The sequence below is a fragment of the Oncorhynchus tshawytscha genome, linkage group LG29 (genome assembly GCF_018296145.1).
Source record: "Oncorhynchus tshawytscha isolate Ot180627B linkage group LG29, Otsh_v2.0, whole genome shotgun sequence".
Classification (NCBI taxonomy): domain Eukaryota; kingdom Metazoa; phylum Chordata; class Actinopteri; order Salmoniformes; family Salmonidae; genus Oncorhynchus; species Oncorhynchus tshawytscha.
In genome coordinates, this window is record NC_056457.1 from 34,760,235 (window position 1) to 34,890,234 (window position 130,000).

At 43.5% G+C, this 130,000-nt stretch overlaps 1 protein-coding gene across 1 annotated transcript; it reads right to left on the reverse strand.

Annotated features, from left to right (window-relative positions):
- Nucleotides 1-18,742: 18,742 nt before the first annotated feature.
- On the reverse strand, nucleotides 18,743-109,020 carry LOC112236355 (transient receptor potential cation channel subfamily A member 1). Its single transcript, XM_042308836.1, has 28 exons — nucleotides 108,963-109,020; nucleotides 95,926-96,096; nucleotides 93,483-93,645; nucleotides 92,952-93,127; nucleotides 82,470-82,577; nucleotides 79,379-79,487; nucleotides 71,612-71,757; nucleotides 69,436-69,572; nucleotides 60,367-60,415; nucleotides 58,173-58,272; nucleotides 57,884-57,984; nucleotides 53,467-53,636; nucleotides 51,527-51,691; nucleotides 51,089-51,203; nucleotides 49,512-49,678; nucleotides 49,037-49,127; nucleotides 47,145-47,204; nucleotides 39,440-39,538; nucleotides 36,971-37,041; nucleotides 36,447-36,606; nucleotides 33,359-33,448; nucleotides 28,671-28,840; nucleotides 26,537-26,666; nucleotides 25,747-25,929; nucleotides 21,826-21,894; nucleotides 21,450-21,551; nucleotides 20,060-20,160; nucleotides 18,743-19,258 (listed from the first exon to the last, which is right to left on the reverse strand). Exons 2-28 carry the CDS (start codon nucleotides 96,049-96,051, stop codon nucleotides 19,051-19,053), a joined length of 3,366 nt encoding a protein of 1,121 aa, XP_042164770.1. The 5' UTR covers nucleotides 96,052-96,096; nucleotides 108,963-109,020; the 3' UTR covers nucleotides 18,743-19,050.
- Between the last annotated feature and the right edge of the window lie 20,980 nt (nucleotides 109,021-130,000).

Here is a 130,000-nt window from a genome sequence, read left to right on the forward strand (position 1 = left end):
CTGAGAAATCGCCCGGAAATTGCAGTCACGAAAACTGCGAAAAATATTCCAAATTAGCTCCATAATATCGACAGAAACATGGCAAACGTTGTTTATAATCAATCCTCAAGGTGTTTTTCAAATATCTATTCATTAATGTATCCATCGGGACAATTCGTTTTTCAGTAGGACCGATTGGAGTAATGGCTACCTCTGTATTTTACGCGAGAATCTCTCTGGCAGCATCAGGTGACCACTTGAGCAATGTTGCCGCTTACGGGTATTCTTCAACATAAATGCGTAAAACTACGTTACAATGCTGTAGACACCTTCGGGAATATGGAGAAAGAGTCATCTGGTTGATAGCCCATTCACTGCTCAATAGGGACGCATTGGAACGCAGAGCTTTCAAAACATCAGGCACTTCTGGATTGGATTTTTCTCAGGCTTTCGCCTGCAACATCAGTTCTGTTGTACTCACAGACAATATTTTTACAGTTTTGGAAACTTTAGTGTTTTCTATCCTAAGCTGTCAATTATATGCATATTCTAGCATCTTGTCCTGACAAAATATCCCGTTTATTACGGGAACGTTTTTTTTCCAAAAATGAAAATACTGCCCCCTAGTCACAACAGGTTTTAATGATGGTGTTCGAGGCGTGTTTGGCAACACAGTCGTGGGTGAACAGGGAGTATAGGAGGGGACTAAGTACATACCCCCAAGGGCTCCAGTGTTGAGGATCAGCGTGGCAGTCGTGTTGTTACCTACCCTTACTACCTGGGGACGGCTCATCAGGAAGTCCAGGATCCAGTTGCAGAGGGATGTGTTTAGTCCCAGGGTCCTTAGCTTAGTGATGAGCTTTATGGGCACTATGATGTTGAATGCTGAGCTGTAGTCAATGAACAGCACTCTCACATAGGTGTTCCTTTTGTCCAGATAGGAAAGGGCAGTGTGGAGTGCGATAGAGATTTCATCTTTTGAGGATCTGTTGGGGACGGTATGAGAATTTGAGTGGGTCTAGGATATCCAGGAGGATGTTGTTGATGTGAGCCATGACCAGCCTTTCAAAGCACTTCATGGCTATGGACGTGAGTGCCACGGAGTGGTAATCACTACGCTTCCTTGGACCCAGGGCTATGGTGGTCTGCTTGAAACATGTAGGTTTTTTACAGACTCGGTCAGGGATGAAAATGTCAGTGAAGTCACTTGCCAGTTGGTCAGCACATCTTGGTAATCCGTCTGGCCCCTCGGCTTTGTAAATGTTGACCTGTTTAAAGGTCTTCCTCACATCGGCTGCCGAGAGAATTTTCACGCAGTCGTCCAGAACAGCTGGTGCTCTCGTGCATTCTTCAGTGTTGCTGGCCTTAAACTGAGCATATAAGGCATTTAGCTCATCTGGTAGGCTCGCGTCACTGGTTAGCTCGCGTCTGGGTTTCCCTTTGTAATCCATAATAGTTTTCAAGCCCTGCCACTTCTGACGAGAGTCAGAGCTGGTGTAGTAGGATTCAATCTTAATCCTGTATTTACACGTTGCTTGTTTGATGGTTCGGCATAACAGGATTTCTTAAAAGCCTCCAGATTAGTGTCCCACTCCTTGAAAGTTTCAGCTTTAGCCTTTAGCTCGATGCAGATGTTGCCTGTAATCCATGGCTTCTGGTTGGGATCTGTATGTACGGCCCCTGTGGGGACGATGTCTTCGATGCACTTATTGATGAAGCCGATGAGGTGGTGTACTCCTCAATGCCATTGGATGAATCCTGGAACATATTCCAATCTGTGCTAGCAAAACAGTCCTGTAGCGTAGCATCCACATCGTCTGACCACTTCCGTATTGAGCGAGTCACTGGTACTTCCTGCTTTAGATTTAATTTTAAGCAGGAATCAGGAGGATAGAATAAATGGTCAGTTTTGCCAAATGTAGGGTGAGGGAGAGTTTTGAATGCATCTCTGTGGCTGGATTAAAGTTGGTCAAGAGTTTTTTTTCCCTCTGGTTGCACATGTGACGTGCTGGTAAAAATGTTATAAAATGGAATTAAGTTTGCCTGCATTCAAGTTCCCGGCCACTAGGAGCGCTGCTTCTGGATGATCATTTTCTTGTTTGCTTATGGCCTTATAGAGTTAGTTGAGTGCTGTCTTAGTGCCAGCATCGGTCTGTGGTGGTAAATAGACGGCTATTAATAATGTAGATGAGAACTCCCCTGGTAGATAGTGTGGTCTACAGCTTATCATGAGGTACTCTACCTCAGGCGAGTAATACCTCGTGACTTCTTTAATATTAGACATCGCACACCAGCTGTTATTGACAAATAGACACAGACCCCCAACCCTCATCTTACCAGACTTAGCATCTCTGTTCTGCCGGTGCATGGAAAATCATGCCAACTCTATATTATCCTTGAAACATAAGATATTACAGTTTTTAATGTCCCTTTGGTAGGATAATCGTAATCGTTGGTTATCAATTTTATTTTTCAATGATTGCATGTCTAGCAAGTAGAACAGATGGCAGTGGGTACCTATCTTTCCCTCTGTCTTTTCTTTGCGCAAATGAAGGGAATTTGGGCCTTTTCCCGGGAAAGCATTATATCCTTCTTGTCGGACTCCTTAAAGGAAAAAGCTTATTCCAGTTTGAGGTGAGTAATTGCTGTTCTGATGTCCAGAAGTTATATTCAGTCATAAGAGACGCTAGCAGCAATAATAAGTTAAAAAATAAGTTACAAACAACGCAAAAAAACATACAAAATTCCTAGGAGCATGTAAAACGGCAGCCATTCTCTTCGGCACCATCTTAACAGTAAGGGGTGCGTAACCGGTGGCAGGGAAGTCAGACGCAGGACAGCAGAACTTGGTAATAGCCGCAGTGGTTTAATAGCAAAACCAATGGCATAAAAATAACAAGATATGGGTACAAATCCCGTCGCGCACCAATCAACACGTGAAAAGGAATTACAATAAACAATCCCTTACAAAGACATGGGGGGGAACAGAGGATTAAATACACAACAAGTGATTGAGGAAATTGAAACCAGCTGTGAGGAAAAACAAGACAAAACACATGGAAAATGAAAAGTGGATCGATGATGGCTAGAAGACCGGCGAGGCCCACTGCTGAGCGCCGCCGGAACAAGGAGAGGACCCGACTTTGGCGGAAACCGTGACATCGTCTCAGAATTTGATATAGTTACGCCATTAAGATCATAATGAATAAGATTTTATTTGATCCTGGTCCTGATGGCGGAGTTGAATGAAGAGTTTGTGGGTTTGATTCCCTTCTGGCATTAGCTCCATACTAAACCCTGAACAAAAATGCTGTCATTCTAGATCCTGCTTCTAAACATCTAGCTAAACAGAGTGAAATGTGGATAGTTGTTGTTCACTAAGTGACTGCTAAACCTACTCCATGTCTGTGTATCATGTTGTATTTCTGTATCAGAATATATATATATATATATATATATATATATATATATATATATGAATCTACATCATGTTGTAATTCTGTATCAGAATATATATATATATATATATATATATATATATATATATATATATATATATATATATGAATATATATGAATCTACATCATGTTGTAATTCTGTATCTACATCCAGTATTCAAAAACTGGGGAACGCGCAATGCCGTCGGGGGTTCGCTAACTAAAAATGTTATTCACATAAAAATAATATATATATCTCAGCAAAAAAAAGAAACATCCTCTCACTGTCACCTGCGTTTATTTTCAGCGAACTTAACATGAGTAAATATTTGTATGAACATACAAGATTTAACAACTGACACATAAACTGAACAAGTTTAACTAACAGATGGAATAATGTGTCCCTGAACAAAAGGTGGGGGGTCAAAATCAAAAGTAACAGTCAGTATCTGGTGTGGCCACCAGCTGCATTAAGTACTGCGGTGCATCTCCTCCAGGAAAACCTTCCCTCTTGCTCAGACATTTAGAAACAAAACATGACAAATTTGAAAAACAAGCCATGGGAGTTTTTTGAGCGAGAATATAGACGATTTTCGAGTAGTAGTAGTAGACATGAATAAAAGACCATTAATAAGAAAAGAAAAGAAAAGAAAAGAAAAGATACCATTAATAAGAGGTCTAGAAGCTGGCTAGGACAGGAAAGCCCCAAACAGTTGTGGAGGAATTCATTCTTCCTGCTGCTGCGGATATGTGGCTGGGACAATGCGGGGGGACAATGCCCCAAAAACTATAAACTGTCGACAATGGCTTCGTCAAACAACTTGGTTTCACGACACAGCAGTGACATGGCAGTAGATGTTTTGAAACAATTCCTGCTTCACATACAAGCCAGTGAATTATATGCATTACAGCTGGATGAGTCAACGTTTGTGGCAAGCCTGGTACAGCTCCTGCTATATGTCCATTATGTTTATAGGGGGTCAATTAAGGAAGCCACTGGAAACCAGGAAAACATGAGAGGACATTGTTAAAGTACTGGACATCATTGTGACATCAAATGGACTTTGGTGGTAAAGATGTGTTGGTATCTGTACTGATGATGCAAAAGCCATGACAGGGAGACATAATAGAGTGTAACGCAGGTGCAAGCAGTTGCTCCTGACGCCACTTGGGTACACTGCAGCATCCACCGAGAGGCTCTTGGGTACACTGCAGCATCCACCGTGAGGCTCTTGGGTACACTGCAGCATCCACCGAGAGGCTCTTGGGTACACTGCAGCATCCACCGAGAGGCTCTTGGGTACACTGCAGCATCCACCTAGAGGCTCTTGACTGCAGCATCCACCGAGAGGCTCTTGGGTACACTGCAGCATCCACTGCAGCATGAGGCTCTTGGGTACACTGCAGCATCCACCGAGAGGCTCTTGGGTACACTGCAGCATCCACCGAGAGGCTCTTGGGTACACTGCAGCATCCACCGAGAGGCTCTTGGGTACACTACAGCATCCACCGAGAGGCTCTTGATGCCTGACAGTTTGCAAGACATTTTAGACACTACTGGGAAAATTGTTTACTTTGTTAAAGCAAGGCCCCAGAACTCTCGTGGATTTTCTGCATTACGCAATGACATGGGCAGTGACCATGTAACGCTTTTACAACATACAGAAGTGTGCTGGTTATCAAGGGGCAAAGAATTGACACATTTTTTTTATTGAGTGACGAGCTTAAAGTTTTCTTTACTGACCATTTTTTTCACTTGTCTGACCGCTTGCATGATGATGAGTTTCTCATACTACTGTTCTATCTAGGTGATGTTTTTTCTCACCTGAATGATCTGAATCTAGGATTACAGGGACTCTCCGCAACTACAGTGCCTTGCGAAAGTATTCGGCCCCCTTGAACTTTGCGACCTTTTGCCACATTTCAGGCTTCAAACATAAAGATATAAAACTGTATTTTGTTGTGAAGAATCAACAACAAGTGGGACACAATCATGAAGTGGAACGACATTTATTGGATATTTCAAACTTTTTTAACAAATCAAAAACTGAAAAATTGGGCGTGCAAAATTATTCAGCCCCCTTAAGTTAATACTTTGTAGCGTCACCTTTTGCTTTGCTGGTATGTCTCTATCAGTTTTGCACACAGCTGAATTTTTTTCCCATTCCTCCTTGCAAAACAGCTCGAGCTCAGTGAGGTTGGATGGAGAGCATTTGTCAGCAGTTTTCAGTTCTTTCAGTTTTCAGGTCTGGACTTTGACTTGGCCATTCTAACACCTGGATATGTTTATTTTTGAACCATTCCATTGTAGATTTTGCTTTATGTTTTGGATCATTGTCTTGTTGGAAGACAAATCTCCTTCCCAGTCTCAGGTCTTTTGCAAAACAGCTCGAGCTCAGTGAGGTGATGGAGCAAGAATGAGCAAGCAAATTTCCCAGGACAGACTTATCTCAAATCAAATCAAATCAAATCAAATTGTATTTGTCACATACACATGGTTAGCAGATGTTAGTGCGAGTGTAGTGAAATGCTTGTGCTTCTAGTTCCGACAATGCAGTAATAACCAACAAGTAATCTAGCTACCAATTCCAAAACTACTACCTTATAGACACAAGTGTAAGGGGATAAAGAATATGTACATAAAGATATATGAATGAGTGATGGTACAGAGCGGCATAGGCAAGATACAGTAGATGGTATTGAGTGCAGTATATACATATGAGATGAGTATGTAAACAAAGTGGCATAGTTTAAAGTGGCTAGTGATACATGTATTACATAAGGACGCAGTAGATGATATAGAGTACAGTATATACATATACATATGATATGAATAATGTAGGGAACATTATATTAGGTAGCATTGTTTAAAGTGGCTAGTGATATATTTTACATCATTTCCCATCAATTCCCATTATTAAAGTGGCTGGATTTGAGTCAGTGTGTTGCAGCAGCCACTCAATGTTAGTGATGGCTGTTTAACAGTCTGATGGCATTGAGATAGAAGCTGTTTTTCAGTCTCTCAGTCCCAGCTTTGATGCACCTGTACTGACCTCGCCTTCTGGATGATAGCGGGGTGAACAGGCAGTGGCTCGGGTGGTTGCAGTCCTTGATGATCTTTATGGCCTTCCTGTGACATCGGGTGGTGTAGGTGTCCTGGAGGGCAGGTAGTTTGCTCCCGGTGATGCGTTGTGCAGACCTCACTACCCTCTGGAGAGCCTTACGGTTGTGGGCGGAGCAGTTGCCGTACCAGGCGGTGATACAGCCCGACAGGATGCTCTCGATTGTGCATCTGTAGAAGTTTGTGAGTGCTTTTGGTGATAAGCCAAATTTCTTCAGCCTCCTGAGGTTGAAGAGGTGCTGCTGCGCCTTCTTCACGATGCTGTCTGTGTGGGTGGACCAATTCAGTTTGTCTGTGATGTGTACGCCGAGGAACTTAAAACTTACTACCCTCTCCACTACTGTTCCATCGATGTGGATAGGGGGGTGTTCCCTCTGCTGTTTCCTGAAGTCCACAATCATCTCCTTAGTTTTGTTGCCGTTGAGTATGAGGTTATTTTCCTGACACCACACTCCGAGGGCCCTCACCTCCTCCCTGTAGGCCGTCTCGTCGTTGTTGGTAATCAAGCCTACCACTGTTGTGTTGTCCGCAAACTTGATGATTGAGTTGGAGGCGTGCGTGGCCACGCAGTCGTGGGTGAACAGGGAGTACAGGAGAGGGCTCAGAACGCACCCTTGTGGGGCCCCAGTGTTGAGGATCAGCAGGGTGGAGATGTTGTTGCCTACCCTCACCACCTGGGGGCGGCCCGTCAGGAAGTCCAGTACCCAGTTGCACAGGGCGGGGTCGAGACCCAGGGTCTCGAGCTTGATGACGAGCTTGGAGGGCACTATGGTGTTAAATGCCAAGCTGTAGTCGATGAACAGCATTCTCACATAGGTATTCCTCTTGTCCAGATGGGTTAGGGCAGTGTGCAGTGTGGTTGAGATTGCATCGTCTGTGGACCTATTTGGGTGGTAAGCAAATTGGAGTGGGTCTAGGGTGTCAGGTAGGGTGGAGGTGATATGGTCCTTGACTAGTCTCTCAAAGCACTTCATGATGACGGAAGTGAGTGCTACGGGCGGTAGTCATTTAGCTCAGTTACCTTAGCTTTCTTGGGAACAGGAACAATGGTGGCCCTCTTGAAGCATGTGGGAACAACAGACTGGGATAGGGATTGATTGAATATGTCCGTAAACACACCAGCCAGCTGGTCTGCGCATGCTCTGAGGGCGCGGCTGGGGATGCCGTCTGGGCCTGCAGCCTTGCGAGGGTTGACACGTTTAAATGTTTTCCTCATGTCGGCTGCAGTGAAGGAGAGTCCGCATGTTAAAGTTGCGGGCAGTGTCAGTGGCACTGTATTGTCCTCAAGCGGGCAAAAAAGTTATTTAGTCTGCCTGGGAGCAAGACATCCTGGTCCGTGACGGTGCTGGTTCTCTTTTTGTAATCCGTGATTGACTGTAGACCCTGCCACATACCTCTTGTGTCTGAGCCGTTGAATTGAGATTCTACTTTGTCTCTATACTGACGCTTAGCTTGTTTGATTGCCTTGCGGAGGGAACAGTTACACTATTTGTATTCGGTCATGTTTCCAGTCACCTTGCCCTGATTGAAAGCAGTGGTTTGCGCTTTCAGTTTCACGCGAATGCTGCCATCAATCCACGGTTTCTGGTTTGGGAATGTTTTAATCGTTGCTATGGGAACGACATCTTCAACGCACATTCTAATGAACTCGCACACCGAATCAGCGTATTCGTCAATGTTGTCGTCTGACGCAATACGGAACATATCCCAGTCCACGTGATGGAAGCAGTCTTGGAGTGTGGAATCAGATTGGTCGGACCAGCGTTGAACAGACCTCAGCGCGGGAGCTTCTTGTTTTAGTTTCTGTCTGTAGGCAGGGATCAACAAAATGGAGTTGTGGTCAGCTTTTCCGAAAGCAGAAAGCTTACATTCTTGTTAATCTAACTGCACTGTCCAATTTACAGTAGATATTACAGTGAAATAACACCATGCTATTGTTTGAGGAGAGTGCACCATTATGAACATGAAAAGCTAGTCATAAACAAATAAGGCACATTTGGGCAGTCGTGATAAAACATTTTGAACAGAAATACAATGGTTCATTGGCTCCGTTTAAAACTTTGCACATACACAATGTCAAATGTGATATAGGGAAGTACCTGAGTGAGCTGGGTGAGCATTTACACGGGTACATTCCCGAAAACAGACGACACAAACAACTGGATTCGTTATCCCTTTCACGCACTGCCTCCATTCCACTTACCGATATCTGAACAAGAAAGCCTCATCAAATCGGCAACAAGCGGTTCTGTGAAAATGGAATTTAATCAGAAGCCAATGCCAGATTTCTGGTTAGGGCTGCGCTCAGAGTATCCTGCCTTGGCAAATCGCCCTGTTAAGACACTGATGCCCTTTGCAACCATTTACCTATATGAGAGTGGATTCTCGGCCATCACTAGCATGAAAACGAAATTAGGCACAGACTGTGTGTGGAAAATGATTTAAGACTGAGATACACTCCAATACCATCCAACATTGCAGAGTTATGTGCATCATTTCAAGCACACCCTTCTCATTAAACTGTGGTGAGTTATTCACCATTTTTGATGAACAAATAAGGTTTTATATGTAAGATGGCTAAATAATGACAAAAATGATTGATTATTATTATATTATATTATTATTTGTGCCCTGGTCCTATAAGAGCTCTTTGTCGCTTCCCACGAGCCGGGTTGTTGACAAAAACTCAGACTTACAAAGATGGCAAAAAAACAACATTTGAGATTGCACTGACCCTGGTGCTAGAAGGGGTCTGCAGCTGGAGGTTGAATGTTTGAAGAGGTACAGAACTATAAAACGTTTGGGAACCACTGCTCTGCATCATGCTACCGTGTATGAATAGTAGAACATGAATAGCTGAAAGTCTCTTGGGATAACAACACCTGACCCTATGTCTGATTCTATGTCATGGTGATATATTGACTTTCTGTGTCCCTCCTGTGCCATCCCATCTACCACCAGGACATTCATCCATCAGGCCAGGGACACTATGGACTGACTCTACCAGCGAAGTGCACGTAAAGGTGATTTCATTTCTTAAATAGGATTTATGTATCTGATTCACTGTAATACTTTTCTAAATAACAAGAAAATGTTTTGGCTGCAAGGAAAATATTTTATCCCGGCAAGACATTGTTCTGTGTCACAACCGGCACCCTATCTCCCACCCTATCTCCCACCCTATCCCCAGCCCTATCCCCCACCCTATCTCCCACCCTATCCCCCACCCTATCCCCCACCCTATCTCCCACCCTATCCCCCACCCTATCTCCCACCCTATCCCCCACCATATACCCCACCCTATCCCCCACCCTATCTCCCATTCACTTATTTTTGACCAGGGAATATAGGGCTCTGGGTTGTTTTCAAAAAGTAGTGCTCTATATAGGGAATGCACATATTAATTCCAGCCAAAGAGCGAAGACAAAAGAATATGGGAAACAAGGAAAATGTGTTTATAATTTGTTCCTCTACTTAGTCAAGTAAAAGTAAATCCCTCAAATATGGTCCCAAACCATTAGAGTATTATATAGGAAGGTAGGGTCTCAAACCATTAGAGTATTAAATAACATAAGTAGGGTCTCAAACCATTAGAGTACTATACAACAAAAGTAGGGTCCCAAATCATTAGAGTACTATATAAGAAGGTAGGGTCACAAACCATTAGAGTATTATATAGGAAGGTAGGGTCTCAAACTATTAGAATATCATATAGGAAGGTAGGGTCTCAAACCATTAGAGTACTATATAACATAAGTAGGGTCCCAAACCATTAGAGTACTATATAACATAAGTAGGGTCCCAAACCATTAGAGTACTATATAACATAAGTTGCGTCCCAAACCATTAGAGTACTATATAACATAAGTAGGGTCCCAAACCATTAGAGTACTATATAACATAAGTAGCGTCCCAAACCATTAGAGTACTATATAACATAAGTAGGGTCCCAAACCATTAGAGTACTATATAACATAAGCAGGGTCCCAAACCATTAGAGTACTATATAATGTAAGTAGGGTCCCAAACCATTAGAGTACTATATAACATAAGTAGGGTCCCAAACCATTAGAGTACTATGTAGTGTAAGTATGGTTCCAAACCATTAGAGGTCCATGTACTATTTTTAAGGACCGAAACATTAGAGTACTATATAAGTAGGTTAACAATCCTACTTATAAAAACAGTACCGATCTATTTACTGTATACTATATAGTACTATATTAAACAGTACTATATTCTTTAGGATTGGTCCCAAACCATTAGAGTACTATATAAATAGGATAACAAACCATTTGAGTACTATATACTGTAGGCAGGGTCCCAAACCATTAGTGTACTATATACTGTAGGGGGGTCCCAAACCATTAGAGTACTATATACTGTAGGCAGGGTCCCAAACCAGTAGAGTGCTATGTAAGTAGGATAACAAACCATTAGAGTACAATATACTGTAGGCAGGGTCCCAAACCATTAGTGTACTATTTACTGTAGATAGGGTCCCAAACCATTAGAGTACTATATACTGTAGGGGGGGTCCCAAACCATTAGAGTACTATATACTGTAGGCAGGGTCCCAAACCATTAGTGTACTATTTACTGTAGGTAGGGTCCCAAACCATTAGAGTACTATATACTGTAGGGAGGGTCCCAAACCATTAGAGTACTACATACTGTAGGAAGGGTCCCAAACCATTAGTGTACTATATACTGTAGGCAGGGTCCCAAACCATTAGAGTACTATATACTGTAGGTAGGGTCCCAAACCATTAGTGTACTATTTACTGTAGGGAGGGTCCCAAACCATTAGAGTACTATATACTGTAGGGAGGGTCCCAAACCATTAGAGTACTATATAACATAAGTAGGGTTCCAAACCGTTAGAGTACTATATAGTGTAAGTAGGGTTCCAAACCATTAGAGGTCCATGTACTATTTTTAAGGACCGAAACATTAGAGTACTATATACTGTAGGGAGGGTCCCAAACCATTAGTGTACTATATAACATAAGTAGGGTTCCAAACCATTAGAGTACTATATAACATAAGTAGGGTTCCAAACCATTAGAGTACTATATACATAAGTAGGGTTCCAAACCATTAGAGGTCCATGTACTATTTTTAAGGACCGAAACATTAGAGTACTATATAAGTAGGTTAACAATCCTACTTATAAAAACAGTACCAAACTATTTACTGTATACTATATAGTACTATATTAAACAGTACTATATTCTTTAGGAATGGTCCCAAACCATTAGAGTACTTTATAAGTAGTATAACAAACCATTAGAGTACAATATACTGTAGGCAGGGTCCCAAACCATTAGTGTACTATATACTGTAGGGTGAGTCCCAAGCCATTAGAGTACTATATACTGTAGGCAGGGTCCCAAACCATTAGTGCGCCATATACTGTATGTAGGGTTAGAAACCTAGGGTACTATTTAATGAGGGTCCCAAACTATTGGAGTAATGAATGGCTATACTGTACATGCTTATTGTTTTGGCCATGGGAATAATTACCCTAAGGCTTAGCAGTTATACATATGGTTTTAAAGGGGACATTTTAATATTTTGTCCATCAACATTTGCCCAACAACATGGTTACTCAGTTTTTTTTTTTACCTCCAAAATGGAACCCGATCTCCTGCAGTATATAGTGCACTACTTTTCACCAGAGCCCTATGAGTAGTAGGGTAGTTGTAAACGGTATAGATTGCCATTTGTGACACAACCCCAGTCCACTCAGTGGTGTGCCTGATAGACGGAGGGGACAGGTGCAACACTCAAGCTATGACATCAGCGGTGGCCATTTTGTGTTTTCTTCCTCAACCGACTCTCGGTTCCCATGGTCACCACTGTGGTTCCACAGCTGCAGAGCGGAACGAATGGTGTGTGACAAGAGATGAACATGTGGCCATTAAGAGAGTATGTACGCATCTCAAATGGTACCCTATTCCCCTTTATAGGTCATTACTTTGGACTAGAGCTCTGTTGACCCCTCTAAAAATAGGGTACCCTATAGGGAATAGGGTACCATTCAGGACAAAGCCAATGGAATCACTGAGGAGGATATCTGTGACTCCTTTTAACAGAGTCAACCTGTATTTGAGACCAGATTGAAATGGTTTAATAGTGAACTTTAAGATTTAGGTAGTACGCTTTGACCAAGCTATTTTCTGATGCAGAATTAAATGGTTTAACAGTTATTAACTTACATTGTGCAATGACTAATCTATGTTTGATGTTGGGACTTTTAAACAATTCTAGAAGTTACTTAAGATGTTACACTTAATCTATAATTAGTGTTAGGGCTCTGTGAAATGGTAAACAACAGCTGCTAGTAGCAGACCATTATATTTGATATGTAAAAATCTCCTGTTCTACTTTGTCCTGGTGTTGGCACATTTCGCTAATCCATTTGTGCTAGAACATGTTGCTGACACCGTCGCTAACTATCCTATCTGTTATGCTACCACTTAGTACAGATTCATCAGATTGCACACTAGGAGAGAGGCAATGGTTTTGTGGAATTTACAGTGACCTTCTGGAAATGTACTGCACCTTTACCAGAATGTCCAGGTTTCACACAAATTCCTGTTTGAGTGTTCCTCGAATCAGGAGGAGTTGAGAACGGAGGGAATCCTTCAACTAGGATTCTGGAAAACCAGGGAATTTTGGGTAATGTTACAGGAATAGGACACCATTTGGGATGCATGCGTTAAAAGTTATGATGTCAAATTATGTTATGTTCCCACAACATTATGGTGTCAGAATGTTCTAGAAACACACTGTTGGTCCCACAACGTTATGATGTCAGAATGTTCTAGAAACACACTGTTGTTCCCACAACGTTATGATGTCAGAATGTTCTAGAAACACACTGTTGTTCCCACAACGTTATGATGTCAGAATGTTCTAGAAACACACTGTTGTTCCCACAACATTATGATGTCAGAATGTTCTAGAAACACACTGTTGGGTCCCACAACATTATGATGTCAGAATGTTCTAGAAACACACTGTTGTTCCCACAACATTTTGGTGTCAGAATGTTCTAGAAACACACTGTTGGTCCCATAACGTTATGATGTCAGAATGTTCTAGAAACACACTGTTGTTCCCACAACGTTATGATGTCAGAATGTTCTAGAAACACACTGTTGTTCCCACAACATTATGGTGTCAGAATGTTCTAGAAACACACTGTTGGTCCCACAACGTTATGATGTCAGAATGTTCTAGAAACACACTGTTGTTCCCACAACGTTATGATGTCAGAATGTTCTAGAAACACACTGTTGTTCCCACAACGTTATGATGTCAGAATGTTCTAGAAACACACTGTTGTTCCCACAGTGTGTTTTACAGCACAGGGCATAAAGTACTACCGCTCAGCTGAGAGAACCACTTTCAACACTTTCTTTGGAAGCTAGGGTTGGGGACAAGAAAACAGAGACAATATATACACTCTTTCAGACAAGAGCCCACATCTGTCTGGGATCTTTATGGAGCATCAATCAGCTAATCACCACACCTCTTTTACCCAGCCCTGGCTAGCCTTTCACTACACCAGCCCACACCCCCTGGCTCTTACCCAGCCCTGGCTAGCCTTTCACTACACCAGCCCACACCCCCTGGCTCTTACCCCCCTGGCTCTTTTACCCAGCCCTGGGCTAGCCTTTCACTACACCAGCCCACACTACACCAGCCCCCCCTGGCTAGCCTTCACTACACCAGCCCACACCCCTGGCTCTTACCCAGCCCTGGCTAGCCTTTCACTACACCAGCCCACACCCCTGGCTCTTACCCAGCCCTGGCTAGCCTTTCACTATATCAGCCCACACCCCTGGCTCTTACCCAGCCCTGGCTAGCCTTTCACTACACCAGCCCACACCCCTGGCTCTTACCCAGCCCTGGCTAGCCTTTCACTACATCAGCCCACACCCCCTGGCTCTTACCCAGCCCTGGCTAGCCTTTCACTACACCAGCCCACACCCCTGGCTCTTACCCAGCCCTGTCCTAAACCCGATGAGCTAACAGGCTAGTCTTTCACTACACCAGCCCACACACCCTGGCTCTTAACCAGCCCTGTTCTAAACCGGACGCGCTAACAGGCTTTCACTACACCAGCCCACACCCCCTGGCTCTTACCCAGCCCTGTTCTAAACCCGATGAGCTAACAGGCTAGTCTTTCACTACACCAGCCCACACACCCAGGCTCTTACCCAGCCCTGGCTAGCCTTTCACTACACCAGCCCACACCCCCTGGCTCTTAACCAGCCCTGTTCTAAACCGGACGCACTAACAGGCTTTCACTACACCAGCCCACACCACCTGGCTCTTACCCAGCCCTGTTCTAAACCCAACGAGATAACAGGCTAGTCTTTAACTACACCAGCCCACATCCCTGGCTCTTACCCAGCCCTGTTCTTAACCCAACGAGCTAACAGGCTAGTCTTTCACTACACCAGCCCACACCCCCCTGGCTCTTACCCAGCCCTGGCTAGCCTTTCACTACACTGGCCCACACCCCCTGGCTCTTACCCAGCCCTGTTATAAACCCAACGAGCTAACAGGCTAGTATTTTGTAAGGCTCATCAACTGTGTCAAGGCTCTGGAATTACACCAGGGTTCTCACATGCACACACAACCAAAAGTGGTTTCCACGCAAAATGGCAAATTTGTGAAGATCCTTCTTACTATATTTTATTGGGGTTTCTTCTTGAAAACAGAGAAGAAGGGGAACAGGGTTTTTGCTAACATTCATCTACAGTGTCTATGGGCTCATCTACTGTCTGTCCGTATGGTCTATAGTAAGGGTCTCCCTTGAACCAACCTGACCCTCAAACTCAGTGTCTGTCAACCAGGACCTTAACCAACTACACGTATCATAGTCATGCATAATACTAGTCAAATGTTAGTCAGAGGAGTTTGCAAAAATGTTCTCCTCTTCTCAGCTCCTGACTGCTGCTGCAGGGAAGGGGGTGTTTTGCTAGGCAACCAAAGACTAGTTGTTATAAAGAGTCCATGTTACTGAGGAAAAGGTCAGCCACTTCAGTCAGCTGTTTGTTCCACACAAAAAAATATGAAATTTTTTTAATCGTTTAGGCATAACATTTATTTAATGCTTTTACGGATTTCAGTTTTGGTGGATTTTTTTATATTTTTAAATGCGACCCCTTCAAAAAGTACTAAACAACCTTATAGTATAATGGTTTTGGAATGACAGTCACAGGGACCACAGCTTGAGTCCTGCTCAGGGTGTCCCCCTCATGAACTACGTTGGTGTTAGGAATTGTATGGCATCATTTTAAACCTGTCCTGGTTGAGTGTTAGGCACAGTTCATTATTCATAGGCAATACTCATTTATGTGCTAGCTGAAATATAAATAAGCCTACTAAAGTAATCAGACCTATTCTTACTATAATTCACATAATATAATATAATATAATATATATATAATATAATATAGTGTTGGTCCCATGTTTCATAATCTAAAAAAAAAGATTTTCGTTTTTTATTTCTAGCAAATTTTGTGCAACATCCCTGTTAGTGAGCATTTATCTTTTGCCAAGATAATCCATCCATCTGACATCTGTGGCACATCAAGAAGCTGATTAAACAGCATTTACCTTAAATAGGTGGAACTTGTGCTGTGGCCAATACATAGCCACTTTAAATTGTGCAGTTTTGTCAAACAACATAATGTCACAGATGTCTCAAGTTTTGAGGGAGTGTCGAATTGGGCATCCTGACTGCAGGAATGTCAACCAGAGCTGTTGCCAGAGCATTGAATGTTAATTTCTCTACCATAAGCCACCTCCAACATCATTTTAGAGAGTACGTCCAACCGGGCTCACAACCGCAGACCACGTGTAACCACACCAGCTCAGGACCTTCACATCCGGCTTCTTCACCTGCGGGATCTTCTGAGACCAGCCACCTGGACATCTGATGAAACTGAGGAGTATTTCTGTCTGTACTAAAGCCCTTTTGTGTGGAAAAACTCATTCTGATTGGCTGGGCCTGGCTCCAAAGTGGGTGGGCCTATGCCCTCCCAAGCCCACCCATGGCTGCGCCCCAGCCCAGTCAAGTGAAATCCATAGATTATGGCCTAATGAATTCATTTAAATTAACTGATTTCCTTATATTAACTGTAACTCAGTAAAATCGTTGAAATTGTGGCATGCTGCGTTTACATTTTTGTTCAGTATAATTTTGTCATATTTATAGGTCTTTATCAGATCTAATACATTTTCCCAGAAATTTTAGTTTTGTTATTTTCCAAATTCAGTTCTCTGTTTTATTTTCTCAGGTTACGGATTTGTCCAAATCTTTTCAGGTTTTTCGCTCTTAAGTGCATTTTTTTTTAAATAGATGAACAACAACATTTGATGTTCTAATATGTTCTAATGTTTTAAACACATCAGGAGACCTTTTTTTGACATCTGGAAAAACCATTTGAAAAAAACGTGTTGTTCCCTTCAGGCCTTATTCATTCGGATGACCTTGTGACTGTTTTATTTTCCTGATGGTCTTCATTCATAATCATCCGGTTACACGATATGACAGTAATTGTGGCGGCCAATACACACATAGCGACTCAATACACACATAACCTGTCCCTTTTGAGAAAGTATTTGGGGTCTATACGGACTAGTTTATGGTTTACAGGTCAGTATTACTCAGATAGTCCCAAGTAGATGGTATGTAGATGTTTAGTGGATGTTCAATAACTGTCAACAGTATTTCAACTAACCATCCACAACCTTTACCCTAAACGAAACCTTAGCAAGCAGTTTTTAATTTATCCATTTTTTTTACTAGTTAAGTTGATTGAAAACACATTCTCATTTACAGCAATGACCTGGGGAATAGTTACAGGGGAGAGAAGGGGGATGAATGAGCCAATTGTAAACTGGGGATTGTAAGGTGACCATGATGGTTTGAGGATCAGACTGGGAATTTAGCCAGGACACCAGGGTTAACACCCCTACTCTTACGATAAGTGAGTGAGGACACCCGTTTAACGTCCCACCCTACACAGGGCAGTGTCCCCAATCACTACCCTGGGGAATTGTGTTATTTTTTTAGACCAGAGGAAAGAGTGCCTCCTACTGGCACTCCAACACCACTTCCAGCAGCATCTGGTCTCCCATCCAGGGACTGATCAGGACCAACCCTGCTTAGCTTCAGAAGCAGGCCAGCAGTGTATGCAGAGTGGTATGCTGCAGGCAGTTGCATATCAACCGATAGTTAGTTGATAGTTTGACCATCTGTAGGTCATCAGATGGGACTATCTAGACCATCTGTATATCATCAGATGGGACTATCCAGACCATCTTTATAATATCAGATGGGACTATCCAGACCATCTGTATATCATCAGATGGGACTATCCAGACCATCTATATATCATCAGATGGGACTATACAGACCATCTGTATATCATCAGATGGGACTATCCAGACCATCTGTATATCATCAGATGGGACTATCCATACCATCTGTAGGTCATCAGATGGAACTATCCAGACCATCTGTAAGTCATCAGATGGGATATCCATACCATCTGTAGGTCATCAGATGGGACTATCCAGACCATCTGTAAGTCATCAGATGGGACTATCCAGATAAAGTGGGACTAAGAGTTCCATTTTAATTTCCCGCCACATATACAGTATGAGTATTTGATTTGATACTTTTTATTAGTTCCATGCAAAATTGCAGCATTCAGTTACAGCAGGTTTCAACAGAGTTCAAAATACACACACTAATTCCAATCATGTGTTACTCAAATGCAACCACACACTATTTCAAGGGATTTCAATCTTATGCAATCATTATTACATGCAGACAGTAGGTATGAAGTCAGAGAGACAAATAGCATTTGCCATGAGGGAGAGAGTGAGTGAGTGAGATTGAGAGTGAGTGAGTGAGATTGAGAGTGAGTGAGTGAGATTGAGAGTGAGTGAGTGAGATTGAGAGTGAGTGAGTGAGTGAATGAGTGAGTGAGATTGAGAGTGAGTGAGTGAGTGAATGAGTGAGTGAGATTGAGAGTGAGTGAGTGAGATTGAGTGAGTGAGTGAGATTGAGAGTTAGTGAGTGAGTGAATGAGTGAGTGAGATTGAGTGAGTGAGATTGAGAGATTGAGAGTGAGTGAGATTGAGAGTGAGTGAGATTGAGAGTGAGTGAGATTGAGAGTGATTGAGTGAGTGAATGAGTGAGTGAGAGAGAGAGTGAGAGAGAGAGTGAGAGAGAGAGACAACAGAATGGCTTAATAACATTCTGAATAATAAGAGATAATTCAACAAGCAAAGTGCATCAGAACTAGTATCCCTACGGATAGCTCATTCATGCTAAATCATACTATCCTACAAGACGTTTCAAAATCAGTTCAATTATTGTATTTTTAACAGATGACAATCTGCTGTATTTTAAATGTGCTATAGTATAATAGTATGTCTTAATAGCGGTAATATCGTAGTTGTTGTATAGTTGATGGTCACCGGTTAAGGTTCTTGTTCTTGATTGCCTTCATCAGCGGGATCCACTTCGAGCATTTGGCTCGACCCCAGTTTGACATCTGCCTGTGACCTTTGACCTCTGTGGGCCCGTCATGTTCGTCTGCCTCCGAGGTGATCTCCATCTTCTGGATCATCAGCTTCATCAGGTCGTGCTGCTTCTCCAGCACACTGGATATCTCCTTCAATCTGTATGGGATTATATAGATATATACACTGGATATCTCCTTCAGTCTGTATGGGATTATATAGATATATACACTGGATATCTCCTTCAGTCTGTATGGGATTATATAGGGATATACACACTGGATATCTCCTTCAGTCTGTATGGGATTATATAGAGATATACACACTAGATATCTCCTTCAGTCTGTATGGGATTATATAGGGATATACACACTAGATATCTCCTTCAGTCTGTATGGGATTATATTATATAGAGATATATACACTGGATATCTCCTTCAGTCTGTATGGGATTATATAGATATATACACTGGATATCTCCTTCAGTCTGTATGGGATTATATAGATATATACACTGGATATCTCCTTCAGTCTGTATGGGATTATATAGAGATATACACTGGATATCTCCTTCAGTCTGTATGGGATTATATAGATATATACACTGGATATCTCCTTCAGTCTGTATGGGATTATATAGAGATATACACACTAGATATCTCCTTCAGTCTGTATGGGATTATATTATATAGAGATATATACACTGGATATCTCCCTCAGTCTGTATAGGAACATAGAAATATAAATACTGGATACCTCCTTTAGTCTATAACATAGAAACACACAGGATATCTCCTTCAGTCTAAAACATAACAATATAAATACTGGATATCGCCTTCAGTCTATAACATAGAAACATACAGACTGAAGAAGACCACTAGAGGCTGCTCACACACCATACAACCCCTAGCCCACCTTTACACACACCACACAACAACTGTTTCTGATCATACGCGTCACCTTTGCTTCTGTTTGTGTAGTTTGGCTTCGACAGAGGTTGAAGTTGATGAGTTGGTCAATAGATGAGTACGCACTTCGTTGGCTTCTCCTTGACTCCAGAACTGCAGTATATAGAGACCAAACGGTTACCAGTGAATACTGCACAGCCCTTGAATTATTTAGTATAATGATGGAGAAACTAAGAAGATCATATATGTTGAATATACAGTACCAGTCAAAGGTTTGGACACACCTACTCATTGAATGATTTATTTTTTTATTTTTACTATTTTCAACATTGTAGAATAATAGTGAAGACGTCAAAACTATGACATTACACAAATGGAATTATGAAGTAACCAAAAACAGTGTTAAACAAATCAAAATATATATTTGAGATTCTTCAAGTAGACATCCTTTGCCTTGATGACAGCTTTGCACACTCTTTGTATTCTCACAACCAGCTTTATGAGAAATGCTTTTCCAACAGTCTTGAAGGAGTTCCCACATGCTGTTGGCTGATGTGTTGGTATTCAGGCCAAAGAGTTCAATTTTGGTTTCATCAGACCAGAGAATCTTGTTTCTTTAGGTGCCCTTTTACAAATTCCAAGCGGAATGTTTTGCGGGTACTCCTTTTACTGAGGAGTAGCTTCCGTCTGGCCACTCTACCATAAAGGTCTGATTGGTGGAGTGCTGCAGAGATGGTTGTCCTTCTGAAAGGTTCTCCCATCTCCACAGAGGAACTCTAGAGCTCTGTCAGAGTGACCATCTGGTTTTTGGTCACCTGCCTGACCAATGTCCTTCTCCCCCGATTGCTCAGTTTGGCCGGGTGGCCAGCTCTAGGAAGTGTCTTGGTGGTTCTAAACGTCTTCCATTTTAGAATGATGGAGGCCACCCAGGTGTTCTTGTGGAAAAAGTTCAAGGTTCTGAATTCTTTCCCAAAGACACTGTACATGCTGTATACAGTGTCCTGTCTAAGACAGATGTCAATAGACACCTACATAAAGCTAGCCTGTAACTCTACTCTAAGTGATACAGCCTGTAACTCTAAGTGATTCTGCTATTCATGTTTTTTTTTTAAGTCATTCTTTTTTTTGTTGCCTACGTTTTGTACTTTTGCAGTTTTATACACTCAGTGTTATAATCTACAGTGATCATCCTCCGTTCTCGTTGTCATTTGTTATTGAAGATCTCAATAGAGAAGACATCAATCTACACCAGTCACCAATAACTCTACTTTTCAATTTAGGTGTTGTTTTCCCTCCAGTGAATGCGACTCTGAGCACTTTGGTTACGTTCAAACAGCGTCTCTGAATAGGAGAACTGATCTACTAGAGCATTAGTTTCGTCTTGTAGATTTGAATCCTACTATGAGATGCTTTACGTATCCAGGGCCAGGCACCATACCTACCTTGGAGCACTTGCGGTTGGGATAGATGGTGATGGATGACTGGTCCACTCTCTTCAACAACCAGTATGGCATCTTCTCCTCCAGATTGGTGTGGAGTTCAATCTGACATAGAGAGACATCATTGCCTTCAGTCATCAAAATCCACAAGGAATTTTATCATATTGAGTATTTGGAGAAAGGTTAAGCTATATTTTGGTATACTAGTACAATATGATGAAGAAATGATGTTGACCCAATCAGAAGAAACTTTACAATGACACTAAAACAAGTACCCATTAGCTATTCAAAATGTCTAAAATTCCTCAAAACACCCTAAAATAAGCATAAAATTACAAAAATCTTATCATGTGGACTTGATTGTTATCCAGCTACAAACCTGCATGGCTATTCTCTTCAGAGTGGCACTTCTCTGTACCTCAGCGATGTCACCGACAGCCAATCCAATCTGTAGTACACACAAAGGGACACCAATAGGAACCATCAATATTTTGATAGGTTGTCAGCTATCCATTGACAATTAGCATTGACCTTGCATAGTCTCTTTTCCCTGCGAAAAGTGGGTGTGTCTTTCAATAGTCTAAAGCGGTTTCCTCTCCATGTCTCCTCCCATTCATCAATAAAGAGACAAGGAAAGATCTAAGGAAAAGAGACCAGAGAGGGAGCCACTTTCGAACTGTTGAGATTAATCCCTTAGATCAATGGTGTCTAACTCATTAATCTGCCAAAATGAAGACAAAATTCAATGCAGACCTATCATTATTCAGCCTGGTCTCATTGACTATACATAACATATTACATGTAGGGGGATACCTAGTCAGTTGTATAACTGAATGCAATCAACTGAAATGTGTCTTCCGCATTTAACCAGACCCCTCTAACCACACACTATGCTGGCCTTTTATGCAGAGTTGCAAAGAAAAAGCCATACCTCAGACTGGCAAACAAAAATGTAATATTAAGATGGGCAAAACACAGACGCTGGACAGAGGAACTCTACCTAGAAGGCCAGCATCCTGAAGTTGCCTGTTGACGTTGAGGCTGGTGTTTTGCGGGTACTATTTAATGAAGCTGCCAGTTAAGTAAAGACTTGTGAAGCGTCTGTTTCTCAAACTAGACACCCTAATGTACTTGTCCTCTTGCTCAGTTGTGCACCGGGACCTCCCACTCCTCTTTCTATTCCGGTTAGAGCCAGTTTGCGCAGTTCTGTGAAGGGAGTAGTACACAGCGTTGTACGAGATCTTCAGTTTCTTGACAATTTCCTCGCATGGAATAGCCTTCATTTCGCAGAACAAGAATAGACTGACGAGTTTCAGAAGAAAGTTCTTTGTTTCTGGACATTTTGAGCCTGTAATCGAACCCACAAATGCTGATGCTCCAGATACTCAACTAACTTCTTTAATCAGAACAACAGTTTTCAGCTGTGCGAACATAATTGCAAAATGACCTCTGCTGTTTTCAATCAAGATCTCGTCGATCACTTCCTCATTGCCTGCATCCGTAATGGGTCTGCGACCAAACGACCACCCCTCATCACTGTCAAACGCTCCCTAAAACACTTCTGCGAGAAGGCCTTTCTAAGCAACCTGGCAGGGGTATCCTGAAATGACATTGACCTCATCCCGTCAGTAGATGATGCCTGGCTAATCTTTGCCTGGCTAAAGTGCCTTCCTCACCATCTTAAATAAGCATGCCCCATTCAAAAAATGTAGAACTAGGAACAGATATAGTCCTTGGTTCACTCCAGACCTGTCTGCCCTTGACCAGCACAAAAACATCCTGTGGCGTTCTGCATTAGCATCGAATAGCCCCCTTAAAATGCTTTTTCAGGGAAGTTAGGAACAAATATACACAGGCAGTCAGGAAAGCTAAGGCTAGCTTTTTCAAACAGAAATTTGCATCCTGTGGTACCAACTCAAAAAAGTTCTGGAACACTGTAAAGTCCATGGAGAATAAGAGCACGTCCTCCCAGCTGCCCATGGCTCTGAGGCTAGGAAACCACTGATAAATCCACTACAATTGAGAATTTCAATAAGCATTTCTCTACGGCTGACCATGCTTTCCACCTGGCTACCCCTACCCCGGTCAACTGCCCGTTGTCCGGAGGGCCTGTTGTCCGGACCTCTGGCAGTCTCTATGGGGATGCCACAGGGTTCCATTCTCTGGCCGACCCTCTTCTCTGTATACATCAGATGTTGCTCTTGCTGGTGGTGATTCTCTGATCCACCTCTACGCAGACGACACCATTCTGTATACTTCTGGCCCCTCTTTGGACACTGTTAACAACCCTCCAGACGAGCTTCAATGCTATACAACTCTCCTTCCGTGGCCTCCAACTGCTCTTAAATGCAAATAAAACTAAATGCATGCTTTTCAATCGATCACTGCCCGCACCTGCTCGCCCATCCAGCATCACTACTCTGGACGTCTCTGACTTAGAATATGTGGACGACTACAAATACCTAGGTGTCTGGTTAGACTGTAAACTCTCCTTCCAGATGCACATTAATCATCATCTCCAAACCAAAATTAAATCTAGAACTGGCTTCCTATATCGCAACAAAGCATCCTTCACTCATGCTGCCAAACATACCCTCGTAAAACTGACCATCCTACCAATTCTCGACTTCAGTGATGTCATCTATAAAATTGCCTCCAACACTCTACTCAACAACCTGGATGCAGTCTATCGCAGTGCCATCCATTTTGTCACCAATGCCCCATATACTACCCACCACTGTGACCTGTACGCTCTCGTTGGTTGGCCCTCGCTTCATACTTGTCGCCAAACCCACTGGCTACAGGTTATCTTCAAGTCTCTGCTAGGTAAATCCCCACCTTATCTCAGCTCTCAGGTCACCATAGCAGCACCCACCCGTAGCACGTGCTCCAGCAGGTGTATTTCACTGGTCACTCCCAAAGCCAATACCTCCTTTGGTCGTCTTTTCTTCCAGTTCTCTGCTGCCAATGACTGGAACAAACTGCAAAAATCTCTGAAGCTGGAGACTCATATCTCCCTCACAAACTTTAAGCATCAGCTGTCAGAGCAGCTCACAGATCATTGCACCTGTATACAGCCCATCTGTATACAGCCCATCTGTATACAGGCCATCTGTATACAGCCCATCTGTAAACAGCCCATCCGTAAACAGCCCATCCAACTACCTCATCCCCATACTGTGTTTATTTATCTTGCTCCTTTGCTCCCCAGTATCTTTACTTGCACATTCATCTTCTGCACATCTACCACTCCAGTGTTTAATTGCTATATTGTAATTACTTCGCCACCATGGCTATGTATTGCTTTACCTCCTATACAGACTATGTTTTGTTAATCCCATGTGTAACTCTGTGTTGTTGTTTGTGTCTCACTGCTATGCTTTATCTTGACCAGGTCGCAGTTGTAAATGAGAACTCGTTCTCAACTTGCCTACCTGGTTAAATAAAGGTCAAATTAAATTTAAAATAGATGCAACTACCCAAGCAGAAGATACACCTCCTTCAAATGTTGATATTTGGTTGTGTTGACAACCAAACAATTCAATATCACTAAATATCATTATATTTGAAATCAACCAGAGCTTGAAACCCTTATTTACACTTAATTTGTTGATTGAATTCTGGGTTGAATTGGAACAATAACTGTTTATGGTTTTGACTAATATAACATCATTGATGATATACGAGTGATAAAGTATGGTCACATTTCATTTGCTCTTTTAAACCTACCCTTTGGAATGACTCTGATAGCAACAGTGAGTCTATTTAGGGTCTCATCTTAACCGTTGAGAGGTAGAATAGTAGAATACACAAGGTGAAATTTCGAAATGTTGTGCATCAGCAGTTTCTCCCTTGTTATGTCAGTCACTGACAGTTACTCAATTAGACAACATTTTCTTATATTGGTACATTTGTAGATTGGTAAAATCGGCCAGATATTTAAACCTGAATTACCGACTAAGGGTCCCCCACTGAGTCACTGTCAGATATCATACTAAAAGCAGAAAGCATTTCTCTTCCTTAATGTGTAGATTTGCAGGAAATTAACTCTAAAAAGGTCAATTGGATGAGGTTTTTGGTGCAGGCCGGGACATCAATCATTTTTCATTTAACTAGGCAAGTCGGTTAAGAACAAATTCGACGGCCTACAACGCTGGGCCAATTGTGCGCCGCCCTATGGACTCCCAATCACGGCCGGTTGTCATACAGCCTGGATTTGAACCAGGGTGTCTTTAGTGGCGCCTTAGACCACTACACCACTCGGGAGCCCCAGATACTGGGTCATCATGGAGAGGCTTACCATCATGTTCATCAGCAGGATCGGCATGAAGATGATAAATATAACCAACATGTAGAAAGTGATGAAGGGAAATGGAAATTTGTTGTGTAGGTACATGTCCAGAAAATTGCTTTGGTAATTCAATTCCCCGACCATCATCACAAAGATCTGGATCACTGACAAGTCCAGTCGCTCAAACTCTTCCTAAAGACAAACGTGAGAAGGAAAAAAACAGTTAGGCAGAACAGAGGGAAAGCTGGGACTGAAAAACATCTATCTCAAGGCCATCAGACTGCTAAACAGCCATCACTAACTCAGAGAGGCTGCTGCCTACATTGAGACCCAATCACTGGCCACTTTAACAAATGGACCACTAATCACTTTATACAATGCCACTTTAAATAATGTTTACATTACTCATATCATATGTATATACTGTATTTTATAACATATATATATATATATATATATATATACACTTATTTTTTTTTACAAATTCTCATTCATCCCTTTACATTTGTGTGTATTAGGTAGTTTTTGGGGAATTGTTAGATTACTCGTTAGATATTACCGCACTGTTCGAACTAGAAGCACAAGCATTTCACTACATTTACATCTGCTAACCATGTGTACGTGTCCAATAACATTTGTTTTGATTTGATTAGATTTGACTTTAAACAGATTTTTAGATCCATCTCCTTTCCATCTCATATATCTTCATTGATTTGAGGAAATTACAAATGACCTAATGTAGGACTTATACAAAACAATTGTTTAAAGTGGAAGCATTGTTACTAATGTGTCTTGTCACCTGGTTGAGCATGAGGGCATAGAAGACCAAGGCAAAAGCCAGCATCAGAAAGAAGAATAGCAGTAGGATTTTAAACAACGTCCTTGCAATCTCCCGAAACATCACCACGTAGATCCCAAAGTGCTCAAACCTGGAAAGAGAAAACACAGTGCCCATGAGTACCGACGTGGACCCATGAGTACCGACGTGGACCCATGGGTACCAACGTGGACCCATGGGTACCGACGTGGACCCATGAGTACCGACGTGGACCCATGGGTACCGACGTGGACCCATGAGTACCGACGTGGACCCATGAGTACCGACGTGGACCCATGAGTACCGACGTGGACCCATGAGTACCGACGTGGACCCATGAGTACGTGGACCCAACGTGGACCCATGGGTACCAACGTGGACCCATGAGTACCGACGTGGACCCATGGGTACCAACGTGGACCCATGAGTACCGACGTGGACCCATGAGGACCAACGTGGACCCATGAGGACCAACGTGGACCCATGGGGACCAACGTGGACCCATGGGGACCAACGTGGACCCATGGGGACCAACGTGGACCCATGGGGACCAACGTGGACCCATGAGTACCAACGTGGACCCATGGGGACCAACGTGGACCCATGAGGACCAACGTGGACCCATGGGGACCAACGTGGACCCATGGGGACCAACGTGTGATGTTCATTTGACCCTATCAAATTGGGTGTCCAATGAAAGCTAAGAGTCTATAATTTCGGGGAAATGAAAGCATAGATACATTTTTCAACTGTTTTCCATGTGAAAAATGAGGCATAAGTAATGGTTTTGATTTCTGGTACAACAAATGGAAAAAGGACCTTAGAAAACGTTCACTAGAAAAGGTCTTAACCGTTTGTGGTGTTCAGGTCTGTGGGACCAATTTTCAATGTTTACTAAAAGAAAAAGAATACAATTAATACTTTTTTTCAACTTAAGACTCATTGACCTTGGCTCATTTTCAGTGAAGAACATGTAAAATAAACACATTTTCATTGAGCGCACAAGGTACACACCCCTACACATTTGTATTACATATGTGGTGTTCGGGTTCCACTGGACCCGAGGGTAATAAATGTGTGGAAAAGTGTGTGTGTAGGTGAAAACAAGTAAAAATGTAACAAAGGTTTGCTGTGTGCCTTCACTCTGTCTTCCTCCTCCCTGGGCCAGCTGTTTAAAAGTACCACCAATAACCTGTCTGTCTCCCTGCCTGTCTGCCTGTCTCCCTGCCTGTCTCCCTGTCTGTCTCCCTGTCTGTCTCCCTGTCTGTCTCCCTGTCTGTCTCCCTGTCTGTCTCCCGCTTTTCTCACACTCTTTACCCTTTGTAGTGTGTGAAACAACACAATGTCTTGTGTGAACCTGCACAATGTTATTACAATACGTTATATCGATACATTTTTTAAAATTCAGTATTTTCCCGCACTCTACTCCAGCCAGGTGCAAATTGCGGGAGGGACACAATAAATAAATACACACAAACAATCAGTATGGAAAAAAATAATCTCTGCTCAGAGGGCCTTAGAAATATTTTTTTTTGCAGAGTCTTTCACCTTGGAAGATGAAGACATTTCCCAATATGAGCTCCAACCAAATTTGCTGTTATTTGGTATATCTACTGTTCTGTACCTATCCAGGATAAATGACTGTGAAGAGAATGACATTCATAATGATGTATTTCTATATAGTACAGATAAGGGAACCATGATGTAACTCTGTTGCTGTAATTTCTTAATCGGGGTAATTCCACTTCACTTACTTACTATTTTCTACATTGTAGAATAATAGTGAAGACATCCAAACTATGAAATAGCATATGGAATAGGGTAGTAACACAAAAAAATAACCAAAAGAGAGTCTTACAAAGTCAAGATGTAATCTCGTCGCTGTATGCTGTTGTTGTGCATAGAGTTGTATGGTCCATTAAACTTTGGAACCAATTCTTTTAGTTTTTGTTGAGTCTTAGCGTATTTGCGTTACCATGGAATGTCAATCAAGCAACACCGTTGATTTGTGCACTAACAATCATCAGAAAATTAACAATCTCTAAATGACAGTAAAAACGCCTTCTCATCTCTCTAGACAGAGACGGATGGGCTACATTGTTTGGACAGTAATTACCTTTGGAGATAGAGGAGGAAGTTAACCCATGACATGATTATGGCCAGTGCCCCAGCCTGCCAGTGCCAGGACCCCTCAGCATTGAAGAACAGGGCGATAACGAAGAGAAGAGAGAGGATGATTGAAAACCAGTCCTGAATGTTAGAGATGTCCTTCAGGTAACTCAAACGCTATTGAAGGAAAACAAGAGAATGTTATTTACATTAGGCCGGGAACTAGAACTCAAGAGCCTCAGCAACCAGAGAATGTTATTTACATTAGGCCGGGAACTAGAACTCAAGAGCCTCAGCAACCAGAGAATGTTATTTACATTAGAATGGGAACTAGAACTCAGAGCCTCAGCAACCAGAGAAGGTTATTTACATTAGAATGGGAACTAGAACTCAGCAACCAGAGAATGTTATTTACATTAGAATGGGAACTAGAACTCAGCAACCAGAGAATGTTATTTACATTAGAATGGGAACTAGAACTCAGCAACCAGAGAATGTTATTTACATTAGAATGGGAACTAGAACTCAGCAACCAGAGAATGTTATTTACATTAGAATGGGAACTAGAACTCAGCAACCAGAGAATGTTATTTACATTAGAATGGGAACTAGAACTCAGAGCCTCAGCAACCAGAGAATGTTATTTACATTAGAATGGGAACTAGAACTCAGAGCCTCAGCAACCAGAGAATGTTATTTACATTAGAATGGGAACTAGAACTCAGAGCCTCAGCAACCAGAGAATGATATTTACATTAGAATGGGAACTAGAACTCAGCAACCAGAGAATGATATTTACATTAGAATGGGAACTAGAACTCAGCAACCAGAGAATGATATTTACATTAGAATGGGAACTAGAACTCAGAGCCTCAGCAACCAGAGAATGTTATTTACATTAGAATGGGAACTAGAACTAGAAGAGTCTCAGCAACCAATTGACTTCAATTTGTGAGTTATAACACTTTCTTTGAGTGTTTCTCAAATTAGGATTTGGCCTTTAAATTATGTATTTTCAATGACAGCCTTGGAACAGTGGGTTAACTGCCTTGTTCAGGGGCAGAATGACAGATTTGTCGTTCGGGGATTCAAACTTGCAACCTTTCGGTTACTAGCACAACACTCTAACCACTATGCTACCCTGCTGCCGTTTTATGACCAAAATGTAAATGTGGCCTAGTAGAGCCAGGTGCAGAATGATATTCCAACCTTTCAAACAGATTTCTGTATAAATGCCGTATTGCAGAATGCTCTTGACACCAAGGTTGGTTGTGTCATCATTCATCATGATGAGTGATGGTCTGCATGTCCTCCACCCGCTCACACTGTGTGAAGGTTTCACCACACTACACATTCAGTACCAGTCAACAGTTCAGACACACCTACTCTTTCAAGGGTTTTTCGTTATTTTTACTATTTTCTACATTGTAGAATAATAGTGAAGACATCAAACCTATGAAATAACACATGGAATAGGGTAGTAACCAAAACAAATTGTTAAACAAATCAAAATATGTTATATTTAAGATTTTTCAAAGTAGCTACCCTTTGCCTTGATGACAGCATTCTCTCAACCAGCTTCACCTGGAATGCTTTTCCAACAGTCTTGAATGAGTTCCCAGATATGCTGACCACTTGTTGGCTGCTTTTCCTTCACTCTGCGTCCAACTCATCCCAAATGATCTCAATTGGGTTGAGGTCGGGTGATTGTGGAGGCCAGGTTATCTGATGCAGCACTCCATCTCTTCCCTTCTTGGTCAAACAGCCCTTACACAGCCTGGAGGTGTAACGGCTCTCGTTTGTAGAAGGAAGAGTGGACCAAGGTGCAGCGTGGTAGGCGTACATCGTCTTTTTATTGATGACACCAAAACAAAATGACAAAAACCGAAAGTGAATAGTTCTGTCAGGCACAGACACTAAACAGAAAACCTGATCCCACAAAACCCAAAACGAAAATGACAACTTATATATGATCCCCAATCAGAGACAACGATAGACAGCTGCCTCTGATTGGGAACCACACTCGGCCAAACACAAAGAAATAGAAAACATAGACTTTCCCACCCGAGTCACACCCTGACCTAACCAAACATAGAGAATAAAAAGGATCTCTAAGGTCAGGGCATGACAGGAGGTGTGGTGGGTCATTGTCCTGTTGAAAAACAAATTATAGTACTAATCACAAACCAGATGGGATGATGTATTACTGCAGAATGCTGTGGTAGCCATGCTGGTTAAGTGTGCCTTGAATTCTAAAGAAATTAAAGACTGTGTCACCAGCAAAGCACCCCCACACCATCACACCTCCTCCTCCATGCTTCACAGTAGGAACCACACATGAAGAGATCATCCGTTCACCTACTCTGCGTCTCTAAAGACACGGCTGTTGGAACCAAAAATCTCACATTTGGACTCATCAGACCAAAGGACAGATTTCCACCGGTCTAATGTTCATTGCTCGTGTTTCTTGGCCCAAGCAAGTCTCTTCTCATTATTGGTGTCCTTTAGTAGTGGTTTCTTTGCAGCAATTTGACCATGAAGGCCTGATTCACACAGTCTCTGAACAGTTGATGTTGAGATGTGACTGTTACTTGAACTCTGTGAAACATTTTTTGGGGTTGCTATTTCTGAGGCTGGGAACTCTAATAAACATGTCCTCTGCTGCAGAGGTAACTCTGGGTCCCCCTTTCCTGTCACAGTTCTCATGAGAGCCAGTTTCATCTTAGCGCTTGATGTATTTTTGCAACTGCGCTTGAAGAAACTTTCAAAATTTTCCAGATTGACTGACCTTCATGTCTTAATAAAGTAATGATGGGCTGTCGTTTCTCTTTGCTTATTTGAGCTGTTCTTGCTATAATATGGACTTGGTCTTTTTCCAAATAGGGCTATCTTCTGTATACCACCCCTACCAGGTCACAACACCAGAAGAGGACTGGCAACCCCAAGGAGACTGGTTCCTCTCTAGGTTTCTTCATCTTGTCAGATGTTTTAATAACAAGGGAGTATCCTAAAGCAACGATTCTCAGCTGGTGAGTCGCGACCCAAATTTGGGTTGAGGAAGGTTTTGAATGTGTCTGCTGTGTCTGAGTTAAAAATATATATATATATATATATATATTATTAAATGATTTCATGAAAAAATACTCTATATACTTAAAAACTAGGTAGAATGTGTGTAGAAATGCTAATTATCTTACATTTTTAATCATTTTCTCTTCAATCACAGCATTTTAAATGTAGAGCTTTTAGCAGTTTTATTTTGGTTGATTTTGTGTCTCAATCCAATGAGTTTAATAACATTCTTCATGGGGAATATGGGAAACATTTAAACAGGTGGGAATGCTGTTCCCCTGTCATATAAATGCAACATTTACTATCAAAATAGCATTAAGAATAGTTTTTTGCGATGCAAATATTGGGTTGCGAATGAGACAACCTGTTTTAATTTGGGTCCCAAGGAAAAAGCAGTTGTGAACCACTGTCTTAAAGCCAGGCGGTGTCCATGTGTCTTAAAGCCAGGCTGTGTCCATGTGTCTTAAAGCCAGGCTGTGTCCATGTGTCTTAAAGCCAGGCTGTGTCCATGTGTCTTAAAGCCAGGCTGTGTCCATGTGTCTTAACGCCAGGCTGTGTCCATGTGTCTTAACGCCAGGCTGTGTCCATGTGTCTTAACGCCAGGCTGTGTCCATGTGTCTTAAAGCCAGGCTGTGTCCCTGTGTCTTAAAGCCAGGCTGTGTCCATGTGTCTTAAAGCCAGGCTGTGTCCATGTGTCTTAAAAGCCAGGCTGTGTCCATGTGTCTTAACGCCAGGCTGTGTCCATGTGTCTTAACGCCAGGCTGTGTCCATGTGTCTTAACGCCAGGCTGTGTCCATGTGTCTTAACGCCAGGCTGTGTCCATGTGTCTTAAAGCCAGGCTGTGTCCATGTGTCTTAAAGCCAGGCTGTGTCCATGTGTCTTAACGCCAGGCTGTGTCCATGTGTCTTAACGCCAGGCTGTGTCCATGTGTCTTAACGCCAGGCTGTGTCCATGTGTCTTAACGCCAGGCTGTGTCCATGTGTCTTAACGCCAGGCTGTGTCCATGTGTCTTAAAGCCAGGCTGTGTCCATGTGTCTTAACGCCAGGCTGTGTCCATGTGTCTTAAAGCCAGGCTGTGTCCATGTGTCTTAAAGCCAGGCTGTGTCCATGTGTCTTAAAGCCAGGCTGTGTCCATGTGTCTTAAAGCCAGGCTGTGTCCATGTGTCTTAAAGCCAGGCTGTGTCCATGTGTCTTAAAGCCAGGCTGTGTCCATGTGTCTTAAAGCCAGGCTGTCTCCATACTGTATGTCCCATATCATGTATTACATGTATCCACAAAACACCTCTGCACTCTTTATAAATTGTCACCAGATAATTTCAGTACAGCTCGACTTTAGATCCCTCCCGAGGTATGAATACGTCCGACAAAGATTGATTTCAGTTTGAAATGTCCTCTTAAGTTTAAAACTTCTGTAAACTGATTCTAGATCAGTATCTGGAGAAACATAGTCCTAATCTGGTATTATAATGCACATGTAAGGTTAGGACTTTTTGGCAGGTAAACTGATCCTAGATCAGTGCTTAGAGCAACATTGTCCTACTCCGGTATATTAATTTGCATGTGACGTTAGGATTTTGGGAAAGTAAGCTGATTCTAGATCAGTTCCTGGAGCTGTTACTGTACCTGATGGTACATCTGCATCACTTCCTTCCCCATGGAGTAGATGTTCATGACTAGTACCATCACCAAGCAAATGGACAAGAAGGAGTTTTGCTGTGGGGCAAAGGTTAAAAAAAAAATGTTAGGGTTCAATTCAGATTGTGGATGTTGCTCCATCAAAAGGTAATGTATGTTCAACCAACAGATTGTGAATGGCATCGGATGGCGATACACTTAGCCAATACTTACTTGTATGCCTTTCTTTAACCTGAATCCTTAATGAAACTATAACTAGCCCCATTTTCTTAACCTAACCCTTATCCCTAAACCCAACCTAACCTTCACCGTAAGCTTAACCTAACCCTTATCCCTAAACCTAACCCTTATCCCTAAACCTAACCCTTATCCCTAAACCTAACCTAAACTTCACCATAAACTTAATCTAACCCTTACCCCTAAACCCAACCTAAACTTCACCATAAACTTAACCTAACCCTTATCCCTAACCCTAATTAATTGAAACCTTTATGCCCTAACCCCTATGGCCCTCTAAAAAAGAGAAAAAAATATTGGTTCCCCTGTTTAAAATATTCCAGCACCCTCCCTCTTTAAATTGTATCCCCTGTTTAGAATATTCCAGCACCCTCCCTCTTTAAATTGTATCCCCTGTTTAGAATATTCCAGCACCCTCCCTCTTTAAATTGTATCCCCTGTTTAGAATAGTCCAGCACCCTTCCCCTTTAAATTGTATCCCCTGTTTAGAATATTCCAGCACCCTTCCCCTTTAAATTGTATCCCCTGTTTAGAATATTCCAGCACCCTTCCCCTTTAAAAACAATTATGAGATTGGAGGACACGTTTGGAGAGATATTAGGCCAATCCTCTTACCAGGTCTTTGATATCCTTGGACTCTTTTAAAACCACCGTTTTCAATGGGGTTAAAGTCCGAAGACAGAGATAGCCATGGCAAAATATACATTTTTTGTGGTCATTTAACAATTCCTTTGTGGATATTGATGTGTGCTTGGGGTTATTGTCTTGCTGGAAGATCAACAGGAAGACTTGCGGCCAAGTTTCAGCCTCCTGGCAGAGGCAACCGGGTTTTTGGCTAAAATGTCCTTGTACCTGGTAAAGGTCACATTAACAAAGGGCCCCAGGACTACTGGAAGCAAAATAGCCATCAAAGATCAAAGATCCACCACCATATTTTACAGTAGGGTTGCGGTACGGCTATTTTGCTTCCACTGCTAGTGTCTGCAGGGCGTGCAGTACGAGAGTCGTGATTCATTATTTCCAGGTCAAAATGAAAGAGAGGTGTGATGAATCATTTCTAGTTCATAAAAAAAAAAAAAAATTGATTCATGATGAGTTTAAAAATGGCTTAAAAAATGTATACTTTGACATTTCCGACTGGATTTATTTGAATAAAAAATGTATCAACCCCTACAAAAAGTACTACTATAGCCCAGAGAAACACATTGAATAACACATTCATCAAGGCCAAAAAAGACAATCAAAAAATAATTCATAATGATCAATGTTTTGAAGTGTCTGTCCTATAGGACTTACAGTATAAGAAAGATCAGGAAATATATATTTTACTTCTTTTTTTTTTACACATTTTAAATGATTTTTTTTGATAGGCACAAAACTACAAAACTAATTTTTATTTTTTAAAGAGGGTACCGGTTACCTCCAGACGAGTCCTGCCACACTGGTTGAGGGGTCGTAGAGAAAAACAGAGAACACCATCGTGTTCATCAGTGTCCCCTTTCCATAGATTAGTAATAGTTTTGTAGATCAAACCGTTCGGACGCTAGAAGACCAATGGATGAAGTGCAACACTAGCGGATGTGGTGGATTGAGACACATCCAATGCAAAATAACTGATATATCTCTCTAGCTTAAACTGACAGATTTTTATTATGTAAATTAGATTGACGCACCGGTGCAGTAAATCAAGATTTAGCACATAATTGTACATGTTGTTGTTACACATCATGAAATATATTGATGGAAAAAATGACAGACAGTAGCCTAGAATTAGCAAAGTATAATTCAATTGAATGAACATAACCTTTATTTCAATTTGATTAAAATATATAGGACTACTTTGCCTATAATGTCGGGTTTTCATTTGAGGCATAGTTTTTATTCTTTGCAACAGTTGAAAAGACATTGACGACTTCGTTTTTTTAAGTCTACTTAGTTCTGAGGTCACAGAGAGACGGATAAACCTATTGATTCTGTGTTTAGTGACTTTAACAAAAGTTTTGTCTCATGGGCTGTGAATACTTTCTGAAGGCACGGTAAGTAGCTGTTCTACGAGTTGTCGTAGGAAGTCGCATATGGCATCCTATTCCCTATATAGTGCACTACTTTAGACCAGGGCCCTATGGCACCCTATTCCCTTTATAGTGCACTACTTTAGACCAGAGCCCTATGGCACCCTATTCCCTATATAGTGCACTACTTTAGACCAGAGCCCTATGGGACCCTATTCCCTATATAGTGCACTACTTGAGACCAGAGCCCTATGGGACCCTATTCCCTATATATAGTGCACTACTTTAGACCAGGGCCCTATTGCACCCTATTCCCTATATAGTACACTACTTTAGACCAGGCCCCTATGGCCCTATATGGGAAGCTGGTGCCACTTGGGAGGTAGCCCCTATGGTGTGTCCTGTGAGTCCTCTGGGTGTCTTGCCTCTTCTATATCTAGAGAAAGTTGTCATGTGTTTTATGAATTGACTCAATAACCTGCAACCATGACTATATAGGCACCTGTCGTTCTATAGCTGCGTTTCCCAAACTTAAGGTGTAAATGGGTTTTTTGTTTTTTTGCCCTGGCAGTATATTAAAATATTAAACGCTGATGAGGAGTTGATGATTTGAATCCTAAGGACAGAGAGGGAAATTATGTTCTATAGTAGTGTGTTAATTCATATGCTCCCGAATGAAAATCCCCTCCATTAAACTGTTTGCCCACTAGACCTGTACATCGTAACAATTTAATGTTATTTTTATTCCATCTTGTATTATTCACTAGCCCAACACCCCCTCCCAAACCTGCCGTTTGATAATCGGGTATTAGCGTACAGTACTGTACCTCTCTGAAGGAAATGGGCACCATGGTGACAGCTGTGGTGTTGTCAGGGCCGGTGTGGTCCAGGCTGGGTCTCAGGCTCACTATGAGGTGGGTGAGAGGAAGCAGACCCAGCAGGTACACAAACAGGTTCAGAAGGTGAGCAGTGCTCCCGTAGGCCACCCTGGAGTTAGGAAATAGAAGAATCGATGAACAGAAAACGGAAACCTCCATCACTCTGAAACAGGGCAAGAAAATATTCAGGTAAAAAACATATTTTGTGCAACTGTACCACTTCATAGAAGAATTGTAATACATTCCCATGGGGCCCTGGTTAAAAGTAGTGCACTATGTAGGGAATAGGGTACCATAGGGCTCTGGTCTAAAGTAGTGCACTATGTAGGGAATAGGGTGCCATAGGGCTCTGGTCTAAAGTAGTGCACTATGTAGGGAATAGGGTGTCATAGGTCCCTGGTTAAAAGTAGTGCACTATATAGGGAATAGGGTACCATTTAGGATGCCACCCCTAGAACGCTGTGAATACTGACCACTTCATCTCCAGGTATTTCTTGCAGACGGGGTGTGTAAGGAGCTCTATGCGGTTGTTGTTCACCATCGCCTCAGAGAGAGAGAGGGAGAGAACAACAGGTTCTAGTTCACCATCTCATCAGAGAGAGAGATAACAACAGGTTCTAGTTCACCATCTCATCAGAGAGAGAGATAACAACAGGTTCTAGTTCACCATCTCATCAGAGAGAGAGAGAGAGAACAACAGGTTCTAGTTCACCAACTCCTCAGGGAGAGAGAGAGAACAACAGGTTCTAGTTCACCAACTCCTCAGGGGAGAGAGAGAGAGAACAACAGGTTCTAGTTCACCAGTTCCCCATCTCCTCAGGAGAGAGAGAGAGAACAACAGGTTCTAGTTCACCATCTCATCAGAGAGAGAGATAACAACAGGTTCTAGTTCACCATCTCATCTACAACAGGTTCTAGTTCACCATCTCATCAGGAGAGACAGGGTATTAGCGTACAGTACTGTACCTCTCTGAAGGAAATGGGCACCATGGTGACAGCTGTGGTGTTGTCAGGGCCGTGTGGTCCAGGCTGGGTCTCACACTATGAGGTGGGGAGAGAGAGAGAGAGATAACAACAGGTTGTAGTTCACCATCTCCTCAGGGAGAGAGAGAGAGAACAACACCAGTTCACCAACTCCTCAGGAGAGAGAGAGAGAACAACAGGTTCTAGTTCACCATCTCCTCAGGGAGAGAGAGAGAGAGAACAACAGGTTCTAGTTTACCATCTCCTCAGAGAGAGAGAGAACAACAGGTTCTAGTTCACCATCTCATCAGAGAGAGAGATAACAACAGGTTCTAGTTCACCATCTCATCAGAGAGAGAGATAACAACAGGTTCTAGTTCACCATCTCATCAGAGAGAGAGAGAGAGAGAGAGAGAGAGATAACAACAGGTTGTAGTTCACCATCTCCTCAGGGAGAGAGAGAGAGAACAACAGGTTCTAGTTCACCAACTCCTCAGGGAGAGAGAGAGAGAACAACAGGTTCTAGTTCACCAACTCCTCAGGGAGAGAGAGAGAGAACAACAGGTTCTAGTTTACCATCTCCTCAGAGAGAGAGAGAGAGAGAACAACAGGTTCTAGTTCCCCATCTCCTCAGAGAGAGAGAGAGAGAACAACAGGTTCTAGTTCACCATCTCATCAGAGAGAGAGAGAACAACAGGTTCTAGTTAACAACAGGTTCTAGTTCACCATCTCCTCAGGGAGAGAGAGAGAGAACAACAGGTTCTAGTTCACCATCTCCTCAGAGAGAGAGAGAGAACAACAGGTTCTAGTTCACCAACTCCTCAGGGAGAGAGAGAGAGAACAACAGGTTCTAGTTTACCATCTCCTCAGAGAGAGAACAACAGGTTCTAGTTCCCCATCTCCTCAGAGAGAGAACAACAGGTTCTAGTTCCCCATCTCCTCAGAGAGAGAGAGAACAACAGGTTCTAGTTCCCCATCTCATCAGAGAGAGAGATAACAACAGGTTCTAGTTCACCATCTCATCAGAGAGAGATAACAACAGCTTGTTGTTCACCATCACCTCAGAGAGAGAGAGAGATAACAACAGGTTCTAGTTCACCATCTCATCAGAGAGAGAGAGAGAACAACAGGTTGTAGTTCACCAACTCCTCAGAGAGAGAGAGAACAACAGGTTGTAGTTCACCATCGCCTCAGAGAGAGTTCACCATCTCCTCAGAGAGAGAACAACAGGTTGTAGTTCACCATCGCCTCAGAGGTTCTAGAGAGAGAACAACAGGCTGTAGTTCACCATCTCCTCAGAGAGAGAGAGAACAACAGGTTGTAGTTCACCTAACCATCCTCAGAGAGAGAGAGAACAACAGGTTGTAGTTCACCATCGCCTCAGAGAGAGAGAGAACAACAGGTTTCACCACTCCTCAGAGAGAGAGAACAACAGGTTGTAGTTCACCATCGCCTCAGAGAGAGAGAGAACAACAGGTTGTAGTTCACCATCGCCTCAGAGAGAGAGAGAACAACAGGTTGTAGTTCACCATCGCCTCAGAGAGAGAGAGAGAGAGAGAGATAACAACAGGTTCTAGTTCACCATCTACTCAGAGAGAGAGAGAGAGAGAGAACAACAGGTTGTAGTTCACCATCTACTCAGAGAGAGATAGAGAGAGAGAACAACAGGTTGTAGTTCACTATCTCCTCCTCAGAGAGAGAGAACAGCAGGTTTAGTTCACCGTCCAGAACCCTGGTGACCTTGATGCCCAGAACCCTGGTGATCTTGATTCCCAAAACCCTGGTGATCTTGATTCCCAGAACCCTGGTGATCTTGATTCCCAGAACCATGGTGATCTTGATTCCCAGAACCATGGTGATCTTGATTCCCAGAACCCTGGTGATCTTGATGCCCAGAACCCCGGTGAGCCTTGCTCTTACAGTAGATCAACAATAGAAAGCTCAGGAGAGAGTATGGTACTTGTATTGGAACTACTTACATTCAGAGCGGCGAGGGGCTGGACCTTCAGGCTTTCGTCAGTGTTTGCGTGTTTCTTTAGTGCTATCGGTGCCTGAAGCCACTGGAAATTGTACTCAATCTACACAATAGAAAGAAAACGACATTTGTAATTGTATGAAAAAGAGAGAGCAAATAAGTCTATCCTTTGCTATAGTTATACAGTTTTAAGTGTGTAGCGTAGCGTAGCGTAGCGTTCCCTCCTCATAGAGGTAACAGGTAGTGTGTAGCGTAGCGTAGCTTTCCCTCCTCATAGAGGTAACAGGTAGCGTGTGTAGGGTAGCGTGGCGTTCCCTCCTCATAGAGGTAACAGGTAGCATGTGTAGGGTAGCGTAGCGTTCCCTCCTCATAGAGGTAACAGGTAGCATGTGTAGAGTAGCGTAGCGTTCCCTCCTCATAGAGGTAACAGGTAGCATGTGTAGGGTAGCGTAGCGTTCCCTCCTCATAGAGGTAACAGGTGCATAACAGGTAGCATGTGTAGCGTAGCGTAGCGTAGCGTTTCCTCCTCATAGAGGAGTGCATAACAGGTAGCGTGTAGAGTAGCGTAGCGTTCCCTCTTCATAGAGGAGTGCATAACAGGTAGCGTGTGTAGGGTAGCGTAGCGTTCCCTCTTCATAGAGGAGTGCATAACAGGTAGCGTGTGTAGGGTAGCGTAGCGTTCCCTCTTCATAGAGGAGTGCATAACAGGTAGCGTGTGTAGGGTAGCGTAGCGTTCCCTCTTCATAGAGGAGTACATAACAGGTAGCGTGTGTAGGGTAGCGTAGCGTTCCCTCCTCATAGAGGAGTGCATAACAGGTAGCGTGTGTAGAGTAGCGTAGCGTTCCCTCTTCATAGAGGTAACAGGTAGCATGTGTAGCGTAGCGTAGCGTTCCCTCCTCATAGAGGTAACAGGTAGCGTGTGTAGGGTAGCGTAGCGTTCCCTCCTCATAGAGGTAACAGGTAGCATGTGTAGAGTAGCGTAGCGTTCCCTCCTCATAGAGGTAACAGGTAGCATGTGTAGGGTAGCGTAGCGTTCCCCTCCTCATAGAGGTAACAGGTAGCATGTGTAGCGTAGCGTAGCGTAGCGTTCCCTCCTCATAGAGGAGTGCATAACAGGTAGCGTGTGTAGGGTAGCGTATGCGTTCCCTCTTCATAGAGGAGTACATAACAGGTAGCATGTGTAGGGTAGCGTAGCGTTCCCTCCTCATAGAGGAGTGCATAACAGGTAGCGTGTGTAGCGTAGCGTAGCGTTCCCTCTTCATAGAGGTAACAGGTAGCATGTGTAGCGTAGCGTAGCGTTCCCTCCTCATAGAGGTAACAGGTAGCGTGTGTAGGGTAGCGTAGCGTTCCCCTCCTCATAGAGGTAACAGGTAGCATGTGTAGAGTAGCGTAGCGTTCCCTCCTCATAGAGGTAACAGGTAGCATGTGTAGGGTAGCGTAGCGTTCCCTCCTCATAGAGGTAACAGGTAGCATGTGTAGCGTAGCGTAGCGTAGCGTTCCCTCCTCATAGAGGAGTGCATAACAGGTAGCGTGTAGAGTAGCGTAGCGTTCCCTCTTCATAGAGGAGTGCATAACAGGTAGCGTGTGTAGGGTAGCGTAGCGTTCCCTCTTCATAGAGGAGTGCATAACAGGTAGCGTGTGTAGGGTAGCGTAGCGTTCCCTCTTCATAGAGGAGTGCATAACAGGTAGCGTGTGTAGGGTAGCGTAGCGTTCCCTCCTCATAGAGGAGTGCATAACAGGTAGCGTGTGTAGGTTAGCGTAGCGTTCCCTCCTCATAGAGGCGTGCATAACAGGTAGTGTGTAGAGTAGCATAGCGTTCCCTCTTCATAGAGGAGTGCATAACAGGTAGCGTGTGTAGGGTAGCGTAGCGTTCCCTCTTCATAGAGGAGTACATAACAGGTAGCGTGTGTAGGGTAGCGTAGCGTTCCCTCTTCATAGAGGAGTACATAACAGGTAGCGTGTGTAGGGTAGCGTAGCGTTCCCTCCTCATAGAGGAGTGCATAACAGGTAGCGTGTGTAGGGTAGCGTAGCGTTCCCTCCTCATAGAGGCGTGCATAACAGGTAGTGTGTAGAGTAGCGTAGCGTTCCCTCTTCATAGAGGAGTGCATAACAGGTAGCGTGTGTAGGGTAGCGTAGCGTTCCCTCTTCATAGAGGAGTACATAACAGGTAGCGTGTGTAGGGTAGCGTAGCGTTCCCTCCTCATAGAGGAGTGCATAACAGGTAGCGTGTGTAGGGTAGCGTAGCGTTCCCTCCTCATAGAGGCGTGCATAACAGGTAGTGTGTAGAGTAGCGTAGCGTTCCCTCTTCATAGAGGAGTGCATAACAGGTAGCGTGTGTAGGGTAGCGTAGCGTTCCCTCCTCATAGAGGAGTGCATAACAGGTAGCGTGTGTAGAGTAGCGTAGCGTTCCCTCCTCATAGAGGAGTGCGTAACAGGTAGCGTGTGTAGAGTAGCTTAGCGTTCCCTCCTCATAGAGGAGTGCATAACAGGTAGCGTGTGTAGGGTAGCGTAGCGTTCCCTCCTCATAGAGGCGTGCATAACAAGTAGTGTGTAGAGTAGCGTAGCGTTCCCTCTTCATAGAGGAGTGCGTAACAGGTAGCGTGTGTAGGGTAGCGTAGCGTTCCCTCTTCATAGAGGTAACAGGTAGCATGTGTAGGGTAGCGTAGCGTTCCCTCTTCATAGAGGAGTGCATAACAGGTAGCGTGTGTAGAGTAGCGTAGCGTTCCCTCCTCATAGAGGAGTGCGTAACAGGTAGCGTGTGTAGAGTAGCGTAGCGTTCCCTCTTCATAGAGGTAACAGGTAGCATGTGTAGGGTAGCGTAGCGTTCCCTCTTCATAGAGGAGTGCATAACAGGTAGCATGTGTAGAGTAGCGTAGCGTTCCCTCCTCATAGAGGTAACAGGTAGCGTGTGTAGGGTAGCGTAGCGTTCCCTCCTCATAGAGGTAACAGGTAGCGTGTGTAGAGTAGCGTAGCGTTCCCTCCTCATAGAGGAGTGCATAACAGGTAGCGTGTGTAGAGTAGCGTAGCGTTCCCTCCTCATAGAGGAGTGCGTAACAGGTAGCGTGTGTAGAGTAGCGTAGCGTTCCCTCTTCATAGAGGTAACAGGTAGCATGTGTAGGGTAGCGTAGCGTTCCCTCTTCATAGAGGTGTGCATAACAGGTAGCGTGTGTAGGGTAGCGTAGCGTTCCCTCTTCATAGAGGAGTGCATAACAGGTAGCGTGTGTAGGGTAGCGTAGCGTTCCCTCTTCATAGAGGAGTGCATAACAGGTAGCGTGTGTAGGGTAGCGTAGCGTTCCCTCTTCATAGAGGAGTGCATAACAGGTAGCGTGTGTAGGGTAGTGTAGCGTTCCCTCTTCATAGAGGAGTGCATAACAGGTAGCGTGTGTAGGGTAGCGTAGCGTTCCCTCCTCATAGAGGTAACAGGTAGCATGTGTAGCGTAGCGTAGCGTTCCCTCCTCATAGAGGTAACAGGTAGCGTGTGTAGGGTAGCGTAGCGTTCTCTCCTCATAGAGGTAACAGGTAGCATGTGTAGAGTAGCGTAGCGTTCCCTCCTCATAGAGGTAACAGGTAGCATGTGTAGCGTAGCGTAGCGTTCCCTCCTCATAGAGGTAACAGGTAGCGTGTGTAGGGTAGCGTAGCGTTCCCTCCTCATAGAGGTAACAGGTAGCATGTGTAGAGTAGCGTAGCATTCCCTCCTCATAGAGGTAACAGGTAGCGTGTGTAGCGTAGCGTAGCGTTCCCTCCTCATAGAGGTAACAGGTAGCGTGTGTAGGGTAGCGTAGCGTTCCCTCCTCATAGAGGTAACAGGTAGCATGTGTAGGGTAGCGTAGCGTTCCCTCCTCATAGAGGTAACAGGTAGCATGTGTAGCGTAGCGTTCCCTCCTCATAGAGGAGTGCATAACAGGTAGCGTGTGTAGGGTAGCGTAGCGTTCCCTCCTCATAGAGGTAACAGGTAGCATGTGTAGCGTAGCGTAGCGTTCCCCTCCTCATAGAGGAGTGCATAACAGGTAGCATGTGTAGCGTAGCGTAGCGTAGCGTTCCCTCCTCATAGAGGAGTGCATAACAGGTAGCGTGTAGAGTAGCGTAGCGTTCCCTCTTCATAGAGGAGTGCATAACAGGTAGCGTGTGTAGGGTAGCGTAGCGTTCCCTCTTCATAGAGGAGTGCATAACAGGTAGCGTGTGTAGGGTAGCGTAGCGTTCCCTCTTCATAGAGGAGTGCATAACAGGTAGCGTGTGTAGGGTAGCGTAGCGTTCCCTCTTCATAGAGGAGTGCATAACAGGTAGCGTGTGTAGGGTAGCGTAGCGTTCCCTCTTCATAGAGGAGTGCATAACAGGTAGTGTGTGTAGGGTAGCGTAGCGTTCCCTCTTCATAGAGGAGTGCATAACAGGTAGGGTGTGTAGGGTAGCATAGCGTTCCCTCTTCATAGAGGAGTGCATAACAGGTAGCGTGTGTAGGGTAGCGTAGCGTTCCCTCTTCATAGAGGAGTGCATAACAGGTAGCGTGTGTAGGGTAGCGTAGCGTTCCCTCTTCATAGAGGAGTGCATAACAGGTAGCGTGTGTAGGGTAGCGTAGCGTTCCCTCCTCATAGAGGAGTGCATAACAGGTAGCGTGTGTAGGGTAGCGTAGCGTTCCCTCCTCATAGAGGAGTGCATAACAGGTAGCGTGTGTAGGGTAGCGTAGCGTTCCCTCCTCATAGAGGAGTGCATAACAGGTAGCGTGTGTAGGGTAGCGTAGCGTTCCCTCTTCATAGAGGAGTGCATAACAGGTAGCATGTGTAGGGTAGCGTAGCGTTCCCTCTTCATAGAGGAGTGCATAATAGGTAGCGTGTGTAGGGTAGCGTAGCGTTCCCTCTTCATAGAGGAGTGCATAACAGGTAGCGTGTGTAGGGTAGCGTAGCGTTCCCTCTTCATAGAGGAGTGCATAACAGGTAGCGTGTGTAGGGTAGCGTAGCGTTCCCTCTTCATAGAGGAGTGCATAACAGGTAGCGTGTGTAGGGTAGCGTAGCGTTCCCTCTTCATAGAGGAGTGCATAACAGGTAGCGTGTGTAGGGTAGCGTAGCGTTCCCTCTTCATAGAGGAGTGCATAACAGGTAGCGTGTGTAGGGTAGCGTAGCGTTCCCTCTTCATAGAGGAGTGCATAACAGGTAGCGTGTGTAGGGTAGCGTAGCGTTCCCTCCTCATAGAGGAGTGCATAACAGGTAGCGTGTGTAGGGTAGCGTAGCGTTCCCTCCTCATAGAGGAGTGCATAACAGGTAGCGTGTGTAGGGTAGCGTAGCGTTCCCTCCTCATAGAGGCGTGCATAACAGGTAGTGTGTAGAGTAGCGTAGCGTTCCCTCTTCATAGAGGAGTGCATAACAGGTAGCGTGTGTAGGGTAGCGTAGCGTTCCCTCTTCATAGAGGAGTGCATAACAGGTAGCGTGTGTAGGGTAGCGTAGCGTTCCCTCTTCATAGAGGAGTGCATAACAGGTAGCGTGTGTAGGGTAGCGTAGCGTAGCGTTCCCTCCTCATAGAGGAGTGCATAACAGGTAGCGTGTGTAGGTTAGCGTAGCGTTCCCTCCTCATAGAGGCGTGCATAACAGGTAGTGTGTAGAGTAGCGTAGCGTTCCCTCTTCATAGAGGAGTGCATAACAGGTAGCGTGTGTAGGGTAGCGTAGCGTTCCCTCTTCATAGAGGAGTACATAACAGGTAGCGTGTGTAGGGTAGCGTAGCGTTCCCTCCTCATAGAGGAGTGCATAACAGGTAGCGTGTGTAGGGTAGCGTAGCGTTCCCTCCTCATAGAGGCGTGCATAACAGGTAGCGTGTGTAGAGTAGCGTAGCGTTCCCTCCTCATAGAGGAGTGCGTAACAGGTAGCGTGTGTAGAGTAGCGTAGCGTTCCCTCTTCATAGAGGTAACAGGTAGCATGTGTAGGGTAGCGTAGCGTTCCCTCTTCATAGAGGAGTGCATAACAGGTAGCATGTGTAGAGTAGCGTAGCGTTCCCTCCTCATAGAGGTAACAGGTAGCGTGTGTAGGGTAGCGTAGCGTTCCCTCCTCATAGAGGTAACAGGTAGCGTGTGTAGAGTAGCGTAGCGTTCCCTCCTCATAGAGGAGTGCATAACAGGTAGCATGTGTAGGGTAGCGTAGCGTTCCCTCCTCATAGAGGTAACAGGTAGTGTGTAGCGTAGCGTAGCTTTCCCTCCTCATAGAGGTAACAGGTAGCGTGTGTAGGGTAGCGTGGCGTTCCCTCCTCATAGAGGTAACAGGTAGCATGTGTAGGGTAGCGTAGCGTTCCCTCCTCATAGAGGTAACAGGTAGCATGTGTAGCGTAGCGTAGCGTAGCGTTCCCTCCTCATAGAGGAGTGCATAACAGGTAGCGTGTAGAGTAGCGTAGCGTTCCCTCTTCATAGAGGAGTGCATAACAGGTAGCGTGTGTAGGGTAGCGTAGCGTTCGCTCTTCATAGAGGAGTGCATAACAGGTAACGTGTGTAGGGTAGCGTAGCGTTCCCTCTTCATAGAGGAGTGCATAACAGGTAGCGTGTGTAGGGTAGCGTAGCGTTCCCTCTTCATAGAGGAGTGCATAACAGGTAGCGTGTGTAGGGTAGCGTAGCGTTCCCTCTTCATAGAGGAGTGCATAACAGGTAGCGTGTGTAGGGTAGCGTAGCGTTCCCTCTTCATAGAGGAGTGCATAACAGGTAGCGTGTGTAGGGTAGCGTAGCGTTCCCTCTTCATAGAGGAGTGCATAACAGGTAGCGTGTGTAGGGTAGCGTAGCGTTCCCTCTTCATAGAGGAGTGCATAACAGGTAGCGTGTGTAGGGTAGCGTAGCGTTCCCTCTTCATAGAGGAGTGCATAACAGGTAGCGTGTGTAGGGTAGCGTAGCGTTCCCTCCTCATAGAGGTAACAGGTAGCGTGTGTAGGGTAGCGTAGCGTTCCCTCCTCATAGAGGAGTGCATAAAAGGTAGCGTGTGTAGGGTAGCTTAGCGTTCCCTCCTCATAGAGGTAACAGGTAGCGTGTGTAGGGTAGCGTAGCGTTCCCTCCTCATAGAGGAGTGCATAACAGGTAGCGTATGTAGGGTAGCGTAGCGTTCCCTCCTCATAGAGGCGTGCATAACAGGTAGCGTGTAGGGTAGCGTAGCGTTCCCTCTTCATAGAGGCGTGCGTAACAGGTAGCGTGTGTAGGGTAGCGTTGCGTTCCCTCTTCATAGAGGCGTGCGTAACAGGTAGCGTGTGTAGGGTAGCGTAGCGTTCCCTCTTCATAGAGGAGTGCATAACAGGTAGCGTGTGTAGGCTGGCGTTCTCTCTTCATAGAGGAGTGCATAACAGGTAGCGTGTGTAGGGCGGCATTGCGTTCCCTCTTCATAGAGGCGTACGGGACAGGTAGCGTGTGTAGGGTAGCGTAGCGTTCCCTCCTCATAGAGGCGTGCATAACAGGTAGTGTGTAGGGTAGCGTAGCGTTCCCTCTTCATAGAGGCGTGCGTAACAGTGTGTAGGGTAGCGTAGCGTTCCCTCCTCATAGAGGCGTGCGTAACAGGTAGCGTGTGTAGGGTATCGTTGCGTTCCCTCTTCATAGAGGCGTGCGTAACAGGTAGCGTGTGTAGGGTAGTGTTGCTTTCCCTCTTCATAGAGGCGTGCGTAACAGGTAGCGTAAGGCCGATGATAAAAAAACGGAAACCTGAAAAGGACACTAAGACTTAACTTTTCACAATTAAAGTCACACAGTAGAATTTACACACGTGATAGTCAGGACTGTTGTCGTCATCCTTTGACTCTCTGATGCAGCAGTCCAGTAGGTGCTGAGCAAGTTACAAGGAGATAACAGGGGACATTATCATCTGGTTAATCACCGTTGGTTAGCGTTGCAAAATTACATAAAATTTCCTGCTTATTCTCTCCAGGTTTTACACCCTCCTGGTTTTATTCGCTCCTGGTTTTATTCTCTAGTGGTTTTTATTCCCTCCTGGTTTTATTCTCTGGTGGTTTTATTCCATCCTGGTTTTATTCCCTCCTGATTTTATTCCCGCCTGGTTTTATTCTCTAGTGATTTTATTCCCTCCTGGTTTTATTCTCTAGTGATTTTATTCCCTCCTGGTTTTATTCCCTCCTGATTTTATTCTCTAGTGATTTTATTCCCTCCTGGTTTTATACCCTCCTGGTTTTATTCCCTCCTGGTTTTATTCTCTAGTGATTTTATACCCTCCTGGTTTTATTCCCTCCTGGTTTTATACCCTCCCTCCTCGTTTTATTCTCTAGTGATTTTATACCCTCCTGGTTTTATTCCCTCCTGGTTTTATTCCCTCCTGGTTTTATTCCCTCCTGATTTTATTCCCTCCTGGTTTTATTCCCTCCTGGTTTTATTCCCTCCTGACTTAATTCCCTCCTGACTAAATCCCTCCTGATTTAAATCCCTCCTGATTTTATTCCCTCCTGATTTAAATCCCTCCTGACTTAATTCCCTCCTGACTTAATTCCCTCCTGATTTAAATCCCTCCTGACTTAATTCCCTCCTGACTTAATTCCCTCCTGACTTAAATCCATTCTGATTTCATTCCCTCCTGGTTTTATTTTCTAGTGGTTTTATTCCCTCCTGGTTTTATTCCCTCCTGGTATTTATTCCCTCCTGGTTTTATTCCCTCCTTGTTTTATTCCCTCCTGATTTTATTCCCTCCTGGTTTTTTCCCCTCCTGGTTTTATTCCCTCCTGGTTTTATTCCTTCCTGGTTTTATTCCCTCCTGATTTTATTCCCTCCTGATTTTATTCCCTCCTGATTTTATTCCCTCCTGATTTTATTCCCTCCTGACTTAATTCCCTCCTGATTTAATTCCCTCCTGACTTAATTCCCTCCTGACTTTATTCCCTCCTGATTTTATTCCCTCCTGATTTTATTCCCTCCTGACTTAATTCCCTCCTGATTTAAATCCCTCCTGACTTAATTCCCTCCTGACTTAATTCCCTCCTGACTTAAATCCCTTCTGATTTTATTCCCTCCTGGTTTTATTCCCTCCTGGTTTTATTCCCTCCTGGTTTTATTCCCTCCTGGTTTTATTCCCTCCTGGTTTTATTCCTTCCTGGTTTTATTCCTTCCTGGTTTTATTCCCTCCTGGTTTTATTCCCTCCTGGTTTTATTCCTTCCTGGTTTTATTCCCTCCTGATTTTATTCCCTCCTGATTTTATTCCCTCCTGATTTTATTCCCTCCTGATTTAAATCCCTCCTGATTTAAATCCCTCCTGACTTAATCCCCTCCTGACTTAATTCCCTCCTGATTTTATTCCCTCCTGATTTTATTCCCTCCTGGTTTTATTCCCTCCTGGTTTTATTCCCTCCTGGTTTTATTCCCTCCTGATTTTGGGAAACTTCCAACTGGAATTTCATGAAAAACAGGGAATTTTAGGAAAGTTTCTGGAATTCTGCAACGCTGCAAACTTTTCCTACAGATGTTTATAAAGTCAAAGCCCAAGCCTTTCATCAAACAATGTTGTTTCAATCAGGTCAGTTGACTGAGAACCACACCAAAGACGACTACATACAGTAGGCATATATACCGTTTACAGCGTTTCATTGCTGCATGTTGCCATCATTTTGCAATAATATACTCTATTGGAAATGTTCAGGTGTGTGAGGGCAAACCTTGCAAGACTCTGGCAGCAAGTCAACCAGTTCCAACACTGGACAACGTTTGCCAGCATCATGTTTGAACGTCCTCAGGGTGTCACTACATCTGCAATAAACAAACAAACAAACAAACTATACATGGTCACAGCACTGTGCTAATCCGGAAGGATCCAAGAACATGTGCAAGTCTTTGAAAGTATCCAGATTACAGAGTTGTTCCTGTCCTGATGGCCTGACCTAGTCAGGACACAAACGGGTTAGGGACCGACTGAACTGGGGTTGCAAAATTACAGTAAATCTATAGGTGTTCCAGAAATGTTGGTTGGAGGACTATAGATTACCTGCTTACTCCCTCCTAATTCCAGGAAACTGCTAACCAGTTCCTGTTGATGATGACCTGAACCTTACCCTCTGGAATGTTCCGACCAGGAACCAAAACCTAAGGGATTTGGGCAATTTTGCAACCCTCAGCCCACATGACTGATCAAACCTGTCACTGTCGATGATGGCATTGACCACATCCTTCCTCCTGTGTTGCAGTGCTTCGTGAAAGAAGGAGGCGTGGCTCTTGTTGAGGCTGATCTCCGCCCCTCTCTGCAGCAGCAGTCTCACTGCAGCTACTTGTCCCTCCCTGGCTGCCACGTGCAGTGCTGTGCTCTGATCAGAACAACAACACAAGATTTGTGAATTCACATCGTCGCCTAATCAACACATCTCAAGGAACGTTTAATGATTCATTCATTCATTGAGAAGTCTCTGCAGAATAAAAGCATTTCAAAATAAATAACCTTGCTTCCAATGGGGTGATGATTGCTGTTAGAATGTCTAGCTAGGCTAAATATCATGCCTGTTTATTATTATTATTTACCTATAGCTGTTAGAATGTCTAGCTAGGCTAAATATCATGCCTGTTTATTATTATTATTTACCTATAGCTGTTAGAATGTCTAGCTAGGCTAAATATCATGCCTGTTTATTATTATTATTTACATATGGCAGCTAGAAATGTAATTGTGTATACGAAACTGATATGTCCTGAACTTAGCGAAAGACAGAATGAAACGTAAAGGTTGTCTGAAATGTAAAGGTTGTCTGTTTGAAACGTAAAGGTTGTCTGTTTGAAATGTAAAGGTTGTCTGTTTGAAACGTAAAGGTTGTCTGTTTGAAACGTAAAGGTTGTCTGTTTGAAACGTAAAGGTTGTCTGAATGAAACATAAAGGTTGTCTGAATGAAACGTAAAGGTTGTCTGAATGAAACGTAAAGATAGTCTGAATGAAACGTAAAGGTTGTGTCATGACGCTAGCCCTTTCAGTGATTCGGCTAGAAGAAATGTGAACAACCCGCCCCTCTCCTGTTATGAGGGAGCAGGACAGTTTTATGACTTTAAAACCACATCATAAATTCCTTGCAGAGACTCTTGTCTCCCTGACCATGCAGTATGGGAGGGAGAGAGTCACAGTAGAACAAAGGAACTCTCCCGCCAAATACTCCTACCTCCCCGAATTGGAGAATTAAACATTGTTCCTAATTTAGAGAATGTGGAAACGGTTGGTGGAGAAGCCAGCTACGACCCGGTATGTTTTGTTTCATGTTTGTGACCTCATGAAAGACAATACGGTCACATTACCCCAACTCTGTTCATTTAAGTTCCTCAGCATCTGAATGTTGGATAAAATGTTTGATAAAGTATAATAATTCTTTTGAAAAGATAACAATGTGATGTAGTCTTCTAAAATGAAAAGTGTTTGTTTTAATGTAACTTGTGCCCAGTCAGTAGCCCCGCCCAAGTGAACAGGCATTGGTTTGAAATGAACCAACCCCCTTTCCACTCTAGAATAAATTATATATAGATCTTCAGATCTTTAAGAGTGGATTCGGGAGATAGCCGCTCTATATAAACTGACTCTTCCGTGGTGCCCCAGATTATTAACGAGTTAATTGTTGCATGGTTTAATTCAATCACTTAATCAATCAAACGTTAGGTAACCGATTTGATAAAAATAGCTTGTCATCACAAAGATGTCAGAGACACGACAGTGGTCTGAATGAAACTAAGGTTGTCCGAACCCCATCCTCATCCAGCTTGTCCAGTAGTTTGATGTTGGTGCCCAGGACGATCTTCATGGTCTGGGTGTACCCCTCTGCCGCTGCATGGTGTAAACAAGTCCACCCTTTGTAATCACTAAGGAAGAGAGAGACGAGACAGAATACACCAGTGACAATAACACACCATTACATTCTCCATGTAGGGTGTCAAAATTCAGCTACATTTCCCAGAATTCCCAGTTGAAGAATCCCGGGTTACCTATATATTCCCACCTGATTCTAGTAATATTCCATCCGGGATTTCAAGGGCTTTTGGGACATTTACAGAAATGTTGGTGATCCTACTCCTACGTCAATATTTACAGATGGGCTCTGTTGCAAACCTGTAAAAACTAAATCTGTGCCACTGTCTTGCTCACTGTGAACAGCCTAGTCATGTACAGACGTATGTTAGTGCACCTGTGAAAGAGAGCTCCTTTACGAAGCAGCAGCTCCACCACTTTGGCGTGTCCACCTCCAGAGGCCAGGTGTAGGGGAGTCAAGCCTCTCTCATCCCCCTCGTTCAGCAGGCGGGAGTCTGTGATGGTCTCCAGCAGACGCTGGCAGGTGTTAATACGACCATACCTGATGAGATGAGAGTTAGAGGTGTACCAGGTGTTAATACGACCATACCTGATGAGAGGAGAGTTTGGGGTGGGTGTGTGTGTGTGTGTGTGTGTGTGTGTGTGTGTGTGTGTGTGTGTGTGTGTGTTTATCTTAACATTTTCTATTTTCTACATAATAATGTGTGTGTGTGTGTGTGTGTGTGTGTGTGTGTGTGTGTGTGTGAGAGAGAGAGAGTGGGATGAGGGGGAGGAAAGAATATACAGTATTGGTCAAAAGTTTGGACACATTTTTGCATCTGAGCTCCTAGAGTGTGCAACTCTCTTATTTTATATTCAAATGTAAAAGTTTGGTCACACCTTCTTATTTCAAGGTTTATCTTAACATTTTCTATTTTCTACATTGTATAATAATAGTGAAGAAATCAAAACTATGAAATTACACATATGGAATCATATAGTAATCAATTACATGTTGTGTATTTAACCCTCTGTTCCCCCTCATTGTTCTTGTCGGTGATTGTTTTTTTGTAAGCATTGTGCAAGTTATGTTCTGGTGTGCAGTTATGTTCTGGTGTGCAGTTATGTTCTGGTGTGCAGTTATGTTCTGGTGTGCAGTTATGTTCTGGTGTGCAGTTATGTTCTGGTGTGCAGTTATGTTCTGGTGTGAAGTTATGTTCTGGTGTGCTGGTGCAGTTATGTTCTGGTGTGCAGTTATGTTCTGGTGTGCAGTTATGTTCTGGTGTGCAGTTATGTTCTGGTGTGCAGTTATGTTCTGGTGTGCAGTTATGTTCTGGTGTGCAGTTATGTTCTGGTGTGCAGTTATGTTCTGGTGTGCAAGTTATGTTCTGGTGTGCAGTTAGTTATGTTCTGGTGTGCAGTTATGTTCTGGTGTGCAGTTATGTTCTGGTGTGCAGTTATGTTCTGGTGTGCAGTTATGTTCTGGTGTGCAGTTATGTTCTGGTGTGCAGTTATGTTCTGGTGTGCAGTTATGTTCTGGTGTGCAGTTATGTTCTGGTGTGCAAGTTATGTTCTGGTGTGCAGTTATGTTCTGGTGTGCAGTTATGTTCTGGTGTGCTACAGGTTTTGTACCCACTTGTATTATTTTGTATATTTTGGTTTTCTGAGTTTTTGAGCATTTATTAAACTGCTCCGTTTATACCAAGTTCGATCTCCTGCGCCAGGCTTCCCTGCCACCAGCACGCACCCTTACAACTATTTATATTTTTGACAACCTAAAGAAAATATTGAACTTTTTACTCCATATATTTTCCCTGACAACCTATAGTACTCATTGCATTTTCAATGTTTTGCAGGACGGGAAAATTGTCAAATTGTCAAATTCATGCACTTATCAAGAGAACACAACGTCATCTCTACTGCCTCTGGTCTGGCGGACTCATTAAACACAAATGCATATTTTGTAAATAATGTCTGAGAATTGGAGTGAAAATGAAAATGTGGCACTGACTTCCCCATGGATTGAGGTTTCAGCATTGTCTCAGCAATGCATCCACCACTTGGCCTAACACCACTCACTGGGCAGCGAAGTGTAGGGCTGACTTCTTGTACATAACACCACTAGACCTAACACCACTAGACTTAACACCACTAGACCTAACACCACTAAACCTAACCCCACTAGACCTAACACCACTAGACCTAACCCCACTAGACCTAACACCACTAGACCTAACACCACTAGACCTAACCCCAACTAGACCTAACCCCACTAGACCTAACCCCACTAGACCTAACACCACTAGACCTAACACCACTAGACCTAACACCACTCACTGGGCAGCGAAGTGCAGGGCTGACTTCTTGTCCTTGGACTTGCGGTCCAGAGAGACCTGTAGAACCAGGATGTTCTTGACCGATTCGTGGATACCCAGTCTGCAGGCGTAGTGGAGAGGAGTACAGCCCTCGTTGTCTTCAGTACTCAACAGATCCATCATACTGCTGTGCTGTAGGGGGCAGGACACACACACGTAAGTAAACAGATATGCACACACACACACACACACACTACAACCCTGACTTCCTGAGAGCAGATAGACAGACAGACTGTCCCACCCAAAAGGTCAACTAAAGTCCTTTAAGTCTGATTCATTCTGTCTCGGCCAGTACTGGAGCTAAAGTAGGCAACAGCAGAAGGCTGAGGCATTTGGCAAACCTCTAAATGCTTTTATTAAACTATCACAGAGAGTAATCCAACTTCATTTGATACTAGAAACAGACTCAGGACAAATGGTTGATGGCGATAGAGAGAACATTTCATTTTCTTTAACAATAGGCAGTGTATATTTAGCTGAAGACATCATGCTTCCCATTCTTCTCTACATATCCTCTCAGGCTCTATCAGGTCGGATGGGGAGCGTCGCTGCACAGCTACAGTTGCAAGAAAAAGTTTGTGTTGGTTTAGTCAGATTGTGTTAGTCTATTACTGTGACTTAGATGAGTCAGATTGTGTTAGTCTATTACTGTGACTTAGATGAGTCAGATTGTGTTAGTCTATTACTGTGACTTAGATGAGTCAGATTGTGTTAGTCTATTACTGTGACTTAGATGAGTCAGATTGTGTTAGTCTATTACTGTGACTTAGATGAGTCAGATTGTGTTAGTCTATTACTGTGACTTAGATGAGTCAGATTGTGTTAGTCTATTACTGTGACTTAGATGAGTCAGATTGTGTTAGTCTATTACTGTGACTTAGATGAGTCAGATTGTGTTAGTCTATTACTGTGACTTAGATGAGTCAGATTGTGTTAGTCTATTACTGTGACTTAGATGAGTCAGATTGTGTTAGTCTATTACTGTGACTTAGATGAGTCAGATTGTGTTAGACTGTGACTTTAGATAGTCTATTACTGTCAGATTGTGTTAGTCTATTACTGTGACTTAGATGAGTCAGATTGTGTTGTGTTCTATTACTGTGACTTAGATGAGTCAGATTGTGTTAGTCTATTACTGTGACTTAGATGAGTCAGATTGTGTTAGTCTATTACTGTGACTTAGATGAGTCAGATTGTGTTAGTCTATTACTGTGACTTAGATGAGTCAGATTGTGTTAGTCTATTACTGTGACTTAGATGAGTCAGATTGTGTTAGTCTATTACTGTGACTTAGATGAGTCAGATTGTGTTAGTCTATTACTGTGACTTAGATGAGTCAGATTGTGTTAGTCTATTACTGTGACTTAGATGAGTCAGATTGTGTTAGTCTATTACTGTGATTTAGATGAGTCAGATTGTGTTAGTCTATTACTGTGACTTAGATGAGTCAGATTGTGTTAGTCTATTACTGTGATTTAGATGAGTCAGATTGTGTTAGTCTATTACTGTGACTTAGATGAGTCAGATTGTGTTAGTCTATTACTGTGACTTAGATGAGTCAGATTGTGTTAGTCTATTACTGTGACTTAGATGAGTCAGATTGTGTTAGTTACTGTGACTTAGATGAGTCAGATTGTGTTAGTCTATTACTGTGATTTAGATGAGTCAGATTGTGTTAGTCTATTACTGTGACTTAGATGAGTCAGATTGTGTTAGTCTATTACTGTGACTTAGATGAAGATCAGACCACATTTTATGATCAATGCAGAAATCAAGGTTATTCCAAAGGGTTCACAAACTTTTCTTGCTCCTGTATTTTGAGGTCTCTCCAGAGATGTTCGATCAGGTTCAAGTCCGGGCTCTGGCTGGGCCACTCGAGGACATTCAGAGACATTTAGAGTTCTGAAGCCGCTCCTGCTTATGTCTTCGTTGTGTGATTAGGGTCATTGTCCAGTTGGAAGGCGAACCTTCAACCCAGTCTGAGGTTCTCAGCACTCTGGAGCAGGTTTTCATCAAGGGTCTCTTTGTACTTTGCTCCGTTCATCTTTCCCTCGATCTTGACTTGTCTCCCAGTCCCTGCTGCTGAAAAACATCCCACCACATAATGCTGCCGTCACGATGCTTCACCGTAGGCGTCCAGCTCTAGGAAGAGTCTTGGTGGTTCCAAACTTCTTCAATTTAAGAATGATGGAGGCTGCTGTGTTTTGAGGGACCTTCAATGCTGCATAAATGTTTTGGTACCCTTCCCCAGGTCTGTGCTTAGACACAATCCTGTCTCGGAGCTCTACGGACAATTTCTTCGACCTCATGGCTTGGTTTTTGCTCTGACCTGCACTGTCAACTGTGAGACCTTATATAGACAGGTATGTGCCTTTCCAAATCATGTCCAATCAATTGAATTCCCCACAGGTGGACTCCAATCAAGTTGTAGGAATACTTCAAGGATGATCTATGGAAACAGGATGCACCTGAGCTCAATTTTGAGTCTCATAGCAAAGGGTCTGAATTCTTATGCAAATAAGGTATTTGTGTGTTTTTTGTATTTTTTGTTAACATTTCTAAAAACCTTTTGTTGCTATGGCATTATGGGGTATTGTGATGTCATTATGGGGTATTGTGATGACATTATGGGGTATTGTGATGTCATTATGGGGTATTGTGATGTCATTATGGGGTATTGTGATGTCATTATGGGGTATTGTGTGTAGGTTGATGAAGACTTTTTAAAATCCATTTTAGAATAGGGCTGTAATGTAACAAAATGTGGAAAAAGTCAAGGGTCTGAATACTTTCCGAATACACTGTATATGTTATGGTGTCAAGGCATAAGAACTAACAGGTTATAGAGCAAGCAAAGCAATTATCACAACACATAGGTTGTAATATGGCTTTTTACCCCTGGCTTCGCTTCCTCTGTGGTTTTACCAATGCACCGCTACTGCACCGCACTAAAGCAATACACTTTTTGTCCAGTAAACAAAGTGTTATGTTTTTGGAAAATCTAGTACAAGCCATCACTGAGTACCACTCTCCACCTTTTCAAGCATAGTGGTGGCTGCATCACGTTATGGGTATGCTTGTAATCGTTAACAAGTTTTTCAGGGAAAAAAATAAACTAAAATCTTTGAGAAAAACCGAGAAAAGTCCTGCAAATGGTTGTCTAGCAATGATCAACAACCATGAAGCATTTTGAAAATAATTGCGGGCAAATGTTGTACAATCCAAGTGTGGAAAGCTCTAGGAGACTTACCCATAAACACTCACAGCAGTAATCTAAGCCAAAGATGCTTCCACACAGCATTGACTCAGGGGTGTGAATATGTAAGTGAGATATTTCTGTATCTCATTTTCAATAGATTTGCTAACATGAAATAAAGAAATAAAAACATATTTTCACTTTGTCATTCTGAGGAATTGTGTGTGGATGGGTGAGAAAAAAAACTAAATGCAATCAATGTGGAATAAAGGCTGTAACACAACACAATGTGGAATAAAGGCTGTAACACAACACAATGTGGAATAAAGGCTGTAACACAACACAATGTGGAATAAAGGCTAGAACACAACACAATGTGGAATAAAGGCTAGAACACAACACAATGTGGAATAAAGGCTGTAACACAACACAATGTGGAATAAAGGCTGTAACACAACACAATGTGGAATAAAGGCTAGAACACAACACAATGTGGAATAAAGGCTGTAACACAACACAATGTGGAATAAAGGTTGCAACACAATGTGGAGTAAAGGCTGTAACACAACACAATGTGGAATAAAGGCTGTAACACAATGTGGAATAAAGGCTGTAACACAACACAATGTGGAATAAAGGCTGTAACACAATGTGGAATAAAGGCTGTAACACAACACAATGTGGAATAAAGGCTGTAACACAACACAATGTGGAATAAAGGCTGTAACACAACACAATGTGGAATAAAGTTTGCAACACAATGTGGAGTAAAGGCTGTAACACAACACAATGTGGAATAAAGGTTGCAACACAATGTGGAGTAAAGGCTGTAACACAACACAATGTGGAATAAAGCCTGTAACACAATGTGGAATAAAGGCTGTAACACAACACAATGTGGAATAAAGGCTGTAACACAATGTGGAATAAAGGCTGTAACACAACACAATGTGGAATAAAGGTTGTAACACAACACAACGTGGAATAAAGGTTGTAACACAACACAATGTGGAATAAAGGCTAGAACACAACACAATGTGGAATAAAGGCTGTAACAAAATGTGGAATAAGTCAAGGGGTATGATCACTTTCTGAAGGCAATGTACCTTTCCAAGCACTGCTACCATTGGATACCATTTGTTAGGCTACCTGTTACATCTAATGCTATGTCATGTTGTGTTACCTGTAAGATGTCTCCTGTGAGGTTCTTTAGGCCTTTGGGCTGCAGGATGGCCAGGTGAAGGAAGTTACATCCTGACTTGTCCTTTATGTTGACGTTGGCACCTGAAAAAACACACACACACACAGACAGACACGTAGACACACACACACACAAAAAGACACAAGACACACACACACACACACACACACACACACAGAGACAGACACGTAGACACACACTCCACAACCTGAGTTCATTCCACAAATGTGTTGCATTTGAATTCCATTATTGATTTAGTGTAAAAGCTAACCTTTGGACAAGAGAAGAGCCACAGATCTCCAGGCTCCACAGTTAGTAGCCAGCAGCAGGGGAGAAAGACCCTTACAGTCTATGTAGTCAATGTCTGCACCCTGTCAACACAACATGCAATACAAGTTAAGTCCTATTCCTTATATGGTGCACTATTGTTTTGTAGGGAATCGGGTGCCATTTGGTCATACAGTCTATTAGGATTCAGAAGCACATTATGCGAGACGGTTTCTGGGCTATTTAAAAAATATATATATTTGAACAAGTTCTCATTTACAATTGCGACCTGGCCAAGATAAAGCAAAGCAGTGCAACACAAACAACAACACAGAGTTACACATGGAATAAACAAACGTACAGTCAATAATACAATAGAAATGTCTATATACAGTGTGTGCAAATGGAGTAAGATTAAGATTAAATCTATATACAGTGCAACCAAATGAGGTACGATTAGAGAGGTAAGGCAATAAATAAGCCGTAGTGGCGAAATAATTACAATTTAGCATTAACACTGGAGTGATAGATGTGCAGAAGATGATTGTGCAAGTAGAGATACTGCGGTGCAAAGAGGCAAAACAAATATATAACAATATGGGGATGAGGTAGTTGGGTGGGCTATTTACAGATGGGCTATGTACAGGTGTAATGATCTGTAAGCTGCTCTGCCAGCTGATGCTTAAAGTTGGTGAGGGAGATATGAGTCTCCAGCTTCAGTGATTTTTGTATTTCGTTTCAGTCATTGGCAGCAGAGAATTGGAAGGAAAGGCGGCCAAAGGAGGAGTTGGTTTTGTGGGTGACCAGTGAGATACACCTACTGGAGCGCGTACTACGGGTGTGTGCTGCTATGGTGACCAGTGAGCTGAGATAAGGCGGGGCTTTACCTAGCAAAGACTTATAGATGACCTGGAGCCATTGGGTTGCATTTAGTTTTACTAGCATTTAAGAGCAGTTGGAGGCCACAGAAGGAGATATGTATGGCATTGAAGCTCATCTGAAGGTTAGTTAAAACAGTGTCCAAAGAAGAGTCAGTAGGTATACAGAATGGTGTCTTCTGTGTAGAGGTAGATCAGAGAATCATCCGCAGCAAGAGCGACATCGTTGATATATACAGAGAAAGGAGTCAGCCCGAGAATTGAACCCTGTGGTACCCCCATAGAGACTGCCAGAGGTCCGGACAACAGGCCCTCCGATTTGACACATTGAACTCTGTCTGAGAAGTAGTTGGTGAACCAGGCGAAGCAATCATTTGAGAAACCAAGGCTGTTGAGTCTGCCGATAAGGATGAGGTGACTGACCAGAGTCGAAAGCCTTGGCTGGGTCGATGAAGACGGCTGCACAGTATTGTCTTTTATCGATGGTGGTTATGATATCGTTTAGGACCTTGAGCGTGGCTGAGGTGCACTCAAGTCCCGCTCGGAAACCAGATTGCATAGCAGAGAAGGTACGATTGGATTCGAAATGGTCGGTGATCTGTTTGTTAACTTGTTTGTTAACTTGGCTTTCAAAGACCTTAGAAAGGCAGGGTAGGATAGATATAGGTCTGTAACAGTTTGCGTCTGGAGTGTCTCCCCCTTTGAAGAGGGGGATGGCCGCGGCAGCTTTCCAATCTTTGGGAATCTCAGGCGATACAAAAGAGAGGTTGAACAGGCTATTAATAGGGGTTGCAACAATTGTGGCGGATAGTTTTAGAAAGAGAGTGTCCAGATTGTCTAGCTCAGGTGATTTGTAGGTGTCCAGATTTTGCAGCTCTTTCAGAAAATCAGCTATCTGGATTTGGGTGAAGGACAAACAGGGGAGGCTTGGGCAAGTAGCTGCGAGGGGTGCAGAGCTGTTGACCCGGATATTGGTAGCTAGGTGGAAAGCATAGCCAGCTGAAGAAAAATGCATGTTGAAATTCTGGATTATTGTAGCTTTATCGGTGGTGACAGTGTTTTCTAGCCTCAGTGCAGTGGGCAGCTGGGAGAAGGTGCTGTTATTTTACATGGGACTTTACTATATTACTGTAGTGTTAACCCTTTGAAATGAGGTACAACTCTGATGTGTGTGTGTGTGTGTGTGTGTGTGTGTGTGTGTGTGTGTGTGTGTGTGTGTGTGTGTGTGTGTGTGTGTGTGTGTGTGTGTGTGTGTGTGTGTGTGTGTTTCTGTGTGTGTGCGTGCGTAGGTTTGTGCATGTGTGTGTGTACTGTATGTACCTTTGAAATGAGGTACTCCGCCAACTCCGTGTGATCGAATATGGTTGACCTGGATAAAGAGAATCACACCAAAGTGGGTTCAGAAAGTATTCGCTACCCCCTTTACTTTTCCCACATTTTGTTGTGTTACCAACCTGTTGTTGTTTTGTTACTGGCCTATACACACAATACCCCGTAATGTAAAAAAAACAATTTTTTAAAATCACATTTATAACACAAAGATAGTTGAAATGTGTTGAGTCAATAAGTATTCCACCCCTTTTGTTATGGCCAAAAATAAAAACATGTTCTTCATAACAAACCACATAATAAGTTGCATGGACTCACTCTTTGTGTGTGATAATAGTATTTAACAGGATGTATGAATGATTACCTCATCTCTGTACCCCACACATACAAAATATATGTACGTTCCTGCAGCCGAGCAGTGGATTTCAAACACAGATTCAACCACAAAGACCAGGGAGGTTTTCCAATACCTCGCAAATAAAGACACATACAGTATTGGTAGATGGGTAAAAAAAAAACACACACGTTAAATCTCCCTTTGATTATGGTGAAGATATTAATTAGGCTTTGGATGGTGTATCAATACACCCAGTCACTACAAAGATACAGGCGTCCTTCCAGGTACTGAAGAGGAAGGAACCCGCTCAGGCCAATGGTCATTTTAAAATGCTTATAGAGTTTAATGGCTGAGAAAACTGAGGATGGATCAACAACATTGTAGTTACTCCACATTACTAACCTAAACGACAAAATGAAAGGAGGAAGCCTGTACAGAATACAAATGTTCCAAAAACATGCATGTATTTAAGCATAGTGGTGACTGTACTTCACTTTGCTATTTATATTTTTGACCACATTTATTTTTACTTCACTACATTCCTAATGAAAAGAATGTACTTTTTACTCCATACATTTTCCCTGGAAACCTAGAGTACTCGTTACATTTTGAATGTTTAACAGGACAGGAAAATGGTCCAATTCAAGAGAAGATCTTTGGTCATCTACTGCCACTGATCTGGTGGACTCACTAAACAGAGAACATCCCTGGTCATCCCTACTGCCTCTGATCTGGAGGACTCACTAAACAGAGAACATCCCTGGTCATCCCTACTGCCTCTGATCTGGTGGACTCACTAAACAGAGAACATCCCTGGTCATCCCTACTGCCTCTGATCTGGAGGACTCACTAAACAGAGAACATCCCTGGTCATCCCTACTGCCTCTGATCTGGAGGACTCACTAAACAGAGAACATCCCTTGTCATCCCTACTGCCTCTGATCTGGTGGACTCACTAAACAGAGAACATCCCTGGTCATCCCTACTGCCTCTGATCTGGAGGACTCACTAAACAGAGAACGTATCTGGTCATCCCTACTGCCTCTGATCTGGAGGACTCACTGAACAGAGAACATCCCTGGTCATCCCTACTGCCTCTGATCTGGAGGACACACTAAACAGAGAACATCCCTGGTCATCCCTACTGCCTCTGATCTGGAGGACTCACTAAACAGAGAACATCCCTGGTCATCCCTACTGCCTCTGATCTGGAGGACTCACTAAACAGAGAACATCCCTGGTCATCCCTACTGCCTCTGATCTGGTGGACGCACTAAACAGAGAACATCCCTGGTCATCCCTACTGACTCTGATCTGGTGGACTCACTAAACAGAGAACATCCCTGATCATCCCTACTGCCTCTGATCTGGAGGACTCACTAAACAGAGAACATCCCTGGTCATCCCTACTGACTCTGATCTGGTGGACTCACTAAACAGAGAACATCCCTGATCATCCCTACTGCCTCTGATCTGGAGGACTCACTAAACAGAGAACATCCCTGGTCATCCCTACTGCCTCTGATCTGGAGGACTCACTAAACAGAGAACATCCCTGGTCATCCCTACTGCCTCTGATCTATGGGACTCACTAAACAGAGAACATCCCTGATCATCTCTACTGCCTCTGATCTATGGGACTCACTAAACAGAGAACATCCCTGGTCATCCCTACTGCCTCTGATCTGGTGGACTCACTAAACAGAGAACATCCCTGATCATCTCTACTGCCTCTGATCTGGAGGACTCACTAAACAGAGAACATCCCTGATCATCTCTACTGCCTCTGATCTGGAGGACTCACTAAACACAAATGCTTCATTTGTAAATTATATCTAAGTGTTGGAGCGTGCCCCTGGCTATTTGTAAATAAAAATCAATAAATATATTGTGCCGTGTGGTTTGCCTAATGTGAGGAATTTGAAATGATTTATACTTTTACTTTGGTATTTTAGCAATCAAATATACTTTTGATATTTAAGTATATTTAAAAAATATATATATATTTTAGACTTTTACTTAAGTAGTATTTTACTGGGTGACTTTCACTTTTATTTGAGTCATTTTCTTTTAAGGTATCTTTACTTTTACACAAGTATTGCAGTTGGGTATTTTTTTTTCACCACTGACTGTTTGGGGTACTCGAGGACTAGAGTTGGGTAACACTGGCTTACTCTGCCATTTGCCCTATATAGACAGCACAGGAGGTTGGTGGCAACTTAATTGGGGAGGACGGACTCATGGTAATGGTTGAAGCGGAATGGTATCAAATACATCAAGATGGTTTTCACAGGTTTGATGCCACTACATTTTACGTACAATTCCTTCGACCTCATGGTTTTGGTTTTTGCTCTGACATGAACTGTCAACTGTGGGACCTTATGTAGACAGGTATGTGCCTTTCCAAATCATGTCCATTCAGTTGAATTTACCACAGGTGGACTCCAATCAAGCTGTAGAAAATTCTCAAGGAAGATGAATGGAAACAAGATGAACTTAGCAAAGGGTCTGAATACTGATGTAAATAAGGTTTTTCGGTTTTATTTTTTATACATTTGCAAAATGTTCTAAAAAGTTGTTTTTGCTTTGTCATTATGGGGTATTGTGATGTCATTATGGGGTATTGTGATGTCATTATGGGGTATTGTGATGTTATTATGGGTATTGTGATGTTATTATGGGGTATTGTGATGTTATTATGGGGTATTGTGATGTTATTATGGGGTATTGTGATGTCATTATGGGGTATTGTGATGTCCTTATGGGGTATTGTGATGTCATTATGGGGTATTGTGAAGTCATTATGGGGTATTGTGATGTCATTATGGGGTATTGTGATGTTATTATGGGGTATTGTGATGTTATTATGGGGTATTGTGATGTCATTATGGGGTATTGTGAAGTCATTATGGGGTATTGTGATGTCATTATGGGTATTGTGATGTCATTATGGGGTATTGTGATGTCATTATGGGGTATTGTGATGTCATTATGGGGTATTGTGATGTCATTATGGGGATTGTGATGTCATTATGGGGTATTGTGATGTCATTATGAGGTATTGTGGTGTTATTATGGGGTATTGTGATGTCATTATGGGGTATTGTGATGTTATTATGGGGTATTGTGATGTCATTATGGGTATTGTGGTGTTATTATGGGGTATTGTGATGTCATTATAGGTATTGTGATGTCATTATGGGTATTGTGATGTCCTTATGGGGTATTGTGATGTCATTATGGGTATTGTGATGTCATTATGGGGTATTGTGATGTCATTATGGGGTATTGTGATGTCATTATGGGGTATTGTGATGTTATTATGGGGTATTGTGATGTCATTATGGGGTATTGTGATGTCATTATGAGGTATTGTGGTGTTATTATGGGGTATTGTGATGTCATTATGGGGTATTGTGATGTTATTATGGGGTATTGTGATGTCATTATGGGTATTGTGGTGTTATTATGGGGTATTGTGATGTCATTATAGGTATTGTGATGTCATTATGGGTATTGTGATGTCCTTATGGGGTATTGTGATGTCATTATGGGGTATTGTGAAGTCATTATGGGTATTGTGATGTCATTATGGGGTATTGTGATGTTATTATGGGGTATTGTGATGTCATTATGGGTATTGTGATGTCATTATGGGGTATTGTGATGTTATTATGGGGTATTGTGATGTCATTATGGGGTATTGTGATGTCATTATGGGGTATTGTGATGTCATTATGGGGTATTGTGATGTCATTATGGGGTATTGTGATGTCATTATGGGTATTGTGATGTCATTATGGGGTATTGTGATGTTATTATGGGGTATTGTGATGTCATTATGGGTATTGTGATGTCATTATGGGGTATTGTGATGTTATTATGGGGTATTGTGATGTCATTATGGGGTATTGTGATGTCATTATGGGGTATTGTGATGTTATTATGGGGTATTGTGATGTCATTATGGGGTATTGTGATGTCATTATGGGGTATTGTGATGTCATTATGGGGTATTGTGAAGTCATTATGGGGTATTGTGATGTCATTATGGGGTATTGTGAAGTCATTATGGGTATTGTGATGTCATTATGGGGTATTGTGATGTTATTATGGGGTATTGTGATGTCATTATGGGTATTGTGATGTCATTATGGGGTATTGTGATGTTATTATGGGGTATTGTGATGTCATTATGGGGTATTGTGATGTCATTAGGGGGTATTGTGATGTCATTATGGGGTATTGTGATGTCATTATGGGGTATTGTGATGTCATTATGGGTATTGTGATGTCATTATGGGGTATTGTGATGTTATTATGGGGTACTGTGATGTCATTATGGGTATTGTGATGTCATTATGGGGTATTGTGATGTTATTATGGGGTATTGTGATGTCATTATGGGGTATTGTGATGTCATTATGGGGTATTGTGATGTTATTATGGGGTATTGTGATGTTATTATGGGGTATTGTGATGTCATTATGGGTATTGTGATGTTATTATGGGGTATTGTGATGTCATTATGGGGTATTGTGATGTCATTATGGGGTATTGTGATGTCATTATGGGGTATTGTGATGTCATTATGGGGTATTGTGATGTCATTATGGGGTATTGTGATGTCATTATGGGTATTGTGAAGTCATTATGGGTATTGTGATGTCATTATGGGGTATTGTGATGTCATTATGGGGTATTGTGATGTCATTATGGGGTATTGTGATGTCATTATGGGGTATTGTGATGTCATTATGGGGTATTGTGATGTCATTATGGGGTATTGTGATGTCATTATGGGGTATTGTGAAGTCATTATGGGTATTGTGATGTCATTATGGGGTATTGTGAAGTCATTATGGGTATTGTGATGTCATTATGGGGTATTGTGGTGTTATTATGGGGTATTGTGATGTCATTATAGGTATTGTGATGTCATTATGGGTATTGTGATGTTATGGGGTATTGTGATGTCATTATGGGGTATTGTGATGTCATTATGGGTATTGTGGTGTTATTATGGGGTATTGTGATGTTATTATGGGGTATTGTGATGTCATTATGTGTATTGTGGTGTTATTATGGGGTATTGTGATGTCATTATAGGTATTGTGATGTCATTATGGTATTGTGATGTCCTTATGGGGTATTGTGATGTCATTATGGGGTATGGTGATGTTATTATGGGGTATTGTGATGTCATTATGGGGTATTGTGATGTTATTATGTGATATTGTGATGTCATTATGGGGTATTGTGATGTCATTATGGGGTATTGTGATGTCATTATGGGTATTGTGATGTCATTATGGGGTATTGTGATGTCCTTATGGGGTATTGTGATGTCATTATGGGGTATTGTGATGTCATTATGGGGTATTGTGATGTCATTATGGGGTATTGTGATGTCATTATGGGTATTGTGATGTCATTATGGGGTATTGTGATGTTATTATGGGGTATTGTGATGTCATTATGGGGTATTGTGATGTCATTATGGGGTATTGTGATGTCATTATGGGGTATTGTGATGTTATTATGGGGTATTGTGATGTCATTATGGGTATTGTGATGTTATTATGGGGTATTGTGATGTCATTATGGGGTATTGTGATGTCATTATGGGGTATTGTGATGTCATATATGGGGTATTGTGATGTCATTATGGGGTATTGTGATGTCATTATGGGGTATTGTGAAGTCATTATGGGTATTGTGATGTCATTATGGGGTATTGTGATGTCATTATGGGGTATTGTGATGTCATTATGGGGTATTGTGATGTCATTATGGGTATTGTGATGTCATTATGGGGTATTGTGATGTTATTATGGGGTATTGTGATGTCATTATGGGGTATTGTGATGTTATTATGGGGTATTGTGATGTCATTATGGGGTATTGTGATGTCATTATGGGGTATTGTGATGTTATTATGGGGTATTGTGATGTTATTATGGGGTATTGTGATGTCATTATGGGTATTGTGATGTTATTATGGGGTATTGTGATGTCATTATGGGGTATTGTGATGTCATTATGGGGTATTGTGATGTCATTATGGGGTATTGTGATGTCATTATGGGGTATTGTGATGTCATTATGGGGTATTGTGATGTTATTATGGGGTATTGTGATGTCATTATGGGTATTGTGATGTTATTATGGGGTATTGTGATGTCATTATGGGGTATTGTGATGTCATTATGGGGTATTGTGATGTCATTATGGGGTATTGTGATGTCATTATGGGGTATTGTGATGTCATTATGGGGTATTGTGAAGTCATTATGGGTATTGTGATGTCATTATGGGGTATTGTGATGTCATTATGGGGTATTGTGATGTCATTATGGGGTATTGTGATGTCATTATGGGTATTGTGATGTCATTATGGGGTATTGTGATGTTATTATGGGGTATTGTGATGTCATTATGGGGTATTGTGATGTTATTATGGGGTATTGTGATGTCATTATGGGGTATTGTGATGTCATTATGGGGTATTGTGATGTTATTATGGGGTATTGTGATGTTATTATGGGGTATTGTGATGTCATTATGGGTATTGTGATGTTATTATGGGGTATTGTGATGTCATTATGGGGTATTGTGATGTCATTATGGGGTATTGTGATGTCATTATGGGGTATTGTGATGTCATTATGGGGTATTGTGATGTCATTATGGGGTATTGTGATGTCATTATGGGGTATTGTGATGTCATTATGGGGTATTGTGATGTTATTATGGGGTATTGTGATGTCATTATGGGTATTGTGATGTTATTATGGGGTATTGTGATGTCATTATGGGGTATTGTGATGTCATTATGGGGTATTGTGATGTCATTATGGGGTATTGTGATGTCATTATGGGGTATTGTGATGTCATTATGGGGTATTGTGAAGTCATTATGGGTATTGTGATGTCATTATGGGGTATTGTGATGTCATTATGGGGTATTGTGATGTCATTATGGGGTATTGTGATGTCATTATGGGTATTGTGATGTCATTATGGGGTATTGTGATGTTATTATGGGGTATTGTGATGTCATTATGGGGTATTGTGATGTTATTATGGGGTATTGTGATGTCATTATGGGGTATTGTGATGTCATTATGGGGTATTGTGATGTTATTATGGGGTATTGTGATGTTATTATGGGGTATTGTGATGTCATTATGGGTATTGTGATGTTATTATGGGGTATTGTGATGTCATTATGGGGTATTGTGATGTCATTATGGGGTATTGTGATGTCATTATGGGGTATTGTGATGTCATTATGGGGTATTGTGATGTCATTATGGGGTATTGTGATGTCATTATGGGGTATTGTGAAGTCATTATGGGTATTGTGATGTCATTATGGGGTATTGTGATGTCATTATGGGGTATTGTGATGTTATTATGGGGTATTGTGATGTCATTATGGGGTATTGTGATGTCATTATGGGGTATTGTGATGTTATTATGGGGTATTGTGATGTTATTATGGGGTATTGTGATGTTATTATGGGGTATTGTGATGTCATTATGGGGTATTGTGATGTCATTATGGGGTATTGTGATGTCATTATGGGGTATTGTGATGTCATTATGGGGTATTGTGAAGTCATTATGGGTATTGTGATGTCATTATGGGGTATTGTGAAGTCATTATGGGTATTGTGATGTCATTATGGGGTATTGTGATGTCATTGTGGGGTATTATGATGTCATTATGTCCATTCTATCGATTCTATTTCTTATTGTATGAACTACACTACAGAATTATTTGTCCGTTTAGATTTTTTTTTTCATTTGGATCTGAAGTGAAGTCAGGCTGAACGTCATGAAAATAATGAGGTTCAGATTTGTCCATCGACTTGTTATTACTAAGCGTTCATAAAACGTGCAGGTGAAGAATACAGTCTAAATAGCTAAAAGGTTTTAAAAAAAAATAATTAAAAAGCGTGTTCCTTTTAAGTTGTGTTAGGATCAGTTTATTTTCTTTTCCCATAGCTGTTAGGGTGGATGTGAGACTGAGGTATATCCTTACGATCACAAATATGATTAAAAACCAGTCATCCCAGGCTTTCTTAACCACTCAGTAGAGCTTTTTATACCTACAGTATCATTCCCTTTTTTTTATGAGGGTAGTTAAGTTATGATGTAGGTTTTCGCCAGGTGTAGCCAAGCCATGTTCCTCTTTACACAGCACACACTGCTGTTGGATAGTTACCGTGGTTACTGGTGATGGAGACAAAGGACTAGAAACATCGGGCTCTGGTCAAAGGCAGCACAATATATAGGGACTAGGCTCTAGTTTGGGACGCAGGCAAGATATAAGTTGTGAGGTCACGTCTCTTATCTATCTTTCTCTACAAATATTATTCAAGCTATTCCTGCCGGTCCTTACAATATGACTGATATGTTCCTTTTCAAACACAAGCTTTGTCACCGAGCAACCGTTACCCTGACTCCTGGAACATGTTTGGTTCTGTCACACCATAGAACAGAACGATGATTTGTTATTATGATGGATCGGTTCACGACTTTAACATTCAAAGGAATTAATGGATAAACAAACAGTTGGATGAATGGATGACTGAATGAATGAACAAATTAACAAACAAAGCAATTCATCAATTCATGAATTAACTAATGAACAAACATGCAAATAAATGTATGGGAAAATGTAAATAAATAAATGAAGGAACAAACTCTCCCACCTGTGTAAAGGTGTCTGGCAGGCTCCATCAGGCAGGTTAATGATGCTGTCCACTCTACTGTAAGAAGACAGCATCACTTTAACTGCCTCTGTAGCTCCCTGGGAACAGGCAAAATGTAGAGCTGTGGACCGGTCCACCTGGAGTACAGTACAATATAAACACAGTGAGAACACACACACGCATACGCAAGAATTTCACTGTAAGGTCTGGACCTGTTGTATTCGGCCCATGTGACTAATACAATTTAGACTATTAAGAAACGGTGTGTGTGCGTGACCCTGATTTAGACCACTGCAGTAAAATGTTACAGGGTCATAAGAATGAATGGCAGGAACAGAGCAGAGATATCCCCACTCCGCTCAGCTCCACACCACATGCCATTCGGGAACAGTAAGTGGAAGTCAGTGCAGTAAGTGAAGGTCAGTGCAGTAAGTGCAGGTCGTCAGCGCAGTAAGTGCTGGTCAGTACAGTAAGTGGAGGTCAGTACAGTAAGTGGAGGTCAGTACAGTAAGTGCAGGTCAGTACAGTAAGTGCAGGTCAGTGCAGTAAATAGTGATCAGTGCAGTAAGTAGAGGTCAGTGCAGTAAGTAGTGATAAGTACAGTAAGTGGAGGTCAATGCAGTAAGTAGTGATCAGTGCAGTAAATGCAGGCCAGTACAGTAAGTGGAGGTCAGTGCAGTAAGTGCAGGTCAGTGCAGTAAGTAGAGGTCAGTGCAGTAAGTGGAGGTCAGTGCAGTAAGTAGAGATCAGTGCAGTAAGTGGAGGTCAGCACAGTAAGTGGAGGTCAGTGCAGTAAGTAGAGGTCAGTGAAGTAAGTGGAGGTCAGTTCAGTAAGTAGAGGTCAGTACAGTAAGTGAGGATCAGTGCAGAAAGTACAGGTCAGTGCAGTAAGTGGAGGTCAGTGCAGTAAGTGGGGGTCAGTACAGTAAGTGAGGATCAGTGCAGTAAGTACAGGTCAGTGCAGTAAGTGAGGATCAGTGCAGTAAGTACAGGTCAGTGCAGTAAGTGAGGATCAGTGCAGTAAGTACAGGTCAGTGCAGTAAGTACAGGTCAGTGCAGTAAGTACAGGTCAGTACAGTAAGTGAGGATCAGTGCAGTAAGTGAGGATCAGTGCAGTAAGTACAGGTCAGTGCAGTAAGTGAGGATCAGTGCAGTAAGTGAGGATCAGTGCAGTAAGTGAGGATCAGTGCAGTAAGTGAGGATCAGTGCAGTAAGTGAGGATCAGTGCAGTAAGTACAGTTCAGTGCAGTAAGTGCAGGTCAGTGCAGTAAGTGGCGGTCATTTCAGTAATGGTTATTATTTGCCTGGAAGATCCTGAGGAGATCTTTAATTAACCTTGTGATCTTCTGGTGCAGTCCAATGAGCCCCTCATCTAAATGAATGAATAAATGAATTTCCTAGACTGGAAATTCAAAGATAGAAACAGGTGAAACTGATGTGATTGTCTGTGTGGTCGCTGTACATTGGAAAACTGTATAGTAATGTACTGTACTTAGACAATTACATTAGGCTACGCTATGCTTATTCAAATAATGGTGGCTGAATCTATGGAATCGCATACAGAAGATATAGCGATTTGTAGGATCTCTGTTTCTGAACCAATCATATGATCCCATCTGTTACCTGTGTCTGAACCAATCATATGATCCCTTATGTTACCTTTATCTGAAACAACCATATGATTCCATATCTTCATGTACCTGATTCTGAACCAATCATATGATCCCATCTGTTACCTGTGTCTGAACCAATCATATGATCCCATATGTTGATGTACCTGATTCTGAACCAATCGTATGAGTCCATATGTTGATGTACCTGTTTCTGAACCAATCATATGTTCCCATATGTTGATGTACCTGTTTCTGAACCAATCGTATGAGTCCATATGTTGATGTACCTGATTCTGAACCAATCATATGATCCCATATGTTGATATACCTGATTCTGAACCAATCGTATGATCCCATATGTTGATGTACCTGTTTCTGAACCAATCGTATGAGTCCATATGTTGATATACCTGATTCTGAACCAATCGTATGATCCCATATGTTGATGTACCTGTTTCTGAACCAATCGTATGATCCCATATGTTGATGTACCTGATTCTGAACCAATCGTATGATCCCATATGTTGATGTACCTGATTCTGAACCAATCGTATGATCCCTACCTGTTGCTGATCAATCTTAGCTCCTTTTTGGATGCAGAACTTAATGACGTCCATATTTCCTCCCCTGACCGCCATGTGCAGAGGACTACTGCAGGACTCATCCAGGACGTTAATGTGTTCTTCTATGGAATGACCCATCTCTTCTCCTGGACAGCACACAAACACAGGAGTGTTACATTTCATACCCAGCATCTGAAAGTCAGTGGATGTGTGTACACTGCGTTTGAAACTAAACTCACACACAAAGAGTGGATCTCAATAGTAGGGTTGTTGTGGTGACCGGCAGTCATGAGTCATGAGGCTTATGCACTCTGGACTTGCGTTGGTAGTACCCAACTCGCTAACGATCCTCAGGTCCTAATGGCCTGGTACTCAGGGCTCTATTGTCCCTCTAGCCACTCTGACATCAACGCAAATGCATTGAAAATCACATCAAAAACACATCACCAAAACAGATTCAGGCTTTTAAAACTCACCTCACTGTGATTGGTCAATTTGAAGAAAGAAGTTCAACAACAGAAGCTGAGTGTAAAACATGGTCTTTGTGGATGTTGTTTCGAAGTCTAACACAAGGAAATTGACTGTGCTTTCTAAGGGGATGACTAATTCAAAACACATATTAGAGCATATATATGATTTATATATACACTACTGTTCACTACTGTTCAAAAGTTTGAGGTCACTTAGAAATGTCCTTGTTTTTGAAAGAAAAGCAAATGGTTTGTCCATTAAAATAACATCAAATTGATCAGAAATACAGTGTAGACATTGTTAATGTTGTAAATGACTATTGTAGCTGGAAAATTTAATTTCATAAAATATGTTATGGAATATCTACATAGGCGTACAGAGGTCCATTATCAGCAACCATCACTCCTGTGTTAGCTAATCCAAGTTTATCATTTTAAAAGGCTAATTGATCATTAGAAATACCTTTTGCAATTATGCTAGCACAGCTGAAAACTGTTGTCCTGATTAAATAAGCAATAAAACTGGCCTTTAGACTAGTTGAGTATCTGGAGCGTCAGTATTTGTGGGTTCGACTACAGGTTCAAAATGGCCAGAAACAAAGAACTTTCTCCTGAAACTCGTCAGTCTACTCTTGTTTTGAGAAATGACGGGTATTCCATGTGAGAAATTGCCAAGAAACTGAAGATCTAGTACAACGCTGTGTACTACTCCCTTCACAGATCAGCGCAACCTGGCTCTAACCAGAATAGAAAGAGGAGTGGGAGGCCCCGGTGCACAACTGAGCAAGAGGAACAGTACATTAGAGTGTCTAGTTTGAGAAACAGATGCATCACAAGTCCTCAACTGGCAGCTTCGTTAAATAGTACCTGCAAAACACCAGTCTCAAAGTCAACAGTGATGAGGTGACTCTGGGATGCTGGCCTTCTAGGCAGAGTTCCTCTGTCCAGTGTCTGTGTTCTTTTGCCAATCTTAATCTTTTAGTTTTATTGTTTAGTTTTATTGTTTTCAAAACAAGTTTGCTTTGTAGGCAGCATGTGCTGCACCAGAATCACATGTCCTCATCTGTTTTATCGCGGTTTGAACGTTGTGCAGTATATCCAGGCCATAAACAGTATGAAAGTATATAACTAGGCACATCTATGGGCTTTTATAATGGAACAATCATTTGGGCTTTTTGGGCTTGGGCTTGGGCTCATTAAATGTGGTTAACATAGGGCTCATTAAATGTGGTTAACGTAGGGCTCATTAAATGTGGTTAACGTAGGGCTCATTAAATGTGGTTAACATAGGGCTCATTAAATGTGGTTAACGTAGGGCTCATTAAATGTGGTTAACGTAGGGCTCATTAAATGTGGTTAACATAGGGCTCATTAAATGTGGTTAACGTAGGGCTCATTAAATGTGGTTAATGTAGGGCTCGTTAAATGTGGTTAATGTAGGACTCATTAAATGTGGTTAATGTAGGGCTCATTAAATGTGGTTAATGTAGGACTCATTAAATGTGGTTAATGTAGGGCTCATTAAATGTGGTTAACATAGGGCTCATTAAATGTGGTTAACGTAGGGCTCATTAAATGTGGTTAACGTAGGGCTCATTAAATGTGGTTAACATAGGGCTCATTAAATGTGGTTAACGTAGGGCTCATTAAATGTGGTTAATGTAGGGCTCGTTAAATGTGGTTAATGTAGGACTCATTAAATGTGGTTAATGTAGGACTCATTAAATGTGGTTAATGTAGGGCTCATTAAATGTGGTTAATGTAGGACTCATTAAATGTGGTTAATGTAGGGCTCATTAAATGTGGTTAATGTAGGGCTCATTAAATGTGGTTAATGTAGGGCTCATTAAATGTGGTTAATGTAGGGCTCATTAAATGTGGTTAATGTAGGGCTCATTAAATGTGGTTAACATAGGGCTCATTAAATGATGTTAACGTCCTTCTCTTGGTCATTCTCTTGAGACCAGACACTACATGGAAATCTGTTCTGTTGAGGACAGACACTACATGGAAAGCTGTTCTGTTTACAGTAGATACACTAAGTTGAATTTCTAAGATATTAGGGTATATCCTGTTCAAGTTAATAACTCTAAACTGTGTTTTGTTTCCTTTCAGTTTAATGGAAACTAGGATGACAAGTGGAGGAACATCTGAGTCTTCTAACTCAACTCCCTTAGTCCTGCCATCTGTGGACATCTGGCTAGGCCTGGCCTTAAGAATGTGAATTCTCATTTGGTCCAAATCGGACAACGACAGAACCTTCACAAATATTTAGCTGTTGGAATAAACACATCCAGTGTCCTGTTATGATGATGAGTAAACAGGTTGGATAAACAGTGAGTCTGTGACGTGGTCTCTGGTTGACCATTCTGACACAAAATGACCACCGTGTGTATAAGTCAGTGCAGAGATGGATTGTTGGGGGTGTAGGGGGCCACAATTTAGTCTGACTTCATCAAGGGGGGCTGCAGTGGCTCACGGGTCTGCATACCTACATCCATACCCACACATGTAGACATAGATGGCCCTAGCTTTTTGGGGGTCCTAAACAATAACAAAAATGTCCCCCACCTTGAAAGCAAAACATTCTAGCGGTCCCCCTTCTTGACAGCGGAGAGAACATTTTTATTTTTTTTACCTCAAACTAAAGACAAAGTTATATTTTTTAAGTTAAGTTATTAAATAGGTTATATCCAGATATCTTCGGAACTACCCACAATGCACTGTTTCTCAACATCATATGGAGAACCTGTGCTTTGTAGCTGGTTCCAGCTGGCTAACGTTAGATACTAGCCATGTTAGTGTTACGGTTTTCTTCCGTCGAAGGAGAGGCGGACCAAAATGCAGCGTGGTAATTTAGATTCATGTTTAATAAACGATTAAAACACGAACAGATACAAAAACAAGAAAACGTAACACGAAAACCTAACAGCCTATACTGATGCAAAACAAACACAGAGACAGGAACAATCACCCACGAAACACTCAAAGAATATGGCTGCCTAAATATGGTTCCCAATCAGAGACAATGATAAACACCTGCCTCTGATTGAGAACCACTCCAGACCGCCATAGACTATGCTAGAAAACCCACTAAGCCACAATCCCAATACCTACGAAAAACCCCAAGACAAAACACACCACATAAAAAACCCATGTCACACCCTGGCCTGACCAAATTAATAGAGAAAACACAAAATACTAAGACCAGGGAGTGATAGAACCCCCCCCCCCCAAGGTGCGGACTCCCGGCCGCACATCTAAACCCATAGGGGATGGTCCGGGTGGGCGTCTGTCCACGGTGGCGGCTCGGGACGTGGACCCCACTCCAACAAAGTCTTAGTCCCCTTGTAACGCGTCCTTTGATTGGCGACCCTCGCCGCCGACCTTGGCCTAGTAACCCTCACCAAGGACCCCACTGGACTGAGGGGCAGCTCGGGACTGAGGGGCAGCTCGGGACTGAGGGGCAGCTCGGGACTGAGGTAGCTCAGGACTGAGGGGTAGCTCGGGACTGAGGGGTAACTCAGGACTGAGGGGTAACTCAGGACTGAGGGGTAGCTCAGCACTGAGAGGAAGCTCAGTACTGAGAGGAAGCTCAGTACCGAGAGGAAGCTCAGTACCGAGAGGAAGCTCAGGCAGGTAGTTGGCTCTGGCAGATCCTGGCTGGCTGGTGGTTCTGGCAGATCCTGGCTGACTGGCGGTTCCGGCAGATCCTGGCTGACTGGCGGATCCTGGCTGAATGGCGGATCCTGGCTGAATGGTGGATCCTGGCTGACTGGCGGATCTGGAAGATCCTGGCTGACTGGCGGATCCTGGCTGACTGGTGGATCTGGAAGATCATGGCTGACTGGCAGATCCTGGCTGACTGGTGGATCTGGAAGATCATGGCTGACTGGCAGATCCTGGCTGACTGGCGGCTCTGGCGGATCCTGACTGACTGGCAGCTCTAGCTGCTCAATGCAGACTGGCAGCTCTGGCTGCTCCATGCAGACTGACAGCTCTGGCTGCTCCATGCAGACTGGCAGCTCCGGCTGCTCCATGCAGACTGGCAGCTCCGGCTGCTCCATGCAGACTGGCAGCTCCGGCTGCTCCATGCAGACTGGCAGCTCCAGCTGCTCCATGCAGACTGGCAGCTCCGGCTGCTCCATGCAGACTGGCAGCTCCTTGCAGACTGGCAGTTCTGGCAGCTCCTGCAGAATTTCTCCCCTTTCCAGCAAAATCTATGACGAGACCTTCATGCTGCCCGTCTCTACATGACTGAAGAGCCCCGTCGGGTCTTTTTAAAAACCTACTGAGTGATAGTGAAAGGGGGAGATATGTTGTGTGGGGAATCAGCTTTTATTCAACCGATTTGTCCAACTCTAAAACCTCTAAAATGTCAATAAAACACTATAAAGTGTTTATATAATGTGTCATTACATACCTATTTGAAGGTTCGTGTCGAATTTGAATCAAGTTATTTCAGGCAGCGCTGAAGTTATCTTCAGAAGCCAACAGTGGCTGTAACGGCTTTTGAGATTCATGATGGCTTGCAGTGATTACGTGACAAATGAACTATTGATTGAATTAACTATTGATGAACTCACAAGTAATTAACTTTACACTCCCCATTACACTCAGCATTGATCATTTCTTGTTTTTAATCTGAGAGAGAGGCGCTACCCCAGGTGGAAAGAGACTGTATGGCATTAGAAGAGTTGCATAATGCGTGTGGTAAATTACGTCGTGACACGTCACAACGTAACGTCCAGCGTCAGAGAGGTCATTTTTTAAAAACTTTTCTCCAATACTATTGGTCCATTACCATGTCAATCAACACTTGAATAGAAACGTAATTTACATCCCGGGTTTTTATGCCAATACAGTCACTACAGGCCCATTAGTTTTCATTGCAGCCTCATTTGAATGCTGCGGTTTTGCAGACCCTGGGAACATTTTTGATTGACAGAGGAAGGGCTTAGTGTTGGCTCTTTCCAAACAGGGAGGGGCTAACACCCCTATGGACCAACCCCAGCTATCCTCATGTACTTTGTGCCCCCTCAGACTTTTGGTGTGCATTACGCCCCTGGATACCCAGCCAGATTCCCAAAGATTGGAAAGCAGCCGCGGTCATCCCTCTATTCAAAGGGAGACACACTCTAGACCCAAAATGCTACATACCTATATCTATCAGACCTATATCTATCCTAACCTGTTGCCTTTCTAAGGTCTTCGAAAGCCAAGTCAACAAACAGATTACCGACCATTTCGAATCCCACCATACCTTCTCCTCTATGCAATCTGGTTTCAGAGCTGGTCATGGGTGCACCTCAGCCACGCTCAAGGTCCTAAACGATATCTTAACCGCCATCGATAAGAAAGATTACTGTGCAGCCGTATTCATAGATCTGGCCAAGGCTTTCGACTCAATTACCACATCCTCATCGGCAGACTCAACAGCCTTGGTTTCTCAAATGATTGCCTCGCCTGGTTCACCAACTACTTATCTGATAGAGTTCAGTGTGTCAAATCGGAGGGTCTGCTGTCCGGACCTCTGACAGTCTCTATGGGGGTGCCACAGGGTTCAATTCTTGGACCGACTCTCTTCTCTGTATACATCAATTATTTCACACTTGCTGCTGGTGAGTCTCTGATCCACCTCTACGCAGACGACACCATTCTGTATACTTCTGGCCCTTCTTTGGACACTGTGTTAACAACCCTCCAGGCAAGCTTCAATGCCATACAACTCTCCTTCCGTGGCCTCCAATTGCTTTTAAATACAAGTAAAACTAAATGCATGCTCTTCAACCGATTGCTGCATGCACCTGCCCACCCGGCCAGCATCACTACTCTGGACGGCTCTGACTTAGAATACGTGAACAACTACAAATACCTAGGTGTCTGGTTAGACTGTAAACTCTCCTTCCAGACCACATCAAAAATCTCCAATCCAAAATTAAATCTAGAATTGGCTTCCTATTTCGCAACAAAGCATCCTTCACTCATGCTGCCAAACATACCCTTGTAAAACTGACCATCCTACCAATCCTCGACTTTGGCGATGTCATTTACAAAATAGCCTCCAATACCCTACTCAACAAATTGGATGCAGTCTATCACAGTGCCATTCGTTTTGTCACCAAAGCCCCATATACTACCCACCATTGCGACCTGTATGCTCTCGTTGGCTGGCCCTCGCTTCCTACTCGTCGCCAAACCCACTGGCTCCAGGTCATCTACAAGACCCTGCTAGGTAAAGTCCCGCCTTATCTCTGCTCGCTGGTCACCATAGCATCACCCACCTGTAGCACGCACTCCAGCAGGTATATATCTCTGGTCACCCCCAAAACCAATTCTTTCTTTGGCCGCCTCTCCTTCCAGTTCTCTGCTGCCAAAGACTGGAACGAACTACAAAAATCTCTGAAATTGGAAACACTTATCTCCCTCACTAGCTTTAAGCACCAGCTGTCAGAGCAGCTCACAGATTACTGCACCTGTACATAGCCCACCTATAATTTAGCCCAAACAACTACCTCTTTCGCTACTGTATTTATTTTATTTTATTTATTTATTTATTTTTGCTCCTTTGCACCCCATTATTTTTATCTCTACTTTGCACATTCTCCCACTGCAAATCTACCATTCCAGTGTTTTACTTGCTATATTGTATTTACTTCGCCAACATGGCCTTTTTTTTGCCTTTACCTCCCTCATCTCACCTCATTTGCTCACATCGTCTATAGACTTGTTTATACTGTATTATTGACTGTATGTTTGTTTATCCCATGTGTAACTCTGTGTCGTTGTATGTGTCGAACTGCTTTGCTTTATCTTGGCCAGGTCGCAGTTGTAAATGAGAACTTGTTCTCAACTTGCCTACCTGGTTAAATAAAGGTGAAATTGAAGGTCACAATCACTATCTGGTGAAATACAAAGGTCAAATAAAAATAAAATCGATTAAAAAGATGGTAACTATACAATGGTAATAGTGGGGAGGGGACACATGATAGTAGACCTAAAGAAAAACATTTTACAGATACCATACTTTATGATTATCATTACAGTAGGATCCATACTTTATGATTATCATTACAGTAGGATCCATACTTTATGATTATCATTACAGTAGGATCCATACTTTATGATTATCATTACAGTAGGATCCATACTTTATGATTATCATTACAGTAGGATCCATACTTTATGATTATCATTACAGTAGGATCCATACTTTATGATTATCATTACAGTAGGATCCATAGAAAAAGCGAAAAAGTAAATGCAGTCCTTTATTGTTGTCATGGTAAACACGTACCAGCTTTGAGGATGACCTCCATGGCTTTCTTAGCGCCTGCGAAGGCAGCTGTGTGGATGGCGAAGTGGCCTAGCTTGTTCTGACTACTGAGCTGTGCCCCGTGCTTCAGCTACAGGACAGAGAACACGTACAGAGATGCGTTAGGGGGAAGAGGCAGTGATTTGGACAGAGAACAGGAACAGATATGCGTTAGGAGGAAGAGGCAGTGATTTGGACAGAGAACAGGAACAGAGATGCATTAGGGGGAAGAGGCAGTGATTTGGACAGAGAACACGTACAGAGATGCGTTAGGGAGAAGAGGCAGTGATTTGGACAGAGAACAGGAACAGAGATGCGTTAGGGAGAAGAGGCAGTGATTTGGACAGAGAACAGGAACAGAGATGCATTAGGGGGAAGAGGCAGTGATTTGGACAGAGAACAGGAACAGAGATGCGTTAGGGAGGAAGAGGCAGTGATTTGGACAGAGAACAGGAACAGAGATGCGTTAGGGAGAAGAGGCAGTGATTTGGACAGAGAACAGGAACAGAGATGCGTTAGGGGAAGAGGCAGTGATTTGGACAGAGAACAGGAACAGAGATGCGTTAGGGGGAAGAGGCAGTGATTTGGACAGAGAACAGGAACAGAGATGCGTTAGGGGGAAGAGGCAGTGATTTGGACAGAGAACAGGAAAAGAGATGTGTTAGGGAGAAGAGGCAGTGATTTGGACAGAGAACAGGAAAAGAGATGCGTTAGGGGGAAGAGGCAGTGATTTGGACAGAGAACACGTACAGAGATGCGTTAGGGGGAAGAGGCAGTGGTTTGCAATAGCATTGATAGTCTTGTCATGCAATTTTCATACAATTGTCAATTGTAGAACTGTCTCTTTCTCGGGAAAAGCTATTTCCTTTTATTATCTACTGGTAAAAAAATAAATAAAAGAAAGATTGGTCATCCGGATAATATCATCTCTAAAATCAAAGCGGGCTGTACATGCTAACATTACACAATGTTTAACATTCCCATGCAGCCATTATTATCTCATTATCAAATCATTTCTACAAGTCCCTTCAACTAGTTGACAAGAAACAATTATAGCTTCTTGGCAAAAATGCCATTTCTCAAGCAAGCCTGTAGCTCTGACTGTCTGGCAGGGGTTTGACTGGGAGGGGGAAACTGAAAACGAGCTGTTATTGGCAGAGAGGTTTGGAACTCTCTTTTGTATTGGTCTATTAACTAATGTATGGGCTGGTGATGTCACCAGGCAGCCAAAAACTCCATCCCACAAAAACAGGGTGACATTTCAGCCAGTCTTTACAAACAGCTTTTACACTAAAAGGGCATTATCATCATTTTCACAATTTCATAGTATTTTTCCATCCTCATAGTGTGGCTGTATAAATATAAAGGCTTTTATGGTTATATATATATATATATATATATATATATATATATATATATATATATATATATATTTATATATATATATATATATATATATATATATATATATAAAACACAGGAAAATCACATGTTTGACTGCACTGGGCCTTTAAGTGTTAGTTCAAGTTTAAGCATCAGCCAATTTAAAATGTCAACGTAGTTGCGCGTGATGAAAGGCTATATGTTAGCTCTTCCCATTACATAGCCCCTATGCTAACCTCACCATGTGGCACTGATTACTTCCATTAACAAATTCAGTATCAGCCTATAAAGTTCAAGGCTTACTTCTTTTCTCCTTCATTTGTTCTTTCCCAAGTGTAATAATAACTAGGCTTTACACAAGGAGTAATGGGTACCGAGTCAATGTGCTGGGGTAGAAGGAAATGAGGAAAGGAATCGAGGATGGATGAATTGAAAAAGAGTCTAGCACTCACCTGTCAACTAGCTCACATGTGCTAAACACATGAGGCTGAGTAATGCTGAGTAATGCTGAGTAATGCTGAGTTATACTGTCGGAGGCTGAGTTATACTGAGTTATACTGAGTTATATGGTCGAAGGCTGAGTTATTCTGAGTTATTCTGAGTTATACTGAGTTATACTGAGTTATATGGTCGAAGGCTGAGTTATTCTGAGTTATTCTGAGTTATACTGAGTCATACTGAGTTATATGGTCGAAGGCTGAGTTATTCTGAGTTATTCTGAGTTATACTGAGTCATACTGAGTTATATGGTCGAAGGCTGAGTTATTCTGAGTTATTCTGAGTTATACTGAGTCATACTGAGTTATATGGTCGAAGGCTGAGTTATTCTGAGTTATTCTGAGTTATACTGAGTCATACTGAGTTATATGGTCGAAGGCTGAGTTATTCTGAGTTATTCTGAGTTATACTGAGTCATACTGAGTTATATGGTCGAAGGCTGAGTTATTCTGAGTTATTCTGAGTTATACTGAGTTATACTGAGTTATATGGTCGAAGGCTGAGTTATTCTGAGTTATTCTGAGTTATACTGAGTCATACTGAGTTATATGGTCGAAGGCTGAGTTATACTGAGTCATACTGAGTTATATGGTCGAAGGCTGAGTTATACTGAGTCATACTGAGTTATATGGTCGAAGGCTGAGTTATACTGAGTCATACTGAGTTATATGGTCGAAGGCTGAGTTATTCTGAGTTATACTGAGTTATACGGTCGGAGGCTGAGTTATATTGAGTCATATGGTCGAAGGGTGAGTTATTCTGAGTTATACTGAGTTATATGATCAGTATAAAATCAGCTCGCAACACATAAACATCCATCTGAAAAACGCTGTGCGTTTTAGTAACTTTGATTAGCAGATGATTGATTGCTATACATTAAGAACGCTCTGAGAGAAAAGTGCTCTGTCACGTCTAGCTACGTCGATCATTTTCATTTGCTCATACAGAATTTGAACCGGATACATTCACAACCACCTGGTGAAGTTAGCATATGGCTAAATGCGCCAGGTTGTGTAATGGGAACAGCTAACGTTTTTTAATCGTCTGATGGTTAAACTTAAACTTTTTTATAATGTTCACAAGTATAGCCCCAGCAAGTTTCAACTTGTAAAAACAATTATGTTCTTCGTATTTCGTGTATATCTGTACGTTTACAGCTACTTACAGTACACATGTCAGTGTGAATACTCACCAGTATGGAGAGAGCCTCAGTGTTGTTGATGGAGCAGGCTAACATGACAGGAGTGTTGCCCAGACATCCTTCTAGGTTAGACTCTGTCTTATAGTGGGACAACAGGAGCTACACACACACAAAGGAATAATGAGGCCTTCAGTGATACATAAATACCTCTCTCCGCTCTCGGCTTCCTGACACAGGGACAGCTGGTATCGTCACCCCAGAACAGACAACAGAAAGGCTGACAAGGTCCTAGAGTCAACAAGGTCCTAGAGCCAACGAGGTCCTAGAGTCAAAACGGTCCTAGAGCCAAGGGTTCTCATGTTCAATCATCTTTAGCACAGTGTGTGGCTGTGGCTGAACCCTTTCTATTCAGGTTTCCCCAGCCACATGATCTAACCCCAGAGTGAACACATAATTTACACCCACACTCAGTCACCCACACTCAGTCACCCACACTCAATCACCCACACTCAGTCACCCACAGGGAGGGGCAATATCTGAGGTGGGAGGGGCAATATCTGAGGTGGGAGGGGCAATATCTGAGTTGTGTCCTTAAAAACATGCTCTAAAGTTGCAATTTCAGGCAGTGCTGGTGGGGATAGTTAAAGAGTGACTGAAATCTGGGACCATATCCACAAGGCATCTCAGAATAGAACGTTTATTGTAAGCAGGGCTGTTGTGGTGACCGTACTACCGGCACATGGGTTCCTCAGACAATTGCTTTAGAGTTGTTGAAAATAATGTTTTGATATTTCTATATGTAACAGTATCGATAAATAATCTAGACCTACATAGAACAGTATCTATAAATAATCTAGACCTACATAGAACAGAATCTATAAATAATCTAGACCTACATAGAACAGAATCTAAAAATAATCTACACCTACATGGAACAGAATCTATAAATATTCTAGACCTACATGGAACAGAATCTATAAATAATCTAGACCTACATGGAACAGAATCTATAAATATTCTAGACCTACATGGAACAGAATCTAAAAATAATCTACACCTACATGGAACAGAATCTATAAATAGTCTAGACCTACATAGAACAGAATCTATAAATAGTCTAGACCTACATAGAACAGAATCTATAAATAGTCTAGACCTACATGGAACAGAATCTATAAATAGTCTAGATCTACATAGAACAGAATCTATAAATGGTCTAGACCTACATAGAACAGAATCTATAAATAGTCTAGACCTACATGGAACAGAATCTATAAATAGTCTAGACCTACATAGAACAGAATCTATAAATAGTCTAGACCTACATGGAACAGAATCTATAAATAGTCTAGACCTACATGGAACAGAATCTATAAATAGTCTAGACCTACATAGAACAGAATCTATAAATAGTCTAGACCTACATAGAACAGAATCTATAAATAGTCTAGACCTACATGGAACAGAATCTATAAATAATCTAGACCTACATGGAACAGAATCTATAAATAATCTAGACCTAAATAGAACAGAATCTAAAAATAATCTACACCTACATGGAACAGAATCTATAAATAGTCTAGACCTACATAGAACAGAATCTATAAATAGTCTAGACCTACATAGAACAGAATCTATAAATAGTCTAGACCTACATGGAACAGAATCTATAAATAGTCTAGATCTACATAGAACAGAATCTATAAATGGTCTAGACCTACATAGAACAGAATCTATAAATAGTCTAGACCTACATGGAACAGAATCTATAAATAGTCTAGACCTACATAGAACAGAATCTATAAATAGTCTAGACCTACATGGAACAGAATCTATAAATAGTCTAGACCTACATGGAACAGAATCTATAAATAGTCTAGACCTACATAGAACAGAATCTATAAATAGTCTAGACCTACATAGAACAGAATCTATAAATATAAATAGAACAGAATCTATAAATAGTCTAGACCTACATAGAACAGAATCTATAAATAGTCTAGACCTACATGGAACAGAATCTATAAATAGTCTAGACCTACATAGAACAGAATCTATAAATAGTCTAGACCTACATGGAACAGAATCTATAAATAGTCTAGACCTACATAGAACAGAATCTATAAATAGTCTAGACCTACATGGAACAGAATCTATAAATAGTCTAGACCTACATGGAACAGAATCTATAAATAGTCTAGACCTACATAGAACAGAATCTATAAATAGTCTAGACCTACATAGAACAGAATCTATAAATAGTCTAGACCTACATAGAACAGAATCTATAAATAGTCTAGACCTACATAGAACAGAATCTATAAATAGTCTAGACCTACATGGAACAGAATCTATAAATAGTCTAGACCTACATAGAACAGAATCTATAAATAGTCTAGACCTACATAGAACAGAATCTATAAATAGTCTAGACCTACATAGAACAGAATCTATAAATAGTCTAGACCTACATAGAACAGAATCTATAAATAGTCTAGACCTACATGGAACAGTATCTCATGTGTTCTTGACAATGCTTTCACATGAAGCCTGTTTCACAACTATAAGCCTAAATATGTATAACCTCTAGGTAAATTAATAAACATGTTTTTTCCACAAGTTTATAATTTTATAATTTTATAATTTCCTACAGTTGAAGTTGGAAGTTTACTTCCACTTGGGTTGGAGTCATTAAAACTTGTTTTTCAACCACTCCACAAATGTCTTGTTAACAAACTATAGTTTTGGAAAGTCCGTTAGGACATCTACTTTGTACATGAGACGAGTAATTTTTCCAACAATTGTTTACAGACAGTTTATTTAACTTATAATTCACTGTATCACAATTCCAGTGGGTCAGAAGTTTACTTACACTAAATTGACTGTGACTTCTAACAGCTTGGAAAATTCCAGAAAATGGTGTCATGGCTTTAGAAGCTTCTGATAGGCTAATTGACATCATTTGAGTCAATTGGAGGTGTACCTGTGGATGTATTTCAAGGACTACCGTCAAACTCAGTGCCTCTTTGCTTGACATCATGGGATAATCAAAAGAAATCAGTCAAGACCTATTGTAGACCTCCACGAGTCTGGTTCACCCTTGGGAGCAATTTACAAACGCCTGACGGTACCACGTTCATCTCTACAGACAATAGTACGTAAGTATAAACGCCATGGGACCACGCAGCCGTCATACTGCTCAGGAAGGAGACACGTTCTGTCTCCTAGAGATGAACATACTTTGGTGCGAAAAGTGCAAATCAATCCCAGAACAACAGCAAAGGAGCTTGTGAAGATGCTGGAGGAAAGAGGTACAAAAGTATCTATATCCACAGTAAAACGAGTCCTATATTGACATATCCTGAAAGGCCGCTCAGCAAGGAAGAAGCCACTGCTCCAAAACCACCATAAAAAGCCAGACTACGGTTGGCAACTGCACATGGGGACAAATATCGTACTTTTTGGAGAAATTTCCTCTGGTCTGATGAAACAAAAATAGAACTGTTTGACCACATTGACCATCGTTATGTTTGGAGGAAAAAGGGGGAGACATGCAAGCCGAAGAACACCATCCCAACCGTGAAGCACGGGGGTTGCAGCATCATATTGTGGGAGTGCTTTGCTGCAGGAGGGACTGGTGCACTTCACAAAATAGATGGCTTCATCAGGTAGGAAAATTATGTGGCTATATTGAAGCAACATCTCAAGACATCAGTCAGGAAGTTAAAGATTGGTCGCAAATGGGTCTTCCAAATGGACAATGACCCCAAGCATACTTCCAAGGTTGTGGCAAAATGGCTTAAAAGGACATCAAAGTCAAGGTATCGGAGTGGCCATCACAAAGCCCTGACCTCAATCCCATAGAAAATGTGTGGGCAAAACTGAAAAAAGAGTGTGTGAGCAAGGAGGCCTACAAACCTGACTCAGTTACACCAGCTCTGTCAGGAGGAATGGGACAAAATTCACCCAACTTATTGTGGGAAGCTTGTTGAAGGCTACCCGAAATGTTTGACCCAAGTTAAACAATTTAAAGGCAATGCAACCAAATACTAATTGAGTGTATGTAAACTTCTGACCCACTGGGAATGTGATGAAATAAATAAAATCTGAAATAAATCATTCTCTCTATTATTATTCTGACATTTCACATTCTTAAAATAAAGTGGTGATCCGAACTGACCTAAAACATGGAATTTCTACTGGGATTAAATGTCAGGAATTGTGAAAAACTGAGTTTAAATGTATTTGGCTGAGGTGTATGTAAACTTCCTACTTCAACTGTACATCATGTTCTCATGTTATCTTTTTGGAGCGCAACATCACATTGCTAAAAAATATGTCTTCATTTGGCTATAGATTGGGCAACTGAAGGCATCTAGGGAGTATTTTAACTTTCAATGTGTTAGAAGACTGAAGTTATCTAGGGCGTAATTTAACTTTAAATGTGTTAGAAAATAATGATACACCTTTTAAATGTTGTATACCACATTGTGTTCAACATTATCAGCAAATGACTTGATGCCTACTGTGCCAAAGAGAATTAGAGTCGTTAAACGGGAGTGACGAGTGTGTTGATAAAAGGGGAATTATTGTCAAAATTCAGCTTTTCAAAACCATCAGAATTGGTAAAAAACCATTCTGCATGCCAACATATTAGGCAATAATTAAGAGTAGACAAAGTGATTGTGTCAGATGAAAATAATTTCAAATGTTTTACTATTGAAAAATGTGATGTACCGTCACAATCACTGCGGTTGTCTGGAGCAAAGTGTGCTATAGAGTTCACAGCTGACGATGCCTCATCCTGATTGGTTTTCCCCCAATTTACAACAATATCGATGAGCGTCATCACCATCTTTCCTTTGCATTACCTCAAACTGACGTTTATGACTTGATTTTTGTCAGGTCAGTGATTTTACATCATCCTAAAACCTACTCCTGTTTAAAACCTGTTTCAAGACAACAACAAAAAAATCCTAGCTTAGAATTTTTCTGAGACGCTTTGTGGATATGGGCCCTCGTCATATCAAGACAAAAACTGGAAACTGAAAAATACAAGGTCAAATCATGACGTCAGTGATCTTTAGGTTGGAAAGCTCTAGAAAGAATCCAAAGTTCCCAAGTTTGAATTCCGAGTTGGATGACCGTTAAAAACTATTTTTCCGAGTTCCCAATGGTCTTGAAAGCACTGAAGTTAGAGATTTCCAAGTTCCCAGTTCCAGTGGTTTTGAACGTGGCATTATTGTTTACATCGTGACGTATTTTCATCACGCACTATATAATCTTTACGGAGTCTTGCCCCTCTGCTGAACGTACAAGTGTAGTGTTTGTAACGCAAGATGGTGGACAGCCTGTCTATGACATTTTCATTCAAAACGGGATAAATATATTGTTTCAGGTGAAAATAAAACATGTTTTGTAAAGTTACTTTTGCCTCAACTTTTTCTCTCTAACTTTATAGCAAAGGCTAGGTTGTAAGATAACCTTGTGGCCAGCGACCTCCACATAATAATTTCATAAAATACAAACATCATTACCGTCAGAATCAACTTAAACAGGAGGCAACAGTCATATAATATAATTACCTTAAAACTTCTTAAGATCCCGCTAATGGGATCGATATGACAACACCCAGTGAAAGTACAGGGCGCCAAATTCAAAACAACAGAAATCCCATAGTTAAAACGTCTTAAGACTGAGATCCCGCTAATGGGATCGATATGACAACACCCAGTGAAAGTACAGGGCGCCAAATTCAAAACAACAGAAATCCCAAAGTTAAAATTCCTTAGAAATAGAAGTATTTCACACTATTTTAAAGATACACTTCTTGTTAACCCCACTACATTGTCCGATTTCAAATAGGCTTTACGGCGAAAGCACCACAAACGATTATGTTAGGTCAGAGCCAAGTCACAGAAAAACACAGCCATTTTTTCAGCCAAAGAGAGGAGTCACAAAAACCAGAAATAGAGACAAAATTAATCACTAACCTTTGATGATCTTCATCAGATGACACTCATAGGACTTCATGTTAAAAATCAAATCAAATCAAATTTTATTTGTCACATACACATGGTTAGCAGATGATAATGCGAGTGTAGCGAAATGCTTGTGCTTCTAGTTCCGACAATGCAGTAATAACGAACAAGTAATCTAACTAACAATTCCAAAAAAACTACTGTCTTATACACAGTGTATGGGCATAAAGAATATGTACATAAGGATATATGAATGAGTGATGGTACAGAGCAGCATAGGCAAGATACAGTAGATGATATTGAGTACAGTATATACATAAGAGATGAGTATGTAAACCAGGTGGCATAATTAAAGTGGCTAGTGATACATGTATTACATAAGGATGCAGTCGATGATATAGAGTACAGTATCTACGTATGCATATGAGATGAATAATGTAGGGTAAGTAACATTATATAAGGTAGCATTGTTTAAAGTGGCTAGTGATATATTTACATCATTTCCCATCAATTCCCATGATTAAAGTGGCTGGAGTAGAGTCAGTGTCATTGACAGTGTGTTGGCAGTAGCCACTCAATGTTAGTGGTGGCTGTTTAACAGTCTGATGGCCTTGAGATAGAAGCTGTTTTTCAGTCTCTCGGTCCCAGCTTTGATGCACCTGTACTGACCTCGCCTTCTGGATGACAGTGGGGTGAACAGGCAGTGGCTCGGGTGGTTGATGTCCTTGATGATCTTTATGGCCTTCCTGTAGCATCGGGTGGTGTAGGTGTCCTGGAGGGCAGGTAGTTTGCCCCCGGTGATGCGTTGTGCAGACCTCACTACCCTCTGGAGAGCCTTACGGTTGAGGGCGGTGCAGTTGCCATACCAGGCGGTGATACAGCCCGCCAGGATGCTCTCGATTGTGCATCTGTAGAAGTTTGTGAGTGCTTTTGGTGACAAGCCGAATTTCTTCAGCCTCCTGAGGTTGAAGAGGTGCTGCTGCGCCTTCCTCACGATGCTGTCTGTGTGAGTGGACCAATTCAGTTTGTCTGTGATGTGTATGCCGAGGAACTTAAAACTTGCTACCCTCTCCACTACTGTTCCATCGATGTGGATGGGGGGGTGTTCCCTCTGCTGTTTCCTGAAGTCCACAATCATCTCCTTAGTTTTGTTGACGTTGAGTGTGAGGTTATTTTCCTGACACCACACTCTGAGGGCCCACACCTCCTCCCTGTAGGCCGTCTCGTCGTTGTTGGTAAGCAAGCCTACCACTGTTGTGTCGTCCGCAAACTTGATGATTGAGTTGGAGGCGTGCGTGGCCACGCAGTCGTGGGTGAACAGGGAGTACAGGAGAGGGCTCAGAACGCACCCTTGTGGGGCCCCAGTGTTGAGGATCAGCGGGGAGGAGATGTTGTTGCCTACCCTCACCACCTGGGGGCGGCCCGTCAGGAAGTCCAGTACCCAGTTGCACAGGGCGGGGTCGAGACCCAGGGTCTCGAGCTTGATGACGAGCTTGGAGGGTACTATGGTGTTGAATGCCGAGCTGTAGTCGATGAACAGCATTCTCACATAGGTATTCCTCTTGTCCAGATGGGTTAGGGCAGTGTGCAGTGTGGTTGAGATTGCATCGTCTGTGGACCTATTTGGGCGGTAAGCAAATTGGAGTGGGTCAAGGGTGTCAGGTAGGGTGGAGGTGATATGGTCCTTGACTAGGCTCTCAAAGCACTTCATGATGACGGATGTGAGTGCTACGGGCGGTAGTCGTTTAGCTCAGTTACCTTAGCTTTCTTGGGAACAGGAACAATGGTGGCCCTCTTGAAGCATGTGGGAACAGCAGACTGGTATAGGGATTGGTTGAATATGTCCGTAAACACACCGGCCAGCTGGTCTGCGCATGCTCTGAGGGCGCGGCTGGGGATGCCGTCTGGGCCTGCAGCCTTGCGACGGTTAACACGTTTAAATGTCTTACTCACTTCGGCTGCAGTGAAGGAGAGACCGCATGTTTTCATTGCAGGCCGTGTCAGTGGCACTGTATTGTCCTCAAAGCGGGCAAAAAAGTTATTTAGTCTGCCTGGGAGCAAGACATCCTGGTCCGTGACTGGGCTGGGTTTCTTCCTGTAGTCCATGATTGACTGTAGACCCTGCCACATGCCTCTTGTGTCTGAGCCGTTGAATTGAGATTCTACTTTGTCTCTGTACTGGCGCTTAGCTTGTTTGATAGCCTTGCGGAGGGAATAGCTGCACTGTTTGTATTCAGTCATGTTACCAGACACCTTGCCCTGATTAAAAGCAGTGGTTCGTGCCTTCAGTTCCACACGAATGCTGCCATCAATCCACGGTTTCTGGTTAGGGAATGTTTTAATCGTTGCTATGGGAACGACATCTTCAATGCACGTTCTAATGAACTCGCACACCGAATCAGCGTATTCGTCAATGTTGTTGTCTGACGCAATACGAAACATCTCCCAGTCCACGTGATGGAAGCAGTCTTGGAGTGTGGAGTCAGCTTGGTCGGACCAGCGTTGGACAGACCTCAGCGTGGGAGCTTCTTGTTTTAGTTTCTGTCTGTAGGCAGGGATCAACAAAATGGAGTCGTGGTCAGCTTTTCCGAAAGGGGGGCGGGGCAGGGCCTTATATGCGTCGCGGAAGTTAGAGTAACAATGATCCAGGGTCTTTCCACCCCTGGTTGCGCAATCGATATGCTGATAAAATTTAGGGAGTCTTGTTTTCAGATTAGCCTTGTTAAAATTACACAATATATGTATGTTTTGTTCGATAAAGTTCATATTCATATCCAAAAATCTCAGTTTACGTTGGCGCGTTCAGTCGTTCCAAAACATCCGGTGATTTTGCAGAGAGCCACATCAATTTACAGAAATACTCATAATAAACATTGCTAAAAGATACAACTGTTATACATGGAACTTTAGATCCACTTCTCCTTAATACAACCGCTGTGTCAGAATTCAAAAAAGCTTTAGGGAAAAAGCACACCATGCAATAATCTGAGTACAGCGCTAAGAGACCAAACAAGCCGAAAAGATAGCCGCCATATTGTGCAGTCAACAGATTTCAGAAATAACATTATAAATATTAACTTACCTTTGATGATCTTCATCAGAATGCACTCCCAGGAATCCCAGTTCCACAATAAATGTTTGTTTTGTTTGATAATGTCCACTATTTATGTCCAAATAGCTACTTTTGTTAACGCGTTTTGTAAACAAATCCAAACTCACGAAGCGCGTTCACTAGGAGCATCCGAAATGTCAAAAAAGTTCCGTTACAGTCCGTAGAAACATCTTCAATAATGTTCCAACCAGAGAATTCCTTTGTCTTCAGAAATGCAATTGAACGCGAGCTAATTCTCACGTGAACGAGCATCACGAGCTCAAGGCCTTCTGGCAGACCTCTGACTCGGCCCCACTTCACAGTAGAAGCATCAAACAAGGTTCTAAAGACTGTTGCCATCTAGTGGAAGCTGTAGGAAGTGCAACATGACCAATATCCCACTGTATCTTCAATAGGGAATGAGTTGAAAAACAACCAACCTCAGATTTCCCAGATTTCCTGGTTGGATTTTTTTCTCAGGTTTTTGCCTGCCGTATGAGTTCTGTTATACTCACAGACATCATTCAAACAGCTGTAGAAACTTCAGAGTGTTTTCTATCCACATATACTAATAATATGCATATAATAGTCACTGGGACTGAGTAGCAGGCAGTTTACTCTGGGCACCTCTGGGCACCTTATTCATCTAAGCTACTCAATACTACCTCCAGCCATAAGAAGTTTTAACAGCAAATGTGTATAATTTAACATGACTATTAAAATCAGTAGTGGGTATTCCGGGATCCCAAGGGAAGGCTTCCCCCACAAAAATGTACCCGTATAAAATAAAAACACATACAAATAATATATCTTTTGTCTCTCTGTGTTTCATACATTTCCTTCAATTTGCAAGAGGCTGAATGTAGCTCACCAGAGACATCCGACAGAATCCGAGAGAACAAAACAGCGCCCCTCTCTGTCTCAACATGTGTAACCCATCCACTTGATTCTGTCTGGTCAAAAAGAGTATGACGTTGTTGTCGCACACAGCATTGAATGCAAGGGTGGCCAGTGAGAATTTGTCCACCCTTGATACAAATTTTATTAAAATAATAGCCAATCAGCATTGAGCTAAACTGAGTGAGCTCAGCTGTGATTGGTTTTCACCTAACAACAAAAAAGTGTCAAGGGAAACCAGATTGGATTTGGCTTCACATCATTCCCTTTGCATCAGAAGCCAAAGGTCATTGACAGAGGAATTGTTGCATCTCGTTGTGTCATTGTCCTCCGGTGGCTAGCTAGCTAGCTAAAATCGTCCCTTTCCTAAATTAGTCATTAATAGAGATAGGGATTTGGACTTGTGGTTTTGCTTAATTCTCCGTACTGGTCAATGATTTTAATTGTGATTCTGATCCAACCATAAATTCATACATGTTCCCCTGAGAGAATGGTAAATCAGCAGGGTTTTGGAAGGGGAAGGTACGATCTGGTATAGGCTAAGTAAGGCTCACAGTGTCTCACCTTGACCAGGTGGTTGTGTTGATGGCTGACCGCCAGGTGTAGAGGAGACATCATGGCCTTGTTGAGGACGTTGGGTTCGACCCCCAGCTCTAACAGAGCCCTGCAGCTCTCTGGCTGGTTCCTCTCCACGGCCCAATGCAACGGCATAGACCCCTCGTCATCATACAGGTTCCACTCTGGGGAGAGAGAGGTAGGAAACATATGCATCCACACACAGTCACGGGATAAACAGACACATGCATAAACAGACGCATACACACACGCACAATGACGGTACACACACACACACACACACACGCAATTAAGCAGAGGAAAAGGATAAGTAATAAACTTTTTTTTAAACGAACAGAACTCAGTTGAACAACCATGTTCTAGTGTGCGTCCCAAATAGGGTCATATTCCAAATATAGTGCACTACTTTTAACCAGAACCCTATGGACCCTGGTCGAAAGAGGTACACTACATAGGGAATAGGGTACCTTTTGGGATGTAAGACCCCTAGAATGTCATGGCGCTGAGCGGGAGTCTCACCATCTCTGTGTGTGATGCTGCAGATTAACCTGATAACAGGGATGTTTCCTGCACCAGCAGCGTGGTGGACCAGTGAGGCACCAGAGTCATCCTGTTCCCTCAGTACTCCTGGGTTCCTCCTCACCAAGCCCTCCAGCTGGGACACATCACCTCCCCGAGCCCACTGGACAGAGGTAAGAAACCGATGGGGACAGAGGTAATGAACCGATGGGGACAGAGGTAAGGAACCGATGGGGACAGAGGTAATGAACCGATGGGGACAGAGGTAAGGAACCGATGGGGACTGAGGTAAGGAACCGATGGGGACGGAGGTAAGGAACCGATGGGGACGGAGGTAAGGAACCGATGGGGACGGAGGTAATGAACCGATGTGGACGGAGGTAAGGAACCGATGGGGACGGAGGTAAGGAACCGATGGGGACGGAGGTAAGGAACCGATGGGGACGGAGGTAAGGAACCGATGGGGACAGAGATTTTTTTTTTTAACCTTTATTTTACTAGGCAAGTCAGTTAAGAACAAATTATTATTTTCAATGACGGCCTAGGAACAGTGGGTTAACTGCCTGTTCAGGGGCAGAACGACAGATTTGTACCTTGTCAGCTCGGGGATTCGAACTTGCAACCTTTCAGTTACTAGTCCAAAACTCTAACCGCTAGGCTACCCTGCCGCCTCTACGCTCTAACCATTAGGCTACCCTGCCGCCTCTACGCTCTAACCATTAGGCTACCCTGCCGCCTCAACACTCTAACCACTAGGCTACCCTGCCTAAGGAAAGGGTTCATTCCATTTCCCTTCAGTCAATTCAGGTAAACTGAAAATTTGTATGTATTGTATGACATCACATTTCCTGTTTCTTCACGTTTGTATCAGATCCAAACTCCTCATATAGAGGCATTGAGGACAACAGGTATTGGAATGGAAAAGTTCAGTTTCCTTCCTGAATAAGCAGTGAACCCCGGAAAATACTGAGTACAGCAAAACAACAGAAACAAAGATAACATAACCAAAGAGGTCCAACTTTGTTTTGGGTCTTTGGTTCCCTGTGGGGGTGTCGTGGAGGTGTGGCCTATGAGTGGATGGGGTTTACCTGTAGATTACCTATTTCATACAACCTGAGGTGAGAGGATTGCAGATGTTCTGTAAATGTTGAGAAAACGTGCCATGCATCCTTCTTTATCCTCTCCCCTCATATCCCACTTCCCTCCCACTCACTCACTCACTCACTCACTCACTCACTCACTCACTCACTCACTCACTCACTCACTCACTCACTCACTCACTCACTCACTCACTCACTCACTCACTCACTCACTCACCCACCCCTCCTCCCCTCCCCTCCCCCTCCCTCTCCTCCCCACTCCCTCCCCTCCCTCCCTCCCCCTCCCCTCTCTCCCCTCCCTCTCACTTCACACTCCCTCCCTCCCCCCCCTCTCTCTCCCCTCCCACTCCCTCCTTCTCCCTCCCTCCCTCTCCACTCCCTCACTCTACCCTCCCTCCCTCTCTCTCCCCTCCCACTCCCTCCCACTCCCTCCCTCCCTCCCCCTCCCACTCCCTCCCCTCCCTCTCCACTCCCTCCTCTACCCTCCCTCCCTCTCTCTCCCCTCCCACTCCCTCCCACTCCCTCCCTCCCCCTCCCTCCCTCCCTCCCCTCCCTCCCCTCCCTCCCTCCCCCTCCCTCCCCCCCTCCCCCCTCCCCCCTCTCCCCTCCCTCCCTCCCTCCCTCCCTCCCTCCCTCCCTCCCCCCCTCCCTCCCTCCCTCCCCCTCCCTCCCTCTCCCTCCCTCCCTCCCTCCCTCCCTCCCTCCCTCCCTCCCTCCCTCCCTCCCTCCCTCCCTCCCTCCCTCCCTCCCTCCCTCCTCCCTCCCCTCCCTCCCTCCCTCCCTCCCCTCTCTCCCCTCCCCTCCCTCCCTCCCTCTCTCTCCCTCCCACTCCCTCCCTCTCTCTTCCCTCCCTCCCTCCCTCTCTCCCTCCCTCCCTCTCCCTCCCTCTCCCTCCTCCCTCCCTCTCCCTCTCTCCCTCTCTCCTCTCCCTCCCTCCCTCTCCCTCCCTCCCTCTCTCTCCCCTCCCCTCACTCCCTCCCTCCCTCTCCACTCCCTCCCTCTCCCTCTCTCTCTCCTCCCATTCCCTCCCTCTCTCTCCCCTCCCATTCCCTCCATCTCCCCTCCCTCCCTCCCTCCCCCTCCCCTCCCTCCCTCTCCCCCTCCCACTCCTTCCCTCTCCCCCCCTCCCTCCCTCTCCCCTCCCTCCCTCCACCTCCTCTCCCCTCCCTCTCCCTCCATCTCCCCCTCTCCCTCCCTCTCCCCCTCCCACTCCCTCCCTCTCCCCTCCCTCTCCCCTCCCTCCCACTCCCTTCCTCTTTTGCGATCCTTGACAAGCCAAAGACACATTTCATATTTTAAACAGACATTTCAATGAACAGTAATGCGTTGGAACTTGTACTAACCTCAAACAGGTTTGTAGCTGCCAGCATAACGTCTGTTTTTGCATTGAGTTGATGAGATGTTGTTGCATCTTCAATCACACACTTATAGGAACTGTTCTGCCGTGCCACTTCCTTGGTGAACTGCATGGGGGACCCTTTTAGAGGTTGCACAATCCAATGTAGAAACAATCACTGAATGGAAGAAGGATAGAATGATGTCAGCAACACACGCATGTGCACTCAGGATAACACATATACACATACTCCTGCAAGGCAGTTAACCCACTGTTCACCGGGCTCTCGAAGACATGGATGTATATTTAGGAAGCTCCCCGCACTTCTCTGATTCAGAGGGTTGGGTTAAATGTGGAAGATACACTTCAGTTGAAGGAATTCAGTTGTACAACTCACTAGATATCCTCCCCAGCAAAAGTGTGGAGGGGTGAGGAGGGGTGGAGAGAGGGAAGGGAGGTGAGGAGGGGTGGAGAGAGGGAGGGGAGGTGAGGAGGGGTGGAGAGGGAGGGAGAGGTGAGGAGGGGTGGAGAGAGGGAGGGGAGGTGTGGAGGGGGAGAGAGGGAGGAGAGGTGAGGAGGCATAGAGAGAGGGAGGAGAGGTGAGGAGGGGTGGAGAGAGGGAAGGGAGGGGTGAGGAGGGGTGGAGAGAGGGAGGGGAGGTGTGGAGGGGTAGAGAGAGGGAGGAGAGGTGAAGAGGGGTAGAGAGAGGGAGGAGGGGTGAGGAGGGGTGGAGAGAGGGAGGAGAGGTGAGAGGAGGCGTAGAGAGAGGGAGGAGAGGTGAGGAGGGGTGGAGAGAGGGAGGAGAGGTGAGGAGGCATAGAGAGAGGGAGGAGAGGGAGGAGGGGTGGAGAGAGGGAAGGGAGGGGTGAGGAGGGGTGGAGAGGGAGGGAGGGGAGGTGGGAGAGGGAGGGGAGGTGAGGAGGGGTGGAGAGAGGGAGGAGAGGGGAGGATGGGTGGGTGGAGAGAGGGAAGGGAGGTGAGGAGGGGTGGTATGGGGAGTTTAGACAGGGTGATATGGGGAGTTTAGACAGGAGAGGTGTGGAGAGAGGGAGAGGAGAGTGGGAGGGGTGGAGAGAGTGAAGGGAGGGGAGGAGAGAGTGAAGGGAGGGGAGGGGAGGAGAGAGTGAAGGGAGGTGAGGAGGGGTGGAGAGGGTAGTGAGAGGAGAGGAGGGGTGGAGAGGGTAGTGAGAGGAGAGGAGAGGGTAGTGAGAGGAGAAGAGGGGTGGAGAGGGTAGTGAGAGGAGAGGAGAGGAGAGGTGGAGAGGGTAGTGAGAGGAGAGGAGGGGTGCAGAGGGTAGTGAGGAGGAGAGGAGGGGTGGAGAGGGTAGTGAGGGAGAGGAGGGGTGGAGAGGGTAGTGAGAGAGGAGGAGGGGTGGAGAGGGTAGTGAGAGGAGAGGAGAGGGTAGTGAGAGGAGAGGAGGGGTGGAGAGGGTAGTGAGAGGAGAGGAGAGGTGGAGAGGGTAGTGAGAGGGAGGAGGAGGGGTGGAGAAGGTAGTGAGAGGAGAGGAGGGGTGGAGAGGGTAGTGAGAGGAGAGGAGGGGTGGAGAGGGTAGTGAGAGGAGAGGGTAGTGGGAGGAGAGGAGAGGGTAGTGAGAGGAGAGGAGGGGTGGAGAGGGTAGTGAGGGGAGAGGGTAGTGAGAGGAGAGGAGAGGGTAGTGAGAGGAGAGGAGGGGTGGAGAGGGTAGTGAGAGGAGAGGAGGGGTGGAGAGGGTAGTGAGAGGAGAGGAGGGGTGGAGAGGAGAGGAGGGGTGGAGAGGGTAGTCAGAGGTGAGGAGGGGTGATAATGGGGTCGAGAGAGGAGAGGAGGGGTGGAGAGGGTAGTGAGAGGAGAGGAGGGGTGGAGAGGGTGTTAGAGGTGAGGAGGGGTGATAATGGGGACGAGAGAGGACCTATATTATCTCCTTGAGTGTAATCCAAGAACCAAGCTACTCTACTGGATGACACTGGTGTAGACTGGAGAGAGAGGCTGGCTGTTACCTCAGTCCTGGGTCGTGATTAGTGTAGGCTGGAGAGAGAGGCTGTTTCTCTGTCCTGGGTCGTGATTAGTGTAGGCACACGAACAGAAAATGTCAACAGAAATTAGCATTAACATGTGCTAGCTAGCTATTTTTTTTACTATTACAGGACTCCTTAATGCTGGTCCACATTATCTCGTGTAGAAAACAGAAACAGAAAGCTCCGTTTATCATTGAACATGTTCAGGGATGTGTTCACATGTGCCTTCTGTTGCATAACATTTTGCGACGGTTTGCTACAGTTTGCATGATAATGACCCTGGTGGTACAGCTTTCGTGTCAGTGTTTCCTCCTGTCACGTTTTCAAAAAATAATCTTTTTAATTTCCTTGTTTTGTGACTAAAGTACTTGACAGGAAATGGAAAATGATGGATGTTATCGACATCTAGTCACGAAGATTCTGTTTTTTTTTATCCAACTCTACTGTGTGTTTAAAACTTTAAACATTACAACTCAAAACAACTGTTCAGCATAAAGCGACAATCCCACATTAGTCGTTGTCTGTAGGAAGGATCTGACGATAACATGGCCATATTATTAATGTATAAGGCAGGGCTGAGGAGAGTTTTTGTTTTCTAGCGGAGTCATAACCCATCATTTCCTTGGAGTTTAAACTCTAAAATGGCTGTGTTCTAAAGAGCACCCAATTCCCTATACTCTGAGTGTACAAAACATTAAGACCACCCTCCTAATATTGAGTTGCAGCCCCCCCTTTTGCACTCAGAACAGCCTCAATTCATTGGCACAGGGACTCTACGAGATGTCGAAAGCGTTCCACAGGGATGCATGTTGACTCCAATGCTTCCTGCCATTGTGCTATGTTGTCTGGATGTCCTTTGGTGGTGAACAATTCTTGATACACATAGGTGTCATGCCGTTAGCGTGGGGGTAGGTCTATGACAGTCATAAATACCTCTTCCCCCCTTTTTCCTCTCTCTACCCTACTGATGTTACATTTGCAAACACCTTGGTTAACATAGAGATTCTGGGAACATCAGAAGGTGGGGGGAAATGAACTATATTCTGGTAATCCGACCAATTGAACATATGCGCTGGTACTTAATGAATATGATGTCAGTTCGGTTGTCATCTGAGACATTCTCATCAATGATAAAATGACATAAACTCTACAGTGGAAAGTCTACACATTGTAGTTATCGGATTCACATGGAATTGTTGTTCAATTTAAATGTTTAAATATGAAATTATTCATGATGGGATGTGAGATTTGGGTTTTCATAAGGTTAGGGCTCTGCTCAATCAGTGGCCCGCCCCTGTGAAGGGACGTGGCCTATAAAACCTTTCAAACACGCCCTCCTCTCCCTTCCTATATAAAGCCTTGATGACAATATAACCTCCTGTTCCAAGGATGTAGGACGACGGTCCGATGTCAGAATGGTTCAGATAATAACTACAGAACGAAACCAACATCAGCGTGAGCTTTGGTTGAGAATGGTATGAACTATGAACTTATTCACTACAGAAGTGATACCTCCTAGCCGTTGAGTTAGCAACAGCAGCTGCAAACGCAGGATAGGAAGGAACAGACAGAGTACCCCGTCTACCACACAACGACGTTACTAAAACGTGTCCAATTTACCAGCAGAGACATTCTTCAAAGGACAAAGGACTCGGTTGGGCAACACGGCCTTCCATCTACCACAAACCTATCGAAGCGCAGCTCAGAGTAAATATTTATTGCATTTTCCTTTTCCAAATGGGCGTTAATTTAGAATGCATAAGATACTGTATTTACGATAGCACAGCTTCGCCCTTTGTTCCTCAGTCTTCCCGCTCTTCCACTCAAACCCAGCCCTTTTCTTTTGTGTAACAAGCTGTCATATCTGTTCCGCCTGCCAGGGACGTTTTCCTTCATGACGTAATTTGCAATCAAGTTATGATTAATATATAGATATGTGTATATGTAATTCTGTGTGATTAGTTAGATATTTAGAGAGGGTGTATCAGGAATTTGATGTGAATTGTTAGATATCATTGCACTGTTGGAACTAGAACACAAACATTTCACTCACAATAACATCTGCTAAACACGTTTATTTGACCAATACAATTTGATTTGATTTGATCCCTCCCTTATTGAGAGAATAATGACTCTTTTATGAATGGGGATCAATATTGGACTTGGCCTCTCGGCGACTGTGGTCGTAGCTATCCAATTAATTATCTCTCCTGGCAACAACTTCAGTTCTCTTGAGATTAGAGATGTATTGGCTTGATTCATGCATATAGAAGTATGAAATAGCTTTGTCCTCAGGCAAGTGCACAGCCATGGAGCCATACTTAAAATAGCATTTTAAATAGCAAGTGTCTACTCAAGGTGAAATACTGAGTGTTAACTTGGTTTCAATCAGAAAGAGTTGAAAATAACTGAAAGAGTTGAAAGAGTATATACTATAGTGGTTGTTGGCTGTTTTTCTACTTCCTGCACTGAGCTGAAATAGATTACATAAAGTTCCAAGGTTAATGACAATTCTATTTCACTTCCTGTCTATACAGGAAGTACACTGGCATTTCACTTCCTGTCTATACAGGAAGTACACTGAAACTCCAATTCCAATGATCATGAATGGTTTTAATGGGGAACATTTGGAATTCAATTTTTCTTTCAACACATAGCATCATCAATCCAGCATCAGCAATTATATACAGGGGGCTGGTGGGAAGAGTTGTAGGAGGATGGGCTCATTATAATGGCTGGAAGGGAATAAATGAAACAGTCAAACATGTGGGTTCCATGTGTTTAATACCGTTCCATTGATTCCGTTCCAGCCATTTCAATGAGCCTGTCCTCCTATAAATAACCCACCAGGCTCCTCTGATATGCATCATTGGTTTCCACCACTGCATTAGCCTGCTCCCGAGTGGAGAGGGGCTCCTGAGTGCCCCAGTGGTCCAAGGCACTGCATCGCAGTGGTCTACGGCACTGCATCTCAGTACTAGAGGCGTCACTACAGACCCTGGTTAGATTCCAGGCTGTATCACAACCGGCTGTGATTGGGAGTCCCATTGGGCGGCGATAAACTGTCCCAGCGTCGTCGGGTTAGGGTTTGGCTGCGGTAGGCCATCATTGTAAACAATAATTTGTTTCTTAACTGACTTGCCTAATTAAATAAAGGTCAAATAAAATAAATGGAATGGTATGATGTAGATTTCCAGCTTAATAGACATAACAAAATGTATTTACTTATCATGAGAAGACCATGAACAATATATAGCGTAGTAATGCTGAATAGTTCTAGAAAGGAACTCACCTTTCTAGTAAACATAATGATAGTTGTTGAGGTCACCATTCAGGACTCGAGTACATAGTACAAATATGATGAAACTATTAACATATATACAGTATACATATATATATATATATATATTTTTTTTTAATTATTAAAACATGTGGTGGAAAAGGGCATGAATGATTTAAATACTTTCTACACTGAACAAAAATATAAATGCACTCTTCAGCAATTTAGAAGATTTTACTGAGTTACAGTTCATATAGGGAAATCAGTCAGCTAAAAATGTATTCCTTAGTCCCAAATCTATGAATTTCACTTGACTGGGAATACAGATATGCAGCTGTTGGTCACAGATACAAAAACTAAGCAGGGAATCAGAAAAACAGTCCGCATCTGGTGTGACCACCATTTTGCCTCACGCATCGCATCACATCTCCTTTGCATAGAGTTGTTCACGCTGTTGATTGTGGCCTTTGGAATGTTGTCCTTGCTCTTCTTTCCTCTTCAATGGCTGTGCTAAGTTGCTGGATTTTGGAGGGAACTGGAACACGCTGTCGAACATGTCAATCCAGAGCATCCCAAACATGCTCAATTAAATTATGCCTGCCCATACCATAACCCCCCCCCCCTCCCGCCACCATGGGGCACTCTGTTCACAAGTTGTCATCAGCAAACCTCTTACCAACACAATGCCCTACATGTTGTCTACCATCTGCCCGGTACAGTTAAAACTAGGAGTCATCCGTGAAGATCACACTTCTCCAGCGTGCCAGTGGCCATCGAAGGTGAGCATTTGCCCACTGAAGTCAGTTACGACGCCAAACTTGTCAAGACCCTGGTGAGGACGATGAGCACACATATGAGCTTCCAGGAGACCGTTTCTGACAGTTTGTACAGAAATTCTTTGGTTGTGCAAACTAATAGTTTCATCAGCTGTCCGGATGGCTGGTTTCAGACGATCCAGCAGGTGAAGGAGCCGGATGTGGAGGTCCTGGGCTGACGTGGATACATGTGGTCTGCGGTTGTGAGGCCGTTTAAGAATTTGGCAGTACGTCCATCAAACGTTGTTGGAGGCGGCTTATGGTAGAGAAATTAACATTAAATTCCTCCAAAATTGAGACATCTGTGGCATTGTGTTTTGTGACAAAACTGCACATTTTAGATCGGCCTTTTATTATCCCCAGCACAAGGTGCACCTGTGTAATGATCATGCTGTTTAATCAGCTTCTTGATATTGTCAGATATTGTCAGGTGGACGGATTATCTTGGCGAAGGATCAATGCTCACTAACAGGGATGTAAACATATCTTCAGCAATGCTCAATGTATGCAGAGGCCAAAATTCTTCGTTGCACATGAAAGAACAGTAAAGACATGAGGCACACAGCTTCAATAGCTCCCTATTGATCATGTTTAGGGACAATACCATGATCCTACCTAGACTAGCCGACAATGCAATGAATAATTATTGATTTCAAGTGAGTACAAAAAGGGGATTCATGTTTTGTTTTTTTTCAGCTGATTCAAATAATCCAGGCTTGATGATGAGTTCATGATTTTAATGTTTAGTGCTAGGGCAAGAAACAAAATGTGCAACATTTGGGGTTAACATGACTGAGTTTCGGCTGTGAATTGCAGTGAAAAATGTCATTTGAATAACGGCGCAAAAGCCCTGTGATTTAAAAAACTATATATTTCATTTCATTTGGATCAGTTGTGGGTCTGGGCCAAACCCTCCCCTAACCCGGACGAAGCTGGGCCAAACCCTCCACTAACCCGGACGACGCTGGGCCAAACCCTCCCCTAACCCAGACGACTCTGGGACAAAGCCTCCCCTAACCCGTACGATGCTGGGCCAAACCCTCCCCTAACCCGGATGACTCCTCCCCTAATATGTCAGTCAGACACAGGACGGCTCAAAGCTTCCTAAATAGGATACTTAACAGTCAGAAGAAATGGAGGGGAGGAAAGAGGCTATTTTAGCCTATTGACAAAAAATAATAGACAACCAATTTACAGTTGGAGAAGGAAGTTTACATACACTTAGGTTGGAGTCATTAAAATTTGTTTTTCAACCACTCCATAATTTTCTTGTTAACAAACTATAGTTTTGGCAAGTTGGTTAGGACATCTACTCTGTGCATGACACAAGTAATTGTTTACAGACGGATTATTTCACTGATATTTCACTGTATCACAATTCCAGTGGGTCAGACGTCTACATACACTAAGTTGACTGTGCCTTTAAACACCTTGGAAAAGGTACTGGTGCACTTCACAAAATAGATGGCATCATGAGGCATGAAAATTATGTGGATATATCAGTCAGGAAGTTAAAGCTTGGTCGCAAATGGGTCTTCCAAATGGACAACGACCCCGAGCATACTTCCAAAGTTGAGGCAAAATGGGTTAAGGACAACAAAGTCAAGGTATTTGAGTGGCCATCACAAAGCCCTGACCTCAATACTATAGAACATTTGTGGGTAGAACTGAAAAAGCGTGTGTGAGCATGGAGGCCCACAAACCGGACTCAGTTACACCAGCTCTGTCAGGAGGAATGGGCCAAAATTCACTCAGCTTATTGTGGGAAGCTTGTAGAAGGCTACCTGAAACGTTTGACCCAAGTCAAGTATATATATATATGTATGTATGTAAACTTCCGACTTCAACTGCATTTTATTATTATTTTTACCTTTATTTAACTAGGCAAGTCAGGTGAGAACAAATTCTTATTTTTATTGACAGCCTAGGAACCGTGGGGTAACTGCTTTGTTCAGGGGCAGAACGACAGATTTGTACCTTGTCAGATCAGGGATTTTGGTTACTACTCCAATGCTCTCATCACTAAGCTACCTGCGGCCTCAACATGTCCAAACATTTGCATGGTCGTTTCAATGGTTGTGATTACACTGTTGATTTTGTCTGTCCCTCCCAGCCAGGCTACGTCCCAAAATACACCGATTCCTTACGTGGTGCACAACTTTAGACCAGAACCCTATGGCACCCTATTCCCTATATAGTGCACTACTTTAGACCAGAGCCCTATGGCACCCTATTCTCTACATAGTGCACTACTTTAGACCAGAGCCCTATGGCACCCTATTCTCTACATAGTGCACTACTTCAGACCAGAGCCCTATGGCACCCTATTCCCTATATAGTGCAGTACTTTAGACCAGAGCCCTATGGCACCCTATTCCCTATATAGTGCAGTACTTTAGACCAGAACCCTATGGCACCCTATTCCCTATATAGTGCAGTACTTTAGACCAGAGCCCTATGGGGACAGGGTGCCATTTGGAACGCATGTCTGAGTCAGTGATGTCACTGACTTGGAAAGAGAGTGTTGTTTCTGAGCGACCCTTGAACAAACAGACAGACATTATTGATATAATGAAGAGCTGCCTGGATGGAACATCATTTGCATCATGTAAAGTCACATCTCCTGTCTTATGCACCTGTCCTGTATGTATAGGTAGGTAGCCTAGCCGTTAAGAGAGTTGAGCCAGTCACAGAAAGGTTGCTGGTTCGACTCCCCGAGCAGACTGTCGATTTGCCCTTGAGCAAAGCACTTAACCGTAAGTCATTCTGGGTAAGAGTGTCTACTAAATGACCTTGAAGGTATTGGCTGGGTATTACTGTATGATATAGACTGGTGTTTTTCCAATGGGACGTGTCGATCAAGACTTTTGAGTCCAGGCTGTGACTGAAAGCTTTGCTTCCATCGTCCTTGTTCCTGTAAGAGAGGATTCCAAGGTTCTTCTCTTGGACCTACTCCTCCAATGGGCTTTGAGATGAATTGGACCTACTCCTCCAATGAGCGTTGAGATGAATTGGACCTACTCCTCCAATGGGCTTTGAGATGAATTGGACCTACTCCTCCAATGGGCTTTGAGATTAATTGGACCTACTCCTCCAATGGGCTTTGAGCTTTGAGATGAATTGGACCTACTCCTCCAATGAGCGTTGAGATGAATTGGACCTACTCCTCCAATGAGCGTTGAGATGAATTGGACCTACTCCTCCAATGAGCGTTGAGATGAATTGGACCTACTCCTCCAATGAGCAATGGGCTTTGAGATAAATTGGACCTACTCTTCCAATGGGCCTCCAATGAGCGTTGAGATGAATTGGACCTACTCCTCCAATGGGCTTTGAGATGAATTGGACCTACTCCTCCAATGGGCTTTGAGATGAATTGGACCTACTCCTCCAATGGGCTTTGAGCTTTGAGATGAATTGGACCTATCTCCTCCAATGAGCGTTGAGATGAATTGGACCTACTCCTCCAATGAGCGTTGAGATGAAATTGGACCTAGTTCCGACAATGGGCATTGAGATGAATTAACAACCAAAAAAACTACCTCCAATGGGCTTTGTAGATGATATTGAATGAGTGATGGTTCCAATGGGATTTGAGATGAATTGGACAGTATATACAATGAGATAAGTATGAGTGGATAGTTAAAGTGGCTAGTGATACCTACTCCTGCCAATGAGCGTTGAGATGATATGAGATGAACAATGTACTCCTCTAATGGGCATTGTTTGAGATGATATATTTACATCATTTCCCTCTTCCATGATTAAAGGGCTTTGATTGATGTGGCAGTAGCCACTCAATGTTAGTGGTGGCTGTTTAACAGTCTGATGGCCTTGAGATAGAAGCTGTTTTTCAGTCTCTCGGTCCCAGCTTTGATGCACCAGAATCTCTCTGGAACCACTTAACCACTCTTAACCACTGCACCACATCCGGGAGGCTGAGATGAATTGTTGACTCGATAGGACCTAACCCTCTAGAACCCTAGAAAATGACAAAGTTACTTAATCTACTGACACAGTCAGAAAATAACATCACATTTTTCCACAGTTTTTTAACGGTCCACAATCATCTCCTTAGTTTTGTTGAAAGGTTACTGACACCACACTGACCTCCTCCCTGTAGGCCGTCTCGTCGTTGTTGGTGATCAATACTTAGTGATTGAGTTGCTCAGTGTTATTAGCATTCCTGTCATTGCCGGTACAGTGGGAAGAGTTTGTGTCCAAAATGGCACCCTATTCCCTTTATAGTGCACAACTTAGTTTGCAATGAGTGTGCCAAACATTAGGAACACCTTTCTAATATTGAGTTGCACCGCCTTTTGCGCTCAGAACAGCCTCTCTCATCACACATCTCTCTCTCTGTACTCTCTCATCACACATGAACAGCATTCTCTCATGCTCTAACCACTCTTAACCACTGCACCACCCGGGAGGCTGAGATGAATTGTTGACTCCTAGGACCTAATAGAACCCTAGAAAATGACAAAGTTCTTCTCTCTCACAGTCTCATCACATTTTTCCACTTTTCTGATATAGCTCAGTGTCACACATTCCTGTCATTGCCGGTACAGTGGGAAGAGTCCTCTCATGGCACACATTCCCATCTCTCTCTGTCTCTGAGTCAAACACAACACCTTTCTAATATTGAGTTCTCTTCCTCTCTCTCTCATCACACATCCCTGTCTCTCTGTCATCACACATCTCTCTCTCTCTCTCTCATCACACATCCCTCTCTCTTCATCTCTCTCTCATCACACATCCCTCTCTCATCTTCTCTCTCTCTCTCTCTCTCTCTCTCTCTCTCTGTCTCTCTCTTCTCTCTCTCTCTCTCTCTCTCTCTCCTCTCTCTCTCTCTCTCATCACACATCTCTCTCTCTCTCATCACACATCCCCTCTCTTCCTCTCTCTCATCACACATCCCCCTCTTCCTCTCTTCTCTCTCTCTCTCTCTCTCTCATCACACATCCCCCTCTCTTTCCTCTCTCTCTCTCATCACACATCCCCCTCTCTTCCTCTCTCATCACACATCCCTCTATCTATCTTCGTCTCTCTTCCTCTCTCTCTCTCTCTCTCTACAATGTTGACTACAGTGCTTCCCACAGTTGTGACAAGTTGGCTGGATGTCCTTTGGGTGGTGGACCATTCTTGATACACACAGGATACTGTTGAGCTTGAAAACCCCAGCAGCGTTGCAGTTCTTGACACAAAGCGGTGCGCCTGGCACTTCAATCGTTTTTATTGCCCATTCACCCTCTGAATGTCACACATACACAATCCCTGTCTTAATTGTCTCAAGGCTTTTAAACATACTTCTTTATTTAACCTATCTGCTCTCCTTCATCTACACTGATAGAAGTGACATCAATAAGAGATCATAGCTTTCACCTGGATTCACCTGGTCAGTCTGTGTCATGGAAAGAACAGGTGTTCTTAATGTTTTGTTTATAATCACAGGAAATTACATGACTGTTTTGCCTCCATGCGCAATGTGTTAACTTTAACAGTTCATCGCATGACTTCTCCTGTGTGTGTGTGTGTGCACGTGTGTGTGTGTCTGTGTGTGTCGTGTGTGTGTGTGTGTGTGTGTACGTGTGTGTGTGTCTGTGTGTGTCTGTGTGTGCGCGTGTGTGTGTGTGTGTGTCGTGTGTGTGTGTCTGTGTGTGTCTGTGTGTTGTGTGTGTGTGTGTGTGTGTCCGTGTGTGTGTGTCTGTGTGTGTCTGTGTGTGCGTGTGTGTGTGTGTGTGTGTGTCTGTGTCTGTGTGTGTGTGTGTGTGTGTGTGTGTGTGTGTGTGTGTGTGTGTGTGTGTGTGTGTGTGTGTGCGCGTGTGTGTGTGTGTGTGTAGGGTGTGTGTGTGTCTGTGTGTGCACGTGTGCGCAGACCAGTGTGTGTGTGTGTGTGTTTTGTGTGTGTCCATCCTGATAACATATTGGTTGATCAAACAGACCAGAGTGGTGAAAAGGGATGTTTTAGCTGCAAATTAATTCTTATTATTCCATCCTAATAACATATTGGTAAAGTAATGATCAAACAAGATATTAGCCATTAATTAATTAACCTATATAGTGCAGTAATTAATTAACCAGAGCCCAAATTAATTAACCAATGATATTAGCACATTAATTAATTAACCAATGATATTAGCACATTAATTAATTAACCAATGATATTAGCACATTAATTAATGTCTCCGGGAACAAATGACATACTAAGTTGTCTTGAGAGGTTCCCATTACGCAGTAATATGAAACGTGTGATGATGTCACTCACTCTGTTTATCTTTCTGACCACAGATTTTAAACATTTAGAACACATAGAACTCAGGAAGACATTTTAAACATTTAGAACACATAGAACTCAGGAAGACATTTTAAACATTTAGAACACATAGAACTCAGGAAGACATTTTAAACATTTAGAACACATAGAACTCAGGAAGACATTTTAAACATTTAGAACACATAGAACTCAGGAAGACATTTTAAACATTTAGAACACATAGAACTCAGGAAGACATTTTAAACATTTAGAACACATAGAACTCAGGAAGACATTTTAAACATTTAGAACACATAGAACTCAGGAAGACATTTTAAACATTTAGAACACATAGAACTCAGGAAGACATAGAGGAAGCTGATGCAGAACAGGTCAGGGATATACGATGTTCTAGTTGTCTTCAGTAAAAACACAACTGTATAAAACAACAGGCTTCATGCGGATTAGAAATCAAGAATCAAAAGTTAAACATTGCCACTGGCACAATCAATATAATAGGCACAGGACAAAGGAAACTTTGAAAATGAGAGTAAGGAAAATGTATAATTGGTAGCAAACAAAAAAAGTATAGATTTATTGTTTTAAAAAACATATTTCCAACAATCCTGTTTCTGTTACCAGTATAAAAAGTAAAAGAAAAGAAAGCCAGAGAAAGATAAGGGTTTATGCCTACTTACCTATTTGGTGGTTAGGAAGGTTGGCTGGCTGGCTGGCTGGCTGGCTGGCTGGTTGGTTGGTTGGTTGGCTGGCTCACTGGTTGGTTGGCTGGCTGACTGGTTGGTTGGCTGGCTGACTGGTTGTTTGGTTTGGCTTGGCTGGCTGGCTGATTGGTTGGTTGGCTGGCTGGCTGGCTGGTTGGTTGGTGGCAGACTGGTTGGTTGGCTGGCAGTCTGGTTGGTTGGCTGGCTGTTTGGTTGGCTGGCAGTCTGGTTGGTTGGCTGGCTGGCTGGCTGGCTGGCTGGCTGGATGCTGACTGTCTCTCTCTGAGTAAAGCAGCCTGCTGCGGTCTGGTCTGTCTCCCAGGATGAGTGGAGTGCTGCTTTATGTACTGTAGTGTAGTAGTCACAGTTCAGAGACATCCCATTCAGCCCAGGGTTCAAATACTATTCAAAACCTTTCAAACATTTTCAGTGTTTGTTCTAATCTGCCTGGAGTGTCAGATGGGCGGGGTTTGCACTCATTGTGACTATTCTATTGGTTCCATTGTGCCAGGTAAGCTCAATCAAATGCAGAAAAAAGTATTTATAATTATTTTGAATAGTATTTGAACCCATGATTAATCCCATTACAATAGTTCCAAGATCTCTCATCTCTGGAATTGAGTTTTTTAATTGTTCCCCTCTAATCAGGGGCTGATTTAGACCTGGGACACAAGGTGTGTGTAATTTACTATCAGGTAGAACTGAAAAGCAGTGGGGCCTCCCAAGTGGCCCCTCGGTCTAAGGAATTCCTACAGACCCGGGTTACTTCCCGGGCTGTGCCACAAACGACCGTGGTCGGGAGTCCCATAGGAAAGCGCATAATTGGCCCAGCGTCGTCTGGGTTAGGGGAGGGTTCGGCCCAGCGTTGTCCGGGTTATAGGCTGGTTTGGCCCAGCGTAGTCCGGGTTAGGGGAGTGTTTGGCCCAGCGTCGTCCGGGTTTTGGGCTGGTTTGGCCCAGCATCGTCCGGGTTAGGGGAGGGTTTGGCCCAGCGTCGTTCGGGTTAGGGGAGGGTTTGGTCCAGCATCGTCCGGGTTAGGGGCTGGTTTGGCCCAGCGTCGTCCGGGTTAGGGGAGGGTTTGGCCCAGCGTCGCCCGGGTTAGGGGCTGGTTTGGCCCAGCGTCGTCCGGGTTAGGGAGGGTTTGGCCCAGCGTGTCCGGGTCAGGGGCTGGTTTGGCCCAGCGCTGTATGGGTTAGGGGCTGGTTTGGCCCAGCATCATCCGGGTAAAGGGGCTGGTTTGGCCCAGCATCGTCCGGGTTAGGGGAGTGTTTGGCCCAGCGTCGTCCGGGTAAGGGGCTGGTTTGGCCCATCCGGGTCAGGTGCTGGTTTCCGGGTTAGGGGAGGGTTTGGCCCAGCGTCGTCCGGGTTAGGGGCTGGATTGGTCCAGCGTCGTCCGGGTTAGGGGAGGGTTTGGCCCAGCGTCATCCGGGTCAGGGGCTGGTTTGGCACAGCGCTGTATGAGTTAGGGAAGGTTTGGTTCAGTGTCGTCCGGGTTAGGGGCTGGTTTGGCCCAGCGTCGTCCGGGTTAGGGGAGGGTTTGGCCCAGCGTCGTCCGGGTCAGGGGCTGGTTTGGCCCAGCGTCGCCTTTGTCAGGGAGCGTTTGGCCCAGCGTCGTCCGGGTAAGGGGCTGGTTTGGCCCAGCGTCGTCCGGGTTAGGGAGGGTTTGGCCCAGCGTCGTCCGGGTCAGGGGCTGGATTGGCCCAGCGTCATCCGTGTTAGGGGAGGTTTGGCCCAGCGTCGTCCGGGTTAGGGGCTGGATTGGTCCCGGGTTAGGGGAGGGTTTGGCACAGTGCTGTATGAGTTAGGGGAGGGTTTGGTCCAGTGTCGTCCGGGTAAGAGGCTGGTTTGGCCCAGCGTCGTCCGGGGTAGGGGAGGGTTTGGGCCAGCGTCGTACGGGTTAGGCGATTATTTGGCCCAGTGTCATCCAGATTAGGGGATGGCTGGCCCAGCGTCGTCCGGGTTAGTGGCTGGTTTGGCCCAGCGTCGTCCGGGTTAGGGTCTGGTTTGGCCCAGCGTCGTCCGGGTTAGGGGATTGTTTGGCACAGCGTCGCCCGGGTTAGGGGCTGGTTTGGCCCAACGTCTTCCGGGTTAGGGGAGGGTTTGGCCCAGCGTTGTCCGGGTAAGGGGCTGGTTTGGCCCAGCGTCGTCCGGGTTCGGGGAGGGTTTGGCCCAGCGTCGTCCGGGTTAGGGGCTGGTTTGGCCCAGCATCATCCAGGTAAAGGGCTGGTTTGGCCCAGCGTCGTCCGGGTTAGGGGAGTGTTTGGCCCAGCATCGTCCGGGTTATGGGCTGGTTTGGCCCAGCGTCGTCCGGGTTAGGGGAGGGTTTGGTCCAGCGTCGTCCGGGTAAGGGGCTGGTTTGGCCCAGCGTCGTCCGGGTTAGGGAGGGTTTGGCCCAGCGTCGTCCGGGTTAGGGGCTGGATTGGTCCAACGTCGTCCGGGTTAGGGAGGGTTTGGCCCAGCGTCATCGGGTCAGGGGCTGGTTTGGCCCAGCTGTCTGGGTTAGGGGAGGGTTTGGCCCAGCGTCGTCCGGGTCAGGGGCTGGATTGGCCCAGCGTCACCTGTGTTAGGGGAGCGTTTGGCCCAGCGTCGTCCGGGTTATGGGCTGGTTTGGCCCAGCGTCGTCCGGGTTAGGGGAGGGTTTGGCCCAGCGTCGTCCGGGTTAGGGGCTGGATTAGTCCAGCGTCTGCCGGGTCAGGGGCTGGTTTGGCCCAGCGTCGCCTGTGTTAGGGGAGCGTTTGACCCAGCGTCGTCCGGGTTATGGGCTGGTTTGTCCGGGGGGGCTATACTTGGCTCATTGCTTCCAAGCCTTTCCTTGTGGCAGGCCGGGTGCCTGCAGGCTGACTCTCGTTGACACTCGAAAGGTGTTTCCTCCAAACCATTATAAAGCTGTCTTCCGGGATAAGCTGGCAGGTGATGAGGAGCACAGTTAAGTCATGTCTCGGAGGAAAACTCCCAGTTCTTAGAGCCTGTTGGGGAGTTGCAGTGATGAGACAAGATTGATTCTAGAGGGGTAAAATGTTAAACATAAAAAAAAAATACAAGTATAAAGCTCTGGTTCTCAGAGGGTTAAAGTTGAAAACCCCAGTTCTAGAGGGTCAGAGTTGAACAGCTAGGTTCTAGAGGGTCAGAGTTGAATAGCTAGGTTCTAGAGGGTCAGAGTTGAACAGCTAGGTTCTAGAGGGTCAGAGTTGAATACCCCAGTTCTAGAGGGTCAGAGTTGAATACCCCAGTCCTAGATGGTCAGAGTTGAACCCCAGTCCTAGAGGGTCAGAGGTGAATAACCCAGTTTCTAGAGGGTCAGAGGTGAATATCCCAGTCCTAGAGGGTCAGAGGTGAATACCCCAGTCCTAGAGGGTCAGAGTGAATACCCCAGTCCTAGATGGTCAGAGTTGAATACCCCAGTTCTAGAGGGTCAGAGGGAATACCCCAGTTCTAGAGGGTCAGAGGGAATACCCCAGTTCTAGAGGGTCAGAGGGAATGCCCCAGTCCTAGATGGTCAGAGGGAATACCCCAGTCCTAGAGGGTCAGAGGTGAATACCCCAGTTCTAGTTGGTCAGAGTCGAATATCCCAGTCCTAGATGGTCAGAGTTGAATACCCCAGTCCTAGAGGGTCAGAGGTGAATAACCCAGTTCTAGAGGGTCAGAGGTGAATACCCCAGTTCTAGAGGGTCAGAGGTGAATACCCCAGTTCTAGAGGGTCAGAGGGGAATACCCCAGTTCTAGAGGGTCAGAGGTGATTACCCCAGTTCTAGAGGGTCAGAGGTGAATACCCCAGTCCTAGAGGGTCAGAGGTGAATACCCCAGTCCTAGAGGGTCAGAGATACACAGTAGATTGAGTAGAGTACAGTGGAATGGAATGGCATCAAACATAAGGAAAACATGTCTGATGTATTTGATACCATTCCACTATTCCGCTCCAGCCATTACCCGTGTCCGTCCTCCCTAATTATGGTGCCACCAACCTCCTTTGGTAGAGTAAGATCAAGCCCCTAGAAAGTAGGGTTTGCGTCCCAAATGACACCCATAGTGCACTACTTTTGATAGGTCTCTGGTCACAAGTAGTGCAGCTAGCTACACAGCCAGTGTTGTATATAACACAGTCAGCTAGCTAGCTACACAGCCAGTGTTGTATATAACACAGTCAGCTAGCTAGCTACACAGCCAGTGTTGTATATAGCACAGTCAGCTAGCTAGCTACACAGCCAGTGTTGTATATAACACAGTCAGCTAGCTAGCTAGCTACTAATTAGCCATTGTTGCATTAAAAAGCAAGACAGTGGTCAACTAGCTAGCTACACAACCAGTGTTTTATTATAAAGCACTTTGACGGGAGATGAGATTAGATAATATTCCTCTCGGGAATAAGAGAAGGATGAAATTACAATTGCAGGGATAGTGTTTATCAAGTGGGATTATCAGATAAGGTCCTGTATATGATTAGCTAGTGATTGCATTGTATTAACAAGGCTAAGGGAAGCATCTGAGCTTGTGGATTTGTTTGTTTATAACTTTTAACACTCTGGCTGTACTGTTTATTGTTTATGTTATGATTGCAGGTGTATTTAGCTCTCGTTAAGTATATGTATACCACAAACAGGTATCTGAGAAGTACTTAGATTAAAAAAATACGGTTGGTTTGCTATGAATGCATTAGTTCGTAGGCTTGTCTGCCTGTATAACCACACATACCCCTACCACAAAAATATCAAAATGTACAGTACACAGCAGTCACGTCAACCATCAATTAACTTATATTGTATAAAATTAACGGTAATATATATATATATAAATATATATATATATATATATATATATATATATATATATATATATATATATATATATATATCACAAGCATATGATTTAGACTAGACGATAATTCAGTTGAGGTGTCATAGAATGCATCCCAAATGGTACACTGTCCACTAAAAGTAGTGCACTAGAGGAAGTACAGTACAGTACACATGGAGTTCACTGTAATCAGCGCTGACTGACTGTTCAGACTCAAGGAGATGCAGCTACTGTACACCTGTTCATCTGAGGTTTATTAATACCATTAGCAAATATTTGCATGGTTATTGAGCCCCGGCTAGAGTCTGGGATTAATCAGTCTTATTGTTCCCCACACAGGTCACATCCCAAATGGCAAATGGAACTAAGCCAGAGGCTGTGTCCCAAATGGCACACTCTTCCCTATGTTGTGCACTACGTTCAACCAGAGCCCTATAAAACCTATGGGCACAAGTCAGAAATAGTGGACTACATAGGGAATAGGGTGCCATTTGAGGCACACCTATACACTCAACATGGAGCTACTGCCACTAAGCCAGTGCCATTTGCGACGAATCCAGAATTACGTTTTCAGGACTTCCTGATAGATGGCTCTAAAAAGGTGATATTAACATCATTATAGACCAAGGCAGCTAAAAGTTGTAATAGCATCATTATAGACCAAGGCAGCTACAAGTACAAATAGCATCATTATAGACCAAGGCAGCTTCAAGCAGAATTAACATCATAGACCAAGGCAGCTATACGAATGTTTAGCAACATCATAGACCAAGGCAGCTACAAGTAGTTTAAACATCATTATAGACCAAGGCAGCTAAAAGTAGTAATGGCATCATTATAGACCAAAGCAGCTACAAGTTGTAACATAATCATTAAAGACCAAGGCAGCTACAAGTAGTAAAAACATCATTATAGACCAAGGCAGCTACAACTAGAATTAACATCATTATAGACCAAGGCAACTACAACTAGAATTAACATCATTATAGACCAAGGCAACTACAACTAGAATTAACATCATTATAGACCAAGGCAACTACAACTAGAATTAACATCATTATAGACCAAGGCAACTACAAGTAGAATTAGCATCATTATAGACCAAGTTTACATACACTAAGGTTGGAGTCATTAAAACTTGTTTTTCAACCACTCCACACATTTCTTGTTAAACAAACTATAGTTTTGGCAAGTCAGTTAGGACATCTACTTTGTGCATGACACTAGTAATTTTTTCAACAATTGTTTACAGACAGATTATGTCACGCTCGTCATAATGAGCGGACCAAGATGCAGCGTGGTATGTTTCCATCCTTTTATTTAGAAGAGAAAATTAAAGCACAAAAACAATAAAGTGAATATGTGAAGCTACATGCGGTGCAGAAAGCAACTACACACAAACACAGTCAAGATCCCACAAATCACAATGGAAAAAATGCTACTTAAAAGTATGATCCCCAATTAGAGACAACGATAACTAGCTGCCTCTAATTGGGAATCATACAAATCACCAACATAGAAAATCAAACCTAGAACGCCACATAGAAAATGTAAACTAGAACAAACGCCCTGACCTACTCTACCATAGAAAATACAGGTTTTCTATGTTCAGCAAGAGACAGATTATTTCACTTAGAATTCACTGTATCACAATTCCAGTGGGTCAGAAGTTTACATACACTAAGTTGATGGTGCCTTTAAACAGCTTGGAAAATTCCAGAAAATTATGTCATGGCTTTAGAAGCTTCTGATAGGATAATTGACATAATTTGAGTCAATTGGAGGTGCACCTGTGGATGTATTTCAAGGCCTACCTTCAAACTCAGTGGCTCTTTAGTTGACATCATGGGAAAATCAAAAGAAATCAGCCGAGACCTCAGAAAATGAATTGTAGACCTCCACAAGTCTGGTTCATTCTGGTACCACGTTCATCTGTACAAACAATAGTACGCAAGTATAAACACCATGGGACCACGCAGCCGTCATACCGCTCAGGAAGGAGACGCTTTCTGTCTCCTAGAGATGGATGGATCAGTAAACGGGTCTTCCAAATGGACAAGGACCCCAAGCATACTTCCAAAGTTGTGGCAAAATGGTTTAAGGACAACAAAGTCAAGGTATTGGAGTGGCCATCACAAAGCCCTGACCTCAGTCCTAGTTCTGTACTGTATGTAGAGACCTGTACTGTATGTAGAGTAATGTACTGTAGAGTAATGTACTGTATGTAGAGTAATGTACTGTATGTAGAGTAATGTACTGTAGAATAATGTTCTGTATGTAGAGTAATGTACTGTATGTAGAGTAATGTACTGTAGAGTAATGTACTGTAGAGTAATGTACTGTAGAGTAATGTACTGTATGTAGAGTAATGTACTGTATGTAGAGTAATGTACTGTAGAGTAATGTACTGTATGTAGAGTAATGTACTGTATGTAGAGTAATGTACTGTAGAGTAATGTACTGTAGAGTAATGTACTGTATGTAGAGTAATGTACTGTATGTAGAGTAATGTACTGTATGTAGAGTAATGTACTGTAGAGTAATGTACTGTATGTAGAGTAATGTACTGTATGTAGAGTAATGTACTGTATGTAGAGTAATGTACTGTAGAGTAATGTACTGTATGTAGAGTAATGTACTGTAGAGTAATGTACTGTATGTAGAGTAATGTACTGTAGAGTAATGTACTGTATGTAGAGTAATGTACTGTAGAGTAATGTACTGTAGAGTAATGTACTGTATGTAGAGTAATGTACTGTAGAGTAATGTACTGTATGTTGAGTAATGTACTGTAGAGTAATGTACTGTAGAGTAATGTACTGTAGAGTAATGTACTATTGAGTAATGTTCTGTAGAGTAATGCACTGTAGAGTAATGTACTGTAGAGTAATGTTCTGTAGAGTAATGTACTGTAGAGTAATGTACTGTAGAGTACTGTATGTAGAGTACTGTATGTAGAGTAATGTACTGTATGTAGAGTAATGTACTGTAGAGTAATGTACTGTATGTAGAGTAATGTACTGTATGTAGAGTAATGTACTGTAGAGTAATGTACTGTATGTAGAGTAATATACTGTAGAGTAATGTACTGTAGAGTAATGTACTGTAGAGTAATGTACTGTAGAGTAATGTTCTGTATGTAGAGTAATGTACTGTAGAGTAATGTACTGTATGTAGAGTACTGTATGTAGAGTACTGTATGTAGAGCACTGTATGTAGAGTACTGTATGTAGAATACTGTACTGTATGTAGAGTAATGTACTGTAGAGTAATGTTCTGTAGAGTAATGTACTGTAGAGTAATGTACTGCAGAGTAATGTTCTGTAGAGTAATGTACTGTAGAGTAATGTACTGTAGAGTAATGTTCTGTAGAGTAATGTACTGTAGAGTAATGTACTGTAGAGTACTGTACTGTAGAGTAATGTACTGTAGAGTACTGTATGTAGAATACTGTACTGTATGTAGAGTACTGTACTGTAGAGGACTGTACTGTAGAGGACTGTACTGTAGAGTACTGTATGTAGAGTACTGTATGTAGAATACTGTACTGTATGTAGAGTAATGTACTGTGTTTTGAGTACTGTTCTGCACTAGAGTACTGTTTAACTGTATTTATGTATAGAGTACTGTACTGTATGTAGTGTACTGAACTGTATTTAGAGTACTGAACTGTAGAGTACTGAACTGTATTTAGAGTACTGTACTGTAGAGTACTGAACTGTATTTAGAGTACTGTACTGTAGAGTACTGAACTGTATTTTAGCCCTGACCTCAGTCCTAGTTCTGTACTGTATGTAGAGACCTGTACTGTATGTAGAGTAATGTACTGTAGAGTAATGTACTGTAGAGTAATGTACTGTATGTAGAGTAATGTACTGTAGAGTAATGTACTGTATGTAGAGTAATGTACTGTAGAGTAATGTACTGTAGAGTAATGTACTGTATGTAGAGTAATGTACTGTATGTAGAGTAATGTACTGTAGAGTAATGTACTGTATGTAGAGTAATGTACTGTAGAGTAATGTACTGTATGTAGAGTAATGTACTGTATGTAGAGTAATGTACTGTAGAGTAATGTACTGTAGAGTAATGTACTGTATGTAGAGTAATGTACTGTAGAGTAATGTACTGTATGTAGAGTAATGTACTCTAGAGTAATGTACTGTAGAGTAATGTACTGTTGAGTAATGTTCTGTAGAGTAATGTACTGTAGAGTAATGTACTGTAGAGTAATGTACTGTAGAGTAATGTTCTGTAGAGTAATGTACTGTAGAGTAATGTACTGTAGAGTACTGTATGTAGAGTACTGTATGTAGAGTAATGTACTGTATGTAGAGTAATGTACTGTAGAGTAATGTACTGTATGTAGAGTAATGTACTGTAGAGTAATGTACTGTAGAGTAATGTTCTGTAGAGTAATGTACTGTAGAGTAATGTACTGTAGAGTAATGTACTGTAGAGTAATGTTCTGTGTGTAGAGTAAAGTACTGTAGAGTAATGTACTGTATGTAGAGTACTGTATGTAGAGTACTGTATGTAGAATACTGTATGTAGAGCACTGTATGTAGAGTACTGTATGTAGAATACTGTACTGTATGTAGAGTAATGTACTGTAGAGTAATGTTCTGTAGAGTAATGTACTGTAGAGTAATGTACTGCAGAGTAATGTTCTGTTGAGTAATGTACTGTAGAGTAATGTACTGTAGAGTAATGTTCTGTAGAGTAATGTACTGTAGAGTAATGTACTGTAGAGTACTGTACTGTAGAGTAATGTACTGTAGAGTACTGTATGTAGAATACTGTACTGTATGTAGAGTACTGTACTGTAGAGGACTGTACTGTAGAGTACTGTATGTAGAATACTGTACTGTATGTAGAGTAATGTACTGTGTTTTGAGTACTGTTCTGCACTAGAGTACTGTTTACAGAGTACTGTACTGTATGTATAGTAGTGTATGTAGTGTACTGAACTGTATTTAGAGTACTGAACTGTAGAGTACTGAACTGTATTTAGAGTACTGTACTGTAGAGTACTGAACTGTATTTAGAGTACTGTACTGTAGAGTACTGAACTGTATTTTGAGTACCTTACTGTAGAGTACTGTATTTAGAGTACTGTACTGTAGAGTACTTAACTGTATTTAGAGTACTGTACTGTAGAGTACTGAACTGTATTTAGAATACTGTATGTAGAGTACTGTATTTAGAGTACCGTACTGTAGAGTACCGAACTATATTTAGAGTATTGTACTGTAGAGTACTGAACTGTATTTAGAGTACTGTATGTAGAGTACTGTATGTAGAGTACTGTATGTAGAGTACTGTATTTAGAGTATTGTACTGTAGAGTACTGAACTGTATTTAGAGTACTGAACTGTAGAGTAATGTACTGCATGTAGAGTACTGTAATGTATGTAGAGTAGTGTATGTAGAGTACTGTATGTAGAGTACTGAACTTTATTTAGAGTACTGTATGTAGAGTAATGTACTGTATGTAGTGTAATGTACTCTATGTAGTGTACTGTACTGTAGAGCACTGTATGTAGAGTACTGTACTGTGTGTAGAGTACTGTATGTGTTGTACTGTACTGTATGTAGAGTACTGTATGTGTTGTACTGTACTGTATGTGTTGTACTGTACTGTATGTGTTGTACTTTACTGTATGTGTTGTACTGTACTGTATGTAGAGTACTGTATGTGTTGTACTGTACTGTATGTGTTGTACTGTATGTGTTGTACTGTACTGTATGTGTTGTACTATATGTAGAGTACTGTATGTGTTGTACTGTACTGTATGTGTTGTACTGTACTGTATGTAGAGTACTGTATGTGTTGTACTGCACTGTATGTGTTGTACTATATGTAGAGTACTGTATGTGCTGTACTGTATTGTAGAGTTATGTACTGTATGTAGTGTACTGTACTGTAGAGTACTACATGTAGAGTACTGTATGTAGAGTACTGTATGTAGAGTACTGTATGTGTTGTACTATATGTAGAGTACTGTATGTAGAGTACTGTATGTGTTGTACTATATGTAGAGTACTGTATGTGTTGTACTATATGTAGAGTACTGTATGTAGAGTACTGTATGTGTTGTACTATATGTAGAGTACTGTATGTGTTGTACTATATGTAGAGTACTGTATGTGTTGTACTATATGTACAGTACTGTATGTGTTGTACTACATGTAGAGTACTGTATGTGTTGTACTATATGTAGAGTACTGTATGTGTTGTACTATATGTAGAGTACTGTATGTGTTGTACTATATGTAGAGTACTGTATGTGTTGTACTATATGTACAGTACTGTATGTGTTGTACTACATGTAGAGTACTGTATGTGTTGTACTATATGTACAGTACTGTATGTGTTGTACTACATGTAGAGTACTGTATGTGTTGTACTACATGTAGAGTACTGTATGTGTTGTACTACATGTAGAGTACTGTATGTGTTGTACTATATGTAGAGTACTGTATGTGTTGTACTACATGTAGAGTACTGTATGTGTTGTACTACATGTAGAGTACTGTATGTGTTGTACTACATGTAGAGTACTGTATGTAGAGTACTGTACTGTGTGTTCATTAACTATGATCTGTTAAACACATTGCGGCAGTCAGGGCTGTTCTAAGTGCAGATCCTGAGTGAGGGGGTGAACAGAATTCGTCCCAAAGGACACCCTATCCCCTATACAGTGCAGTACTTTTGACCAGAGACCATAGGTCACACACACCATATTATATAAGTAAGAGGATGCCCTTTGGGACGGAGCCTTAGGGAACCCAGTGTCACGATAGCGGAGGTGTTATGACTTATTAATGCCTCTCAGGACTTCCTGGTGTCAAGAGAAGGTCAAGATGGCAGGTGTTTCTATTCTGACACGTTTGGGGATGTGTCCCAATTTGCACCCTATTCCCTATATAGTCCACTACTTTTGACCAGGACCCATAAGGCCCGTATAGTACACTACTGTACATATGGAATAGGACAACATTTGGGACGTGGAGACTTTGGACTGGAGAGGTTTTCTTATTGGAAACACTACACCGTACAGAAATATGTATTGCTATTTATCTGAAGACATATGATTAGATCGACTTTAAATCACAAAAGTGATTGAGTAGTCTAATTGTTTGTTAGAATGGGTTTCTGAGGAGTTTAGCATGAGTGTCAGCACCTATTTTTCCTTAATTTAACTAGTAAAGTCAGTTAATTAAGAATAAATTATTTATTTATTTACAGTGACGGCCTACCACAGACGACGCTGGGCCAATTGTGCCCCGCCCTATGGGACTTCCAATCACAGCCAGATGGGATGCAGGCTGGATTTAAACCAGAGATGCATTGCTTTCCCCTCGGGAGCCAACATCCACTCGGGAGATCAGTGGATTAGACGTGAGTTAAATAAAAGTAAATATAAAAGATATATGTATATATTTAAAAAAAACAGGGAATTTTTTACTAGGATGAAATGTCAGGAATTGTGATAAACTGTGTTGAAATATATTTGGCTAAGGTGTATGTAAACTTCCGACTTCAACTGTATATACTGTATGTATATATACACAGGTCTATACGTGTGTATGTGTTCCTTCTCTGTTATAGACTTCAGACTGAAATAGTCTAAAAGCTCCAGGTTTGTGTATGGAAACGAGTTCACATAACCAGTGTTGAGAGGGTGTTTAACTGTGAAGCCCAATGGTTATGATGCACAGAATATGTTTTAACACAAATAGAAAAACTATGAAACGACAAAAGTGGGGTTCTTCAATTTTAATATTGTTGTTTTTAAGTGTTGTGAAAACACTGTATTTCGGTGCGTGTAAAAAGGCAGCTTTCAAAACACTAAAACAATTTTAGTTTTTCTTGCTGTGTCTCATACAATAAAATGGTTAAGAAATGAAAATGGTTTATTGCCTAAATATTGATTGATGAAAAGGGCCTGTGGAGAATATGTTCTGTGGATTTCCATTTCTATGCTTCATTTAGACGGATTAGAAACAGGATGAGAGTGAAAGGCGAAAGCAGGTATTGAGCCCCCGGGCAGTAAGATAGTACATTTCATTGCATTTCATTGGCATTTTACACATTTAATCACACAGCCACACCGTGAAAAATTATTACGTGGTACATTGAAATTTAATAAAAATGTAAGAATAAACATAATAAAATTCATAAATGCAACTGAATGTTTCTCAACATGTAAATGAACAAAACTATAATTAGCACCAAAAAGCGTATTTCTGTGAAATGTTGTGCACACATGTAACGATTGTCCTCTTCTTCTGAGAACCATACCAGGCCAAACACAGAAATCCCAAATCATAGAAAAAGGAACCTAGACAACCCACCCAACTCACGCCCTGACCATACTAAAACAAAGACATAACGGAAAGAAATAAGGTCAGAACCTGACAGTCGAACCGGGGACACCATGCGTAGGGCTGGTGCCATGTACCCCGGCCCGAGGAGACGCACTGGAGACCAGATGCGTAGAGCCGGCTTCATGGCACCTGGCTCGATGCCCACTCTAGCCCGGCGGATACGAGGCACTGCTATGTATCGCACCGGGCTATGCCTGTGCACCGTGCGCCTCACGACACCGTGCGCCTCACGGCATAACATGGTGCCTGCCCGGTCCCTCTCTCTCCACGGTAAACACGGGGATTTGGCGCAGGTCTCCTACCTGACTTAGCCACACTCCCCGTGTGCCTCCCCAAATACGTTTTTGGGGCTGCCTCTCGGGCTTCCTACCGCGCTGCCGTGCTGCCTCCCCATACCACCGCCTCTCGGCTTTCGCTGCCTCCTGCTCTGCCTTGAGGAGGCGATACTCTCCAGCCTGTGCGCATGGTCCCTTGCCGTCCAGAATCTCCTCCCATGTCCAGGAGTCCTGAGATCGCTGCTGCTGCCGGTTACCACGCTGCTTGGTCCTTTGGTGGTGGGTGGTATATGTTATACTGTATGTAGAGTACTGTTCTGTATGTAGAGTACTGTATATGTTATACTGTATGTAGAGTACTGTTCTGTATGTAGAGTACTGTATATGTTATACTGTATGTAGAGTACTGTTCTGTATGTAGAGTACTGTATATGTTATACTGTATGTAGAGTACTGTTCTGTATGTAGAGTACTGTATATGTTATACTGTATGTAGAGTACTGTATATGTTATACTGTATGTAGAGTACTGTATATGTTATACTGTATGTAGAGTACTGTTCTGTATGTAGAGTACTGTATATGTTATACTGTATGTAGAGTACTGTATATGTTTATGTTTATGTATATAATCACATTAGCCTACGTTAGCACAACGTCCCGCAGGGGACACAGCGATCCTGAAGAAGTTTCTGAGTAGCCTGTTGTACAATGAGGTGTAATGAACCATGATGAATGGATATCAAAGCCGTCAGACAAAAAAGCCTGTAGTTATCGCTGGTGGATTGAGTACTGTGCTCAACAACGCCTGCCAAAATGGGTTCAACTGGCAAATGATTAGACACATAAATCAATGTTGAACATTAAAATACTCCAGGAGAAGTGACCTAATTCTGTACTAGAAAGGAATTGAAAAAAAAATATGATTGTGTTTCAAATGTTCCAGTTGAGCTCCCAGTCTCTGGGAAGGTGTTGTACAAAACTGTACTGGTGTTACAACAAACCATGTACTGTTTCAAAACATCTCAGGAAGACGCATTTAATTCATTTACTAGTCCAGTCTGTCTCTTCAATGCTACTTCCTGTCTGTCTCTACCCTGCTACTCCTGTCTGTCTCTTCAATGCTACTTCCTGTCTGTCTCTACCCTGCTACTCCGGTCTGTCTCTACCCTGCTACTCCTGTCTGTCTCTACCCTGCTACTCCTGTCTGTCTCTACCCTGCTACTCCTGTCTGTCTCTACCCTGCTACTCCTGTCTGTCTCTACCCTGCTATTCCTGTCTGTCTCTACCCTGCTACTCCTGTCTGTCTCTACCCTGCTACTCCGGTCTGTCTCTACCCTGCTACTCCTGTCTGTCTCTACCCTGCTACTCCGGTCTCTGTCTACCCTGCTACTCCTGTCTGTCTCTACCCAGCTACTCCGGTCTCTGTCTACCCTGCTACTCCTGTCTGTCTCTACCCTGCTACTCCTGTCTGTCTCTACCCTGCTACTCCTGTCTGTCTCTACCCTGCTATTCCTGTCTGTCTCTACCCTGCTACTCCTGTCTGTCTCTACCCTGCTACTCCTGTCTGTCTCTACCCTGCTACTCCGGTCTCTGTCTACCCTGCTACTCCTGTCTGTCTCTACCCTGCTACTCCTGTCTGTCTCTACCTTGCTACTCCTGTCTGTCTCTACCCTGCTACTCCGGTCTCTGTCTACCCTGCTACTCCTGTCTGTCTCTACCCTGCTAGTCATGTCTGTCTCTACCCTGCTACTCCTGTCTGTCTCTACCCTGCTACTCCTGTCTGTCTCTACCCTGCTACTCCTGTCTGTCTCTACCCTGCTACTCCTGTCTGTCTCTTCCATGCTACTTCCTGTCTGTCTCTTCCATGCTACTTCCTGTCTGTCTCTACCCTGCTAGTCCTGTCTGTCTCTACCCTGCTAGTCATGTCTGTCTCTACCCTGCTAGTCCTGTCTGTCTCTACCCTGCTACTCCTGTCTGTCTCTTCCATGCTACTTCCTGTCTGTCTCTACCCTGCTAGTCCTGTCTGTCTCTACCCTGCTAGTCATGTCTGTCTCTACCCTGCTAGTCCTGTCTGTCTCTACCCTGCTACTCCTGTCTGTCTCTTCCATGCTACTTCCTGTCTGTCTCTACCCTGCTAGTCCTGTCTGTCTCTACCCTGCTACTCCTGTCTGTCTCTACCCTGCTAGTCCTGTCTGTCTCTACCCTGCTACTCCTGTCTGTCTCTTCCATGCTACTTCCTGTCTGTCTCTACCCTGCTATTCCTGTCTGTCTCTACCCTGCTACTCCTGTCTGTCTCTACCCTGCTACTCCTGTCTGTCTCTACCCTGCTACTCCTGTCTGTCTCTACCCTGCTATTCCTGTCTGTCTCTACCCTGCTAGTCCTGTCTGTCTCTACCCTGCTAGTCCTGTCTGTCTCTACCCTGCTACTCCTGTCTGTCTCTACCCTGCTAGTCATGTCTGTCTCTACCCTGCTAGTCCTGTCTGTCTCTACCCTGCTACTTCTGTCTGTCTCTACCCTGCTATTTCTCTTTTATTGTCACATAATCACAGCTCGCGCTGCCTGTGAAACCACTATGTGTCTCAAATGACACCCTATTCCCAAATATGTAGTGCACTATAGCTAAGGTATGGTGTTGTTAGTGATGCAGACACTGTGTTAATTCAAATAGCAGCGTATTCAGCATGTAAATCTCTTTAGTCACCTGGAGGATTATCTTCTCTTCATGTACTTAAAGAACTGTAGGGTGTGATGCTGCTCCTCAGGCTTCTTCAGCTTTGTTAGTATGCGTCCCAAACCACACCTCATTCCCTTTATAGAAACTACTACATATTGTTAGGATGCGTCCCAAACCACACCTCATTCCCTTTATAGTAAACTACTACATATTGTTAGGATGCGTCCCAAACCACACCTCATTCCCTTTATAGTAAACTACTACATATTGTTAGGATGCGTCCCAAACCACACCTCATTCAACTGACTCTAACCACCACTAAGACACCAGTCAACCTGCCAACTGACTCTAACAACCAGTAAGACACCTGCCAACTGACTCTAACCACCACTAATACACCAGTCAACCTGCCAACTGACTCTAACCACCACTAAAACACCAGTCAACTGACTCTAACCACCACTAATACACCAGTCAACCTGCCAACTGACTCTAACAACCAGTAAGACACCTGCCAACTGACTCTAACCACCACTAATACACCAGTCAACCTGCCAACTGACTCTAACAACCAGTAAGACACCTGCCAACTGACTCTAACCACCACTAATACACCAGTCAACCTGCCAACTGACTCTAACCACCACTAAAACACCAGTCAACTGACTGTGCACAGGGATTATTAACAAACTGGACAGTCTAAAAACTATATCAATGTTGGTCTGACTGCCCAATGGACCTACAATATATTGATACAGATTTTTTTTACTATTTCAAAAATAATAGTGTTTTACTCAAACCACCCACGGGGCAGATCGGACTCCCTCCGCATGTTTGGATCCCCTGATCCACAACTCCTGCTCGTTTATAATCATATTCCATGTGTTGTGCATCAAGTTCATAGTGCAATGTCAATGTCTCATTATAGAACTATCAATAAATCATGACGACTTGACTTGTCTATATTTCAACAGTCTTTAGTCTGACAGCTCGCCTCATGAGGCTGTAGCAGTGTAGACTACACTATAATACCAGAGGGAACCTCACTCCTGAGAGGGAAACTCACAACGCAGAGGGAACCTCACGCCTGGGATGGAACCTCACGCCTGAGAGGGAACCTCACGCCTGGGAGGGAACCTCACGCCTGGGAGGGAACCTCACACCTGAGAGGGAACCTCACGCCTGGGATGGAACCTCACGCCTGAGAGGGAACCTCACGCCTGAGATGGAAACTCACGCCTGGGAGGGAAACTCACGCCTGGGAGGGAAACTCACGCCTGGGAGGGAAACTCACGCCTGGGAGGGAAACTCACGCCTGGGAGGGAAACTCACGCCTGGGAGGGAACCTCACGCCTGAGAGGGAAACTCACGCCTGGGAGGGAAACTCACGCCTGGGAGGGAAACTCCCAACGCAGAGGGAAACTCACGCCTGGGAGGGAACCTCCCAACGCAGAGGGAAACTCACGCCTGGGAGGGAACCTCACGCCTGAGAGGGAAACTCCCAACGCAGAGGGAAACTCACGCCTGGGAGGGAAACTCACGCCTGAGAGGGAAACTCACGCCTGAGAGGGAAACTCACGCCTGGGAGGGAAACTCACGCCTGAGAGGGAACCTCCCAACGCAGAGGGAACCTCATAACTCAGAATTGATCTTTTCTATCTTCTTTTGTTTCTACTCTCTCCATTCTGCAAGGCAGTAAAGAGAGAATCAATCACATCAGGGATAATTGAATCTCTATTTAAATGCCGTCTCCCAGTCCACTGATTCTTTACCGTACGCTGACAGCTGAGCCTCTTCAGGATGATTACACTAAAGGATGGGAGGGAGGTGACAGATGACACCAGCATTGTGTCCTCAAATGACACCCTTTATTTCCCGTCTACGACACACATTGTACCCAGAGCATGATGGGTAGTCGTACCGTCCAACCATCCTAAAGTAGTGCACCAGAAAAGGAATTAGGGTTCTGTTCGGGATGCGAACGTTGCCTCTCTCTCTTCTATTCACCATCTCTGTGTAAATAACTGAATTGTGGGTAAAAAAAAACAGCTGGGGAAGTTTGAACAGCTTGAAGAGGAGACGCTTAATCAAAGAGAAGTGCCTCGTCATCTGGGCTAATTTGATTGACTGGTTCCCTCCGCCGCGTCTCTCTGGAGAAGAAGGTTCACACTTCAAGTGATTCCATGGAACAGATGAAGGCTGCCTAAAGGAATAATAGTAGTATAAACATATAGAGTTTATCTCTTACAGGGGAAAAACAAGAAGAAGCCTTTGAACTGTAACATTTGCATTTTAGTCGTTTAGCAGACAGTCTTCTCCAGAGTGACTAACAGGAGCCTGTACGGTTAAGTGCCTTGCTCAAGGGCACATGAAGAGATTTTCACCTGGTCGGCTTGGGGGATTTGAACCAGCGACTGTTCTATAACGAGCCCAACGCTGTTAAGCTCTAGGCTCCCTGTTGCTCATGTAATACATCCGCTGTTTGGTATAGTAGGCCCAGCTGATTGGTCCTATGGGTCTCTCTCTCTCTCTCTCTCTGGCCCAGCTGATTGGTCCTATGGGTCTCTCTCTCTCTCTCTCTGGCCCAGCTGATTGGTCCTATGGGTCTCTCTCTCTCTCTCTCTGGCCCAGCTGATTGGTCCTATGGGTCTCTCTCTCTCTCTCTCTGGCCCAGCTGATTGGTCCTATGGGTCTCTCTCTCTCTCTCTCTGGCCCAGCTGATTGGTCCTATGGGTCTCTCTCTCTCTCTCTCTGGCCCAGCTGATTGGTCCTATGGGTCTCTCTCTCTCTCTCTGGCCCAGCTGATTGGTCCTATGGGTCTCTCTCTCTCTCTCTGGCCCAGCTGATTGGTCCTATGGGTCTCTCTCTCTCTCTCTCTGGCCCAGCTGATTGGTCCTATGGCTCTCTCTCTCTCTCTCTCTGGCCCAGCTGATTGGTCCTATGGGTCTCTCTCTCCCTCTCTCTGGCGCAGCTGATTGGTCCTATGGCACTCTCTCTCCCTCTCTCTGGCCCAGCTGATTGGTCCTATGTCTCTCTCTCTCTCTCTCTCTCTGGCCCAGCTGATTGGTCCTATGGCTCTCTCTCTCTCTCTCTCTCTGGCCCAGATTATTGGTCCTATGGGTCTCTCTCTCTCTCTCTCTGGCCCAGCTGATTGGTCCTATGGGGCTCTCTCTCTCTCTCTCTCTCTGGCCCAGCTGATTGGTCCTATGGGTCTCTCTCTCTCTCTGACCCAGCTGATTGGTCCTATGGGTCTCTCTCTCTCTCTCTCTGGCCCAGCTGATTGGTCCTATGGGTCTCTCTCTCTCTCTCTCTGTCTGGCCCAGCTGATTGGTCCTATGGTTCTCTCTCTCTCTCTCTGGCCCAGCTGATTGGTCCTATGGGTCTCTCTCTCTCTCTCTGGCCCAGCTGATTGGTCCTATGGGTCTCTCTCTCCCTCTCTCTCTGGCCCAACTGATTGGTTCTATGGGTCTCTCTCTGTCTCTCTGGTCCAGCCGATTGGTCCTATGGGTCTCTCTCTCTCTGGCCCAGCTGATTAGTCCTATAGGTCTCTCTCTCTCTCTCTCTTTGGCCCAGCTGATTGGTCCTATGGGTCTCTCTCTCTCTCTCTCTGGCCCAGCTGCTTGGTCTTATGGGTCTCTCTCTCTCTCTCTGGTCCAGCTGATTGGTCCTATGGGTCTCTCTCTCTCTCTCTCTCTCTCTCTCTTTCTCTGGCCATGCTGATTGGTCCTATGGGTCTCTCTCTCTCTGGCCCAGCTGATTGGTCCTATGGGTCTCTCTCTCTCTCTCTCTGGCCCAGCTGCTTGGTCTTATGGGTCTCTCTCTCTCTCTCTCTGGCCCAGCTGATTGGTCCTATGGGTCTCTCTCTCTCTCTCTCTGGCCCAGCTGATTGGTCCTATGGGTCTCTCTCTCTCTCTCTGGCCCAGCTGATTGGTCCTATGGGTCTCTCTCTCTCTCTCTCTGGCCCAGCTGATTGGTCCTATGGGTCTCTCTCTCTCTCTCTGGCCCAGCTGATTGGTCCTATGGGTCTCTCTCTCTCTCTCTGGCCCAGCTGATTGGTCCTATGGGTCTCTCTCTCTCTCTCTCTGGCCCAGCTGATTGGTCCTATGGGTCTCTCTCTCTCTCTCTCTGGCCCAGCTGATTGGTCCTATGGGTCTCTCTCTCTCTCTCTCTGGCCCAGCTGATTGGTCCTATGGGTCTCTCTCTCTCTCTCTGGCCCAGCTGATTGGTCCTATGGGTCTCTCTCTCTCTCTCTCTGGCCCAGCTGATTGGTCCTATGGCTCTCTCTCTCTCTCTCTCTGGCCCAGCTGATTGGTCCTATGGGTCTCTCTCTCCCTCTCTCTGGCGCAGCTGATTGGTCCTATGGCACTCTCTCTCCCTCTCTCTGGCCCAGCTGATTGGTCCTATGTCTCTCTCTCTCTCTCTCTGGCCCAGCTGATTGGTCCTATGGCTCTCTCTCTCTCTCTCTCTCTGGCCCAGATGATTGGTCCTATGGGTCTCTCTCTCTCTCTCTCTGGCCCAGCTGATTGGTCCTATGGGGCTCTCTCTCTCTCTCTCTCTCTGGCCCAGTTGATTGGTCCTATGGGTCTCTCTCTCTCTCTGACCCAGCTGATTGGTCCTATGGGTCTCTCTCTCTCTCTCTCTGGCCCAGCTGATTGGTCCTATGGGTCTCTCTCTCTCTCTCTGTCTGGCCCAGCTGATTGGTCCTATGGTTCTCTCTCTCTCTCTCTGGCCCAGCTGATTGGTCCTATGGGTCTCTCTCTCTCTCTCTGGCCCAGCTGATTGGTCCTATGGGTCTCTCTCTCCCTCTCTCTCTGGCCCAGCTGATTGGTTCTATGGGTCTCTCTCTGTCTCTCTGGTCCAGCTGATTGGTCCTATGG

What these genes read in the sequence shown, in the direction of transcription:
- LOC112236355 (XM_042308836.1), bottom strand. Translation starts at nt 96,051, where the DNA reads ATGCAGTTCACCAAGGAAGTGGCACGGCAGAACAGTTCCTATAAGTGT. An exon ending in TGCCAGACACCTTTACACAG is followed by an intron (nt 60,416 to 69,435) that starts GTGGGAGAGTTT and finishes CTCTTTATCCAG; the next exon opens with GTCAACCATATTCGATCACA. An exon ending in CTACACAAACAGAAGCAAAG is followed by an intron (nt 19,259 to 20,059) that starts GTGACGCGTATG and finishes AATCCCATACAG; the next exon opens with ATTGAAGGAGATATCCAGTG.